We start from the raw sequence: 144179 nt of genomic DNA, 5'->3' as shown, positions 1-144179 counted from the left end.
AAACTTTGTGCCTCTCCAATTATTCGGATAATTAGTGCTTTTTCTAATCTCTGCTCTCATAGAGGCAGTACTATTGTGTGACTGACTACAAGCTGCCTTAATGAGTAGGTCACAATGTGGCAATTTTTCTGGTGAATGCTGCAGGCTTTTTCTGAAACCTTTACCTCTCACTGGCTTTGTTCTTTGGGGACAGGACTGTGAGGGTACAGTAGTGATTGCCCTAAAGTTTCAGGCAAACATCAGAGGACTTGGCACGGCAGACTTCTGAAACACACAGTTAAATATTGGTTCAGCAAACAGTTGCAAGCGTTGCAGTTTGATTTCAGAGACACAGTAATGATTAATCTAGGCAGAGATTTTAATCATGCCTGAGATAAATGCATCCTGCCTAACATCTGTAAATACAAACTCATGCTGTACTTGCTGCAGTTGTATGTCCTGGCCTAACTGGAATTAATCTTCTCAAATTAGAAACTGTTTAGTCCCCAGTCTGTTTGGGGACCTGGAATAGGTTGGTATTCAGAAAGGAAAATATGGGGAACTCTGAGCACTTGGAGCAGTGCTTTGATTCTGAAAAAGGTGTTCTCATATATCATTGGAGCTCCTCACTCATGGTTAAAAGTTTTGCAGTACATTGTTAATAACTGATAACTGGTTTGTAAGTAATGTTTTAAACAAGAAAAAAATTTCAGGTGCTTAACCCAACTGAAAGCTCAGATGTGATTCACAGGAGTATCTGAGTCAGTATTTGGAAACATCTCTAAATCATGTGGGCGTCTAGCATGTATTTCTGCAACTGAATTTCCCTTGCTTCTGTATTGCTTGGGTGCATGGGGATTCTGTTATTTGGTTTGACAGTGCCCCATAAATAAGTCTGTATGAACACCACAAAAGGTAACCAAGCACCTCTTTTAATAGTGCTTGATGGTTCTTTTCAAAGTATTAGAATTTGCTGTTTTTTAAAACTACTGAGCTGCTTATAGATAATCCACAGACTTGAAAAATTCTTAAGCACTGTTGTAAACCTGGAAAATATCGCAGTTTCCCTTTGCTTTTCTCATGCTCTGTGGCAGTGGTTATCTACCCACCTGATTTGTACCTGCATGGAAAGAAGCTATAATTTGTTTTAATACCTTAAGATTTTAAGATCTGTTATGTTCTAACACTTTTAAGAGATCTTAGCCTTCCAACCATTTTAGTCCTCATAGTTCATCACTAACTTTTAGTCTTAGATGCTTGAGCTGAACAAGGGGCCTCCCGATGTGCAGGAATTCACTTGAATGCAAGTTCTCTAGTGTGCGTGCTGCCTGTAATGCTGGCCAGGAGTGTGTTTCAGCGGGTTTTGTGGTGTGCTGCTGTTTGCTTATAGGTAGATAGCTATAAAGAAGCTCATGTTCTGTAAATCAAAAAAGGTATGTAACCAAAAATGAGCTGGGCTAGCCTGAACAGAGTTCAGGTCGTCTTCCCTGACCAAAAGCCGATTTTCAGCAGGACAGTGAAGTCCTGTGTGGTAGATCTGAAGAGCTAATCTGTCCTCACTGAGGAAAGCCTGAGTTGCTGAAAAGGCTAGTAAGTCATGTGTTTATTACTAGAGAAAACATTTACAAGTCTCTTTAACACTTGAAAACTTGCCTAATCACTTCTTTCTTAAACAAAATCATACAAAAATGGTTTCAAGGTAAGCTTATTACACCTTTATTGTAATTCTATAAGTGCCAGTGGTTTAAGCCCACGTGTTGGTGGGAATAGAGTATTTCATACTGTCCCTTTACCCTATAAACACTTCAAACTTTGTTTTGTGCTTTTTGGAAACTCTTCATGCTTTGTTAACCATTTTCTTGCAATATGAGGTAGGCCTTTTAATCCAGTGTGAATACTTAATTAAATACCTGCCTGAAGTATTATAGGCGTATGCAGCTTCTGACGCTGAAGAGGAGCTCCCTGTTCTGTGTCTCCTCTGTCTGCAAGCATGTTTTATTAGCAGGGAGAAATGATGCAAGTCCTTGTTTCTTACCTTTTTATCTGTATTTAATTTGCTTCTAATGTACTTACAGTCAGTGGTGTTGACTTCAAATGACTAGCTGCAGGCTATTGAACTTATTTTAGAGTTGAAAAATTGCTCAGAAGAAAGTGAGCCAGCAGGTCAAGAAACATGTTTTTAATGTGAATTTGTAGAGTAATGTGAGGATCTAGCAGTTACAGCTGGTGAGGGAACTTGGAGTAATAATACCTGACTACTGTGACCTCTCTTAGTCCAGAAGTAGAGTTCTTGACTGAATTTAGTTTCACTTTTTGGATGAGTTTGTTTTAATTCTGATGATGCTGAAAGCAAAAAAACAATTGTGTTAGAAAAGAAATGTAATTCTAAAGGGAGGTTCTTATTAAACAAGTGAATTTTAATTTTTACTTATTGTTTAATAAAATCATAGTATAAAATCAATTTGAAGGGATGGTTCAGTTTCTTCAGGCTAGTAAGTTTTTATGTAGGCAGATGTTGTTGAGCACATACACAAGAGTGATGCATAGCAGTATACAAGCAATATACATTTTTTCCATTTGCTCTGTATTAGTTAAAAAGATAAGCATTGGGGTCTTCTTTGTAATAAATCTTTATCACTGTAACTGGCAGTTTCTAGAATAACGTATAATCTCTCAAATTCCTAAGGTAAGGCTTCTATAGGAGTCTGAGCAGACAGTGTCCTTAGTGTCCTCTTATGTTTCCCGTCTTCAGTTTTTTGTTTGCTTCTTGTCTCTTAGGAATGCCCGTGAGAGGAACATGTGCAGAGGTTTCTTTAATGTAGGCAGGACAGAAAGCACCTGCCTTTCCAGGCTCAGAGGCATAGGCACTTGAAGAGCTGCTTGGTATTTCTGCATAGACTATCCAAATGTACACTTTGCTTAGGAGTCTGATACAGTTGTGACAGAGGGACTAAAATGAAGTGGAATTTTTTGTCAAATCGTAGCCCCAGATGTTGCACCTGCTGCAGTGAAAATCTTTTCAGTCTTGGGGTACTTACTGGCTTTTGGATGAGCTTGGGTTTCAGCATAAAGGGTGGGGGAAAGGTTAAATTTATCTAAATGATGGCCACTGTTGGAAGAAAGGTAGTGTCCTCAGTGCTGTGAGGTGGGGGGCTCCTGCCTATGTTTCTGAAACAGTTTTCTTGCTGCTTTTCTGAGCTTTTTGGACACCAGTTGTTTTAAACTTCTCACAGTACCCTTGGTAATATCCACAGTGGGATTTAGTGTATGTTTTGAGAGTTTTTTCAAAGATGCATTGATTAAAACATGGCGACTTAAGTAGTCTGTGAGTGGTGAAATGAAACAATGGTTAAACTGTCATTTAGAGCCTTGCCTACCCTACGTGGTTTCTGTAGCTTCACTGATGCAATAAAGACAGCTAGGGCTTTAATGCTGACTCTTGAGCTGATAACAAGTCAGATGTCTTGCAGTTGTTCTAAGCAGTAAACTACCTCAAAAACAATATTAGACAGTAATCACAGGGCAAATTGCTGTGAAAGATCAAACAGTACAGAACAGAAAATGCAAAAATAATCTCAGGGTAATTGCCTTTTGTTTGCAGAGTATTGCCACTTTTTTAGATTAAATGCTTCATTTTGACCCATTCCTTTGGATGTAATCAAAAGATACTGCCAATTTCTGAACTGATTTATCTGCAGCTAGTTTTTTGTCTTTATTCTTTTCTTTCTGCTTCCTCAGTTTCTCTAATCCTGGGATCCCAACCTGTATCCTAGTTATGCTTTTTCTATTTTGTTCTCTTAGAACTGCACTTTAGAATGAATATTTTATTTCTAAAAACAATATTGGTGGGAAAAGCAATTCTGAAAAAAAAACCCCACCCCCAAAAAAACCCAACCAAAAAACCTCCCCCCCAAAATGTAACCAAACAACAAAAAAACCCCAACCAACCCACATACAAAAAAGTTGTAGTAGAGAATGAATAAAACAAAGTCTGGGAAGACAGAAATGCATTTTACTGTTTTGTGCTTCCAGGTGTGATCAACATATTGCTTATCATTATTTCACAGGCAGCTGGTTTCAAAGGCTTATGCTTACTAGACATATTAAAGAATATTTGTACTAACTGATGCAGTTTTTGTAGCAAATCTTTCTGAAACTTATTCATAATAGAAATGTTACTGGAGGTATTCGAGGTGACCAAAAGCCCTTTGTTGTTCATTCCAGCTAAAAGCTTAAGCTGCTGTCCTAGAAGAAAAGTTCAAATCTGCTTACTGTCAAGGCTATTTAAAATTTAAGGACTTGACTTGTGAAGAAGAGTCCTAGCTCAAAAAAAAATATTATGGTTTCTGCGTCTCTAATGGGATGCAGGTTTCTTTGAAAAAGATTTATCTGCCCCATTTACTTTCCAAAACAGAAATATGGAATTTGATCCTCTTTCTGTGAATCTGGGAACTGCTGCCACCAACAATAGGACAGGAAACTGGAGGCAAAGCATGAACTTGAAAGGTGTTGCCATCCTTGCTGCTGTAATACATACAGCAGTTGCCTTTCTGAGACAGTGGCACCAAGCAAATTAGATCTGTGAATCCCTGTCCCTTGAAAAGAGCACTGCTAGATGGCTGAAGCACTGAACTGCTGAAGTGCTAACTACTAAAAGGCAGGCGTGCATTTATTATGGGAATTTCATGCTATGAACCTTTTATGGACATTTCCTTTGTACTATCTGCCACTGCTAGCTGTCCAAGAGAAGCTGAACTTTAACACATGGCTGAAACAGATGAATCTATGGCATAACACAAGCGGTCTTTCTAATACAATGAAGTCCTGTCTGTAGGGAAAGCATTTTCAAGGGTGTGTCCAATTTTTGAGTGGCTTCTACAATTTTCATGCTATAAAGCATACTTTCATTGTAACAGGAAGTCCAGCACTACAAAAACACTTTGCTTCAGAAGTGTGAACTTAGAAAACAGTAATCACTCTATGTGGATTGTTAATCATTCTTATCAAAGATATTTAGACAGAGAAGCTATTATGAAAACTGCTGTGAGCACAACTGAGGTACATTAGCTGTTAGTCTGTGTGCTCATGGCTAGTGAGGAATGCACAGTGGTTTTCGTTGTCCTCCTTCTCCATGGAAGAGCTAGCCTGCTGCAGGTGAACTGTAATGTGGGCAGGTGAGTGCCTGTGCACATCAGGATTGTCGGACTTGGGGGTAAGTTTCTTTTTCCACCTAACCCTGGCATCTCTTGAGTGAAGCATCTTGGAAAAGGCAGAAGGATTCTTCTTCTGAGAAATAGGTGCTTCTGTTGCTTTATTACCTCTTTCAAGATTCTGGGGGAAATACAGAAGAGTGAATCCATCAGGATGTCTGCAGGGATCTTGGATACTCTTCTAGTAATTTAGTGTAGTGGTAATGCAATCCTTCATTGGAATTCTATTTTAATGACTTTTGCTAGCCAACTTCCTTCCCACTTAATTTATGCTAAGAGTCTTGACACACTGACAGTTACAGTTGCATAGTCTTACGTCTGCTTGCAGAAATAAGTTGGCAAATGATCTTGGTTATTTTTTTCTCTTGGTTTTTAATATTTTGAGAAGAGGGTGTAGGTACTCAACTCAGAAGTGTAAGTAATGGAGAAAAGCTAAGGCTGCTCTAGGTCTGCGGAGGAGTAATACTTTCACTAATCTAAGTGCTGCTTTTCAATGTGAAGAAATCTCATGTGTTTTAATATACTTAGGCACCATTACCATTATAATTCTAAAAAGATAGTAATAATGATTGATTGCAATGCCTAGAATTTCTAGAAGTTGAGAGGCTTCACACTGTAATAAGTCAGTAAATCTGTAAATGGGGAAACTGCAGTCCAGGTGTGTAACTACAGCAGACAGAACCAGCTCCAAAAAATGCTGATGTAACACTGAGAATTACTGTTTTCCTATTTTCTTCTCCTTATTAGAATCTAATTGTCTATAGCCATACTCCTGAAAAGTTCATTTTCCTTTTATAAGGACAAATTCTTACTGGTTTCCCTCTGTTCTCAACTCGTAGAGAAAACTGCCTGTCATTCCAGAGGAACTGCCATATATGCCAGAGCTGCAGAGATGCTGGGGATCAGAAAGCCCTTTCCTCCTTGGCATGTGGTTGTGCCAGGGTTCTGCTTAATCAGTGCCGACCTTTTCTCATGCGAGGGACCATGAGATGAACTGTTACAAACTCCCAGTGGAGGTGCGGGAAGCTCCGCTGCCACCTGAGCAAAGGGAGGCAGTAGGTATACACTGCAATGACCAGGTCTGCTTTCTGGTCAATTAAATCTGTTTAAACTTTTGGGTTAGCGGTCCTTTTTCTCAAAGGATTTGACAAAGCAACTTCAGAATCCAGAACCAGTTGTATCTTGGGGGGGTGGATGTGGGAGATGGGGGGGGGGGGGAGAATAAGTGCAGTCAGTAAAAGAAACTAATTTTCTTATAGCTAATAGATTGATTAGCAATTCTTATTTGGTTTGCAGATTTGCAGTATTCTGTAAATGAAGCAATGGCCATTATTCCACTAATGAAATGTTTGAATCTCTGAAGTTCCTAAAGTTCTTGGATTGTTTCATCCTTTTACATATGATCAGAAGTAAATATGAAGTGCAACAGTTATTGTAACAAGTCTTGTTTTTTTTAAAACCTGTGCTTTGAAGAAGTTGCCTTTGTGGTGTTCATTGTGTTATCTTTGGAATTTGTCAGAGATTCCAATTTTATAAATATTCAAAGTGTCCATAACCTTAGACCTAATATTCGATGCATGTATTGCAGTGCCCAGGAGCTAAAATCCTCTTCTGGTGAAATGCTTTCTTTTCTCCATGCCCACGTACTATTTTGCATAAGTGGCAAAGATCTAAATCTAAGCCACGACTGCTACTTGGTTGTAATATTTGTGTCCAGTAAGTAGAAAAAAATTATTGCAAAACCAAACCATTTCCCTTTATATAGTATTTCGGAACTGATTGTCAAAAATTTAAATAGGGTTGGGGCTGATGCCTCTGCCCAAGGAAAGGCTAGAGGCAGAGTTTTCCATTGTTAACAATACACTTATTAAATTGAGGGAAAACATTTAGTCACTTAGTTTCACTTACTTTTGGAATTGGTTGAGTTTATACTATTTTTCCCATTAAATCTCAACAGTAGGAGGGTAGTGTTAAAGCTTGCTTGCCAGGAGTTCTTAGGGACTTAATTCCCACACTAGGCAAATGAGCCCAGAAATGCAAGTGAAATGGAGAGTACCAGCAAAAAAATCTGGGGAATGTATTTGAGACATCAATATATGGATCAGGTTACAGATGTACCTCAAATGCTTAATGCTCTGTAATAGTCCATTCCTGCAGTATTGAAAATCTTTTTTCTTTTCAATCTCTTAAACTGCACTAAGGCAAAAATGAAGGCTGGTAAAATCTGCCCATGTCCTGGCGAGCTGTCATCATTCCTGTGAGTAAAAGCAAGGACTTAATACTACAGTCTACTTGAAGAAGGCTAAGAAGGCTCCCTGGTTAAGAAAGCTGCTTTCCCCGTGGTTCAGATGCCTACCATCTGAGCATTGTTAAATTGACTTGCAGGAACTGGATAAGTATTGGTAACCTGCTGTAAAAAGGACATGTTCAACACCTTCTACTACTGTTGAGGGGAAAGGCCTGGAGGGTGGTGCTTTTTACACCCCTACTTAAAATGTTCTTGTATTTCAAAAGGTATGCTGCTTCTCTTCAGTTTACTTTTTAAGGAAAGTAAGGCAGCATATTCTTATATTTGCATGGAGGCTTGATTTTCTGCTGGAAGGAAAGCACTCAGTGTTATTATTGAAAACAGTTTTCTCATCTTCATCTTGGTTTTGCATGGCATAATCTGCAAGTGCTGAAAGCCGCAGTTCTAAGGGAAAAGCTTTCATGCAAGGAAGCATTCAGAGTGCTTGGGACTCTTCTGCAATGTTGTGCTTCTCTAGTGGAGAAGACGAAGTGATTTGTTGTGCACATGGTTCAGGATGAGCTTTGTGTTGTTAACCCCAGCCAGCAACTAAGCACCAAGCAGCCACTCACTCACTTCCCCCCCCACCCAGCAGGATGGGGGAGACAATTGGAAGGAAAAAGGTAAAACTCGTGGGTTGAGATAAGAACAGTTTAATAGAATGGAAAGGAAGAAACTAATAATGATAATAATAACAATAATAAAATTACAATAATAATAATAAAAGGATTGGAATATACAAAACAAGTGATGCACAATGCAGTTGCTCATCACTTGCCGACCGATGCCCAGTTAGTTCCTGAGCAGCAATCCCCCCAGCCAACTCCCCCCAGTTTATATACTAGGCATGACATCACATGGTATGGAATATTTCTTTGGCCAGTGTGGGTCAGCTGCCCTGGTTGTGTCCCCTCCCAACTTCTTGTGCCCCTCCAGCATTCTTGCTGGCTGGGCATGAGAAGCTGAAAAATCCTTGACTTAGTCTAAACAGGACTTAGCAACAACTGAAAACATCAGTGTTATCAACATTCTTCTCGTACTGAACCCAAGACATAACACTATATCAGCTACTAGGAAGAAAATTAACTCTGTCCCAGCTGAAATCAGGACACTTTGTCAGCTGAATGACAACATATGTGTTTTTTCTTGGCTCTGTTTTTATTTACACTGAAGTATCTCTTGACCAGCCAGAAGTATTTCCACGTGATACTTATTAAATTAAAATGGGGGAAGAAAGTTGTATTTTTTCTGGTTTTATGTCAGAAGAAGGGATGTCTAGGTGGGGATCATAACCTGCAATTTTGAGACAGGCAAGGCTTGATGGTGAATGTCTGTCTTCTGGTATTTTTTTTTCCTATCATATAACTTGCTTTCAACAGAAATCGCGATTTTTCTGTCATCTTTATGACTGAAACAATTAGATGTGTGTTTTGGTTGGGTTTTTTTTATTATTCCCCTTGATCTCCAAGTACAAGAAGGACACTATTAGTAACACCATTATAAAATTGTTTTTCTTGGATTTAGTTTTTTAATCTGCAGGAACAAAGCCCACTTCTGTATGAGCTGAGGTAACTAAAGCATATGTTTTACTGGTGAAGATGAGACCATAGCCTTGCCTCTTTCAAGATGCACTAGGGAAATTGGTGTGTTTGCTGAAATAAATTTTCTGCTGCTCTCAGTCCTCTATGAGCTGGAGAAACAAGGGTGATGATGTAATCTGTATTGAGTATTGATTGTTTTGTTCTGTCAGCACTGTCTGTTAAAATCTGTAATCTTTCTGTTTGCCTTTCCTGACATGTAGTCTAGCTTTCCCTTTTGCTGCTCTTTGATACTTCAGTATTGGCATCAGTCAGATAAATTAATGTATTAATTACATCTGGGGCACATGGCTAATATAAAGTCTTGAGGTGTAAATAATAAGGCGCTTATCTTTTATAAGTTCTACTAGTTGATGAATTTTTTTTTGGAGGGAGTGAAGCTTAGATGAAGGGTTTATTGTGGTCAGGTTTTAAAGTTTATCTAATATGCCACTTCAGAATCAAAGTTTTAGCTTTCCACTTATATATTCCTTTAAGAGTCAAGGGGAAAATATATGTGGTTTCTGTCTGCATCCATTTCAACAGTTTGTGAGAAAATAAACATAGTCCCTTTGTAATTCCTGAGAGCTTTCTCTACTTTTAGATCAGAAAGGAATTTAATAGAAGACAATGAAAAGATGTTTGGGAATATAATCTTAGGCCATGTCACAGTTCTTTGTATAAAGAAGCAGAACTGTTCTTTAAATGCTAGACAACTTTGTCAGTGTTTCAAACATAACATTTCTTTATGTAGTGTAGTAGCAGAGTCAGTACACAGCAAAGCCTTTGTGTGTCTGAACACTTAAAAATTAGGTTGGTTTTTTTTTTTCCTTCCCCCTTCGTGCCAGTTCATAACAGGCCTACTCTCACTGTTTGTCTGTGCACTTGCATAGTTCCTCCTGTATACAAAGAGTCTCAAAATATAATTTTACATATTACTTTTTAAGTACAGCAGTGGTTACTTACATCTGCAATTACTTGTTTTTCTTTTCCTAAATTGCTTGCTCTGTGAAACAGTTCCCTTTACCCAAATTGGAGTTGGAATATGTCTTGTAGAAAAAAAATAAATAAAATTAATTGGGTTGTTTGCTAAAGTTAGAAGCCTTTCCTTCTTCCCCTGGAAAAAGTTGTACAGATAGTTCTGGACATGGCAGAGAACAGCCAGTCTTAAACTGTGAATCCTCCTGGAAAATAATGATCATCTCTAACAAGCTCCACAGCAGATTTTAAACTTGTAAACTTTGTGTTAGCGTTCAGTTTGGAGTTCAAATTTAGGAAGTCTTAGCTTCCTATGCGCTGAGTTGCTCTTTGTACATCCAGCCTTAACCCACTTACTATTTCTGCTACTTAGGAATAAGTTGTGCTGATACTTCCTTCATTGTATCTTCTAAATAAGCTGGAAGGCTCACTGCTGTATTCTTTTTCACATTCAGGCTCGTGTTATGTATGATTTTGCTGCTGAGCCTGGAAACAACGAGCTGACCGTCAGTGAAGGGGAGATCATCGTAATTACCAACCCGGTAAGAAAACTGAGATGGAATCAAGGCTTCAGTGCACTTTCCTGACCTACTTCTAGCAGATGGAAGAAAAAGGATGCTAGGTGGCATCTGAAAGCCCTGGCTACCCTCCCCTGAAGAATTAGCAAATAAACTAAATACAAAAAAATTTCTAATAGTTTTGTGGAAACAAATGCAATGAGCAGATTTGGAGGACAGGGGCCTCTCAGATTGTGCCTAAACACTTAGGAATTTGCTCAGCTTTGTTCCCCTCTAGAGCTGAGTGCCAAGGCAAAGGAAGGTGCTAATGATACTGATATTCTTTACATCTGAACGTGTTGTCTTTTTGTGTGCCTGATGTTCCACATTTTGTGTGTATGCAGTCTTTCAGGTGCTTGCCACTTGCATTTAAATCTGACCTGCTGGTTCCCTTCTCGTTTTTGAGTTTCTTAATCAACGACTTCAGCATTCCAAGTCTGTTCAAAGAACTTGCAACAAAATCTGTTACTAAATTTGTGTGTCCTTTCATAATTAAGCAATTTGGACAAGGTACAGGGAAGGAGTGGTGAAAATACTATGGTATTACTATCAGGAAGTTCTTGAATTAATAGTATTTTTGAGGACTAAGATTTGATTTGTATGTACAATTTGAATTTGAGTGCACTTTTATTGTCCTGTATAATTATTACCCTTGGTAACAAGGTGTTAGTTGATTCTGCTTTTGATTTTTGTGTAGTGGTATAGGTGATAGGCTCAGTGACTAGGCTTTCCTTTTAAAACAGATATAAACAAAAAACACCTGATCTTGATGCCAGGTTTTATTTATCTGGTTGTATAGGAAACATGGGTTCTGCAGAATAAACTAATTCTTTGAAGAGCCTAGTTATGTATAATCCTGGTAATTTTTAGTTCCACCAACCTTAAATATTTGAAGCAGCTATTTAATAGAACCAGCACCATCCTGGATAGTATGCTGTGCTGTGGCAGAGGTAACATTTTAAATGAGTTCAGGAGTTTAATGCTGTTTCACAAAAGTAGGACTAAATAAATATTTTACGACTTTTAAGCTAGTTCTTGCTGAACAAGACATCTGTGTGTTAAGGCAATATACCTAAAACCAAGTAAAACTTTATTTTATCCTATCCATGATTAAACTGTGGGATAGATTGCCACAAAGGCTCTTGATCTTTTTTGATACAATAAGTTTAGACAGCAATAGCAGAAGTCATGGAAGTCCACTGATGATTGCTCTTGAGTGCGGCAGTGCAAATGTGACATCTGGCTTGAGATGTCATTGCTCTTGCAGTTTAACCAAGCTAGTTGAATTTATATTCAGACATGTCTAGTTGTTTCTGTGTTCTTGAGTGTAAGCTTTTAGGTATATCAGAAAAAGCAAATGAAAGTTTGTTATTTATTTACTGTTTAAAATCTTGAATACATAAGCAGACTTCTCCTTACTATGTGCAGGATTACATAAAATTTCCAAGTGAGAGAACAAAATTGTGAATAAACAAAGACATCCGTTAAAAAGCAAATTAAGAAAGCCTGAAATTCAGTTTTTGCTGTCTAGCATATGTGGTTCCAATTTTCAGCTGTGAGTTAGCTTGACATGTAACTCTGTGTTCAAGGAACAGCTTGATTTAAAACAGAACTGGCTTATTCTAGATAATGTTGTCCTGGAATTGACTTTGCTTAACTGCAATGGTCTGCAAAGGTTTCTTAGTGTATGTAGAATACGTGTTTAAAAAAACAAACAGGGTGCCCCACTGAGATCAGAGCTGAACTGTGTTAGTTCTTTCCAAACTGATAGCATGAGACCTGCCTCTGAAATTAAATGGAAACTAGAAAGTATCTCCAGATCTTGCATGGTATGTGCCTCTCAACCTTGAGATTATCCTTAATATTTTTTTGGGTTATAGCTCCCACTCATCACACAACTCTGCACCTGTGAAGATTTTACAGATTTTGCAGAGATTTTACAGATATTACCATTAGCTTAATTTCTTGAGTCTTGTTTCTTTATAATCTGATTAAAATTAATGCTTTGGAATTGGCGTTCTAATAGCTGTGTTTTGATGCAGTCTGTGTCCCAACAATTGACTGTGGTTTCATAAATGATCAAAAGTGCTGAAAGTCAACCTTTTTTCCCCTCATGCTAGTTAAATCTAAAGTCTGCAACAGTTGTGTGAAACAAGCACAGTCTCTGTTCTGTTTAAATGAGTATCTGCTACTTCAGCAGATTTATGCGAATTTGTTCATGGTCATACAGTCATAACTGTATTTCGAACTTTGCATGTGACAGCAAGACAGTGCATCCTCCTGAGCTGTTTAAAGCATGCTGTGGGATCCATCTAATAAAACTCTTTCTGTATTATTACTTTTAGGATGTTGGTGGAGGCTGGTTAGAAGGAAAAAACAGCCAAGGCGAGAGAGGCCTTGTTCCAACAGATTACGTTGAAGTAAGTGACTCCACTGCTCTGCACTTAGAAAGCAGAACTGCTGAAAAGGCCATCCTCTGGTTCGCTGATCAGACTGTAATGCTCAAACATAAAACTTCTAATGTTAAAGCTTGGAATATATAATCTTACTGTAGCAACTGTAGCTGGCTTTGGAGACCAGTGCAAACATGCCATTCAAAGCTACTGTGCTTCTTAGTGGTTTCCCAAGAAGTGCAGCAGGAAGTTGTCCGTAGTAAATACTGGTGATCTGCAGAACATGAGCTATTTTTAGTTGTTGTCTTGTTTTGGGGGTCTCATGATCCAATAATTGTTTTGTTTTCCTGTCTGAAGATACAGATATGGAAGTGAAATGAGTAATGCAAGTTTACACTTGTGTTGCTGTGGCTCATTTGCCGCATGCTTATAAATCTCTGGAATGGAACCCCATTTCTGGGATTGAGGATATGGAATCCCAAATCCAGGGACTACTCAGCTTATCTTCTTCCTGAGGGCCTTTGCTGTCTCTTCAGTGTGTGTTGATCTGCTTTTTGTTTAAAGACTGGTGGTATGGGGGTGGGAACAGAATGGGGGTCCCAATGCAAAGACTGGAATCCAATTCACTTTTGGAAGGCCCTGTGTCTGTATGTCTGCAGGTTGCTGGTTAGGTGAAGACTTTGGCTGTAATTCCTGCAGCCTCCTCTTAAGGCATGTGCCTCCCTTCCTTCACCAGTGCTTTCTTTATTTTAAAAATAAATAAATAAATTAAGGGATGGGGGTGTGGTGTGTGAGGAAGATGCTGGCTCACATGGCCTTGTTTTTGTTTTCAGTTGGCTAGCTAATGGTCTAGTAGCTTTTGACTCTCCAGTCTTGCTGTCCCAAACTGATCCTCTGAGTATTGAGTTCCCAGTTTCCGAGCAGTAATGTTAACAACTTTGTTAAGGCCTAATGAATTTATAGATAGGTGTCTACTGCTACAACAGTTTTGCATGTTACATTGTTATAATACAAACCAATTCCATTTGTTGTAGAAGTAAACCTTCCAGATTATCACATCATTTTCTTGTAAAAGGTTCTATTGAATTTGTATTCAAAAAGGGTGTATGCAACCATCTTAGTCTAGCGACATGGATGTTAGGATGATTATATATGATAAACAGCATAATTTGATTAATGGAAGCATGAAAAATCTTTTGCAACTTTTTCCATTTCAGATTATTACTGAAGGTGCAAAAGATGGAATTAGCTGCGGTAACTCATTAGCTGACCAAGCCTTTTTTGATTCCCTTTCTTCAAATACAGCTCAGACCAACTCTGCCGCAAAAAGCAGTAATCAGGTATGACTCATGGTTTTTCAGGCACAGTGGGCATGGCAAGTTTTGTTGACTTAACTGCTTGCACTCTTCAGTTGTGCTGTACTGTCTTTGTGAACCCTTATAAAAATACTGATTAAAATAATTGTGTTTTCATTAGGGAACACTTGTTGAATATTGATGATATGTGTGACAGTTCAGATACTGTCACTGCTGGAAAATTTAGTATTTCAACACTTTCACAAATAGAGCATTTTTATTCTATCCCATCTGCAATCATATAAATCTGTGACTACCTCAATCTCTGTACCTCAGTTCTGTGTAAGTGCACTCTTAGCAAATTTACTTCATTTTCAAGTTACTTGTGTTGGTATGCTAACCTTTTTAAGGAACCAAAGCTTGCTATTTATTTATTTTTTTTAAATGTCTACTACAATTGAGTGGTTTATGCATCATCAGCCAGAATGAATGGATATAAGTCTCTTTCAGAATTTGAGTAAGAGTTGTTTGTTTGATTAAAAAAGATGAAGCAAGTGTCCCCAGTCAGTTGGAGAAGAGGCTGACTTTGGTTTTGCTGGAAGAATATTTTTCTCCCACCCCATTCATAGGTTTTTGCCTGGTCTGTCAGTTCATTAAGCAGCAAGTATTTCGTTTCAGGTTAGATATTTGAGGACATACGTTATTTTAAACACAAGCTGTTTATTATGGTCTACAGACTGCTGCATGTCCCACACATAGGAACAGTTAAACATTTCAAAGTCCACAGGTCAACAGAAGTACAAAATCTGCTTTTTCAACAGCAGCATGCAAAGGTCTTTTGTCTTGGAAAGTAAATGCTTTACTTATTGTAGCAGCTGGGGAAACACACCTGGTTTGTGGGTCAATTAACTATCAGTTATTAGTTTTCTTAATTGTAACTCGCACCACAGGACTTTGACATGAAGTGAGATCTCTTGAAAACTGTACATGTGGCATTTTTGTATGACAGTGAATGTAACAGTTCATTGACCGTACATTGATTTGTGCTTCCTTGTATTCAGCTGGACAATGCCAGGATTGTAATTCTGTGATCACACAGGTAGTGAGAACTCCAGATGTCACTATGACTATCTCGATGTTTATAACTAATTTTTTTTTTATTGATGCCCACTTAATATTTAGGCTAAACATAGAACTCTTGAAATGCCTCATGAATTTCTCATGTCAGACTGAGCCAAAAGCATTGATTATAGGTTCGTTTTCCCTCAGTAAAACTTGCAGTAATTTGAAGGTAGAGTGGGAACCTCATTTATTCTGCTGTCTGTTGCCTTTGCCCCAGTTTTTTCTCCCATAGAGTTTCTAGCCAAACGTTACTTTTGAGGAAGCTTGAAATATTTGCAGCAGCTACTTCTGTCAAATCTGAATACTAATATAACTTAATTTGATCTAGGAAGAATTACTTACTAAGATAATAAACACGGATACCTCTACCACCATTCACAATATTCTATCAGAGCTTGATCTGTGCTTAACACAGGGTACTTGTGCCTGAAGAAGGGAAGAAAAAAGCCCTTGCCTGTATAGGAGGAAAGGTTGAAATAAAGGTATCTATTATATTCTAAATAATAGAGAATTACTATGGCAACCTAGTTTTGGAAGCTGCATTTCTAGAGGAGGGAAAAGCTTGAAAATATGGTCACTTTACAATACACTTTACACAGGATCAGCAGTGTACTGGCCCTGTAATACATACAAATAGCAGTTTCTTCATAACAGGTTTTTGAAAGGAGTAACTTCAGGTGAACAGCTTGGTAGTGCCTTGCTTTTATGTGTCCTATTCCTTTCCATTATCCTTCAAATGCGGTGTGAGATAGTTGGGAGAACCAGTGTACCATAGTACGTCATAGTAAAACTATATTGCTAACGTTAATAGGGGAGAGAGAGAGAGAGGAGAGTGTGCACCTGGATGCAGCCAAGGCTACACAGGATGCAGGGGAAGCAAATTTCCTCAGGCTAATGTGTTTGGGTCTTTTGTTTTCCTGTTTTTTTTCATAGTAGGAACCATCCTGTTGCATGGGTAGGATTTTATGTCATAATTTATTTCCATTTTCTCAAGGTTTTTTTAATATAACTGAGTTCTGTAACTGCTGTTTGGTTATATTTATATTTTTCTGAAAAACCAGCAGATCTTGATTTGAAGACTTGTTTCTTCAGCTTCTGACATATATCTGGCAGGTTTTTTTTCCAGTAGCTTATTGCTAATAGGAATTTAATTTGTATACTAAGCAGTCTGGCTTCCACTTTCAGCTGTTAGGCCTTTCTCCCAGATCAGAGAGCTGTCTAGTGCATGGTGTATTCTCCTTGCAAAAATTCTATGGCTAGTTGTTCTCCTGATTAAGAAATTCTGTTTGTTTTATCTGTCTGGTTTAAGACAGTTTTCCTGCTCACAAAAAAAAAGCTTTCTTCTGCAGTCTCTTTGGTCTTGTGACCTGTCTGTAAAATGTGTGCATTGCTCCTGTGTACATCGCATGATGTCAAACAGGTTTGACATTGCTGTTCTGGTGGAGAAAAGCCTAATATATGAAAGATTGCATTGATTCCTGTAATATTGCATCAGGAGGTTATACCGAGTTGCTCATCCCTGCATGCTGGCTTCTCTTTTAGAGCCACAGCCTATAAGAATACAATCTTCTACTTTGGGTATGACCCTTCTTTGTAGATGTATTACTCTGCATTTGGTTATGATAACATTTACATTGTTTAACATGGGTTCTTCAGGCACTTGGGATTGATCTGTGTACAGATGCACAGTTGCAAGCAATTGACTCTTTTCAAGTGCCTTAATGAGTGACTAGGTCAATATACAAAGCACTTCATCTTAAATGAAACTTGTGTGTTCAGGCTATGGAGAGCAAAGAAAAATGACAAATGCTGTATCAATGTAAAGCAAATTGATGCTAGAGGTGGCACAGTAGTGGGAACTAGAATGTTCATATATGTAGTCTGGTGGACTGAATAAGAAATAGTAGCATTCCTAAATGCTGACATTTTATGCTATCTATTATATTTTATAGTAACATGGGGAGGGTACAAGTTTATTACAAGAAGACCTTATAAAAGCACTTATAAATAAACAGGATGTTTGGGGATTTTTTAGTACTACTGTACTGAAGAAATTACCTTCTGTAAACATTAAGTCACTTTAACATACACGTAATTACACAACACCCCCACTCCCCAATTTCATTAAGTCAAAAGATGTTTTAATTCTTATAATTCCTTCTATTCTTCAAACAGTAAGTAAAAAACCCCAGGTTGTTGCATAGACTTTCAGTACCAAGCCTTATTAAAAATAATAGATCTAGCTGAGTTGAAATGCGTGAATGTGGGATTTTTTTTTTTGCTTTCTTTTTTAAGAGACCAGTTAAACCACAGTGTTGTGGTTTAACCCCAGTAGGCAGTTCAGCCCCACCCGGCTGCTTGCTCGCTCTCCCCCAGGGGTATGGGGGGGGGGGGAGAATCAGAAGGGTAAAAGTGAGAAAACTCATGGGTTTGGATAAGACAGTTTAATAGGTAAAGCAAAAACTGTGCACGCAAGCAAAGCAAAATAAAGATTTCATTCACTACTTCCCATCGGCAGCCTGGTGTTTAGCCATCCCCAGGAAACCAGGGCTCTGCCAAGCGTAACGGTTCGTTGGGAAGACAAATGCCATAACTCTGAACATCTCCCCTTCCTCCTTCCCTGGAGCACCTACTGCTGAGCATGATGTTGTATGGTATGGAATATCCCTTTGGTCAGCTGGGGTCAGCTGTCCCAGCTGTGTACCCTCCCAGCCTCCTGTGCACCCCTAGCCAACTTGCTGCTGGGGCAGAGTGAGAAACACAGAAGGTCTTGACACTGTGCAAGCACTGTTCAGCAATAGCTAAAACATCCCTGTGTTATCAACACTGTTTTGGTCATGAATCCAAAACATAGCCCCATAGCAGCTACTCTGAAGAAAATTAACTCTATCCCAGCCCAAACCAGTACAACCAGTTATATTTGAATGCAGACTTCACGTCTGTAACTTCTTTTTCTGTCTTAGTTTTATTTTTAAAGTTCTGAACTGGTTAGCCTATCAGTTTAGAAATATATCTCAAATGGCAATGTGCTTCTGACAGGGCTTTAAAAAATTCCAACAAATTTATTTTTTAGCTTTATACATTATATTTTTGCTAGCATATCTTCATATGCTCTGATAGGTCTGGGGGGACAACTGCTTTTCTTAAGTAGTAATGCTGCATAATACAGAACCATAAATCATTACAGTTTTCCCAAATCGGTTTCTATGCATGCATCTGTCTCTCAAAATAAAACTTACTTCCTCCCTGTGTCTATACCCATCCCTTTTTGCTTTCCAAGTAAACAAGAGGCTTTTGGTTTTCTGCTCTGGAATCCATAACTTTTTGGTGTTAAGAAAACATCATCAGCTCAAACACTGCCCTACTCCCTGTCTGTCCTTTTCTAAGGTTTTTGTTATCGTTCAGTAAATAATCTCCTGAAAAGCAATTAGTAAGCAATAACTAAAAGCAGCTGCTTTTACTTCCTTTTCTTCACTGAGAAAGACACAATGACAACAGCAACACTTTGGTGTTGTACCTTACCTGGGTTTGCCATAGATATAAAGTGACAGTAGAAAAGGGTCACAGAGGTACTTCCTAAGGAGAGAATTCCACATGACCCTTGGGAGTTCACTCTTCCCCAACTCATTCCTTGCATCAGTAGTGTCCCAGCAATAGCTGCCTTGGTAAAGCTGGCAGCTGCTCTTTTAAAGACCTACCTGTAGAAGATACTGGGGAGATGAAAGCAATCAGAGAAAGCAATGAAGCTAATTATACACAAACAAGGGAAAAAAATTACTCAAGGTGACTATTTTCACACTCAGAAGAAAAGTAGGTAGGAGAATTTAATGCTACATCTGCCCATAATGTTTGTGCTTTGATGTCTGAGAAGCCTTTAAAAAATTATTCAACAAAATACAATTTAAGTAACCTTTAGTTGCCAAGGATGGAGGCTGCTGCATGCTTATGTACGGGTCTCGTGCTGTTTTGACCTTGTAGCCCTTGGACAGATGAAGCAAAGGGAATGAGTAGTCTTTCTTCTCTGTCAATCCACTGTTCCTCTGAGCAGCAATGCAGGTTGCTAATTTTAGGCTGTCATTTGGAACAACCAGTGAGTAAAGTATGTCAGCACTTATGTTTTTTCCATTTGTTAGAATTGCATACATTTATATATAAAAGTAAGTTACCTGTAAACTCTTCTGGTATTGGAATAACACTGGCAATAATGGCACTTAAGTGAATATAAATTATGGGAGGTTAAACCAAATAAACATCTTGAAATACACTGAACACAAAATTTCTCATTTCTTGTTAAAAATGAGTGGTATATTTTTTCTATCACGATATTTCTTTGATGCTGAGATGCTTCCAGGGGCTGTAGCAACAATGGATATAATTTCACACTTTTGAATAGTGTTTCTCATTGCAGTTGACCAAGAGGTTGTTAGCTTGGTGGCATTTGATACCTTCATAATTAAAGTATGTATGGAAATACAAGCATTAATGTACAATTCATTTTGAGTAGTCTCCTCCAACTGGTTTTGGTTTTGGGGGTTTTTTTGGTGATAAAGACTAGTGCATCTCAAGTGACAGATGTACTTGCATTTATTTTGCATGTGTTCCAGGCTCCAAAACTGCTGTTTTAACAGCAATGATCTCTCTTTCCATTCTAAACCACAACTTGTGGTGGTTTTTCATTTATCTAACTGAAAATGTTTTAGAAGTTGTGAATAAATATCAGCTTTCCATTTTAACAATAGTATTTATCTGAGTTTTTTAGATTCCATCTAAATTTAAATAAATTACAACTATATTGGCCCAAACTAGTTCTCTTGTTAACAAGCTAAAACTTTGTTATCTCTACAGTAGTCTCATTAGTGGTCTGTAAACAAACTGTATGTACAATTAGTCCAGCTCCTTACAGCCTGTGTAACACACATGTTTGAACATGGGCTAGAAATGCTATAAATTTCAATATACTATATATTTTAGTCTGTATGGTTTCTCCTCCTTTCCCTCTAGACCTTGAAGTCTAGCCTTCCCGTGCCGCCCACCCCCCCGCCCCCCGTCCCTTCTGGAGAAGAGAAAACTAGTATTAAAAATGTATAAATGAAAATAAAGTGGAGTACTGCCTGTCTGTTTCAGGGTAGAAGTGGATCACCAGCTGTGTTGACGCTGAAGCTGTAGATGTGGCTTCACAGTATTTGAGATATAAAAATAGTTCTTCTAGCTAACCATAAGTTGCATTTGTAAAGGAGTTTGTTCCCTTTTCTTGACACCGATTCTCTCGTCACTGCCAAGTCTACTTTATCAAGATGACTGTACAGCTCTTCTTAGTTCTGGATAAAATAAGTATCCCAAGAGTTTGCATTTTTGTGAATTGCAGATTTGTCAGTTCCAGTGTGACCTTAGTGAATCCATGTTTTGTGTCTTCAGTTATTTTATGGGCAGAGCAGCAAGGCTCTGTGAGTAGGTACAGGAAACAATGAACAGAACCTTCTCATGTTTGTAGTATTTTATCCAGTGGTAAGTGTGAAGTCACTTGGGATAGTTTCTCTCCCTGTAGAAGAAAGATAAGCCTCTAAACAGTTGTTGAAGGATATGAAAATAAATGAACTGTCATGTGTAGAAAATCCTTTCCCTTCAGAAAACTGTGGAACTTCTGTATAGGCAGGATGAATAAATAGTGACAACATGTAGTATGGTGAGCAGGAGCTGAGGCAACTCTTAAGTTACCTGGTCTGTAGACCTAAGTTGTTGAATGTGTATAAGGAGGACACTAAAGAAGGTATTCCCAGAGCTTTACTTCATATCTTTTACACTCTTCGGAACTTAGTGCTGGAAAGGCAAATTAACATTGTTAAATGTGCATACCATAAATCCTTCCCCCAAACTGCTATGAGCAGCAATAAATGTGAAGATGGAAGGAAATAAGTATAGTGCTCTTAAGAGTGCACTATTCTACTTATGTGGAAATTTTGACATCCATGTTATTGCATTCCTGTAACAGCAGTTCAATTCTGACATTGCTGTGTGTGCAGTAAAGTGGAAGTATTGTCATGGGAAATGTGACTCACTCATGTTTGGTTGAGTCCAGTTTGTCTTGTTAAACCAGTATGCTAAATTACCTTATGAAATATGCAGATAGGTTCACCATGGAAGTCACAGTTGTTTGTGGTTTTTGGAAATGACTTTTACCTTGACTAATAAACCTTAACTCTGCATAAATGTAGATGTTTGTAAGATTAAGTGTAAAGTTGCCTCTATGTGTGCATAAGTCATGTCTAGAAGGGCATAGTGCAAAAGATATCTGAAAAGAAGTACAAGCAAAACTGGTGGGTTAGAACTGTTCAGAACTAAAATAAAATAAAAAAAAATACCCAGGGTGTTTTAAGCTAGTTTGGCTTTCATGATTAGTAACTTCTAGTTCCCATTACATATAATGACACTATAACATCCTCCATTGATACAGGTAATTTGAAAGTAACTCTTCTCCCCCACCCCTCCTTCTCAATCGCAATATTGCATTCAGACTGGTAGCAGGAATTTGTGACCAATTCTTGGTTAACCAAAGTACCAGGCAGTGACTTCAGTACTGGAAACAGTGGCTTGCTTGCTTTGAAATGAATCGCATTCACATATTAAAAAATAACTGTCCAACATATGACAGTGATTGTACCAATTCCAATTATGGAGTTGTCTTGAGCTTTTTTTCGTGGATATCCCAGTGGAATGCAAAGGCTTGGGCAGCAAGTTGTTAAACTGTAGTACTGTGATCACTCCTCACCTTCATCTGTGCCCATACCTTCGGGCAAAATCTGACTATTGAAATAGTCAGTTTTCCACAATTGACAGTTTGCATGCTCTTTGTCTTGTAGCTTTGTTTTCATTTGACCTCTTATTTCATGAGGTAGCCTTATGGTCTAGTAGTTTGGCATTGATTGTATAAGGAATATTTTAACTTGATAATGGTGACAGTCTTGTCAGCCCTCCCAGTGTTTCTACTTGCTTGCACACTTAGAGTGGCATGTGGCATGCACAATCCCCTTCCCACAGCAGGGGGCTTACTGCAGTATATAGTTTCCTTCCCAATTCTAATTTTTTTTGTCGTTCATTGTTCACTGAGCACTTATTTTAAGGTGGAATCTTGGGCATTTGTAATTGAAATTGGTAGGCTGAAAAGCCTTAGCCAGTAATACTCTTCAACTCCTCCTCCAAAAAGCAGGCAACAAGGAAACCCCCTGTCCTCTCTTCCCAAACAAAAATAGAGTGCTTTTCCCCAAAAGGAAGGATAAAGCCTTGTTTAATATTTGTAGCCTGATCCTGGGATGTCTAGAGAACATCAGAGAGGAACAGGGAGTCTTTCTTCCATTTCTGGCATTGCTGTGACTGCTACTTGGAAAACTGTCTGAAATTCTCATCTGTGTTTCAAGAAGAAACCATTAGGGATTAAAATCAGCTCAAAAGAAGACAAGGATATAAAGAGGTGACTTGATTGCCATTTACTTGTGCAGGTGTGAGTTACAAAACCAGAAGTCTGCGAGAGCTCCATTGAATAAATGTATGTAGGATTTTTAGTGGCTGAAAGTTGAAACTAAGCAAACTTTAATTTAAAAGAAACAAGCCATTTCCTTTAAGCAGTCAGGGTGACAATAGATGTGTTTTTTCCCTCCCCTTGTGGCCTCACAGAGTATTCCTTGCTCAAGTCTAAATTATATCTTTTTTAAAAGACCATTCTGTTCTTCAAACATGGCTTTTTTTTGAGCTGAATCAGGAGTTAACAGATGGGAATCCTGTGCCTGCACTGTGCAGCAGCAATGCAGCTTCTAGTCTATTCTGGCTGTGAACAAGCTCCCAGGTAAAGAAATGGGATTGGAAGTAGGAAAAGAACAAAAAACTAACTGCTCTGCTCTTCATGGTAGTAACTTGGTTCTTCCACTGGTGGTTTGGTTTTTTTCCTGCTGAAAGCAAGGAGTGTCCAGTGGGTGTGCCTTGGCTTTATGTGGTTTGTGAGCAAGCAAAGCCCAGCTCCTTTGCAGGGACTGCTTTATGAAGGGGGTGGTGGGGCTGGAGTGGAGGTTTCCTCTGGAAGGAAGCAAGATGACGGGAGCAGCTGAGGAACGAATGGGTTCCTTGGACAGCATTGCTGCTGCCTCCCTGTTAGCTGCTTCTGGAGGTCCTCTCTCCTGTTGCTTTCATGTATTTATCCACAGGAACATTCTAGTATGTGAGTCCCATATGTTGGTTGTCCCTTAAAGTCTAGCCCATCTCCACTTTTGCTTTTCCTAAAGGATTTCTTTAAGGAGAACGCATGTTTAAATTGTACAACAGAAGTGGAAGAAGTGCCCAGGACCACAATGCAAGGTGATGATTTACCAGGGAGAAAGTCTGGGCATAAAGTATCACGGGCATGGCAGCTACTTCAGTATCTGCTAATGTGCACACTTGCTCTGTGGTAAATACAGCACAGTGAATGCAGTTCTGATTGCTGCAGAGTATGCTTTTAGCCCTTCACATTTCTTCCTGGAGGAAAAAAGCTTGACTTTTAGGGTGACTGTCTATATTCACATACTTTTCTTATGTATCTATTCAGAGGCTGCTATCCAAAGAACTTGAGTTTAGTGTAACGTCTGAGTATGCCTAAGGCTTTGTCTCCATGCAGGTAACTAAGGCAGCTATAAAACTGGAGAGGTATGTTCAGTCCTGTGAGGTAGTCAGCTGAGCCACCATGACTTTTCTTGTATTTTCTGCCACTTGTGCTGCCTTATCTCTTCTCAGCGCCTCTTCAAGAGTGTAACACTTCTCATTGCAGCTTTGGCTGTTCTGGACTTCCCTTGATCTGATAAGGCTTACTTTCTCTATTCAATGCTTCAGCATGGCTTCTGTCTCTTATAGTAGATTTCAAGGGGCATTTCTTATGGTTGGAGGTTGTAATTTTTGGTGGCACAGTTACCTAGATTTTTTTAGGTACTCAACTTAGTTTCAGCATCTGAACATGATGTTTGTTTTGGCTTTTGTCCCTCAGGAGTAGAATGGATCTATTTGTCCATCAGGGGTGTGCATTAATATGAGGAAGGATTCTGCCAGGAACAACTTAGTTGGCCAAGAGGTCAAAAAAAGATTTTTAGCCAGGGCAGAGAGATGCCTCAGTGATTTACCTTAGCTTTACTGTCTATAACTTTGGATTCTCTGGAAAATAGCATAGAAGTCACTTCTTCCTATTTAATTTATGATTCATTTGGTAAAGATACTGACATTCCACCCCCAAGCTGAGGATTTTCCTGTTGTGGTGGAATTTTTTCTCATTCAGCTATTATTAGATCATCAAAAACATACTAGACTTCTCCTCCCCTCTCCCAGCCCCCCACCAGTAATGGTCTGTTTCTATAGTGAGTTTGAATTTGCACTTAATGGAAGACTCTTAAAATCTTTAGTAATATGTTCCCTCTGATGCCTCCTCCCAAATAACCTTTTTGTGGTGGTTTTTCTCCTAGAACAATAGAAGCGAGCAAGTCCATAATAGTCTACAAAAGGGAAAATCAGCTGCCTTTAAGTTTATCCTTGAATTTAATCTCAGTGTACTTGTTTGACGTTACCTTTAGGAGCAAAGAGATGCAATGTTTCATCTGAAGGTTGATTAGTTTCTTAATTATGTGTGGTGTGGCATTTCTTTTTGTGTGTTTGCATTTGAGATTGCTTGCATACTTGGATCATTAGGTGTGCTGTATCAAGTTATATTGACTAAATAATACCTTCTTGCAAGGAGTCTTCATCTTTTTTTGTGCTGAGTAAAGAGAGATCAGAGGATTATCAATTTCAGTTATAGAAAACTAAAGGTGTGAGAATATGTAATGTAATCACTTACAAAATACTTGCTGGCTTAATTAGGGTTTATTCAACCAGAGCTAAGCCACATGAATGGCTTCTTGCACAGAATTTGTCAGCTGCTGAGATCCACAGAACTGCTGACTGGAGCTGAGACTACCCTTTTAATAAATGCTGTGCTATCACACCTTGAGGATGGCAGGCCTGATTCCTGAACCCTTCTCCACGTTTACTGATTTTTGGCTACCACTTAGAAACATCCACAGTGTGTGTGCATATAAAGCAAACATTTGAAGGAAGATGAAAGGAGACCTGTAAATGCTCTTTGAGAGGTGTTGTCTATATCTACATTCCTAACCCATCTCTTACCCTCTTTCCCAGTGCCTCTGAAAGAAATGCGGACCCTTTGGCTGAAAGGAGCTGAGTGGGAATAGCATATGCCACCCCTTTTATAGCTTGTGGGCAATACATCGAGGGGCAAGAGCTTACCCCAGAGCTTTCTTGGACACCTCCAAAGTAAAATCTTCTGATTTGAATAGTGCTTCATAGAGATAAGGCATCCGAGAGAGCAATTTAAATAATCCATTTCCCCTTGCTGTACAGCATTTAGTGTATATCAGCAACTGTCTGCAAGTTTGGTGATGATCGCTCTTGACAGTCATTCTTTAGTAGTGTACCCAGTGTTAATATTATTGCCTTCCCCTTGTTTTGCAGCAGATTTTAAGGTTTCACCTCAACTACAGAGAAATATAGTCACATGTACCAGATTTCACATGAACTACAGAGAAGAGGAAAACTTTACTCAGCCTTTTGGCAATCATCCCACTTCTGGGCTTTCATTTGCCAGTAATCAGCACAACTTGTATTGCAGAAGTATAGGCAAATGAACTTTATGCAAACTATTCTTTTCTAGGTGCTCTAAGTTATATTAGGAGCGGGCACACTTTTCCATGTGGTTGGGCCCCAGCATATGTGTTTTCATTTAGGAAAGACAATAAACTCTGACTGATGGCATGTATGGTTATTTCTCTTTACATAAACTCTTATCAGGTGAACATCATAGGAAGAGCAGGCTGGTATAAGCTACCAGCAACTTCTTTGTAATTGCTGAGAGTAGCGCTGCATTATCAGCTATCCAAGAATTAAGTAGACCTCAATGATATTGCTCCCATAGGGAGTAGTGTTCTTGCATCAGTTTCATCCTAAAAAAAAAATAATAAAAAAACAAAAAAAAAATCCTCCAACCTATTGGTATAGAAGCTGTCCACATAATCTAACTCATCAGTTCCTAGAGACTCACTGATTCTCATGAGTCTTCTGAATGGTGATTTCCCCACAGCTTGGGGGCTTGGTCTTAATTTCCAGATCCTGGGGATTCTGTACCTAAAGAACAAATGTTACATGATATCAACAGTATTTTCAAGTCTTAAAGGTTTGATAGTGTCTGAAATGACTGTCAGGTGACTTTATCTTAGGAAAAACTAAAGCAAGAGCTCTTATTCCTAAGTAGTATCTCAAAATTGAAATGAGAGGAGATAATTTTTAGCGGAGAAAAATGGAATGTGGAGTAGCTGTACCTTTTTTGTGTGTATTTTGTGTAAGAAACAAACAACGTTTTTGCAGAGAATAATTTGGCTTTTAGTGGGAGTTTTATTAAATTTTCTGTGCTGGCAAATGTTCTAAGATTCATGGAAATGTTATAGTCTGATAGCAATTCATTTATATTAGGCATCCCTTCTTTGATATGCTGCTTCATGATAAAAATAATGCACCAGCTTCTGTAGGTTTTGAGACTTCCTTTTACAAACCTCAGTTTCTCCCTCTGCTGAACAAGACAAGCTTTGTAGGCTTTGTTTGCTTTCCTTCCACTTCTTCTTCCTCCTACACTTTGGGGGTGTGGGTTTTGATTTGTGTGCTTTTTTTTTTTTTTTCCTTTCTGCCAGCTAGTCTCTGTACTAAGTGTCTGGAGTAGACTGCACTTAACTAGTCAATGCTTTTTTCAAAGTGTAGTGTTAAAATCAAGCAGCTGAGCAGGATGCTAAGCTATTAATCCAACTTACTGACAGATGAACTTGACAAACTGATGCAGTAGTTAGAGACATGTCAGTGAAAGAGTGTAGAGCAGACATTTCCACCTCCACAACCACATCAGCAGAAGGGTATGTGTGATTACCTTCACCAGAAGCTTACGCTGAGAGAGTAGGCCTACAGGGAGATGCCAGACTGTTCCCTGGCAGATGTTTGTTTCCTTCCCTTGTCTTCGGTGTGAATGAGTTAAGCTCTGACAGGGAAGTTGAGCAGGTTGCTGGCCCTAACTCCCTAACTATCACACCAATAGTGATGGTGTGGGTGGGTAATTTATGATTTGCTTTTAGTAAAGCCACTAATCTGAGCCTGATAAAATAAGCATTTGAAAAAACCTAATTCTTGACTTTTGAGTTTCTGTTTTAAATGTGCTAATTAGTCCATGGCTTTATGCGATTAATAGTTCACATGCACCATGCTTATGGTGTTGGTGTAAAATAATTACCATGGGTAAGAGTGCTTCCTAACACTGTTGGAACAAATAGTTTAATTTCCCCTGAGGAGATGTAACATTCTTATTAGTATGTATTGGTGTCACATTGCTGGAAAGCTGATCAGTTCTTCCAGGTGCTTAGTGCATTTGAGCTGTGTAGCTGGGAACGTAAGATTTGGCAGCTGCTCCTAAATCAAATTAGTGAAGTACTGAATGCAAACTCATAGCCTATCAGGAAGAGATCAAAGACTTCAAGAAGAAAGTACGTGGTTGTTGCTTATTTCTTCAGCAATTTCTTCTTTACTTTTGTCTTTATACTATGTAGGCGAACAATGCCAGTGATCCTTGGTCCAGCTGGAACGTTGGGAAGTCTGGGAACTGGGATAATGGAAACACTGTTGACAGCTGGGCGACAAAACCTGAAAGTGCAGCTGGCCAGAGGAACAGTGCTTCAAATAACTGGGAGACAGCCACAGCATTTGGTCATCCACAGGCATATCAAGGACCAGGTGTGCTAATAATGCTCTTATTTTTTAATACATTAGAGTAGGTGGACAGTAGAGGTAAGAATTGCTTAATCTTTTGTAACTATAGAATATGGCTTACTTAAAAAACAAAACAAAACCAGCTTCCTAGTAGCATGTTGGCACATGTGTAAACAGGACACTAAAATAATAGGGGCTTTTTATATAAAATTTAAAAAGAAAAATTGGATCCACTGTAACAGATACCTCAAACTTGCATGGAAATCTGGCAAGGCAAAGTCTTGTGCATACATGATCTATTCTCAGGCATGCTGTTCAGCTTGCGTAACTGGAATTTAAACACCCTTGAATTTGTGCCCTCAGGTCTGTGAAGAAGTAATCTCTTAAATCCTGAACTTTAGGAAGTGGCTAGCCTTTCAGAAGGCTTCTCTAACTTTTTGTAGTAAAGGCCTAAATTAAGAGAACTCATAACTGGGGAATGCTAATGTAGAGTCTATGAATATGGAACAGTATTGAATTAATCTTAACACACTAGCATCTCTTCTTTCTACCCACTGCTCCCCCCCCCCCCCAATACATTTCTAGTGTAGTGTTTCGCAGGTTGAATTTGGTGGGGATAGAGGTAATTGAGGAGGAATCATAAAACAGAAGGCTGAACTAGCTCTTAATATATTTACCTTGTTGATTATTTGTGTATGAGTGCTGAGGTAGCTGCTTCTGCTCTTAAAGAGAAAATATTTAACTTTCTCCTTTCCCTACCTCCTTGCCCCTCCTGTACTTCAGCCGCTGCTGATGACGATGATTGGGATGATGACTGGGATGACCCAAAATCAACTTCACCGTCTTACCTTGGTTACAAAGAGACTGAGGCATCAGAGGCTGGGGGGGTCCAGCGTGGAAATTCTCGTGCAGCTGCTATGAAGTTACCACTTAACAAGTAATGGAAAATGCGGGGCAAATGTGTATATATTGAAGAGAATTGGATTTTGTCAAGATGTGTAAATGTGTGACCATTCAACCTTCTTGAAATATGCAATGTAAATATTACAGTTTTGGGGTAAAATTGGAGATGGATTTGTAGCTCAGCATTCTCCCTGTGTGATCAGAGAACACAGATACATGAAAGCCTGAAAGTATGTGACAAAGCTGTATAATTTTTGGAGGTGTTACACAGGCAAATGACATTTTTGCAAGGTCTGAACTTTTGAATGTACTGGTCTTTAAAACTGAACTGTCTTTAACACTATGTGCACTTAGTGAAAATGAAAGGTGATGGATGGCTTGTCCATACGGTGAGACTGATCGGACATGCTGCCCCAGAGTTCGGGAGCAATTTGAGTTGCTATGAGTGGGGAAAAGTTCTGCTCTCCTGTGTCTGTGCATCACCCAGGTTCATTTTTGAGCCACAGAAAGCTTGAGTTTTAGATAACAATTTTACAATAGCATGAAGCTTTGTCAGGATTATACTAGCATTATCTCATGTTACAACTTAATGTTTGTTTCTTCTAAACTACTGTTACTCTGAGAAGCTGCTGTGTGGTAATCTTTAAGTGGATGAAGGGAGAGTGGAAAAGGATTGTAGAATGATGGTCTCTTCGGATAGGTAACTAAAATTAATAACTAGTCATGCAGAGACAGTTGATTTAGTCCATCAGCAGAGGCTTTGTCCAGTTTTGCAACCGTACCTTTGCATCACTGTGGCATCTACTTGTTGCAAACCCATTGAGTATAACCAGCATAAACATACCTTATTTAAGAGCATTATTTGTCTGTGAAGTAAGCCCTACTTTACTCCTTGTGTTTTGGCAAGCAGGCAGGAGGTTGTCTGTACTTGAAGGGCTAAGTATCCTCCTAATTAGAAAGAGCCACCATTTGCTTTTTGTAAGGCTTTTTACACAGAGTTTAGGACACTACAGTGATTTTTTTGTGTGTGTGTGTGGTTTTCTTTCTGATTGGCCGATACATTATTTAACATAACTCATATTTAGAAGTGCTTGATAAATCTGCAGTTTGGCATTCTTTCAGCTGATTGACTTCTCATCTGAAAAGGCAGAACAGTGTACATGTGCCTGTGTGTTTGTGTGTGCATTTCCAGAGAGGGTGGACTGCAGGGGAGTGGCAGATGTTACTCTGTGTCATCCTGTTATGTTTGCTCTGATGGGCTGCAGAGCACAAATAGCTACTTTGCCTTGGAAGGAGGGGCCTGTATTACACAAATAAAAGCTGGAGGTCAGTTGCTAAAACTTTTCTGCTTTTTCAGGGCAAATTGTTGGTTGTTTAAGTAACCCACGTCAATTCTTGTGGCAGGTAACTTACCACTTTGTTTTATTGTTAGATTTCCTGGATTTGCAAAACCTGGGATGGAACAGTATCTGTTGGCAAAGCAGCTAGCAAAACCCAAAGAGAAAATTCCCATAATTGTAAGCTGGGGATGTGTGTGTAGTTTTTGTGTGGGGGTGGTGTGGTTTGTTTTGGGGCTGGGGGGGGTTTGTTTTGGTTCTGTTTGTGGGTGTTTGTTTTTATGCTCCCCACCCTTCCCTTTTTCCCCAACTTAACATTTAGCCTCAGGGTTTCTATATGCATTTGGGTCAGAAGAAACAGATACTGAACATATAATTAGAAATAGAACTATCATAATAGAACTGTGTACCTTTTAAGTATTTTAAAGTTGTAGTAGGCTACATTCCAGAATCATATATCATTGAGGGATTTTTCAGGGTCAAGTCCTAACTCCTCCTTTCTTCTAAGTGTGCTGATTTTTTTTTTTTCTCAGAACTTTTTTTTCCTTGTGTTGGATCTGCATTACTTGTGATCATGAAAAAAAGCCTTTTTTTGGGATTGGGAGGCAGAGCAAATCCATTACAGTGTCTATTAGTTATCTAGATAGTTATCTAGTATATAGGAACTACATGCATAAAGGTTTGCAATATTCAGTCATGATGGTCAGGTCATCTTCTGATCTAAAAAACCAAACTCTTCTAGATATATGCTGTTCTGGTGAAATGTAGTTGAAGTAGCAATCCCTAGAATTTACCACTCTTTTGCTATTTGGGAAGAACTGTAAAAATCAGAATCAGATAAACACAACTGTGGTTAGTCATCTCTGGTTGTGAGAAACCCCTCTTTCTTGACTGTCAAGCTCTCTCTGAAATCAATGGAAACTTTCAAGTGAAGAGAGAAAGTGTTTGTCTCCTTGTTTGCAGCTGGTACAACATGATGTATTTAAAGATAATATTTGCAATTTCTTACAGATTGGTGATTATGGCCCAATGTGGGTTTATCCTACCTCTACATTTGACTGTGTCGTGGCAGATCCCAAAAAAGGTTCTAAAATGTATGGTCTCAAGAGCTACATTGAATATCAGTTGACCTGCACTGTAAGTGTATCTGAAATGGGGTCTTCTCTTTCCAAGTATGGGTCATTTGTATATATAAATAATACAGTTTGCATGACTTGGTAACAGGGTTGTAAGAGTAAGTGGCAGTTGTCACACTTTTTTTCCCAAAGAGTTACTTTGTTCTAGCATTTCAAGTTCTTCTGTAATTACAGGGTTAAGGCTCTAAATCATAAATTTTATTTACATTCCACATATTTACTATTCTGGTCACACTTATTTCATGTCACTATCTGTAGATGCCTGTCAAACTTCAGAGTTGTGTTTCTTTTACAGAACACTAATCGGTCTGTCAACCACAGATACAAGCACTTTGATTGGTTGTATGAGCGTCTCCTGGTTAAATTCGGATTAGCCATTCCAATCCCATCTCTTCCAGACAAGCAAGTAACAGGTAATTGTTCCCAGTTTTGAATTCATGAAATGGGAAGTGAAGGAGATCACTTTTTTACAAGGTTCAGTTATTTCTTACTGTTTGTTTTTTCCCACTGTTTTTAAAGAAGGTATCAAAAAAACCCCAACCTTTCACCATTCAGAATTTATGATGAGTTGTGATGGCCTATTGATAAAAAAAAAATCAGCACTAAGAGCATCATTTCAGATCTCAGGTTTACTTATCTAGTCCAGTGACTTTTAAAAACAAACGCTCCCCCCCCCGCCCCCAGTTACCACAGAAAAGAATATTTATATTGACAAGAAGAGATAACTGCTTATGTTCCATATTTGCTGATTGCCTGGAGAAATGTTTTTTGAGGGGGGGATTGTGCATGTTGTTTTTTCTTTTGTGTTTGTTTGTAAATGTTATGTTGTAGGAGCTTTGAAGCAAAGCTCCTGGAGGAAAGGGAGCATCCCCTGACAAACTGATTTAGAAAACATCTTTGATTTGTGTAACATTCTGCCCTGGTTTGATGTCAGTTCAGCTTGACCAAACTCTGAAGCTTATGGAAATGTTTTGTTCTGACTTCAAGAAAAGTGGGATTGGACACTTTAAAAGCTCATGAGTTCAGTCATTCAAGTGAATATGGCAATGCCTGTGTGTTTTCAGTAGTCTCTGGTTTCCTTTCTACAAGAGTATGCTAGAGTACCTGTGAAGAAGAGAATTGGCCACCTGTATAGGAGGAAAATGCATTACTTTTTGCCTATTTCCACTTGTGTGTTTTATGGTAAGATTTTTGTACAGCTTTAAGACAACCAGCCAATAACAAACATACAAAAGCCGGCATGCCGCCAACCATGTGGCTGTGGGCATCACTGAAAATGCAGCAGCTCTGATGTGTTTGAAGAAAGCTGAGCATTGATGTGGATACTGGGATAGATGCCGAGGAAACTGAAAAGTGAGGAAGCGACTTCCTCCCCTCCTCTTAGTCTCATGTTTAGAATTCACCAGTATTTTTGCTTAAACATGTGCGTGTGTACTAAAAGGAAACCAGAAGACCTGATGGGATCTCTAGATTTTGTTGTAACTGTATTTTAAAAGACTCGAGAGTTTGGCATCGCATTTAAACCTTCCCTGTGGATTTCAGTCTTCTGGAGTCTGTGGGAGAGGATAGCTTGTGTCATGGCGGGGGGGGGGGAAGCATGCCTCTTTCTCTCTCTTTTTCTCTCTTTTTTTGAAACATTACGGGAAACTCTGAAAAGATGGTGCTTATTTTTCATTGTGTTTAGGAGGCTTCTTTTTGAAGACTGTCTAGAAAAGTATTTCTGTCCATTAGTCTTGGCAAAGTAAGACTCCTTCACAAATTGACTGACTTTGCTTGGGATCATGATTTGCTGGTGATGATATGCCTAACTGACCAGCACAACTTCCAGTTGTTGCTGTTCCTGCTGCCTTGCATTCCTTACGCTAGCAAGAATGCTGTGGAGGTTTCAGTATAGATTAAGCGTGACAAGGTATTACTGCAGGTTATATAAAGTCTCTTCCTAGTAGTTGATTTTTTTAAAGGTTGTTTTTTCCTAGCTAAGTTGCAGGAAATGTATCTATATCCATTTTTTACTAGTTGTGTTCTTTACCTGCTAGTTTCCATATTTGCAATAAAAAAAAAAAAACAACACCCCCCTCCAACCAAACCCCCTCCCCCCAAACAAAACCAAAAAACACACCACAAAAAACTCAACCGTGTGGAGCTGCTGCCATAGTAACTATACAGTAGAATTATACTGAAAGAGTACATGTGCTCAAGGTTTGTCATCTGCGCTGCTATGGGAAATTAGAAGAGTTGCGTGCTGGAGGAATCTCTCATTCCTTTCAAATACATCCTATTTACTATATGCGTTAGAAGTCTGATGTCATGCATTTTTTTGATTGAAAAAGATTCTCTCGAGATAGTTTGTGCTAAAACTAAAAGGTTCTTGTAAATACAGTGAAGATGCACTACTGCTTTAAAAAAAAAATTGTTACTTGTTTGTGTTAAAATTTGTGTTTTGTGTTAAAATCTCTTAACTACCAAAAAAATCAGTCTTACATGTATGTATTCTAACTGGTTTATACATATGGTTTATTGAGATTTTTTGAGTTTTTTCCCCAACACATTCATTTACCTGTATAGAAATAAGTTTATGGGAAATACTGCTTTTTTAAATCTACTATTTGTATATGAGCAGTCCACTTTTAAATGCTTTGTTAGCTAGGACATGACAACTTGGAAAGTAGTTCCTTTTTCTCCAACATTTTTGAGCCTTATGTTGACCAAGGATTTACTAGATTGTATTGGAAAAATATCTGCATTCTAAGCCTGTGCCTAGCTTCTCTCTTGGGTCATCTGAATACCTAATGTTTCTATCTGAAAGTTTATTAACACCTCCTCCCCCCCAATTAATTTGAATTGTGGGTGGGTGTTATGGGTTTTTAATATTTCCTGACTACCTTCTTTTAAAAGGAGGAGTACTCTTGGTCAGTAGCCAATATACTGTATCTTAAGGTTCTTCTGATCTGTCAGCATAATGTTTCCTTCTTGTAAGTTCTCAGTCATTAAATGGTTAACTCACCAGATTAATTACAGATTCTGTTTTAATTAAAAAAAAAAGCTGAGAGTACTAGGGTAGAAATTTAACAATTACTGTTCAATGCATAACAGGACGCTTTGAAGAAGAATTTATCAAAATGCGTATGGAGAGACTGCAAGCTTGGATGACGAGGATGTGCCGCCATCCTGTTGTCTCAGAAAGTGAAGTTTTCCAGCAGTTTCTCAATTTCCGAGATGAGAAGGTAGGAAATAAAGTTCACACACAGACTGAGGTTGAGGAATTGCTCGCCTCCCCGCCCCCCACACCAACATCCCCCTTCGAGTTTAAGAGTTCAGCTTTGTAGCCTTCGGGCAGTAGTGACGAGATGAAAACTGCTGGCTTTACTAACTAACTTAGCTCATTGATCATAATGAGGCATGAAGTTGCTTGTGTGACATGCTATTTGCTGTTCCAATAGAGTTTGGGTCCTCTAGCGGAATAGGAATGTATATAAAAACTCTTCTGGCTGTTGCCCTGCTCTGTCTCTGTTGCACTTAGTAATCACTGTGGTCCTCTGACTGGTACTGCCCCGCTAAAGAAGCTACTTTGTAGCTGATCTAGGATGTGTCTGATCCTGGATTATATTTAAAAACAAAATCCCCTCCCTCAGAAACACAGTTTTCGCAGGAATGGGTTGTAATAGCATTATGCTGCAGTCTTACCTGATATAACCAGCTGTTTTTCTATTCCCATGCCCTCCCCCCCCCCGCCTCCAGTATTTTCTGATGGTTTGAGAGGTTTTAGCATCTTCACATTCAGTTAATAATGGTTTATTCATGACTGAACTCCAGCTCTGTTACTAATTTTGGTATCAACTGATGAGGAAATAAACAGGAAAACTCTGCTGCTTTCTCCTCAAAATAGTCATAGTTCTAAATACACATAGATTTTGCTGAAAAAGTAGATGATCCTTGGAAGTTTTTAAGACCAGACTGCATAAAGCCCTGAGTAACTAAGGTCACAGCCGACCATGTCTGAGTAGGTGGTTGGACTACAAACTTCCTGAGGTCACTTCCAACCAGAATTATTCTCTTCTCTGATACTGTAAGTAGAGGCTTAGTACCATAGTAACTAGCAGTCCCAGTGAAGTGCTATTTGGATGGCCTGTGGAGAGTTGTATAATTGTGCTAGCTGGTCAGCAGTTCTTAGTATCTAACTTACGGACTGATACAAACAGAACAGATGTTGCAATACATGTGGAATTTTTAACCTTTTTATCTGTTCCCACTAAGAACTTAGTATGGCAATTGCATAATAGTCTCATGATCTTCTTGAGTAGCTTCTGGTATCAGCACTACCACGTATGCAGAGACAGCTGAATATAATTGCTCTTCCACTGTATTTCAGTAATATGCAAGAAGGGTCTATTGACCCCAGAATCTAGAAAACAAAGTGCACAAGGAGGAGGGGGGGAAGCTTTAAGAAACCATGGCCCCACTGAAATATTCATTTAAAAGGTTTTAATTTATGGGTGGTCTATTGGTTAACTGTTCTTCTAAACATTTCATTCACTGCCCTTAAAGATGCATGAACACTGGTGGTGAAACTTTGTCCTTTTTTTTTTTTTTTTTTTTTCCTTCCCCTCAAGGAGTGGAAAACTGGAAAGCGGAAGGCAGAAAAAGATGAAACAGTAGGAGTCCTGATCTTTTCTACCATGGAACCGGAAGCTCCTGACTTGGACATGGTAGAAATGTAAGGTGGTTTCTTTTTGCATGGACATTATGCATCTGGATATACAACAGATACTGAGCTAATATAAAATTAGATTAGTAAGCGTGCACATATATTCATGGATTTGAAGAGGCATTTATCAAGGCAGAGCTGAAAAATTGTTTGAATACAAGATTTTGGAACTCCATGGGATGTCTCTTTGACTTCATTGGCTGAATACTGATCCTAAACAGATTTATTTAAAACTAGTTGATGAGATAGAGTACTAGCAGAGCCTATGGAGTTATGTTTTATATTGCTATGAAAGTATATTTTGATCTTTAATCCTTCAGTTGTGAACAGTTCCAAAGTGTGCTAGACTTACCAAGTAGCTTAGGATAACTGTAAGTGGACCATCAAGGAAAACAATGTTTCTATAAAAGACTTGTATATAATGCACACACAGTATGATTCTACTATCTGGAATCCATGGAAAGCTATTAAAAATGTAAAGTGACTTAAATTATCAAATTTAATTCTAAATGGTTTACTATTTTTTGAGGTATCCATCTGGAAGGGGAAATGGATATATTTATTTTATATATGTATATGTTATATATAAAAAAGTATGTATATATATATATAGTTCTCTTGGTGGTAGACCTTTGTGTTTCATAGAGTGGAAGACAGGATTTACTCTGCAGCCTTATTTCACTCCTTCAGGCTTAATCATTTTTCTTAGAAGATATGTAGTATGCATGACATGCTTTGCTTGCTGTTGTAGAACATAGAAACTTGGATGATGTTTTGTGTCTGAAGCTGTGGATAAACTAGGTAGAAGTGTTTATATTAGGAAAGCAGTAGTGTACCTACACCTAATAATATCCCAGCATAAGCTTTATCCAAGTAATGCAGTGCGTATTAAAATGTATATAGTAGCTGTGTGGTAGCAGTTCTGCGCTAGTAAAAAAAAGATGGACATCTTTAGGTCACTTCCACTTCTAACATGCAGATTTCAAACTTGACTACTTTCCTTAAGTGGTGGGTTTTATATAAATCCCAGTGGTATAAAAGCTGAAGGGGTGAACCAGAGAGAGCATTTTGTACATAGGGTGCAGGAGAGCGTGAGTCTGTATTATATACAGAACCCTGGCAGGGAACAGCAGCATATTGTCTGCTAAACAGTTTGTCCCCAAACAGGGTGAGGGCAGGCAAGCAGCATGTGGGGAACGCTCACCAGAGGGTATCGGCTCCTGGGCTGGGGCTGGCAACCTGGGGTGGTTTTGGGGACCTATCTCCAAGCATTGCAAGGGTGGCTGTAACACCTCAGATGTCCGCACCGTGTTCCAGTGCCTGGGAACATCTCGGGGTGCTGTTAAAAGTGTGTACGAACACAGTTTTGAAAGCCATTACTCCTGTAAGTGGACAAACCAGCTTGTTCAGTAGTTCTTAGGTTCTTCAGTGAAAAGACACTCTTTACTGAAACAATTTTGCTAGTACTTTGGCAGTCCTGTGTTGTCCTGGTTTTGATCAAAGGATGGTAACCCTGTGTTGGTTCATGAACTTTTTCTGTGATCGTGATACCTTAAAGTATGAAGTACAGAAAATTAAAAGATGGTTTGCTACTGGGAAAATGGGAGTAAAACAAGGGCCTCTTGGAAAGCCCAGATTCTGTTTCTGTGCAAGTAACTCTTTGTGTAGAGTTTCCAGCTGGGGAAGGAGGTGCCGGTGGGGAGGTGGGAGCCTCTAGGTGGTTGGGCTGCAGCTGGAGTTGCTGCCCTGGCTCTAAAGAGTTGCTTGCTGTGAGAGCTGTCTCATACAGGCTTTGGCTGAGAGTGTTTGTAAGATCTGATGCAGTTTGAATAATTCTCATTGAAAATTAGAAAATATATGTCTAGTTTTCTTTTGTAGAGTTCACAGAGCATTGCTGTGTATGCAGTCTATGTTAATGGAAGGCTTTGATAGCTGCATGAAAACATGCTTAAAGAGGGGTAAAAAGGCACATACTAATTCAGAATTATCTTTTGAACATCGCTGATTCCCCCCCCCCTTCTCTATAACACTACTGAACACAATGGTATTGTCAATATAATATAAAAGTTTTGCTTATATACTTCCCTAGAAGAACTGCTAGATTAATTTTTACTCACCTATTTTAGATTTCTATTGAAATATCTGGAACAATTATTTTCTTTATATTTGTTCATTGTTGTATGAATTTTGCTAATTCCGTTACTTCAACATCTAATTTCCTGTCAATGCGGGGTCCTTCTGTTTGTGTTAAGTGCTCTAGGGATGTGTTTTCCTCAAATCAGATTTTGCTGTTCTGTTATTATTTGATCTCACTGGGGAAGATATTTAGCTAGTAGCCTTTTTTTTTTTTTTTGAAAGTAACTAACTATAGTAAGAATGATGTCCAGTACCACATGTTTAACAGAGGGAGGGAAAAATAGAATGAAAAATGCCTGTCTCTAAAGAGGGAAATTCTGACCTCAGTGAAATGGCAGAGATTTCAAGGAATTAATTTATTTCTTTGATTTATTTTTTTTTAAGACCTAGTTGACACTACTAAACATTTCAATATTACATTTAAAGTTAGCATAATGCATCTGTTAAACTGCTTTTTCTTTTTGCTTTTTCCAAATGCCACAGAGAACAGAAATGTGATGCAGTGGGTAGGTTCACCAAAGCAATGGATGATGGAGTTAAAGAGCTGCTGACAGTGGGACAAGAGCACTGGAAGAGGTGTACAGGACGTAAGTGTCCCTTTTGAACTCAGCAGTTATTTCTGTGTTGCTTTTCTCTGTGGGTTTTTTTGTTGTTGTTGTTTTTGTTGTTCATAATCCAAGGCACATCTTAAAACTAAAAGAAATCCTAAATTATCGTGAGAATTGTATGGCATTCTGGCTGTTTTCAGGGTCTGAGAATATAAATTGTGCAAGTTTTTTGTCTGTGTTTTTGTGTTGTGGTGGGTTTTTTTCTTTCTCTCATAACAGAAATATCTGGTCCCTGCCCATAGGTTTAATAATATTAAAAGTTAAATAATTCTAGTAATCCAGCTAAAGTTCTTGTGGGACCTGTTCTCATATATTTGTCATTTATCTACATTTTAGTGACATGGGCAAAGTAGACCTGTCTATTTGATTAAATCATAAATGATTGCATTTTATTAACCCCTTATTTAGGATTCTTGCATGCCAGCAGGAGTGATTTAAAGATTAAATGAGTTTTTAAAAAAGAAGGAAAGAAAAAACAACTTGATTCTAACTTAATCTTTAGCCCAATTCTTTTTCTCCTATCTTGTCTCTTCCTTCCCACAGATATTTAGGGTTGCAGAACTTCACACCAAGTCCCTATGACTCTGCCTGGGCCCTAATTTCCTAGTCCACAGCAGTGTTCAGTGTTTGTGGCCACCACAAGGCAGCTATTGAAAGGAAGCAGGTACTACAGCTGAGGATCATAATAAGAAACACTTCAGGGCAGGCTGTAGTGTCTGGTGACCAAAGACCTATCACATAGATCTCCTCAAATCCCCTCCATTTTCATCTTTCCTTTTTTTTCTTTTCTTTTTTCTTCCTCCTCTCTTTAACTCCCACAAAAAACATTATCCTCAGACTTGGGACTAAGTACATCTCCTGAGTTAGCTCTTCGCTGCTTTCTAATCTAACACTGCAGTTGAGTATCTGGGTCTGACTGGAGGGAATGGGAAGTATAGAAGCCCAGTCTCTTCTGGTAGTGATTACATTAGACCTTAGTATCTGTAGGATGTGAACTTAAAGTGGGGAAACATAAATAATTTAGAATAAGAGGGTTTCCTTCAACATGTCACTGACCCTCCTGCTGGTCAAAAATAGTCTAACACGGGACACAGCTCTAACATTGTACAGATCTCACTTCACTAGGAAATGATACCGTGGGTGAAGTGGAGGGCAGGGGAAGGAATAAGGCCCCTCAGATGAGACTAGAAAAGTAACGTTGCTTTGTAGTTACAGAAGCAATGGTCAAAACCACCATAGTTAAGCACAAGTCACAGCCAGCCCTTAGAGAAGAAATTCAGTATTTTGTTCACTGCTAAAATCTCCTTAAACTTTGACACTAGTGCTTTATGCATGGAATGACTCTTCTAATACTTACAGCAATTAATTAGTTAGCATAAATGTAGCAAGTCAGATGTGATTGTGTTGAAAATTTGAACTGTTAATTTTCCAGACATTCATACTGAATAGAAGAAGGAGGCTGGTAAATTGGGACATGCAAAACTGAAGCATTTCGTTAGTCTTTTAGGTTTTAAGTTCTCTGTCAGCTCTAGTCCCAGCTCCTAGTCAGAATTATTTTTGGCACTTCCTGAGCAGTAGTTATGTGCATTCCATTCTGTGATATTTAAAATGATTGACAGTGGAAACTTCTTCAATGCAAGTGGAAAGAAACCAAACATTCTTCACTGAATCCCCAGTGGGAACTTCAGTAACAAGTTAATGGCTGATAACAGAACTCTAGTACTCTGAATGGTACCTGTTGTATAAGAAATACCAGTTGTCATAAATAATCTAACTTCTGAGCAAGAACTTGATCAAAGATAATCAATAAAATTACGCGGTTTAGGGGGGGATGTTTTTGGGGTTTTGGTTTTTTTGCCACACAAAGGGGTTCCTCTGTGAAAATCAGATTGTGTAGGATGCTAGAGCAACTAAAAAACTGCTATTTACCTGGACAGTGTGCCCTCTGAATACAAATATTTGACAAAAAGCACATCTACTTGGGTTTTTTTCCTGCTAGCATAAGTAGCTTACAAAAAACTGCTTTCGCTTTTCAGATTGCTTTTTAGGCCTCTGGGGTGGTGGTATTCGAAGTGTTAATGCACTCGTAAATCACAGCTTATTGACTTCATTGTGAAGAAGCAATTTATGCATACTTTTGCAATAAGTAGATTATAAAAAACAATGTTATTATTCAGATACTTCCATCAATTTTTATGCCTAGATAATCTTGGTTTCTAGTGCCTTTAATATAAAATCCATGATTTGAGGAGAGTTTAGGTATTACAGGTCTGTATAATAATTTCTTCTCTTAAAATATTAATGAGATCTATTCTCTGTGTCACTGCAGCACTTCTCCCCTGCCCCCCCCTCCTCCCCCCCTCACCCAGGAGGATAAAGTCTGCTCATGAGGGGGACAAAAAAATCTTGCTGTATGCATAGGAGGACTGAGCTAGGAGTGCAGTGAGATTTTTTTAATAGCAATCACACACAGTTTCCCCAACTGTCTGTGGCTTTCAGGAATCTAGATTGTAATTGCTTTATCCAGTTTTGGAACGTCTGTAGCAAGGGAGGGGGTAAGAATGTGATTGTAAATGCTGCACTAGAGGAAATGTAAAACCTAGTTGTTTTTGACATCTGCTTCTATCAAGTTTTGGAAATGCTGCAGTTTTAGTCTCACTTACCCTTGTGGGTTTTTGCTTCTGTTTCCCTCTTCTCCCCATCCTTTTCCCACTTCCAGCACTACCTAAGGAATACCAGAAGATAGGAAAAGCATTGCAGAGCCTGGCACTGGTCTTCAGCACAAGTGGATATCAAGGTACTTCTATAGCTTCATTTGTACTTTACTTAACAAAAGATATTTTAATTACATGATGCTGCATTTTTTGCCAAAGAGCTTAATGCTTTCCTCTTTGAAATTCACCTGTCAAATATGATTCTGGAAAAAATATTAAAAACTTGTTTCCCTGTGTGTATTATGGGGTTTTTATATTCTAGACTGCAATCTTGTTTTCTGTTACTGTATAATCATGTGGTGGGTTTGTGATGGTGGAGGAGTTTAGCTTGATCTCGTTAATGTATAACCTGGCTACTGACCTGACTGACAAAACATGCTGTAGCATTTTTTGTGATATCAAAGGAAAGGGGAGAAAACGCAGCCTTGAAAATATCTGTCACAGAACTATTGTGTGACTTCATGAAACAGCAACTCCACATGAGGATGGAAAACTTAATACAAGATTTTTGTATACCATTATGTGGGCTGGAGTGTTGGCTACTGTAGCCTTTTCTTGTCCTTCACCTTTCTTTCTCCTTCAAGAGCCCTAAAATAGCCCGTCCTGTTAGATATGAAAGTTGTGGGAGGGAAAAGGAGGGCATCAATTGCTCAAAGTTCTCCTAAAATGTAGTCTTTAGGCTAAACTTAAAATCCTGCTGATGTTTTCCAGATAACAGGAAAATATTTCCTCATATCCCAGAGGGAGCTTATTGAGTCCATTTTCTCTGGGATTTTCTTGTCAATAGTTTTTTTTGTTTGGTTGGTTTTTTTCCTAGACTTAATAGCAAAATTTCTCTGTTCTAAAACCTTAAATGTTATAGAGGTTCCCTGAAATCTTTCCATCTTAGGACTTTTAGTTGGCCAGTGCTTACTCTGGCTACTCATCTACCCCTTGCTTTGTACTCTTAAAGCTTTTTGTCCCATAAACCATGTATTAAAATGCAACTGCTTCTGAAACTTGGGTTCTCTGCTGCTGGAAGCATTGGAAGTAGGCATAGTCCCTGTAGTTTGTTCTCATCTTTGTCCTATACTTCAACAGGATGACTGCTTAGTTAGAATTGGAGCATAGCGTTTTGCCTAAAATGTTACTTTTAGATGTGAGAACCAGGTAGGGGATTTACATAGCTATGTACTCTTAGCATGGGTTAGAGAGCTGTAAATCCTAGCCAGATACAATCTAGTAAGAATTCTTGAGAAAGGACTGAAAACTGCTTGAACTATAACACACATTCTTTTGCCAGGGTAAAGGGAAAACAATATGGCTTAAAGCTAGGATGCAAAATTGCAGATTAACCTTAAGAATCAAAGCTTCAGTTTGATTTCCAGCATCTTTGAATGGTATGAAAAAATAGATCCCATGATGCTTGGGAACAAGACAAGGATGTTTCTCTTTGCTGCTTGCCCAATTGTACCTGGTTGCACCCTAGTATCTTGCTGAGGAAAATGCCCTTCCCACTGATGCCTTTGTCCTAATTGCATATAGTTTGCTCTTTTTAATAACTGGTACACCAGTGTATTTTTCCAGAATTAATAATATATGGGATTCTTTGCTTTTTAATTTGAGTTCCCAGGAAGAGAGAATAAGTGCAGTGCACGTGTTGCTTTAAATGTCTTCATCACTGGTGCCCTCACTCTGTCCTGCCTGCTGTTCTGATACGATTTCATTTGATGGTTGCCTCAGGTACAGGTCTGCAGATAAGCAGACTCTGTGCAAGAGATGTAAGCACCTGGATTTAAACTGATGGGATGTGGCTTTCCAGATCTCAATACTTAAAAGAAGGCACATTCCCTCAAATGAAGAAGTACTAGTTAGGCTTGAGTATGGGATATGATTTTTGTGGACTATCAGTAAAGAGGAATGGCTCCTTCAGCCATACTTAAAGGCACTCAGTTCAGTTTCTGTTGGGAGCTGAATATCTTCATCCTCTTTCTTTTTTTTCTTTTTTCTTTTTTTAAATACTTGAGTCCTGGAAGTTTAAGCATATAGGCCACTAAAGATTGCAACAACTGATTTGATGACAGGAACGTTTCCAGCTACTGCTGATTTCCAACATACTGAATACTGTTAGTTGGTTACTTTGTAGTTAGCATGGGATGTATCTACTGTCCTTACCTCTTTCATCAGTGCTGCCTGCTTGCTCTGTAAATCCTTATTATGTGTGGTGAATGTCTGCTGCCTTCTCTTCTAATTTCCAGCCTAAAACGTTTAAGATTTGCACCAGGCAAGATGCACTCCTTAATCTGACTCAGAATCCAGCTCCCTTTCTTACGCTGCAGAATGAGCCTTAGCAATTAGTTGCCAGCCACAGTGCATACCAGGAATCTGTCCCAAGTATTTGCAGAGGCAAGGGTACCTTTAAAACTATTAAGGACGCATTGAGAGTTTCTCATTTAACTTGGCCATGGGCCTATGTACTGTCTGATTGGTTTTAAGAACATGTGCTTTGAAAGTATGATTTTGGTCCAAAAAAAATGCATATTGGACAGCTCCAGAATAAGCCTGGAAGTGTCTTGCAGCCTGGCACTATGTTGCCTATCTTTCTGCATCGTACGATGCTCTTAGGCTAATGCAGCCTTAAATAGCATGGCTTCTCTTTTGTGGTGCCAAATCTGGGCGAGTTTTTCTCCTATACTAAGAAAACATGAATGGCTGTGATATGTCATTCAACCATAGTAAGATCTCCTAATCCAACATCACCCCTGAGGAATTTTGTTAGGCAGTTACATGCAAGTTTCACTATCCTGCCAGCTAGCAACAGGCACATCTTGCCTTCCAAGCTGCTTGTGTGCTGAACATTTAGTCTGAGGTGTACTTGTCAAGAAAAAAATCTTGTTACAAGTAGTTCCATAGTACATCAAACTGTATCTTTTTCCTACTCTTGGATTCTGTTAAAACATGCTTTGAAAGAAAAGAAAACAAAAACACTACTTGATAAAAAAAATTCTGCTGCCCCAGTCAAGCCTTACAGAGTATTAGTTCCTTCAATATACCTGGTGTATTTCCTCAGATATGATAATCACTGGCATTTACGAAGCAGTTGAACTGCTAAGAGATGCTCTGCTAAACATCTCCAAAAGACTCTTCATAGTTTTACATCTTCATTCATCTCCCTATGACAGCATGCAGGTCTGTAAATCAATTAAAGTATCAGTTTGTCCATGTGGTTGGGTTAAAACATCTGTAGAATATTACCGACCATTTTAACTGGTCTTTTTGCAACTACCTTTAGTCAATACTTTTAAGCCCTCTCTGTTTCTCCTGTGGATACATGTAATGCACATTGCCCTAATTTTGTTGTAAACATCAGCAGCATGTGGGGCTTTCTGCTTTTCTGTTGATAAAGATGTCAACATCCTGGTATATCCTTGCACTGGGACCCAGCTCAGCTTTTAATGGCTTGAGTTGTGAAGCTGGCAAATGGGCTTCTTATCGGTTCAGAAGCTGAGAACACTAGAAACTCGGCCATGTCCAAGTAACAAAACTTTGACCGAAACCCATGCTGACAACAGTGATTGGGAGCAATCTGCTGCTGGAATTCAAGTTACTCTGTTGGGTGAGCCTGTGGGTTGCATGTGGTATCTCTGACAAGGTGCCCTGGTGTAGGGAGCGACCAACTGAGCATGGCATGACACTGCTGATAACGTGTCTTAAGACTTGGAGGGTGCAACAGGTGAGAGATGAAATCTGACCCTCTAAGGCTGCCCTGGCACTCCCTGAAAAAGGGATTGTAGAAGAAGAGGATGCAGCGTGTGGAGCTGTGGATATTCTTCTGCCACTTGTGTGCCTGTCTATTGTCAGGATCTGCTCTCTGGAACAACTTTTAAATACACTATCTTTTGGAGGAGTGTGAATGCCTCTGCTAGTTGTAGAAACTCTTAATATACACTTCTACAAGCTGGCTTTGTGCCCTGCTGCCCCCAAATGAAAGAGGATCAGTGTTGGGAGGGTTTGTCTAGATTCTTTGAAGCTCCAATATATGAAGGTCCTTTGAGTGAGTTCTGCACAGAAGGGGAGGATTTTCTATTTGATTCAAATATATGTGCTCTTCCTCTTCTGTTTTGCTCAGATAGGAAAAGTCATCATCTTTTATGGTATTATGAAATGAACAGCAACATCTAGACTAACCTGGCTTCTGACTCTAAAGTCACACCATGTTTTGTCCCAAAATCTAGGAGTCAGTTGCCAGAGCAGCAGTTACTTCAAGGTTACTTCTGAGCAAACAAGGGGAATTCTGAAATAATGAAATTATTTAAGTCTACCTGAAATAATGAAATTGAGCTCCCCGAAATTTTGTTATTGTTTTACAACAATGTGAAGTTATCTTCTGAATTATGTACCTCTTAGATCCCACAATGGCATTTCATGTTGTTTTTATTTTTATTTTAGCCAGACAGGCTCAAATAGGAGAAAAATAACTATTTCTTTAGCAGTGTTTGTGTACCTGGACTTACTAGTTCTTAGGATCAGCAGCTTTCCCTCAAAGCTTTTGGCTTTATGAAACCAGTCTTATGGAAAGTAAGAATCGATTAATAGAACTGAAGCAACATTTAGTCATTACCTTGTTTCCTTTAGGACATGCTAAAATGAAGGAATACGATCTAATAAATCTCTAACGCAGATTAGTCTATACGTTGTAGTAAAAGAAGATACTTTAATGTTCAAATTAATCATTAATGAAGTCAATGTTTGGTAATTTTCAATCAAGTCACTGATTAATGTCTATAAAATAAAAACAAAATGTTTGTAAAAGACTAACTGCTGCCTAATATCAAGGCAAGTCTGAAAGGGTGAGAAAAATTATTTTAAAAAATAAAATGCAAAATCTGCAAATTATACCTTCCCCTTTCTCTACTTCAATTTGCTTTCCATACTGTTGACTACATGCTTTGGACAAGCTAACAAGGATGGAAAAAACCTGTGGTGTTTTGGGAAGGTGAAGTGGCATGAAAAAACCAAGAATGTAAGGCTTGTTTTCATCTTTGTCCCACGTAGCCATGTCCTGCTAGTAATACAGTGTTATGAGCGCTTGTGGTGTTATCTAGCTTAGGATTTGTGGTGATGTCTGTATTTTTAAGTGTAGTTTGTGGGGCCCTTTGATCTATTTCATGTGATGATGAAAGTTAGAAACTTACTCTCAAAAGCAGCAATTCTTACAGAGCTTGAAAATATTATCCAAGAGTTCCCTAAAGTGTCAGAAATCTTGTTGGCAAGGAAAAAAGTTAGCTGGGCCTCCTTCTGCTTCTCTGACCTTCCAACAATTATGGTCCAGGACTGTTGGAGAGCTTAGGGCTAGCATCACTCCTCTATAGGGCATCGTGGAGAATTTACTGCTTATCAGGTATGAAACTAATTTATTAAAAATCAGAACAGCAGGTGTCTCTTCAACTTTGTTAGTCTATCTTCTAGTGTCACCCTCCTCATTCTCCCTTGTCTCCCATTCTGGTAGGCTTCCTGTTGCCCCATATGGGGGAATACCTGTGTATTTAAACTACATGTAATTATGAAATGTGGAAGTGAATAGTGCTAGTACTATGGTAGAACAGTGTTTATGTGGTCCCTTTAGCATTCATTTTCTACAAGATCTTCAGAGTTTTCCTTCTTTAATGATATAAAAACTACTAATATTTTTCTAACTTCTTTATTACTGTTGGTTATAAAATGATGACTAGGCATTTATTATTGTAAAATAAGCTATTTTAGAAATTTGCCTTGAATCAAAGCAAGTTGCTTACTGTAACTTGAACACTTGATGTTTACTTTTAGGAGAATCTGATCTCAATGGAGCAATAACAGAAGCAGGAAAAACCTATGAAGAAATCGCCAGTCTTGTAGCAGATCAGGTAGAATTATTATGAATGCATTGGCATAGCTTGTACAAACATACCACCTATTTGGATAACTTCTGACTTTTTCTTTTTTTCGTTCCTGTTAAAACAACTGCTAGTGCTGCAGACCAGTTAAATGAAATTACTATTAATACTTTTAAATGCACTTTTGTCTTCTTTTCTACTATATGTCAACTTAGGAGGGATGTGATGGGAGGGTCTAAAATACTAAAGTGATTACTTCCTCTTTAAATGTGTTTTCTGATGTCAGTGAGCTGTCTTCATTACTGATACAAAAGAATGAGATTTAATCAAGGATCGGGTTTTTCCCTTCCCCAAATGTCTACAGGATCCAGATCTTACTGTGTTTCATTGTCTTGATGTGCAATTGCCTGCTTTAGTAAAAATTTAGCTTAAATAATTCCTGATTGGTGTCAGTATTCAAGTCATAAATTGATGTGTAGTGTATTAAGCTTAAAGTCTCCAAAACGTAGATTCTCTTGATCTCAGGGTTGAGACTGGAAGTTCTTGAAACAGCTTTCCAAGTTAGTGACTAAGGAGACGCACCAGTGCATGTACATATCTGTATATGTAATGAGATTGTACTGGTAACTCCTCTTCAGTGAAAGCTTGAGGCAAAACCCCTCACTTCATAAGCTAACGTTGAATAAAACAAAGAACAGAGGCATTTGCTCACTGGTGCTTGGTGCCTTACTCCAAAAAGCTTTTATTTTAATAAGGACCTTTTTAAATATGAAAAACTTGCAACAATTAATATTTTGGTTTGGGGTTTTTTCTATTCTTTCCTTCCCTTTTTTCCCTCATCCTTTTTTGGCATCATAGTTTCTTTTCTGCGATGTTAATATGCCACAGATAACTTCTACTAATGCTTACACTTCGTTTATTAGCCGAAGAAAGATCTTCACTTTTTGATGGAAACAAATCATGAATATAAGGGATTTCTTGGTTGCTTCCCTGACATCATAGGAGCTCATAAGGTATGTGAGGGGCCTTTCCTTTTAAGGGTTGGGCAGTAGGAAGATCTACAGCAACAAAAGTGGTGGTATGGTACGCTGCATTTGTGCAGAAGCCTGGGCCCTTCTTCCAGAAACACTGAAAGTTTCTGTGGAACTGGCATGTTGATTTTTAAAATAAAAAAAAAATAATACTTGCAGGGCAGGAAAGCTAGCACTTGTCTTGAGATTTGAGAATATCATGACTTTCTGCTATAGTAGAGCACTAGGAGCTTCATGACTTTCTTCAGGTTAACTTTATGTCCCAATGTGGTGAATAGCAGTAGTGTAAATTTGTAGTATTTGAGTCTTACATGGTAGTTGATACTAAACCATACCAGTATTGTAGGAAAAATTCGGTACACTTACATGGCTAGCTTACTGATATGTGATAAATAATCATGCACTGCCTAGAAGTTTCTTTAATATTTAAAAAAAAAAAAAAAAAAAAAAAAGAGAGAGAATAGGACTAACTTTTCTGGGGAAGGAAACCCACAAAACACCAGCAACAAAAACCAACCTCTTTCTAACATGAAAGCCATTAAATAATAAAACAATAAATTTAGCCATTGTGTCCAGTTTGGGATATTCTGCTTTTTTTCGGTCCTAGAGAATTCCTTATGTTCACATGCCTGCTGTAACATATTTCAAGAAACTAAAAATTTTGAAGCGTTAAATTAGTACACAAGTATTTATTTTTTTTTACCACTTGAAGTGTTCAATGTATAAAACAACATACTTCTGAGAGTAACAAAGATAGGAGCATATCAGATTTGTGTATTCTTTCTTCAGGACACTTGCGGTCCCTCGTCCCACGGAATCCTTGGGGAAAAATACCACAAAAGGAGAATAAATGTTTTTAAAACTCGAAACATAAGCCTTTTGCCAAGAGACGTGTAAATAGATTGATTCTCTTGAATGTTGTTTGGCACAAATACATTGTGAAGGGGGAGGCATTTCTTCTTATGCTTGTTGTCTGTGACACAAGGATTTTCCCAAATCAGAAGTTATGCATTGCAATGAGTTCTAGTCTCCTGGAAAATCACTCATGTTGTCTTACCTTGTATAATGTGCAAATAAGGTGCTACAGGCATTTGATAGTTTGAGGCTTTTGGATGCCTGTTGTGTTGGTCAGCTGTATTTTGAAACTTGATCCTTTTGTTCTTTCTGTATATATCCTTGTGTATTACTGCCTTTACCAAACTTAGCTTCCTAGTGACTGTGTTCATGCCTGTGTTCGAAGTCACTTTTGGCAAGCTGTTAGGACTCTTGAAAGCAATAGTGAAATAACAAACTTGGGTGAAAATGTGGGAAGGCAGAATTGGTCGTTGTGCATGTATATATATTTGTGTAGTGTGCAAGCTCAAAATGTGGCCAGTGGCATTTTAGATGATTATAAAGACCTTTGACTACTCTTTTAATGTACTTTTTTAATCTTTCTGCATATGGTTTCTACAGGGAGCAATAGAAAGAGTGAAGGAAAGTGATAAATTAGTTGCAACCAGTAAAATAACACCACAAGACAAACAGAACATGGTGAAACGTGTGAGCACCATGGCTTATGCACTACAAGGTAAACCAAATTTTGGGCTATATGGCAATATTGTAGACCTCTGAAGGACATCTCCTAAGTAACAAACTTTGAAAGAGAATCTTTGTTCTACCAGGAATGATAATAAAAGCTAGGCATGGTTTGGGGTTTTTTTTGTGACCTGCTTAGATTTTCCTAAAATTGCAGTTACCTTGCCCAATGTTTTCTTTCAAATCTCATATTGCTATTGCAAGAGATACTTATTTTGGAAATGCATTAAAAACAAAACAAACCACCAAACACCAACCACCCCAGGCTGATTCTTTCACTTTGAAGTGATAATGTCTCAAAGAAAAAGTATGGGCAGAAGTGTTTTTTCTGACTCATGGTTTAGTCAGGCATGATCCAGTTGAGATTCATGTTCTTGTGGATAAGATTTTATTTCCTGGATGTTCTTTGAATGAACTTTTTCCTCTTTAGGTTAGAGATGTTGTAAATATGGGACATAACACACCACACTTGAAAAACTGGGGGAAGTGAGGAGTCCGGGCTCAGTCCTGCAGGATATCAAGCCCTTAAGTACATCCTGTTACTGTCTTCAGTGGGACTACTTATTGCTGAGGGAGTTGCATCTTTTTTCACTGACTTAAAGCCAAGAGTACTCAGTATTTTACAGGACAAAGTCAGAGCAGCACACAAAACTGATTTTAAAAACAAACAAGAAAACTCCCCACTCCCTGTTTCATGGTCACAATGATGCAAGACGACTGTGCTGTATAAGTGGCAATCATGGAAGAGACCTCTAGGATGTCTCTTACAACCTAGAATATTCCTTCTCCCTCTATTTGTATCTCAAAATATACTTAACTTTTTATTTCGGCCATAAGCTGTGATTTGACAAGAGATGCAGAAAGTGGTGAAAGGCTTTACAAGTTCAGTAATGCTATTTCTCAAGTTTCTACTGAAACAGCCTCAGTCAAGAATAGGTCAAACACTACTGGCTGTATCTTTTTTTGAGCTAAATATTTACAGCTGTGGCTTACAACTTGATATCTATACCCTTGGAAATCTGAATGTCCTAGCCAAATTCTGTTGGAAACACTTCAGGAAAGAGCAGTTACCTCAGGAGGAGAAAATCCCGCTTCTATTCTTTACCAAATCTTTGTACACCTGAGTATTGTAACAAGAACCTGGCTTTATCCAGGAAGTGTCCATATTTTAGCAGTGAGTAATTGACATCCTACCAATTTTACAAACAGTTCCATCATAGTCTGAGTGCTGCAGGCAAAACAGGTTGTGGAAGCATGAGAACAGTAACTGTGCTGGCAGGGCTGGACACTGATCTTGTTGCACAGTAACTAACCTGAACTGAGTGAAACTATTCCTGATTACGAATGCTTCTCTTAAATAATTTGCCTCCTGGGTCTAATTGCAGCTGAGATGAATCACTTCCACAGTAACCGGATTTATGACTACAACAGTGTCATTCGTCTGTATCTGGAGCAGCAGGCACAGTTTTATGAAACGGTAAGGTGTAGCATTTCAGTACCATTTTCCTGGCGCATGCTGTGCTGCTGCTTTCATAAGAAATACTCACAATACTTAATCATCTTTTTGTATAAGCCTCTCCCAGAGAGCAGATATTTGAAGAATTGTAAATGTAAAAAAAAAAAAACAAAAAAAAAAACCCCAAAGAATGAGTTAAAGTAGTATTTTCCTATAGATACTATCCTATGTATATGACTATGTCATTAGACCTATTAGACCTAAAAACCAGTGTTGAGAAACATTATTGTTGACAGCTTGATTTTTTTTTTTTTTTTCAATGCCAGTACTAAAGTTACAAAGAATTTTAGTTCTATGACATGCAGTAAGACCTGCTGCACTGAATGCAACAATAAACCATTTGAATGAAATTTCCTTCCCATAGGATGGGAGGACAAAGGGCAGCTGCTGTGATTTAAAGCCTGATGTATGCAAGTGTGGGGTGGGGGGGACTGGAGTGGTTTAGGTGACTTATTAAATATGTTAACTGAGCACTTGACCTACAACCTTAGTTCTCATTTAACATTGTTCTTATGCACGTATTCCTTGTGGTTTTTTTAAAGGAAACCCGAGGACAAATTTTCTAATTTGATAAGCTGGTAAAACATGTGAGTTCAAGTGTGCTGGAACCTGGCTTCTATTACTTAAAGGAGGAATATAAGGAACTGGTTGCCCTTCCCAGCAGTAAAAGGTGCCAGTGGGGTTTCAGAGGTATCTTTTGTGGATGAGAACTTCAGGTCCCCCGTTAGGTCACTTTGCTCAGTTTCTCTGACACATCTGATGGGGTTAGGCATAGGTTTCCCCTTACCTTCCTTCAGTCTCTTGTCCAGTCTATCCCAATTCTTCTGGTTGCACCCTCACCAGTCTCCTTGTACCAATCCTCTCTTCCCCGTACAGGGACCAGATCCATAGTCACATGTGGGGTGCTGGCTACCATGAGAGCTGTGGGGAGAGCGCAGGAGCTCTGTTCTGATGTGTGGCCTTGTTTCAGCAGGGAAATGGATTTCATGAAAAATCTGGCTTTGTTCCTGTAGCCCTCCTGCATAGTGCAGTGCTAGATAACCTAGCAGGCAGAATGACAGCCCTGCCTACAATACTTTTTCCAGTACAACCTGAGCAGTGAAAGCACAAAATGAACAAGGCAGAAAATGTATATATGAGATGAAAAGTCTTTATAATGGAATGCTTTGAGAGTCCTATATACACAAAATCTGCAGTAAAATCTGCAGTTTTTCAGAAAATGAGGCAACAATTAATTTCTTAGCCTGCTGTTGTATTTCTGCATAGTATAAAGTGACTACATATTAAATATGTTCTGTTTCTTTGTTTCAGATTGCACAGAAGCTGAGGCAGGCACTCAGCCGCTTTCCTGTGATGTAGAGAATAATATTCAACAATAAAGAACAACTCCGAAGTGCTTTTCTGATTTGGGGGCAATGCTAATAAAAACTTGTTAGCCTTTGCCAGCCAAAAAAACCCCACCAAAAACCCCCACCAACAGAAATCAGTTGTAGAAAAAAAGAATTATTTAAAATTTTACTTTATCAGCCTAAATCATAAGATAAGGTTCTCTTATCTTGAATGCTCTCTCATTTGTATCATTATTTAAATAAAACAGCTAGATAATGCTGTCAGTTATAGGGATCTAAATTATCAAACTGATACATTGCCATGGACTTCATGCAGACTTGCGTCTATCAGATGTTCTTCCAAAAACTCTTAATCAACATCAGTTACACATTTTTATCTTTTTTTTTTTTTTTAAAGTGGGAAAGCAGACAAGTTTGAGAATTACTTTAATACTCATTATATTCAATTCAGCTCTCTAGCGATTCAGTAGCCAGGAGGAATTATATTTGTGTATGTTTCTGGTACGTGTTCATGATAATCTCCTGAATGAACACTGTTCTAAGTTTTGCTTCCCATACACAACCATGGCAAACTGCTCCCATTATGACTTCTGGTAAGTATCATTCATTCTTCTCTTTCTTTTTTTCCTTCTAACTAAATCTTGTACTTGTGGCACACCACCTCAGAGCTTATGTCAGGCTCTTTCTTTCTGGCTATGCCCTGTGTGAGAAGACAAAGTACAAACTAGGAAAGAGCCATTCAGGAATGTGTGGAAAACAGTTTTCCATACCAGCACTTTGCCACCCCCTGATGTTATGCCATAAGGCACTGGTGTTCCTCAGTGATATAGAGGGCCAACTTCCCTTTTATCCCTCTGAGAGTTTGAAGTGTTTCAGCAGGGGGGACACTGCCACATCTAACCGAAACTAATATAAGTCCCCAAACTCCAACTAAGCTCAGGTCTTCATGTAGTAGTATGGTATGCTATTGGCTTGGGTTAACTTTTTGTTACCTTCTAATGCAAACTAAAAGGTGACAAAACTACTGAATAACATCATTAGTTATCACACAAACTCTGTGCTTTGATCAACATCTCTTATCAAGTGGCCCAGTGTCCTCTTTCATACTACTGAAATATCATTTGAGGCCTGGGCTTCTCAAAACAAAAAAGCCACCACCAACCTTGTTCACAATGCACACGAACTACAGTAATTCATTTCATGCTATAAGCAAGCAGGGAAGCCAAAATGCTGTTTTTGCTAAAATGTGCCTAGAATATAAACGTTTTAGCAAAAAATAAAAACTAAAAAAAAGGCATTTTACCAATAAGCCATTCTGAGTGACGGGTACAGTCTGCTGGTTGAATAGTTGCCTTACTCTGTTTTTGCACTGGTGTTACTTTTGTGTGCTAGAAGGAAAATCTGGGTCTGCCTGAATAACCTGAAACCAAACCAAACCAGACTAAGCCTCAGTCAAGTCTAGATGTTTTTCAGTGTCACGGGTTTTGTTCACGTTTTATAAACCTTGTCTTTTTCTCCTCCCAATTTTAGTTGTTCGCTTCCAAAATTCCATAGCGCAGTGTTGTTTGATACAGCCATTTAAATATGTACAAATTGTAAAGAATGTGTATAAATGTTTTACACCAAATGTAAGATCTGCTTGCATGTAGAAGCAGCTTATATAATAAATTGTTACAACATGTACAGTAAATTCTGAAATCACTTTTTCAAGCCAGCATTTTTTTAGCATTTGTATATTCACTTTTTGGTAATGAAATCTCTTTGTAACAGACTCTTAATTTGGGAGGGGAAGGGGAGGTCTTTTTACCAATCTTTAAATAGCTCCATATGCACTAAAGTTGAAGGTTCTTTATCTTGAATAGATCATTTTAGAATCTAAGTGTAAGCTGTGCATTCCCAGTGCAGGGAAGCTATGACAGTAGGAACTGTGTCAGAGATGCAACATTTTGGCAAAAAAAGAAAAACTATGTTTAAAGACTTCTAGTAAAATGAAGTTAAACTGATAATAAATATTTATGTGTATCCACCAGACTATTTTATTTTTTTCTTTGAAATCATCATGTTGCTTTTTAACAGGGTGATGCAGTATGAGGCAAATCCTCCTTATAGCTTTTCATCAGCTTACACACACTGGCCAGCTGAGGAATGAGAAAGCATCCATGTGTCTTCCATAAAGCAGGCATCACAACTGAATGGTATAATAGTGCTAGTGACTGCAAACCAGCAAAGGCTACGCATATGTTGTAAGCTTTCATTATTCAGGTCAGTCCAGCTCGTGGTTGATGGAACCCTCCTGACTGCAAATAAGTAGTAGAGCACAGTGGTACTGTGTATTCCTGGCTTTGTGTCAGCATGGTGTTGACCCAGAATAGAAATTAGATTGTCTTTGGTATTTGTTTTTTTAAATTAGACATGAATAGTGGCATAGTTAGGTTGGGTGAGTTGGGAGCAACAGAAAATCTTCACACTGAAGATGCAGTCATAAAACAAGAATAACAAGTTAGAGTAAGACCTGAGCAGTGCCGTCCTGAATTTCATTTGTCATAGCTGAATAATTAATCTCTGGAGCATAAAAAAGCCTTAATACTGTTTACTGGTTTATGCTTTTCTTTGAGGGTGAGTCAAAGACTGGCATTATCCCAGTGACTTTGTAAAAGACATCAAATGCCCTAGCTGTTGGGTTTAACTTTATATTTTAATTGCTTATTCCATTACTGCTAAAATACTAAATTCATTTTTTAATAATAAAAATGTAGCTATACAAAGGGAAATGCTACCTGTATTTCTTGTCTGCAGTTAATCCCCCATGGGATTAGACTGCAGCAGCAGACTTTTGTTGTTGTTGCAATGTATGGTATGTTTTTGGAAGAATACTGTCTACTGCAATTGGAAAGAGTATTTTCTTAATGCTATAATGAGACCTAACTTTGCATGAGTACTGAAACTTTTACATTACCGAGCAATTTCTGTTTTCTATGACAAAGTAGTTGAGAGAGTATTATTATAACATACACTTTATTCTGTAAATTCTGATTAATTATATACATCAATTTTACTGCTACCAAAATTAATCTTTAGTGCAGCAGAATAATTCAGACTAACAGCCTTGTAAAGAAAGAGATGCATCTCCTGTGTTGTGGCTTAGTTTGACATACACCAGACACTCTGCCAGTCTGGACTGGCCAAAAGTACTCCACAGCCTTGTGGCATGCAGCCATCCACAGCAAGCAAAGTGCTCACTAGGCAGGCATCCTGCTACTGCTGCTTCTGCCTTTCTTAGTACTTCACACTGAGATGTGTGAGCATGCACTGGGGAAGGCAAGTTGCGTATGGGTCTTCAGTCAGTTGTTTTTTCCACTCTACATACTTTCCAGATTTTTCTGTAATTCTTCTGATAAAATTAACACTAATAACTGATATAATAACAAACAAGTATGGAATAGGAGAGATAACCACTTAGGCAGAAAAAACTTTTTTTTTTTTTTCCTGCCTAAAGCATCCCTAACAAAAACAACCTCATAGAATTAGAAACATACAGACTGGCTGGAGACCAATCCACCCATCCTGTAGTGTGGCAATATCAGTTATACCCATAATATTTTAAAGGACATCTGAGTCACAAATACACATTTCTTGGCATTTTGTGGGATCTCCCAAGATTCCAGCATAACACTTTGCAGTAAAACAGCATGTTATTGCTTAAAAAGCTTTCCCTTACCTACATCATCACATCTGTAAGTTGTATATATATAAAATGCTACCTCTAAGTTTGAGGTTTGTTAACTAGGACAGTTAACCAACATACCTAGTAATTTTTACATACCGGAAGTCTTTCCTCATGTTAAGGTGTTTTATCACTTCTTCCCTGGGTGCATAAAACTAATCTGTTCTCTTGCTCATACCAGTCCTGTCAATACATGCCAGAATGAGGATTGTAGTTCTCGCCCTTCCACTAGTCACACCGCCAGCTCATCAGTTTATGGTATTAATGCCCATGTTGCCCTGCTATGTTGCTGCCTGGCTGCATAACTTCCATACAGTGGTCAAATATGATATGTAGAGCTTTATGCGACTATCACATGAAATATAATTCCCAACCACATTTTTAATTTATAATACTCTGTTCTGTCTGTATTTGCAACCTAGACCTAGTTGGGGTCATGCAGGTTTTTTTTTTTGCTTTTAAGAAACTTACATTATATTCCAATTTTTTAATAGACTTTTAGTGTAAGTTTTCAACTCATTTTATGCCTGCCTAGTAGTCATCATATTTAGAATACATTCTCTTTAATTTCTTCTGAGATTTGAATGTGAGAAATTTGTCAATCTTTTCTAAACCCCTTCTGTTTGCATCTCTATATCCTGTTTTTAATTAGGCTAATCTTACAGTTAAAGGAGGATATTTGACTATTTACACAGATTATTCTCAACAAACTCGGATTAGCTCGTTTTTGCCTTTTTCCTGCCCCCCCTCCCCCCCCCCCTGCTCATGGCTCTTTGCACATCAGTTGTGACTTTGGGTTCTTCGCAGTATCTTTGCTGACCCAAGTCAGTATCTTTGGGGTACTGAATTTAAACTGCCATAATTTCCTTGTTTTATAAAAGTAAAAAAAGTATGCCTATTTCTAATCTTCCAGGCCTTTTTATCTTTCCTAATTGGTCATGCTTTCTTAAACTATCATAATTTTTTGCCTTCCTTCAGATTCCAGCTAGTACGTATACTGCCTTCCTGCTGAACTTTCTGAACTCTAGGTTCTTGTCATCTACAGAGTTAACAACTATTTGCTTCACAATAGACTTTATTAGTTTCTCTGAACAGATCCTGTCAATCTGGAGGCAGCTTTCTCATGTTTACTAAACACTGTTCTTCCCTTATTCTGGCCTGTGGCTGTGTTCTCCTGTTAAAATACATTTTTGTAAGTCACTTATTTTTCTGTCAGGTCTGAAGCAAGAAGGTGTATCATATTTATTATTGTCTGTTAACAGCAGACTTTTGCTTCCCTTAGTTTTCGTCTTACACTTAGCATCTTTATTCACTTTTTAAAAATATTTGCTAATAAACTTGTGTTGTCTTAGCACACGTTTATCAATTCAAGGTCACTTTTAATTTGCACTGCCTTCTGTTGCAATTAAGTCTTAGTAGATCCAAATCTAAAATTGTTACTCTTCACTGGTATTTTTCATCTTCTGGCATGTCTTTCCCCAAACAATTAAATTGATGAACAGTTATTCCAAGAGACAGTTTTCCTAAAAATATATAATAGAGTAGAATTTTGAAGATGCAATTAAGTTGCTGACTCCAAGAGGTTTGTTAGGGGTAATCCCAGCAGAATAATGACAAATGGAAGGAGTATAAAAATAACAGAAAATTCGGAAAGATTGTGGAGAGTTTAAAAAAAAAAAAAAGTATTAACTGATTTGATTTCTTTTGAATTTTATGTTAGTAATTTGACCTTAGTTATTAGCCTGTCCGAAAGACACTCACCGAGAGTGAGGAATAGGGGAAAAGTGATACATGTTGTATCCACATATATAGGAATGTGCAGCATTTGTGCTAGTTAAGATTGCTGACCAGTCCCTGTGGGGTGACAAGTCTGCAAAGAAAGGTGTCAAACTGAGAAAACTGATCTGCCAAGTGGGTCAGTAATGAGGCGGGTTCTTTGACCATCTAACAGAATTGATAAAGGGCAAGGGAGGACCAAGAGGTACAGAGGAGAGCATTTGTCATCAGCCAGCTCAGAAGAGGCTTGGCTGGGGCAGTGGAAGAGCATTGCCTGAAGAGCTTGGAAAGGCAGAGAAAGTCTGACTATGCAGAGGTGGGGGGGCAGGGGATGGGGGCGGGAAGGTAAAGGTCTCCTTCAGGGTTTTGAATTCCTTTTCAGGGTTTCCTGAAAAGATTTGCCCAAAGGTTAGAAGCAATGAGAGAAGGGGCAGTGGTTAAGTTAATTTTGTTTAGCTGTTGGGTCCCTGCCAGAAGTAACTACACTTTGGAACTCTTACACGCTTTCGATCATAACATGTCTCTTAGGAAAAATGCCTCTGTGCTGGATCAGTGAAACTTGGCCCTGAAGCTGGTGTTGTGGAGTCAGTGGGCTGTGCAGTCCCATTTACATGAAGGAGTGACCAACAGGAAGGCTGCATCTGTAAACATGGCACTGAGCTTAGGGGAGGAAGAACACATCTAAACCAAAGCAGGTCATGTGGCCTGGGAGTGAAACACAGCTGCCTGGGGGTGTCTGGCCAAGGGAGCGTGCTGTGGTCTGATGTTTAGAGTGTCTCAGTGTTTCTTCAGACTTGTTCCTGCCTGTGAACAATGTCTGCCCTGAACTAGGAAAGACCAGAGTAATATGAAAGCAAGCACCAGGTGAGCTCTCCAGAAACAGAATTTCTACATGTGTGGTTTCAGTAAATTAACCTGCTCTGAATGTACATGATTTTTTCCTATAGGCTTCCTTGCAGGAAATGTTAGTGCAGGGATGAATGGACAGGCAAGTATTTTTACCTTTTGCTGTGAAAGACCTGTACCAGGATGTGTGAGTATTCTCTCTGTATTTTACCGATAGAGAAACTGAGGGACAAATGAGTTGTCACATGCCAAGAAGGTAGGAGGGCTGAGAATGGAACCCAACTGCTAATTCTGAGGAAGGAATTTGATGCTGAAATTCAGCGATGTTCAAAACTGCAATCCCCAACCCCTACCCAGCTTCCTTTTCCTCCCTTAAGCAGCCCCCTGCCTCCCCAGCCCCTTCAGCTGATGCTTAACTCCAGAGCTCCTGACAGTTTGCAATGGTAAAGTTTCTGGTACATGCAAGAAGTACCTGTTAAATTGCTTGTCATAGCATCCACCCACATCCACCTGCAATTATATGATGCCTCATTGAGTAATGAATTTGGTCACCCACAGGAGACTTGAAAATAGTGGGACAGCAGCCTGGAGTTTACAGAATAGGAACTGTGAAGAGCGCACATTCATGTTTTCTGTACCAAAGGAGAGGATAAAGGGACTGAAAAACAGGAGGACCTTGACAAATTGAAAGGCAAGCTTTTTCTTTCTGACCGTTTGTAGTAGAATATCAGAAAAAAATCAGTCTGTTTAAAAAAAAAAAAACAAACAAAAAAAACCAAAAAAAACAACCCAAAAATGACAGTTGTAGATGAAACATAATGGGGTACTTCTAATGCAGAAGGTAAATACTTATCAGGCTTCTTTCAGATCTGTAATTACATCAAGATAACTAGATTAGATTAGTTTAGGTACTAGCTGTTGTACTTTATAGCTCTTTGTATACAAGAGTGGTAGCAGCTTCTAGGACTATGAATTGCCTTTGGACAATAATAATGTTAAAATAGTTAGCAAATAATATTGCAGTATCAAACACAAACCACCAAGTCTTTGTAATATTTGTAAATCTAGATTGACAAAAGTTCATCTCTTAATCCTATTAAATGCTTTATTATGCTTACTTCTCTGCTTTACAGTTTGGGAGAAGAGTATCTTCCTGCTCCCATATGATCCTCTGGCATTGCCTGCTCATCTAGACCTTTCTGGACCCATCAAAATTTATTGCACACCTAACATAAATTGCACTGTATTCACTTTGTTGGCAACTCTGAGACCCTGTGTCTCCTGCTAGGGTGGGAGAATGTCATTGCTAGTGTGTTGTTGCCATTCTGTAAGACTGTCTGGAGGACTTTGGCTAGGATGTCATTGCCTTATGGTACTACCAGCACTCACAACTATACTAGGAATCTGAAATATCTTTTCTCAAAGCCCCTTAAAATGTTTATGTGATAATCCCATCTTTTGTCTTTTTTAATCCTGCTACTATAATTTCCAATGACATGATGGAAACACAGACCTTCAGAAGCCCAAAACAAGAGGGTTCCACTGTTTTTTCCAATGTTCATCTATTTATATTTATTTTATTATTTTTAATCAAATTCTTTCCAGGCCAGACACAGGATCTTGTCAGATTTGTTGCATCCAATAATATAATGATTCACCAAATGCCAAAGGGGAAGGTGCCTCAAAAATGAAGGCCACACAGGGGTGAGGGACAGTTTTCTAATTGTTGACTAGTTCCTGACTAGTTGACTACTATTTTTAAGCTCAGTAAAGATTTTGTTTAAAAATGCAACACCTGGAAGAGAATTTAATAGTTAAATATAGCATCTGTTGCAATATAGTAGCAAAATGTAAAATAGGCTGCTTGCTGTTAGGATGGAGCTGCTGAGCTTGACATTGCCCCAGAAAGTTCCCATCTGATAGTACTCACAAGGATGGCACCACTCAGGATTTGTTATGCCTGCAAAGAAAGTTGAGAAGTAAGGAAACTCTTCATTTGTCTTCCCTGTTTAAGTAGTGACACTTTTCTGGCTGGTTCCAAATCGCACCTACCAAACTTACAGCAAGGACTTTTTTTTTCCAAGACAAAACTTCAGGAAGGAAGGTAGGTGTAGAACACTTCTTCCCTAGTATAAGCATGTTTATGCTTACTTGGCAATAGATAAACTTTACTGGGGAAGAACTAGTGCCAGTCTTATAAACACAGGCTTAATGCTTGGCAGAAAGAAAACCACAATAAAAAAGCCTGCAAACAAACAAAAGCACAATGCAAGTGTTTATGAAAGTCTTCCAAAATTTAAACCAAATTTGCAATCAGTAAAAGGAGATTGTTATCCAAAGACTGCTATACTGTAAAATAAATCTGCAGCATGGCTGCAGGAGTTGGGATCTATTTGAATGTGGTGTAAAATCAGCATGAGAGGAGGGCAACTTGAAGGGACTGCAGTAGTTTCAAAGGGGATTGAGGGTCTGCTCCTAAAACAAGAGCTGAGTTCAGAAAAGCTGTGTTTGTAGGTGCTGTCTGGCACAGCTCCCCTTTGAGTGAGCTGCTAGGTTTATATTGTAATTATCTAGTGTTAGTATCCAATAAAAATGACTAGTGGCCTTAAGTCATTTTTTAATAGTAGAATAAAACAGCCCTTCCTGAAGGGGATTGTGTGTCACAGGAAGAAAAACAAAACCCAACCAACAAGTAAACACCGTATTGGGTGTTTGCAATGGAACTTGTGCCAATAGCTGCAGCTGTGTAGACAGCACTGCAGAATTGTGCATGGTCTCTGGGCTGTTCTTCTCACTGTTGTGGAGCCAGAGAGCAGTAATCAGCTCAGGTCCACTGCTGAACCCTGGCTGGCTCCAGGTGTATGTGCAGCACACAGGTCTGGTGATAAACCCTTCTACAGCATGGAGAAAGACAAGACAGATGTGCACCACCACTGTCTGCTTCCTCCTCAATCCCAGGATGCCGTGACACTTTGGCTGGTCCTGTGTGAAGCCAGCTAAGATCTTACAAAACATACTGGTTCTGCTCTGTGCCTTGCAAGAGGCTTTGCTAGACAGCTGATGGCCCTGAAGACACAGAGAGGGTGTGAGCGTAGCTGGCTTCTGGCACAGTGAGTAAACAGCCCTAGAAATCTGCCCCAGGATACTTTACAGTTTTTTACTGTGGGACCAGCACTAAACAACAGTTCAATTGCAGGTGATCATAAAAAAAAAAATTAATAACTCTAGTCAGCATGCATAGATCTGTCTCTTAAGGCAGGAGGTTGCCCAACAGTAGTCATTTTATAATGGTTTCTCTGCAATATGTTGTAACCTGGCCCATCCAGGACTTCTGTTCCTTTATCAGGGCAGCCTTCTGAGCAGCAGCTTCTAATATTAAAGTGATTTTGGTTACAAATCTGCAAAGAGGCATTTTTAAGGTCACAGAGCATCTCTGCTTTTATTCAGGCATGCTATGAACTCTGTGCATCAGTGTTTCCATGTGGAAAAGATCTGCACGAGTTCTGGCCCTTCCATGTACTTTGCAATAAATCTCCAGGACCAGACAAAGTCTATTTCAAATTTCTGGAAGGAGTAAAGAGAGAATTCAGCTGAACTCCTACCAAAATATGCAGGGAATATTATTCAAGATAGCTACTCTGTAAGAAGAGCACAGGAAAGCTGTCATTGCACCCATCTTTTTTAAAAGACACAGGAAGTGATTGCAGGGATAACCAAACAGTAGCTCCCTGTATGCATCAGGATCACTAATAACAGAAACTAACCATCAGCAGACCAACTGGGCAAAAAGCATCAGAGAACAGAGAAGGGAGGGGTAGGGACAAATTAGAGGAAGGGTAATGGCACTGTAAGGAACAGAAAAAAAAAGTCAGTGACGAGGGCAGCAAGGAAGGCAATCCAAAGAGCTAATTAAGTAGAGGTAATGAAAAAAGTAGCAAACAGACATTGCGTGAGGTGAACGATAGTGGACTGGGTGCCTGACAGAAACAGGGCTGTTACTTTTGGCATGTGGCTCAAACAGAGGGGAAGACATGAACATTGATGCCACATTCCAGCCAACCCTGCCCCCTCCAAAGTTTGTTTTACATGGCACTGTAATTCTTACACCCCAGGAGCTGGCTTCCCCCCAAATCCACAGCTTTGCTGAGCTTTTCCAACCACACCCACACACAGCCTTTCCACCCACCCCCCACCCCCTGCTTTACTAAACTGCTGAGGTTTATTTTGGCTTGCCCACGCTCTGTACTCACCCCTTCCCACGCACACCAGCCTGCCTAGGTCACTGGTACTACTGGGGTACCTGTAATGGTAGCTGGTACCAAAAGCAAGGAACTATCCTAGGAATAGAATGCAGACTACAGGGAGAGATGGTTTCTCACCTCCCTTCCACCCTGATAATTTTTAAGCTCCCCTGCCCCCCAGCTTGGAGAAAGAAAATATAATAGGCTGCAAGTGAATTCAGCTCTTATTCCTACAGCTTTCAATCAGCAGAGCCAGTGAGCCTAGGCTAGTCTACTCACTTATACGGACTAATCATTTCTGCTATGCATGCCATGACCAGTCCCCAGACTAGCAGGGATTGCATGATGGCTACAGACACAGTGAAATCTAAACCATCTGCATCCTGTATCATTCTTAATCACCCTCAAACTCCTATAATAGTTTATATGTTAATAGTGGACATGGCACAAGTTAGAAGTACAAGCAATTCTTTTTGTAAAAGCAATGCAAAATCTTGCTTTAGTGAAGCAGAATGGCACACCTAAATAAACAAGTCAAATTGTCAAAAAACAAATACTGATGAGCAAGCAGAATGAAAGCCTACCTATACTTACTTGTACATACACATTGTCCACGGATTTAATTGGTACATTAAGAATAATGTAACATACCAAAATGGTTGTTCAAATAACCTCAAACCATGGTATTTCCTCAGGCCTTCTCTTTTCTGGTCTGTTCCTCTCATTTGCACACTCTGTGCTATTTTGTCAGCTACCCCTTTACAGCAGCACTGACAGAGATAACACCTCATTCTATAGTCCTCCTTTCCTTGCAAGAAAAACATATGTTATTCACTCCGCATTCACCCTGAATTATGGGGCTGTGAAATAGCTTGACTCTTTATTTAGTTTGCTCTATTTTACTGTTTTAGTTTTTCTTTACCCTTCTCCAGTTCATGGCTGGTGATGTACCAAGGCACTCCCTTAACTATTCTGATTTGAACTAGTTCATATTCACTGTTTTTTCAAACTATTTGGTCTAAGTCATCTTGTCATAAAGCTGCTGAGAAGGAGAACACCTAAGCTTTATCACCCAATGCCATTTCTACAAGATCTTTCAAAATTTACAAAAAACAGTTAAAAAAAACCCTCAAACCCTCAGTCTTCCACGTAAATGAATATGTTCTCCCTCCTTCATGGGAATGTGTTACTATACTGCCTCTTGCTCCCCTTGCTCTTTGGTCTGAAACCCCTCTAAATCTGAAAATTCATGGACAGGGCTTTTTAAAGCATGAGGAGACATAATACCACAAAGCATCTGTTTATGAAGTGAAATTAAAGAAACAAGCCTAAGTTCAACTTAAAAGCACTACATGTGTTGTACTGGAAACAACTAAAATGGAAAACGTGTTGACATGTGATAATAGAAGAGCAAATCTATGCATGCAAGACAATTTGGATTGCTTTGAAAGGGTGACTGAATACATGGCTTTCTTCTGCATGGGTTAGTATCTGGCATACAACCAGTGGTCCATTATCAAAGGTACTAACTAGAAATTCTGTATCTCAAGAAAGATGCAGCAAATAAATCCTAAACCTTACACCTAGGGAATGTTTCCCATGGAACTTATACATGAGAACCGGGGTTTATATTTAAGATTTGGGAGAAATTAACCTACTCATTACAGAGATAAAAAGCTCCTTTTTTTAGTAGTTGGAGGTTGGTGATACTGGTTGCTAGATAGCTGTTGTGTTCTACCAGGTTAATGGCACAGATCACTAATGCCACATGCTGTGTTTAAAGCAGTTTTAAAGACCTATGAGATCTTTCTGAAGAAAAGTAGGAAAAAGTAAAATGCTGATAATACATTGAATTACACAAGGACAGACTTGAGTTCAATAAGCTTTAAACAAATTAACATTAATTAGAGTTATGAATTGAGCATGGAAACTCCATTCTCCTTGGCCTCTCTTCCCACCCCTCATTTTTAAGTCCCTCGTTATAGGTCTCATCTACTTCATGTGCTCCTTTTTTCTCCTGTGTATTCTGTATTACCCAATAGAACAAAATAACTAAAGATTCTTGTATTAACAGAACTAATTTACAAATTAATCATAGTAAGAGGGATCAGAAGCTAACATTTTCCTCAATAAATAAAGTGTACTGCACCAAAAAAATTATCCATATATATATATATGAAACCCTGCTGTGATTTGACTGACTGCATTTTCTCCTCAACTTTTCCAATTTTTGTACAACTTGGTTAGTCTAAAAAATACAAGTGTAGTTTTTGTTCTTTTAAACTATTTAGCTTTCAGGTTCATTTTCTGTATTATAATCAGCTTGCTGTTGTATTCTGGCATTTTCTACCCTTATATTCATCTGTTTCTGTCTGGCTATAACTTCTCAACAGACAATGAAACTCACAGATTCTGAACAACCAAAAACTCTATTCTTCCTTCTTACAAATATGGAGCATCAACAGAATAGTTCAATTCTTATTTAAGAATTAAGTTAAGAATTACTTTGGTGCACTGAGCAGTGTCTTCTAGTACACTGTCTGTGACAATGGTAGCCACTATATACTAGAGAAATGCCACAACAGGCAATCTGGGATTGCCTCTTTCTGGAGTTTTCTTCATGGTTGATTCATGGCCAAGAGGAAGGCCTTTTTTGCCACCTCATCAAAACCATATCCCTTGATACGGGGTAATCATGAAACCCTGCTTTCACTGTTGATGTTAAACAGAGGTGTGCACAATTTGTCAGAAGATAAGAAAAGGCATATGCTCACTGAGAAAAACTGCCAACATACATGCTGCATCTGTGTCTGTGTAGATATTAAGCAGTCCACTTTAAATTTGAACTTTCTGTTTTATTAAGTATATTGGTTTTCTTGTCAGGAGTTCCAGAAAATTAGGCAAGAAGCAGTGGAAAACTCTGTGGCTTCCTAGTCCTTTGAACACGAGAGGAGAATACCTACAACTAATCATAACCATGTCAGTCTGGAATAAAGAATAAAAATTTTATCTGGTTGTCTGGTCACTGTTACTGCCTAAATACATGCTGTCTGACTAATGCTGCTCATCTCCACATAGTTTTGGGATGAAGAAAGTTAAGCTTTAAAACAGCTGCTGTTACTGAAAATAGTCTCTTAATAAGAAAAGGCTAGTATCTGTGAATGCAGTCAATCTGCCTCTCTAGATAGATTTCTTTCATTTAGCACACACACAGTTAGAATATAAGTGGAAGAGGAGGTGAGAAATTCTACTGACCTCCCAACAACACTTCAAAAGCAGTTTTTCATTAGCAGCATTTATAAAATAGCACTCTACCAGAGCATCTCAGCCACTTCTGGTACACATTCAGAGCCTGAATTCACAGCTTACTCTTCTGCCAATCTGGAGCTACAGCCTGCAGCCAGATAGGCCCTGATTAAACCTGAACCTAAAGCCAGTTGGCTTCCAGTCCAACCACCTTTAGCAGCTGAACCTCCACTGTTTATTCACTGGAGAAGTCTCACCCAAGCAAGGAGCTGTGAGATTTAGGCTACTGATAAAGTTAGGCATATATTTTAGTATCCTGCTGAACTGGAAGCTCAGGTCTGCTTTGTTAACCCACTGTTGTGGTCTAACCCCAGCTGGCAATTAAGTACCACAGAGCTGCTCACTCCCTCCCTCCCCCACAGTGGGATGGGGGAGAGAATTGGGAAAAAAAAGTAAAAGTCATGTTTTACAAAACAAGTGATGCACAATACAATTGCTCACCACACCACCCACTGACCAATGCCCAGCCAATCCCCGAGCTGCAGTGTCCACCAACCAGCCAGCTCCCCCCAGTTTATATACTGGGCATGACATCACATGGTATGGAATACCCCTTTGGCTCATTTCATAGAATCACAGAATCATTTAGGTTGGAAAAGACCTTCAAGATCATCAAGTCCAACCATCATCCATGCCCACTAAACCATTTGGGTCAGTTGTCCTTGCTGTGTCCCCTCCCAGCTTCTTGTGTACTCCCAGCCTCTGCTGGCAGGGCAGTAGGAGAAGCTGAAAAGTCCTTGACTTAGTATAAACACTGCTTAGCAACAACTAAAACATCAGTGTGTTATCAACATTGTTCTCATCCTAAATCCAAACCACAGCACTATACCAGCTACTAGGAAGAAAATTAACTTTATTCCAGCTGAAACCAGGATACCCACCCCTCTTCCTTCCAAATAATTGATTAAAGGGTAATACTGACACAGAAATATTAGTATTAAAAGTTTCTTTTCCCTGTTGTAAGGATCACAGCTCCCAAGGGCAAGGAATAAGCGGAGCTCGTCGGGCAAGGTTGTAAACAGGAGTGGAAAGTTGAAAATACTGTCAGTGGCTTAAGCAAAGAAAATGTCTCTGCATCACTCCTTTTATATTCATGGCGAGGTCAAATGTTCTTTGTCAAAATCTAAACACACAAATAAAGCATACTAATTTATCACTTGTGCTTCTTATGCTCCCCAGAGTTATTTTTAAGGAATTGCTGTTGACATTGTTGCAAAACAGTGACCTAGCTCGAAGTATATCAGAATCTCTCTGTAACAAAGTACCAGATGTCTTTTTCACATAAAGTTCTTTACACAGTCAAGACAAGTGTAGTAACCAACTAGAATAGAAAGCTCTTCTCTCAATTTCACTGAGTGCAAGAGGTGACATTAAAAACCCACAGCTACTTTCAGAGCAACATTTTGAGCACTTTAGCCTAGAAATATTGCAAATGCTTCTCTGTGGCAAATTTTAGCCTTAAACGTTATTATAATATTAACTAGAAAATGTGAAAACAATAAAAGGTTTTGCATATTAGCAGCAGTTACTAGTTGTTTTGAATGTCATGTGCAGGAAAAGCTATGCTGAGGTATTTCCCCTATTTCTTCTTTACTTACTGAAGTCAAAAGTTTCTCATAAAAGGCAAAACCCAAACTGTTTTCAATGACCTTGTGGGCACACACATTTCCTGAGGAATTTGTGACCACTGAGGCTATGTGCAAGTGGCCAGAAATCTCCAGGAAATCTGTCATAAGTAATCTTTTAAATTTAATCTCAGAGCTTTAAAAAAAATTACCATTGCTTCCAGTAGCATAATATTGGACACAGACAGGTATTTTTTTTTCTACTGTGTATCACCAAAGAATTTTGTACAAGAGTCCCAGACTGCAAAGATCACTCAATAGCACATAAAGACAAACAAGTAATACTACAGGGACATTAACCCGTTCTGTGCCCCAAGGTCTAGGATATTGGGTTCACACAGCTCTTCCAGACTCATAGCAGACAGCTAAGCCCAATATTCTAGCCTTCTCTCCCGAGTTCTGCTAAAGTCTTTTTTGTAACACCCCTGTTGTTCCTTTTCTGATGCGTCTCCAGACAAATATACAATGCCACCTGCTAAGATCAGCATGCAGGACTCTTCTTCATTAAGGCAGTTATCCAGACCCTGTAAACATCCATTACCATGAAGACCTAGAAGCATGAGTCATTATAACGCATAGCATGCTTCAGAGGTAAACAAGGGGCTGGGCAGGGGAAGGAATTGGAAATGTGAGCCAAAGTGAATAATGACTTGGAAGAAGACAGAAGAGTTCAGGAATTACACTGAGGTGACTTCTACAGCTGAGGTAACAGCTGAATTTCTAATGATAGCAAAAGAACTGTGCTTAAAAATCTGTATAAACACAGTGTGGACATTATCTCCAACACAATTTATGCCACAGGTGAGTTATCGGGAACTAAACTTTATTTAGTAGCTGAAGGCTGTGTCGTCCAACCATGGAGGCCGGCCCTCTAACATATCAGTGCTGTGATTTTGTTTGAACTGCATTTCACATAGTTCTGCTGTCAGCAAACATGAGATCTTAAGGATTCCTCCCCTTCTGACAGGGAGAGAGAAGGATCTCCCTCCCCCTCCTCTAAAGACAGGAGCTGGAAAGAAGTTGGAAAAGAAGTTGGAAGAAGAAAAGGAAAGCAAAGGAACACTACTGCTTACAAGAGCTATTCCACTCTCCAAAATTCTCCCACTATTCTGTGCATGCAGAATAGTAGAGATAGCCCACCGACCTGTTGCTTCTTCTCAGCTGAAGGCAGCAGCGGCAGGTGGAAGATCACCTCCCACTATTCAGCTGTGGGAACGTTCAGAAAGCAATGTAAAATATCTGTGACTGCTCAGAGGTAGAGGGAATGATAAAGAACCAAATATGGGAGCATGAAAAAGGGCAAAGAAACTAATATGATGGAACTATCAAGGCAGAAGATTAAAGGAAAGGAAAAATCCACTGAGAAAGGAAGATAACATGAAAAAATGCTGAGGAGCTAATAAGGGTGTATGGCCTGGGTGAAAACAGATGCTGAGGAAGAGGGAATGAGCTCCCCTGAAGGACTCCTCAAATGACTACAGGAATTAATCAGTTTCCGTGATACCCACATACAAATGCTCCAGAGCAAGACAGCTGAAGTCCAAATGTCAGCCAAAATATGATCTGTCAGTCTCAACATTTTCCTGTAAAAATGGACTTTCATGCATTGAATCACAGTCAGTTTGGTTAGATGAAAAGAGTGCCATAAAATAAGGCAAGCAAAACCTTTGCATACCCTCTAATATTTTGAGCAAGGTTCCTATCTGAGCCCTCACTTTGGATGTCATTCTGTATGAAGGAGGTCTGTAAACTGTGTGGCATTATTTACCATTCCTCTTCACCATTTTCTGATAGTTGCCTTCTCAGCCTTACGTTTCTAAGGTAACTGACCCATGACACAAAGTCCAATTAACTCACTCACTGCTTTTTCAGTAATCATGACATCACACCTTTAAAAATGTATCTTTCCATGCTGTGGATGTTTTGTAGCCAAAACCCTCTGAAAAGATCTGTTTGTAACAGATTAAAAAGGACTCACTCACAGTCACCTATGGAAGCAGTGCTTTGTCATACACACTGCTAAAGGTTTCCAGTTTTCCACCTTCACCTGAGTTTTCCTCTCACATCTTCATCTCCTCATATTGATTTGAGTTGCTGAAAAAAAAACTAACCCAGGTGCACCAGTCCTTATTCTAGTATTTTGCCCAACAAATCTGACAGTAAGATTTTTGTTAACAATCCTAAATTTTGTGTTCTTGTAATTTGCAGTGAAAAGGACTAATGACAAAAATTACTAATGGTAGATTACTAAAATTACAAGCACAGGCAATAGAGTGACATACCAGTGTCCTCCAAGTGACAGTTTACTCTCATGATGGAGTTTAATGAGGACTATGAAGAATCATTCCTCAAAGGCAAAGATAAAAAAGAGTAGGGTTTTTTGTTGTTGTTGTTATTTTTAAATACAGAAGTCCATGATCCAGGGCAACTTTTTAAAATCATAAGCGATACAACTGTCTTAGGCAGCTCTGATTGTCTAAATGATACTTGTAGTATTTCATCTCAAGCACTGTTCTCTAGGGAAAGATGTCATGGTGAAAGATGACAAAGATATAAATGGATTCTTGGTTTGCCATTCCCATAGGATAGCTGTAAGAAAGGCATCCCTTTTCTGTTTAAAATTGAGAATGGTTAAATCACACTGTTTCTTACATTCTCTAAACCCCCCCAAATTTTGAGCTGTGTGCTCTCTCACATTTTTCATCCTGGTGACTTAATTTCTACAGTTTCTGGGTCATTTCTTTCATATTACCCAGCACTCTATCTCACCCTACATACTGTATCAAAGATTGGGATCAGGGAAAAGAAAAGAAAAAAAAAAAAGCCCTATGCAAACACCAATCCCACTTTCTCTACCAGATCCTTTCAAAACGCTATCTATTTTAAGAAGAGACCATAAACGTACCTAAATTTCTCTACCAGATCCTTTCAAAATGCTATCTATTTTAAGAAGGGACCATAAACATACCTAAAGTTAATCTCCTTTTCAAATTACTACTAGTTATAAAACAAATAAAGGTGTGTGACAGGAAGGCAGTACCTGCTTTTCAGTTTCTTTCCATCACATTCAACAGGGGCAGGGACTGTTATATGCCACCTGGCAAAGCGCAGCCATGACTGATGTCCTTAATGTTGACGTTAGACAGTAATAACAGATGGTAGTTTGGGTACTTTGAGTTTTGCAGTTTTCTCTTCATATAAATGTAAAGTATAATTCTGCCATATTAACAGATTAGAACTGTGCTTGATTTACCTGTGTATGAATAGGACTACACTTTCTGCTAGAAATTACAGCAAATTTTCTCTCGCCTGAACACATTTGTGTACCTGTGCCTACCTCCTCAATCCATTATGACTGAACTCCGGAAAAACTAGCACCTGTACAGTCTCAACAGGGAATTGTGATGGAAATCCTGCAATATCAGAGGAAGAAAAAGAAAAGCGCACTTTTATATGAAGGAACGCTGCTTTTTAATTACTAGTCAACCTAAAACGTGCGTTGTGCCTTTCACCCGAAACGCTTCATACAAGAACACGCGGGACCGCGCTTTCTAGGCACGGCCGAACCACCCCGTGAACCCCGAGGGCAGCGCCCTGCGCAAGCAGCTGCGCGACCCCCCCTGGGCCGGCGGGAATCGCCTCAGGCAGGCCGGGGCGGCGCGGAGAGCCCGGGCGGCCGCTCCCCATAGGAAGCGGGAAGGAGCGCGGCCTCTCCCAAGGCAAAGCCGGGCAGCAGCCTCCGCCTGCCAGGCGGGCGGGGAAAGCAATTTCGGCGTTTCGAGGCGTTTCACGTATCGCCGGTCCTCCTCGCCTCACGCAGCGCGGCCGCGCGAAGGGCCGTTGGCGGGCCCGCCGCGCTGCCGGGGGCTCGACGGCGAGCTTCACCTCAGCCACCGCGGCCCGGACGCGCCGCCGAGGGGGTGGGGAGCGGCGCCTTCGGGCGGGGCCGGGCCGGGCCGGGCCGGGCGGGGGCCCACAGCAGCCCGCCGGGCGAGGCAACGCGGCGCGGCCGTTGCGGGCGGTCGCCGCGCCTCCCCTACCCCGCGGGCAGGGCGGGTGGTGGCGCCCCGCCGGCGGCTTGTACCTGTCCCGGCGGAGGAGGAGGAGGAGCCGCCGCAGCCAGGGAGCCAGAGGGACAAAGTTAACTCTGGAAAGTTTACACGGGACCGTGCGTGGGAAGAGAAAGGCGGAGAGGAAAGGCGAAGGTCGCTTCCGACCCGCAGCCGGGGACTCCCCGAGGAGGAGGCAGCAGCCGTGCCGCGGGGCCGCAGGGACGCGGAGAAGCGGCAGCCGCAAACTCTCGGCTGCCTTCACCGCTGGGCGCCCCCTCACAGGCACTGGGAGGCCCGCTGAGGTGACCGGCTCCCGGAAAGGGGACACGGCCGTCTTCCTCGTCCGCCTCCCTGGGCGTCCTCGCCGCCGGGGAGAAGCGGGCTGCCAGGATCAGGGACCCTGCGCTCGGAGGAGCTCCCGCGGGGGGCGTGGGGCTGCTGGCGGCCCCCCGGGCGCCGCGCTCCGTGCGCTTGAGGAGGCGGAGGCTCGTTCGCCACCCGCGCTGGGGGTCGCATCCCCCCTTCGCCGGCAGCCCCTGCTCTTTCCTCGCGGCGACCAGCGGCTCCCATGGCTCTGAGCAAAGGGCTGCGGCTGCTCTGGAAGCAGGAGCCGGCGCCGAGCGCCCTGCTGGAGGCGCGCACCCGCCAGGACTGCCTGTTGCTGGAGGCCGGCACAGTGGCGGCGCTCAGTAAGTGCCCCGCGGCGGGCCGGGCCGGGCCGGGCCGCTTCCCGCGCGGTACCTGTGGGGGTGGCTGTGGCCTGGGGAGGTGGCGTGCCTGTGGGTACGCGCCTGGTGCCTCTGTGGTGCCTGCGGGGCTCGTGTGGTGCCTGCGAAGGGGGGCCGGGGTGCGGTGGCAGCGGCCGATGCCCAGGAGGTTTGGGGCACTTTCCCCTGTGGCGTGGAGAGAGGAAGGGGAGAGAGCAGACCTGGGCCCAGTGGGACACTGACCGTCGGGAACGCGCTCACCTCACTGTAAAACCCGGCCTCCGTCCGGCATGGCCCTCCAGGCCTGCCCGCTTGCTGCCGTTTTGGGGTGACCCCAGTGCCCTGCCGCGCATGGAGGGTTGGCCAGCATCTTTTCCCTGTGTGACCCCAGGCCCGATCCATGTCTGACCGGCTCTTTCTCTTCTCTGGATGCCTTTAGCCTCCTCACCAGCGGTCGCGGTGGAAGAAGCAGGAGAGGCCACCCACCTGCCTGGTGATTGTGGGATCTCAGCACAGGGCACCTTTGCTGTGCAAGACTTGTACTCTATAGTCTTGTATGGGCCTTACTGACTGCAAAGGAGGGTCCAGCTAAAGGGATGGGGCCTACTACCTCTTGAAGAAGTTTCTGTTCAGCTACATCGGGTGCTAACCACCAGTGTAGACATCCAGTTCACAGCAGAGATTGTTTTGGATGACTGACTTGAGATTCATGCCCCATAAAGAAAACCTGGCTTCTTGCTGTGGTGCCATGCCTGCCCTTGTGGTTTGCACTGTATGTAGTTGAGCATCTGGCTCTTGCTGGAGGAGCTCAAGTCTCCCCTGGGGCAGTGGAAGTCGAAAAACGTGCTCAAGGTTGTCTCATCTTGTGTTTTCATACTTGCCACCCATGAGTTAATGCAATGCTAATGTTGAGGCAGCCACAGAAAAATGAGGTGACTGAGAATGTAAGGAGCAGAAAGTAATGCAGGGGAACTCGTTGTGCTTGTGCTGTGTTCTTAAATTGTTTTGCGTGTAATATGTGTTCCTGCAATCATGCCACTGTTCGCAGTGTTGTAGGAGTCCGTATTCAAGCAGCTCAAAGGAAAAGGGGAAGACTTAAGCTGTGAACTCATTGTAGTAAGAACTGTATATTTGTTGTGGTTTGTACAATGTCAGTCACAATGTCAGCTCAGGATCAGGGCCCACTGAGCTGAATCTTCCCTGATATATGGTGGCAAGACATCCAGACTTAAAATGCTAAATTTTCAGGTATTGGGGATTTTGTGACTGAAGAAAGCCAAAAAGGTCTTCAGGTGGCAGCTGATTTTCACAAGAATAGTTCTGATAGTGAAAAAATTTTCACCTGTCACGATAAAGGTCTGTTATTGCCACACTGTGGATTTTTTTTATTTTATTGGAATTTTATATTGTGTGATACTGTGGGGGTTCAGTTTCTTGTTAAAATCATAGGTAATAGTGGACATTAATGTGTTACGTTTTTCTAGGGTTTTTTGTATCAGTTTTCAATGAACTGACAAAGTGAAAAGTCTGGTAGTACTGAGCAGCATTTTACTCACTTTCTCTGATTCAAAAACCTGTTGCATTAAAGCTCTTCACTGATATTAGTGGGTTTTGGTTTGTATTCCGTTATTTTGATACAAATCTAAAGCAGCTCCACTGCCTAAAGCCAATGTGCATGAATAAAATTGGGAGACCAGTATTCATATAGTGACCCCAAGCCATTTGTATGACCAGTAGTTGGAAAGATTATTTGCAGTCTCACTAATTAAGGGAATCATCAATTTACAATAGATTTTTCTCCCTCGGTGATGCTATCCTCCATTTGAATTGTTATAGCTAAAAATGATTACAGAATTTATATAGTCTTTTAAAACATGTTAGAAGAATTTTGAAGTAGTGATCTGTATGCTGACTAGTAAAACCTGTTTGCCATGCCTTGTGAAAGTCCAGTGTTACCTCTTGAGATAACTGTAATCATGCATGTGTTGGCATCCAGCCCGTTCCATGTTAATAGCTTTGTCATTTTATTTCATTTGTTTTCTCTTTTCCTGCCTGGGTTGGTTCCTGTATCGTAGGAAAAGCTAGTTTATCTAGTTGAGCTAGTTTAGTTCGTTTCTTTTGTTTATGCAGCAAAGGACCAGAAAAGGAGGGAAAACGAGCAGTAGGTATTGTGATGGTAAATTCACAAGAATTGTGAAGAGGAAGCTCCACAGCCAGGGTGGTAACAGAAACAACATTAATTTTGTTTTGTTTGACTGGCCTTTAGGTTGTTACTAACCACAGAACACTTTAGTGGAAGGTTAATGCTTTGTATTATGTGTGGTTTCAGATATACTAGCCCTGGAATTGTGTTAATTTTGGCTTCTCTGTCTAATTTTCCTTTTCTAAAATGAAGTTTTTAAAAAATTGCATGCCTGTGATGACGAGGAGTTATTCAACTGTGCCTTATGCAAAATTCCACACTAAATGAAAGCAGATATGTATACCTGGAGCATTTAAGTTGTAGAACAGTTTGTGCAGTTTTGCTATAGCAGCCTCATATCAATAGACCCGTAGTGAGGAATAATCATGGATGGAAGGCCTGAGAGCAAATTTTAGTCATTGTTCATTATTCTTTTTCCATAATTACCAACTGTCTCTTTACCCTTGAACAGGCATGACATAAAGTTCAATTGCTTCTATAATACTTTTCTGCTAGAAGAAACTTAAATGTTGACAAGTAGCAGAAGGAAGTGCGAATCATCCTAGAAGAAGTGGCATTACAAAAAAAGAAGTCTAAAAAACCACACACTTCTATAAATACATTGTCTATACAGGCCATAAACCTCTGGCAAACTTGTAATTCCAAATATGTAAACCAAAAATTTGATAGAGTATTATGAATGGATGACGTTATACTTTCTTCCTCTCTCAGTACGTTATAAAGAACGTGATGACAATTTTAGTTGTAAATTGGTTATATTTCAGAATTTCCTTATTTACTTATTTAATACTTCTAACTTGAAAATTATTTACACATTTGATATCGGTAGTAAGAAAGTATTGTGGAGATCTCTAATTGTCTGAGATGTTAGCAATTTATAAAATGAGCATAGTCGGGCTGTAATGGAAACCTAACCTAAGAACCTTTTGGAAAAACTGAGGAATCGAAAATCACAGCAGGCAACCTAGCTACATAGCCCCAAACGCCTTACCTTAATCTGTATAGGAACAATTTTCTGTTATATCATAAATTAAATAGTATTTTTGAAGATGGGAGTTTTTCTTCCTCTTCTCATGATGTCACTGTAGGGTGGAGGGTAAAACTCACTGTTTTGAATTCAAACAGCACATTTGGCAAAAGGCTTTTTTTTGCCACTGGCAACCCTGAAGCTTCAGTACTCTCCAGAAGGATGGGTGACAGCTTGAAACAATTCTTCCAGGAATTCTCTGAACTAGAACATCAATAATTAGATTATATGGAAGAAACTTAGAGTTGTCAAGGATGAAGAAAAATTGTCATTGATTTAGACGTTTCTGTTTATACAAGAGGGGGTGTAGATACAAATGCTGTTCATACTTTTAACACATTACAGTTTTGATGCTTTATAGATGAAGTGAACTGCAGAATGCAGCTCTGAACTGCTGTCAAGGCAGTCACTGAACTAAACTAAGGCTATAGTGCTGAAAATATAGTTATTTAACTTTATTATAGCAGGTAATCTCAGTGAAATTATGTTAACAAGAGTGCTCTGCTATTGAAATTCAGCATAAAAATATAGTTTTTGCAAGGGCAGAGCCAAAGGGTGCACATAATTTTTTTTTTTTTTGTAAACACTTTGATTCTGCAATTGCTTTTATTAAAGGATGTTACACCACCTGTTACAGAGGATCCTAAATTACCATGGTGTTTTGAAAATACTGAAATTCAAAGCTGATACAGTGCATGTTTTTGCAAATATGGCAGAAGTTTTTCCTCCAGACTTTCACCCACAGATCTGGGAAGTAAGCCTTTACTAGAGACAAACCTATATAGAGTTAAGTAAGGTGTGTGTGCACTCCTCAGAGCAGCTCTGTGCCTCCTCTGTGGCTTCAGTTGTAGGGGTGTGTGTGGTTCTCTGATGCGGCTGAGTGAAATCAGAATATAGCCTTGCAGAGAGAGGGATGCAAAACCAGAAAGTGGCAATTATTTACCTACGTATCTTTTTTTGTACAGAATGCAGTTTCTGTGCTATATGTACATTCACTTTTTAGAATTAGCTTTAGTTTTGTATTTAGGTGGATAAATATGCCGCTGAGTAGGGTATGGAAATCAAACACCAATACTTCTGTAAACATATTGTGAATGTATTTCTGAGCACATACACTATCCAAAACAATGAGCCCTACAGCATGACTTTTTTGACTCTTATGCCAGGATGTTTATATAGCTAATCTCCCTATTGCCTCTGTATTCCTAAACCTTATTGTTTAAATTAATAAAGAAATCAAATAATCCAATTACAAATTTTTATGAAGTTTTCTGTAATTTAATGGTGTTTGAACTTTTTCTATTTGTGAATTCCTACAAAACTTGTAGTGGAATCTACATAGCAGAAGCCTTGCTTTTCTTGGTTACGCTGGCAATGGGCACTTGCAAACTATGGTTTCTCAGGCTGAAATTCACTGTTATAGGTTATAGGAACAAGTGTGCATTACAGATCCTTTGCTGCTGTTGAAATGGAAATTGAGTACACAGAAGAGGGAAGGTGTAGTGGTATAAATGTACAATGTAGATTACAAGACTTTTTACGTATACTAGGGAACTGTTAGTGGTTGTGAGGTATAAATTCTGCTTGGTGGTTTATGTCTGTAGTGACTACAAGTTTCTATGTTAATACGTGTAATATATGACGGGAACCGCATAAAGATAATGGTCAAGCTCCAGAGAAATGACTTAGGGACTTCTCTTTTATCTTTATGTTCTTAACTGCCTGCAGACCACAGTGCTGGCCAGTAGAAACCTGGTGGGTTCATGAGTCCATTCTTCTTTGGTTGCAAATGAAAATATTAATATATATACATGGAGCTACGAAAGCATAATCCCTCCCTAGAAACAGAATGTTTTCAATCTAATACAGGAAGCCATCTTTCCAAAATGCCCCTATCTTGATTTGTTTGTTGTGTTTTCAACCAGAAATACCACTTTCTAGAAAATTGGTAAATATATTGCTTAATGTTTTGAATTTCCACACTCTCTTAGCTCTGTAACTCTGACCACAGACCTCTTGCCAACACTGTATTTCTTGACCTATATGGTATTTCAGAATACAGTATGACTTGCATACTGTCTGTATAGCTCGGATTGAATGTGAACAGGAAGATTTTAGTGATGCAAGATAATGAAAATAAATGAAAATGCAACAAAGTACTTTAGACCTGTCTGAGGATGACAGAAATCAGAATTTGGAGGCAAGTTAATTATCTAAACTCATATAGTACCAGACATTAGGCATATTTCTAGGCAAGATGCTGATGGCAGTGTATATGTATACATATTTTTCTCACCTGTTTTTTGGGTTTTTTTGTATGAAATGTCATTTTGATATAGATTTGCTCTTTCTGGGGAAAATTCACACCTCTTTCCCCAAAATGCTAAATGACAGAAATAAATTAAACAAGCTACTGAGACCCCATCACATCAAACCTATGTTTCTATAAGGACTTAGAAATACTTCAGAATATACATGTATAGTGGTACCTACAGCTAAGCAGGTATCTAAATATTTCAGAATCAGGCTTAAGGAAGAGGGAAGAGCCAGAACCTGTAACCTGGTCCCAGACTCTTTTTTTTCAAGAGCTCTTGAATGTTCAAATTTGAACTGTGGTACCTTTCTGCCCTCTCCCTCCAGTCACTGACCTTTCTGGACACCATATGTTTGAGGGATATGTTGGTTCCTGCTGAAGTCTGGGGGATCAGCCCTAAGGAAGGGTTGAATAAAGGAAACTGCGTATGTCTGGCCAGTTCCTACGAGCTGTTAAATTGAATTTGCAGCTTTTACAAGCAGGAAATCACACTTGATTAGGCCGTGTGGTATACGTACTTACAGGTCTTTTCATGGTGTTTTCCTTTGCTTCTGAAACATTTTACACATGGAAAAAGATCACTTTTAGTTGAGTCTATTGTAGCTTAGTTTCTTTGAATCATTGTGTGCCTCTTGTTTTGCAAGGGTTAAAATTTTGAGCTAACTTGCCAACCTTATATGTAATTTACATCAGGAGCTTTTACATAATTGATATTAAGAAAAGTGCTTGGGGAATGCAGAGAGTGTGCAGGTCTGTAAAGCTGTTATGAACACAACACAATTGTGGTAATTATTAGAGGGGTGGATACGCAATTATATGCTTAGTGGAAGGAAGGATTACTAAAAATATTAATGGAAAGCTTTAGTGGAGTTTGGCAATTACTATGTGTACTCTTTAGTACCTGTAGCTATTATTAAGTAGTAAACAAATGCACTATGTATTTGCAAACTTCACTTGTTCCCTAAGTAGAAAACTTTTTTGTGAGTTTCATCAACTTCTGTAGCAGTATTGTGCATTAACTATATATGTATGTTTGTATGTATGTCGAGCTGTCTGGCTTGAAAGAGGAAGGATTTTACATGTAAGCAGAGTATAGTTAAACATCCAGTCCTTGTCCTAGCTTTTCAAGCAGACCACTCTCGCTGCCTCTGCATTTCAGAGTTTTTATGAAAGCCGTTGCAGAATAAAACCCCTGACTTTGGAACATTTAACAAGGAAATGTGGAAATCATTTTCATGTTACTGATTCGAAAAGTGCCATGTCTTTGGACACATCTAGCTGTCAACTGTTGTTGCTAAAACAGTGTTTTCCATATTGTTAAAACTTGTCAGATATGGTTTATGTTTCTCCTGTTCGTCAACAATCATTCAGAGTTTTGTAGTAATTTTTCCCTTTAACTCTCTTCTTCATCCAGCAAAGGCAGTAGCACATCAGTTAGTCTTGTTCTCTGTCTAGTCACTTTTTTTCTGATTCTGGCTCTTGTGTCCTAGCACTGTTTGCGAATACTGTGGGAGATGTTTCAGATCAGGTTTTGACAGTTATTTGAGATTTCAATATGAGATTTGTAAGATTTATAAAGATTTCTTTTTAATAATAAGATATGAACTTGTCTCAAGCCCTCTGCAATAATGTCCTTGTAAAGTCATACGTTAGTCATCCCTTCTATGGATTGCTTTTTATAATGGTTGTTGGAGATTCCTCCTCCTTATCCCTCACCCCCTCTAAAAAAATTGGCTGGGGTGTGTTAGAAACCACCTAGGACCTCCCAGTGCTGGAGGGGTGACGCCTGTATCCTCACTTGCACACTGGCAAGGCATGGAGTGAGACCGCGCCGTGGTGGCTGGAGGCTGTGAGGGATGAAGGAGTCATCCCCACAGTCACGAGGGCCCTTATGGAGGGGGTGCAGTGCGTGGGAGCTGCTGCCTGACCTCTGCTGCCTGAGGCCCCTGCCCTGGCCCTCGCAAAATGGCAGTGGTCACAGTGCATCTCAGGAGTTTCTGCAACACCGAGGAGTATAATGAGACAACCGTCTTCAAATTCCATCAGTATCTGTAACACGCAGTTTTGGTCTGTATGCACTAAAATATTCTGGCCTCTCCATTTGCATGACCCACAGACATAGCTGTGTCTTTGGCATGTTCCTTCACTCTTGGACTATCCACAGGTGAGGTCTTAGAGCGTGCTCTATCTTTCGAGAGTTCATGGAAACGTCAAGGAAAGAGCACTTTGTCACTTTTTTGATTTCCGAGTCTAAATTGCTTCAGGGAGCAAAACGAACCCTGTGATAAATAATAGAATCTGCCATGTGATAGAAGTTATTGGCAAGTTGTTAGCCAGCCAAAAAGAGTGGCAATGCAGCCCAGAGTCCTCCTGGAGCTTTGTGTTCAGAGCCTGCTTCTTCCTTCCAGGCAGCTCTGTTGGTACTGATGCCCTGACTGATGCTACTGTGCAGGCAAATGTTCTGTCAAATGGCCTGCCCAGAGTGACGGGGTATTTCTGTACCATTACTGGCAAAACACAGCTATTTGTCTGTGTGTTTGGAAAAGTCCCGTGCCAGGAGCTGATGTGTGTGTGATGCCTCTGGCTTGACCTGGGAAACTTCAGTGGCTTCTGTATGTGCCAGTGTCAGGTGTTTCTTGCTGTTAGTGGTGTGAGTTCTGTGTTGTTTATTTCCACACTGAAATAAATTCCTTTCTTTTGGATCATACTCTTACCAGACATTTTAACAGCCAGCTTCCCAACCCATAATTGTTTTGAAGAGTACCACCATGCTTTCAAGGTGTCTTTTAAATGCTTTCAGGGAGTGCCTAGCCTGCAAGTTTTTGAGCTCCTGCATCAGCCTGACATCTAAATCTCTTGCTGTTTCTGTCATTCTCTATTTCTTCCTAAAGGTGGAATATTTGGAGCAAGAATTCTGTTTATGGGTTTTCCTTTTTATTTTGAAGGGAACAAGGATAAGCTTTTAAGGCAGAGAACAGAATTAAGAAAAAAGTCAGTATGTTGTTGCTGTTCTTTTCTACTTAGTAAAGATGCCATGGAAAGTGAAACATCACTTTTTTAACCTCTCTTTTTTTAAATACATAAGGAAGGCTTCACAGGGAGTCTTTTTTAAAAAAAGCATAACATTTTTATAGTTTATCTAAACTGTTTTTGCTGAAGTTTTTTCGAAGTGCCAGAGAACTGAGCTTCCAGAGTCTCAGCTCTGAAGAGGTGCTGTTACTGCATATTTATATTGTTACTGTCCAGAGGTTTAGTTACCCAATAAAAATCCATCTATCCTCTTTCTGTTGCATATGTCCTGTTTCACTGGTGTGTGTGGCATCAACATTTTACTAGTTTCTCCTGGTTCACTCAGTGTTTCTAAGAAAGCAGAGTGAATAAGTTGTGAAAGTCTGATAGCAAAAATTAAATCAAGAAAAAATTAACAAGCCTTCCTTATTTGTCATGGGTGCAAAAATTGAGACAAATGTATTTTGATTTCCTTTGGGGGTTGCCTCTGCTAAGGAATTTTGTGAGTGGAATTATCCTTCCTTTCACTTCGAAATGTCAGTGATATGTGGGGTATTTATTTGTTTACCGTGCTTCTAACTGAGCTACTTGCCTCTTGAGGTTTATAAAGAGAAGTCTGTTTCATTCTTTTCTGTTCTATCATACATTGCAGGCAGCTCTCTTTGTCCTTTATATGCCTGGAGGTTTCAGATTTTTTTAACTGCTGAAGTTTATTAGAAGCATAAGATTGTAAAGTATTAGCTAACCTCTAAAAGTACCATGTTGCTGTTTATCTGTGGTTCGAGAAGTAAATGGACATTTGAGGGTGAAAGCCTGTTTTCCCCATTCATTAGGCCAACCTTACTCCTCATTGGGAAATTTATGCAAAACACAGACTTACTCATTCAGGAAGTACTTTGGTTTCACTTTAAAGTAGCCAGTGACAAGTTTGGGCCATGTTCTGGCTTAATATCTAAATGTTCAGTTTATGCCCATTGAAGTCAGTTCTTGCAGAAATATACAAAACTAACATCAGCATCTGACCCTTTATTTTTAATCAGCTAATTCTTACTTCACTAAAATATAAGTTTAATTCCTCTTGAAATCAACATCTGATGTTGTATCTACATCAAATTATGTTATCTTGCATAAAAAAATTACAGTTCTGTCTGAAATGAGACTGTGAGAATCTGGAAGCAGAAACCATCTCTTTTTTGCACATTGAGAAAAGATTTAATATATTTTAGCTTATGGCCAGACAAATTATTATTTTTGTTCTTACTTTAGAAAGGTGTGAAGTTTACATGTGCCTGTATATTGCTTTACTTATTCTGAAACTGATGTGGCATCTGTACTGTAGAATAAGAACATTACTAACAATCACGTTGTTTGGAAAGGTAGTGAGTGCCCTTCTTTCTTCTAGGGTGGTGTGTGGGGAGGCTATGCATTTCTGTCCCATTACTTTTTTATCGCTGTGTTCTTACAGCATTTTAACCATACCTTTGTACTGTAGTTTTGTTTACTGAGAAAAATCAACTGGGAAGCATTGGTGTAGGCAATAGCAATCTGAAAATTTTATAAAGACTGGAAAACTAAGCTTTGCTGCCTTTTGTTTTGTTTCTCAGCTCCAGAAGAAAAGGATGCAATTAAAGGGCAATATGAAAAACTCATGGATGCTTATGGCTGCTTAGGAGAGCTTCAGCTTAAATGGGGTAAGTGACCATCTGTATCACTGAGATTATAAAATGCTCAGACAATGCTAAAAGACAGCATGTGACTAAAGTTGTCCAATTCCTTAACTTGTGAAAGCTAATTGCACCTTGTTATGTACAGTCTGGAAAAGATCTGTTTCTTTTTCTGTGCTGTGCCAAAAGCATATCACTAAAGAATAGTCCAAGAATTTCAGATTTTTTATCGCTTTTGTTTTCTCTAACATTCTTAGCTGCCTGAAGATAATTGCCATTTTTTCCCGTTATGTTTGTCCAAGGCAAGTTATGATTTCTTGCTTTGTTTTGAAGGATCACGTTTAAACACTGATTAATCATGGTCATCTGAGACTGCAGTACTACATATTGCCAGTCCTTGCTATAATACACAATTGCCTTTAATTGGGTAATTCACATGGATAAGGATTTGCATAAAGAGGCCTTTAACTTCAACTAGTATAGTAAGGAATATTTATCATCATTGCTGTAAATTTCTGTACAGTTTGGGAATCTTGATTTAGCAAAGGACTTGCTATTACACTGCCTGCAGGAATGTTAATGGAAATAGCATGTTTTAGGAAGAGAACTGCAGTCGTTGATATGAAGGTAATAGTACCTTACACAGCAGACTTCAAATTCACTGATGAAAAAGATGCATGAAAACAAAAAGCACTATATGCCTTGTTCCCATGGTCTTCTTACAGTAAGCCTTAATTTTGACCTGGAGGAATGACAGGACTGTTTTCCATATAACTTGATGCTTGGTCAAGGAATCTGCCAAAGGCAGTGGTGGTGTGAGCACTGGTGTATTTAGACCAGTAGGTATAAGCATATCTTTTTATAGCTTGCTTACCGCTTTATGGCTTGAGTAATATGACTTGAGATTGATCTGAAGAGGCAACTGCAATCTGAAAGATTTCTGTGTCATAATTTAAAACTGTCGGCACATCTAGTCTTTTAAAATTAATGTGGGCTTTTTGTTTGTTTTGTTTCCTGTGGAGTTAATTAGGCACTTCTACAGAGATTAATATCAGATTGTTAGTGTAATTAAAAAGGGAAGGCTTGTGATTAGTTTTTCTTCGTACTTGGACCTGTTTTTCTTCATAGGTGTCTAATGAATCCTGCTGTAATGGTAAAGGAATGTAGCTATTGAATTCAAGCTCTTGAAGCTACAGATGAGGGTAATTTCTTGTATGTGGTGGGAACTAAATATATCCAGTTTTAGTCTTCATATTAAAAGGTGAATGATTTCAAATGGGGTGTGAAATATTCTCAGCCTTATTTTTTCTCTTTTATCCTTTTATTTCTGTGTTTCCCATGTTCTTATTTCTTTTTGAACACCACCTACTTAACTTTGGTGCCCTTGAAGTGTGAGGTTTTTCCTCTCTGAGCTTTGTTACTGCACCTCTGTCTCGTTCTACCATTAAATTACAAGTCCTGGTACAGGACTTCCTTTGGAAGGGATTGTTAAAAATTTTATTGGTAATTGGATAAAAAAGTTAACTACTGGAGGCAAACTTCTGACTGTGATTGAGTGAAAAGTCAGGGGGGTCATGCTGTAATGGTAAGCAAAGGTAAACAAACATATTCTGCTGCTGAACATCTTTAAAAAAGCAAAGATGATTGCATGTCTGCTATCTCACCGTTCAAGATGTAGCCCAGATTTTTTTCACAATCTCAAGTATCTCTTCCATCCTGCATAGAAGCAAGTTCCATCACTTTAGCTGTTGCTTATGTTAAAGATTAACAATAGAAAGGAATGCAATGTAATTTTTTTCTTTTTTTTTATATAATGTATTTTAGCAGCTGCAAACAAGAGTATAATTGGCCAACTCTTCACTGAGCACCAATGATCACATGGGCTTTTTTCAGGAGTATCAGTATTTTTTTGTTACTACTGGAAACCTGCAGACCATAAGTACTAAATTAACTGAAAATATTTGTGAAAGTACATTCCATTGGGATATTTAAAGAGTATATTCGTAGAGCAGAAGAGGAGACCTTTTTTCAAGACATGAAAGATGTCTCTGAGCACTTTAATTAATCTGTAAATATCGCTACTTAGCGATCCAAATAAATCACATTGTATGCCTGCCAAAGTAGATCGTGCTTTTCACAAGAAAGTAGATGAAGTATGTGAAACTGACTCACAAAGTTAATGTTTCCCACCAGTAATAACATTCACTTTTATGTACTTATGTCTGTTAACATGACTCACTAAATTCTGCTGCTTTCTTTTGTGAGATGGATGGCAGCAGAATGAATTGTACAGTGTTTCTGAGCTGTATCTCAGCTAAGATTTTTCTGCCAAAGATGTAGCAGTGGCAAATACATCTTAAGCAAAGTGTTAAAAGAGCTGGCTTTGCAGTGTTTGGTTTAGACATTGTGATGTCAGGAAGAGGTGCATATATAAGGTAGTATTTCTGCACTATCACCACGTAGGTTGTTTAGTTTAACACAGCTGCTGTATTTGGGGAGGCATTCTGAATTCATTTGACTGTGTATATACTCTTGCTCTTGCACATATACAATGTGTAATTGAAAGGAAGAGGTTTCAAAAGCAAAAAGGACAACTAAGTACCTGTTTTCTATTCCTTTTGAACATTTCATAATAATGTAATTTTATTTAGAATAGGGAGAAAGAGTAACTTTGATACGAAAACTGTAGTTTGGAAAATCTTGGTTCTTTTCATAATTCTGCTATAGATTTCCTCAGAGATTTTCAGCTAGGTGGTTAGAATCTGCTCCTCTGCTGTGTTCTGTTGCTGATTTTGAAGGCAGACAAGAGGCAAAAAAACCTTGCAAATTGTTTTTCAGTGGGCTATACAGTGAAGTGGAGGTATGCGTGGAGTGGCTTTGGAACAGGCTGAGGGAACATAAGGCAATGGCATGGCTGGGTTGGAATGGAGAAAGAGCAAAAGCTGGAGCAAACTCATTTTTAAAAGGAAAAGGCAGTCTTGAGTGAAATATTTACAATTAAGAAGGACAAAATAAGAATGGCATATTGCCTCCTTTTCGCTGCAGCTCATAATAGGCAACACTGAAGTCATCCCATAAACTGCAGGGGAAACAATTGCCTTGAGTCATGTAGACAGGTTAAATACAGAAACTGCAGCTTATTATTGTCGAGTGTGACGTACCAGAACTGTGTTTCCCGTTCAACTTGGATTAAGGCAGTTGGTTTCACAAGAGCTTTTGAAAAAATGGATGGAAGTTATTTTTGTCTTGTTTCTATGCCAAGTACTCTCCATCCTCTGCCTCCATTGTGCAACCTGATAAAAGGGCATTCAGCACATACTGCTGTGAGCAAAACATTTCTTACATTTCTTCAGAAGTGTTCTTTACAGACAGTTGTGATTTATAGCTGTAATGGGGCAAAAAAAATGATCTTGGTCACAATGCATGAACATTTATACCCATCTATGTGAGACCAAAATTTTGTCCATAAGCTTTGAAAGATTTTTTTTTTTCCCCTCCCTCTTTAGTACTGTAGGTGGGTCTTGCTTTTTCATGTTACAGATGTGTTGCTGTAGAAAGCATGACCAGTAAGGAACACTTCACTTCTTGCTCTAAAATTATTTCAAAGGTTTTTAAAAAACATTCCAGTTTGCATCCCAAGGAAATGAGGGACACTTCTAAAGTTGTGATCTTCAACTGCAGTTCTTATGTTCCTAAATCACTTTCATCTATGTGTAAAGTTTAGAAAGGCTAATATGAAGCAGAATTGTACTTTAAACTAATTGTAAAAGTTAAAGAAAAAAAAAAAGATTTTTGTTTTCCAAGGTGGGGGGCCTGGTAAATAGTCTGCAGCTGATGTGGTTGTTGGTACAGTGAAGCGTAAGATCCAGACCTGGAGCCTTAATCACTTCACAGGAAAAAGTTTTCCATTTTTTGGCTTGCTTTTTATTGGCCTTAGTGCTGGCCCCATTCATCATGCACTTTGCAGCTGTCAGCTGAATATAACATGCTTTCTGCTACTCTACTGCACATGAAATCAAAGGAAAATTACCTTCCATTAATTACTTTTTTTGGTAAGAATTGTTGGCCTCCTGTTTCAAGAAATAAGACTGGAGTTTTGCCTGTCCCCTACTCCAGATATGCAGGGAACTCCTGAGAGCAGGGAGCCTCCGTAGGTAGTACTGGCAGGGCAGCTGACTTTAGGGAATCTTGAGGATGCACTGCCAGCATTTTAAAACTCAGCTTCCTGACTTGTTTGAGCTTACACTTAAGGAGCGACTGGTCATTTCATGGCTTTAGTATTTTTTTTCCATGTTGCTCTTGATGTTCTGGACAGAAGAAACATAAATACCTTGAGTACTGTTTAGCTCCTTTCAAAGGTTGTAACCCCATAATGTGCTTCCTGATGATGCTGCCAGGTGGATTTGACTGGACTATCTGATGTATTTTTGTTGTGATTGGTGTTAGTCTGGTACGTCAAGTGCTACATGCATAAAAATGTTTTCACTGGAAATGTAAAAGGAACAGTATTTTTAATATAGTTACAGAATTGGAAATGGTAGTGAGCTGCAGTTTTGTAAAGGTAAGGCTACAGGGATTAATGGATTAGTCTTGATTGTTTTAAGGGAAAATGCCTTCTAGCTTTAAGGAATGTCTGGGTGTTTCAATTTGATCTATTTCATTAAAGTTGTGATATTTTCACAGTTTTCTCAGCAAAACCAATTTAATTTTAAAAAATCCTCTCTTGTGCCATGGCCTCACAATTCCACCTACCATAGAAAATTCCATGTTGTGTTGATAGCAGGATTTTTTTTCTGTTTGATTTGTTTGATTTAGCTTTTTGTTGTGTTTTTTTTTTTTTTTCTTTTTTGGAGGGGGTGGGTGGGTGTAGTAAACCAGGAATGCAACTTCTTGCGTTCTTTTGTGAGATTTGCTTGATAATAAAAATGAATTGTTTAGGAACTAAAAGAATTTTTCAGTAAAAAATTCTTGTCAGCTAAAAATGTTATTTTCCTTGCAATGAATGAACAATTACCAAATAACTTAGTATCTGCAGTTTTTACAAATGGAGAAAGTTGATTTTAATTTTGCTTTTAATAAAAATTACTTGTTCCAGTAGCAGCATCCATCCTAACTGAAGAGATTTAAGCAATTTCTACCCTTAAATTTAAGTTCATTTAGGTAGGGTTGTGGTTGATACAGCTGTTTTCATGTTAAGTATCTATTTTCAACAGGAACGATTATGACTTATTGACATTTACATACCAGAAAAGAAACCACATTGACTTTTTAAAGTTTAAATTTAGAAGTAAGTGGACTGATTTTTTGCTTTAATATATCCATAATAATAATCAGACTTTCAGTGACTGGCAGATAAGTAGAAGCATTTTTCCTGTGGCTGGCAATGTTAGGTTTCTGCCATATGAGGTACTATTTGGATATGTAATGCTTTTGTTTTGTTCTTTGGAATAGCATTTTCAATCTGACAAAATGTCTAAGTGAAAGCATGAGTGTAGGTAGTGCAGTTATCATTCCATCACAAACTTGTCCAATGTAGTTATCAATATATTTAAAAACATTGGCAGTCTGGGTTGAGGGGAAACAGTGTGAGAAAAGAGGTTTGGGATTGAAAGAAGAGATTCCCAGACATAAGCTGATGTTGCTGGCAAAGAAGGGGAGATGGGGAAAGCTTTGTTTTACTGTGTTTAGCTGAATAGCTTAGTGGTGGGTAATTTCTTAGACCTTAATGGAGGCATGATTAAAAGATGAATAGCAGAGTAGTGTATTGGTAGCTTTAATTTTGCTGTGTGATGTTCCAAAAGGGTAAAAGGCTGACAGGAGCCTTACCTCTGTTCAGGACCCCGTGGCTACATATGTGCTGTGAATAAAAATGGGGCAGGGCACAGGCCTGAGAGCTGTCATTAGGATATTGTGATTAGCTTGCTCCCTGTGCCAAGAGCGGTATGTGCATCGGGCAAGGATCTTCCTTCTGCAGACAGTGTAGTGATAGCCCAGGGCTGATTCCCAGGGACAGTCTCCCTGGGATGAAGGTGATATCAGGGGACAGGGCTTGGGACTTTTTTCCAAGGCACAGAGTCAGAGAGATTTGTGTTAAGCTGGGGCTGTGGTGTTCTGGGATTTCTGCATTCTGGCTGTTCTGTAGCTTATCCTGTGTGATTTAAGCAAATCAGAGAGGTAAGAGTTGATCTGAAGACCACCTCAGCTCACAGAGCAGTCTAGGAGAACAAAGCAACAAAGCAGGCTAGCTTTATTGTAGCTTAAATCTATTTGTCTCTTTTCTTAGTTTTTCTCCAATTTTGTGGGCTGTAAGTGTGAACTCCTTTGCCAGCCTGCCTTTGTTCAAAGGCGTCATGAAAAGTGCATGAAGGCTGCTCCGTAATTTGGAGTACTGTAAAGAGACTTATTCTCTGTGTATAGAATCATAGAATGGTTTGGGTCAGAAGGGACCTTTAAAGATCATCTAGTTCCAACCCCCCTGCCATGGACAGGGACATCTTTCACTAGATCAGGTTGCTCAAAGCCCCATCCAACCTGGCCTTGAACACTTCCAGAGATGGGGCATCCGCAGCTTCTCTGGGCAACCTCTTCCAGTGTCTGACCACTCTCATTTAAAAAAATTTCTTGTATCCAATCTAAACCTACCTTCTTTCAGTTTAAAACCATTGCCCCTTGTCCCGTCACTACAGGGCCTGGTAAAAAGTCTCCCACCATGTTTCTTACAAGCCCACTTTACATACTGAAAGGTTGCAGTAATTTCTCCTATCTCTTCTCCAGGCTAAACAACGCCAACTCTCTCCTGTGGGGTTACTGCACAGCAGCAGGAAAGGGTTTTACAGCTTCAGAAAGCCATCAGTCTCCTGATACTTCAGGGACAATGCAGTAGCTTCTTAGCCGTGATTACTGGTTTTGAGCTCATTAGCTAGTGATTTGGGGGAGTAGAGATGCTGGACCTCTGCATGTGTAGATGTGTCTCCCATTTTGGGAGTGAGTAGAGGAGGTAGTAAAAAGAGTCTAGAGTCTCTGCTGAGGGATAGCAAGTTTCTAGGTAAGGCAAAACTGTCTAGTTTTGATTGGCTTTTCTGTCATGCTTTATTCCTACTTGTTGCCTTCTTAAACTATAGAATTGCTTTGTTTAGATCCAGTTATTTTCCACCGGTTACAAGGTCCTCAAAGGACAGAACCACAGATAACAAGCCCACTATTATTAAATTTTTGTTCTTTTCGGCTATTTTAATGTTGACTTTCTCATTTGATCTCTTCTGAACCCTCTAGGAAATTTTAAGGTCATTGAAGCCAATGAAAGCACTTGTATTCTTTGTCTTGGCATCCCAGCCAGACAGCTCTCCGAATCTGTCACTACTGGTTTTCTGTCCCTGAAGCTGACTGATAGTAAGGCATATTAAATAGTGTTTCTATACATTGCTTCCAAATTCTCATGCGTGAAGTTTACTTTGAGCTGATCAGTTTTGCATGGTTTCACCAAAGTTGCAGAAGCTGTTAGTTATCCTGAGAGACAGCTAACACCTTCTGGAGGGTGAAAGACAGTATTTAGTCAGGTATGAACTGCCATGGTGATAACTGATGTATCTCCTACTCTTAATCCTTTATAATTATGCACACTCATGTGCAAAGGAGGAATAACATACCAGGTTTTATGTATTTCTAATCCTCCACTACGGTGTCATCTATAAAAGTACAGAAGATGTACTTTAAAACACTCCAGAAGGAGAACACAGCATACCCTTGTTACAGAAAGAAATGTGGTGAACAGAGCTTTTTAGTAAATACCACCTACACTGGCCTTTATGCAAAACTGGAGTCAGCAGAACAGAATGAATAAGATCTAATCCCCCACCTTGTCCTGCCATTCCAGTCCCATGTGCCTACGCAAATATTCTGGCCCTGCTGAAAACTACCCCTAACTCAAGTTTCTGTAGCCAGCCTGTGATCTGGAAGCAAGGACACCACTGCTGGTGTTTCAGAAAAAAACTAGTTGTTGCGTGAGAGTTGGTCTGCATTTTTGCACAGTGGGCCACCGTGGAGGGTTGAAGAGCAATTCTACAAAGTGTTCCCTTTTGCTGTCTGAAGCCATGCTGTCTCAGATTGTCACTGTACCCTTAGCTAATTAGATGGTCTTGGCAGGTCAGCTGTTGTTTCTGCTATGCTAGAGCAATAAATGTTGGCTCATTTCCACCTTTTCTTACTAACTGGAGTGAATAGGATGACATTGTCTCCATTAGAGGCCAATTTAAGTGAATCAAACAGTTTCTTCCTAGCAAAAGCAGTGTTTTCAGAACAATTGTTCTACTGTTTCTTGATTAGTTTATCATTTCAGAGAGAATGAGCAGAGGCTGAAATCCTGCTGTGTACGCAAGATCTGATTACAGTGGTGTTCTCAAGCTTCAAAATTTATCTTTTAGTTTTGGGGCCCTGAAGTTCAGCTGCTTCATGATTGCACACTTTGCTTCACAGCCATGAGAGCTGGAATTCTTTTAGTGATAATCGAGGTTGTCATCTAATCATGTACACTCTTTTGTGACATGAAAAGCAAAATCTCAAGAATTGGTAATACCGAAAGTTTCTGAATGGCTGACCACACCCAGCTTCAGCTGAAGCCAGTAAGAAATCTCAATGCTTCATATCTTTAAAGTTCAGAAGTCAGCTGAAAAATCCATGGTGAGGAATACACTTTATCTCATAAAAGACTAGTCTTTTACCTTTCCCTTCAATCAAATCCAATGAAAGCTGTATGTTATTTAGAGTGGTGAAATTTGATTTTTCAGTAGTGTCCCAATACCAAGCTCATTGCGCTTGATAAAGTAAGTGGGAAAACCACACTCAAATGCAGCAAAGGATGAGAATTTACAAGTATTGTGGAATATTATGCAATTGCACTCACCTGCAGTCAAAAGGAATTCAGAAATGTAAATGAACATAGTCAGTGTGCTTGTCGTTTGTATTTGTTTTCTTCTGAAGCAAAGATACTGGCCTCTGCTGGAGCCCTGTCAGCATTGCATATGACAGGACTGCTGTGAAATGGCATAGCCTGTGTCCACCTGTAACCCTTTTGTAACTATTTATCACCTTCTAGGTAACACTCGGCTGCACTTTCTGGTCCTGGTGACAGGCTGTACGTCAGTGGGAAAAATCTTGGACGCTGAAGTTTACAAAATTACTGCAACAGATTTCTGTCCTCTCCAGGAAGAAACCAAGGAAGAGGAGCGCATTACTGCCTTGAAGAAAATACTGAACTCTGGGATGTTCTATTTCTCCTGGCCTAATGCAGGCTCAAACTTTGACCTGACTGTGCGAGCTCAGAAGCAGGGTGATAACCACTATGAATCTGGTAACTCATTCTTCTGGTTAGTACTGCTCGTTATACCAAAGTCTTCTGTCATCCCCACCTGTATCTTATTGGTCAAAGATTCTCAGAGGGAAATGAACATATGCATTTCAGGTGCATCTCCTTTCATTTCATTTCATTGTCCTGTAGTTTTACAGGGTGTGTGGCCTTAGTGAATTCATGGTAAACCTGGGTCAAACAAATAACTTCTGTTTAATTAAAATTAATCTGATAGTGAAATGCAATTCCAATAATGACATTTTGTGTTTTTAAGAAGGAAACACAAGATGTATTGTTCACACTATAGAAACACGTCTCTACGTGTCATGAATAGTTTCCCCTGCAGTGCTTTTTAATAATTTGCTTTAAGAGTTATCTAATAGAAACCTGCACTTGAACTGTTCATAAATTCCATCATCTGTGCTGAAGCATCTTCTATTTCTTAAAAATGTATGTGTTTAAAGTCTGTAGTTTAATGTTTCAATAATATGCCCCAGTTTTTATGATGAAAACATCAATATTAATATGTTTACAGCTCCGTGTAAACATATGTTGCACAGAAATAAACTCCTGTGATACACTGCTCTTTACTTCTTACTTTCTTGTGCTTATAAAGCAAAGAAAAATTATTTCTTGTTGTGGTAAGTATTAGTTGAATGGAAAGGAAAACACACAATGCTGGGTTTTGTCTTCCCTAGGTGGTAGGTTCACCACTGATGTAATTCAGTTTGTTTGCTTTACAAGTTCTGGCAGAATGCTTGAATTCCTATAACCTCATTTTTTTCTTTTTAAACAAAAAGATAGTTACACAGGAAGCATAGCTGTACTGGAAATAAACAAGGGTTATATGATGTAGGTGGAGAATAACTGGCAGAGTTAAATGTGGGTGTGCTGCTAGAATTCACCTGCCCAAAGGAGGTGAATATTAAATAACAAAAAAGTTCATAATGGATGGTAAATAAACATGAGAGAGCAGTTCATTCAGGCTAAATAATCTTTCCAGATATGGTGTGATTTTGACTGTTAAGATCTAGTATTTTGAGTTTAACTCGGAAGACAGATATATAAAACTTGCTTGCAACTGTGCTAATTACGCATCCCTCTCAAAAAGCTCACCAAGCACGTCAAGTCAGACACATGGCACAAATGAGCTGTGTTCCGGTGATGAAACTCCTAAGGTGGCAGTATCCCTTAATAAAGAAACAACCTTTAAAGCAACTCTTTTTACCTGTACTGTCTTTTGAAACTTTTCTTCTTGGAAGATAAATATTTGAACTTTCCTTCTTTGCTGCTTCTGGCTAACCTAGAAGTAGCCCTTGAGGAGTTTCCATTCTCCTATATGTTGTAGAACACAGATGAATGGCAACATCATCACATTTAGGGCAAAAAGATGTTCCAAAGAAAATTTATCTTGAGGCAACTGTGTGATATGGGAAATTTCAGACTAAACAATGGATTCTTGAGAAAAGTAAACTATGGGATAAATAGTTACATGATGAAAAGTGTCAGAAAACCTTAGTTACAGGCAACACAAACTGCCTGTTAAATGAACTGCAACAACACAAAAATTCCACTGGAATTTGTCTGAGTGCAGACTTCCTCTGTGAGTAGAGCTATGAGAAGGAGGTGGAAGAGCTACCAAAAATTGTTCTAAAGCTACTTTTTCAGTTACATATTTAGTTTAAAAATCTAAGAATGACTTGCACCTTTTTCAGAGAAATGTTGTACTCTGGAAGAACAATTTTTCAAGGGTTTCGCTAGATGTAGTAAATGTTATATGGATCTGCTGTTGAGCAATAAATGATCATAAAAGGGATTTTCTTGGCCCTCATCTGTGACTACAGGCACATTTTGAAAAATGAAATGAGGAAAGCCATCATAACAGAAGAGACTAGCATCACTGTTAACCAGGCATGATAGGTTTCTTGGGTTGTTGATCTTAAAATAAATTGAAAGTTAAAACAGACATTCCTCTTAATTTTAGTAGCACTTTTTGCAATATCTCCATTGACTTATGGGTTCAGTTCCTGCTTGGAAAAATTTTCCTGAAAATCCTGGTGGATTTTAAGATGGCTCTTCATCCTGTAGTGTATGCTAAGGGCCGGGTGGTACTGTTCAAAAAGTAATTAGCTTGACAGCACTGTAATTTATGAAAACAACTGCTAAATATAAATGTATTTCTGGAGCTGAAAGAGGTGACATTTGTATCTGAATTTATAAGACAGAGGTACAAGATATAAGGAAAGCAACTTGTTGGTAGCTGTGCTATTAAAATTTTTCATGTTCTGTTCACTGTAGTAGTTCACAAGGATTTCTTCCTGATATTTCCTGGTTTTGGATAAAATAAAGGTGCATCAGAAAAGGGATCACAAAACATTAATTGCTTAAATTAGTGATTGTTGTGGGGTGGCACCCATGCCTGTCTGTCTTATTTTATTCAGTAATGTATCTGTATGTTGTTGAACATTTCAGGAACCAGCTATTGCATGTGCCCTTCAAACACTACCAGGTGAACTGCTCTGACTGGTTGCTGAAAATGATCTGTGGTGTAGTGGACATTCGCACTGTTTATGCTTCCCACAAGAAGGCGAAAGCCTGCCTCATCTCTCGCATCAGCTGTGAGCAAGCTGGTGTCCGGTTTCACATTCGAGGGGTCAATGATGATGGACATGTGTCTAACTTCGTTGAGACAGAGCAGGTAAGCAGATGTATCCAATAGCTTTGAATAATTCAGTCCACTCAAGTTTAATTGGGGCAGAATTTCCAACAAGAATTAAGGGACTTGAGCAAGTGTTTTTTCCAAGAATATTTTAACTATTATTGAATAACAGGTCTATTTGTTCTTGCCCGTTAAGCATTTCTTTGTGATCTGTTCTTTTTCTGTGTTTCTGACTTTTCCATGCACAAAATTTTCACTAATACTTCTGATTTTTTCTCCTCAATGTGAAAGTCTGGCCATATGATATTGTAGTGAAATATAGACATGGGTTTTTAAACCACTCAGAGGCCTCTATGTGTTAATTCATGCAAAATCCAACACGTGTAACGGTAAGTTTCTCAATTGCATGGAACTTACTTAGAATCATCAGTCATGAGGCCCGCGTATTAAACAAAAGAATGTTTTGAAATGTTCCAGAATAAATGTCATACGTTTATATGTTCTGCAAACATTTTAAAGTACATTTTTTCTAAAATTCATCATATTGCCCATGCTATAGAGTGTTGAGGAACTAGTTTGAAAGACTTTTTTATAAAGTTGTGGTCTCTACACTTCAATTCTCTTTCATTCATTTTAAGTATCTCTGTTAGTCCATACCGCCAGGTTTGCTGGGCTAGCCATTGAAAGTCTCTTGCACTACAGTGGCATAACTATTTCTATGCTCGTGCAAAAGAATTTTGTTAGGGATGTGGGGGGTGATTTTCAGCAAAGACTAGACCTGAGATTTGCTTTTGGCTCTAAGGAAGTCACTTAGAATCATATAAAATTTTATGATCATACATATTAATGTCTCCTGTCTGCCTTATTGGATTGAAGCCATCACTTCCTTGTACAGTAAGTTTTTCAGCTATGAAATGAGGGTGATTATTAACTTCCTGCCTCACAAGACTTTTGCAGACAAGCGGGCAACGTTTATAGAAGGTAGGTAGCGTATGCTGTGCTATGGTGAAGAACTCTCTGCGGTCAAATATATTATTCTAGTTTATAGATATATATAAGCTGCCCAGCAAAGGAGCTGTGTTCGCTAGGAGTCAAATCATCTTTGGCTAGTAAAGAAATTGGAGAAAAAACATCATCATCTCAGAGTCAGGCAAATTCCAGTGTAAGTCATTTTGGAAGAGACCTTGCTTTATATTCCCCTTTGCATTGTGGGGGATTCTCTCCAGTGAGAGGTGGTATGACACAGTTTTTATAAATAGATGGTAAAAACCTTATTTCCAGCTGATGCTGAGACAAACTGTATGGGTGAAATGCATTCAGCAGGCTCCCTTGATTGACACAGCCAAACACAATAACAGAGTCAGTTGCTTTTATCACACATGGTTTAGCTTACTACCTTGAAAGTAAACAAAGAGCAGTGGACCCTGAAGAATCTGAAATCTTCTGTGCCAGCTGAAATGAGTGCTTTCTTATTCAAGTCTAATTACCTTTTCCTTTTTGAATAGAAGTAGTAATTACTAGCAGTCAGAACCATCATACAGAAATGTCTCTATAAGCAGAATAGATAAATGGCTGGTAGTAGTTTTCAACAAAGGACAAGGATCTGCTCCTAAAATTTGGTTGTTTTCAGTATCTTCTGGGCAGATCTACAAAACTGTGTATGTAGCGTTGATTGTTTTTTATATGTGTATGTATGTGTCTATATACGTAGGTGCACATACAATGCAAGTAGATTGCTTATATGATGCTCGTAAGGGGAGGCTGGTGAGACATCTCTATGTGACGCAGTGAGTATAGCATAGAGACACTTAAGCTAGCTGTGTCACTACTTGGTCCAGAGGAGTTATGGCTGTGTCTCTGTAGAACTGTGCCTGACTGCTGAGGGTGGCATCCCTCCTCAAAAGTGCCCATACTTTAGCACTAGTATTTCCTCATGGCATTGCGTGAGTGTAGCAGCTCATGCTCAGTGCTGCCCTTTCCGTTATCCCTTTGCATGAGGCAGGCATGCCTTCAGGCACCTGTTTGTCCAAAATCCAGCAGTGTTTGGGTACTTTCAAAATTTCCTTAAGATGTTGCCTTCATGGTGCAGCTTTAACCTCTTCACCTGGTTCTGCCTAAGGACACATGTAGAGCTACCTTAGACTCGACAGTGCTGTGTTGCTCAGCAGAACACCTGGAGGAGTTGCAGACTGCTGTTCTGCAGTCTGCTGGTGAGGTTTGATCCCCAAAACATGCTCAAAGCATGCATGATGTTACATGTGTGACTTTCTGCCCAGTGGTCAGAGTTCTCATCGGAGATGTGGGTGGCTTTTTGCTCATGTCCTTCCTTTTCCTGGTTTGCTTGCATTTTCAGTAGGCTGACCTGGCAGCTTTCCACTTAGTGTTCAGGCTTCCACAAATTCTGCTTGTTGGATGCCAAACTTTTCCCCTGCAGTGCTTGGGTCTCTAAAGTCAGCCTCTGAATTCTCTGCTAATAATTCTCTTTTGTGCCTCTGCTCCAAAGCAACTGTAAGTCCTGCAGCATCTATATCTTTCTGGAAAGTCTGTCAGTGCATTGGGAGATGCAGGTAGGTCTGCTCACCAAAAAGTGGAATTTTCCTCTGGAACTTGGGAACAGAAGAACGGTCATAGGCCATTTTAAGTAATAACTTGGTACAGTCTACTATTTTAGTTGAGTGCCTTCTCATGAGCATTAGTGCAAACTACATTACTCAGGATTTGAAGAATGTTCTCTTGCTGAAATGCAGAGGAAAGAAAATGTTAGAAAGGATTGTCAGCTTGCTTTCAGATCAGTTTCACATTTGCGGCACTGCACTTAGCAGTTGTCTATGGGAAATACTTCTGCTATTCGGCTCGCTAGTTGGGTCAGAACTAACTCATTCCATTTAATTATATTCCTGGAGTACATTATGTTGCAAATGATTAGCATGAAAAATAAGATGGCCTTTGCATCCCAGCAGAAAACCTGAGGATTGGCTCCTGGTGAGTGGCAAAACAGTACTTGGTTGCTCATGCTTCCCTTAGCTGGGGCTGGGTTAGGCTCTTCACCAGAACTGCTGTGCTTTGTTCCCATTCAGCAAGGGGCTGCCGTGAAGTGGGAGGACTGAAGGCTTTTGAGTGTTTTGCAATTGGGTAAGCAAAAGCACAAGGGTGAAATGGTTATAGGGTGAAAGGCTTCAGTAGGTTGAAAATTATAACAAGGGTTTGCAGTTTTAAAGGATCATGTGTTTTTGTTTGGTTTTTGTTTTTAAAGGAGAAAAGAAGGTTGCTGTTGCTAATGGTGATAAACACTAGTTGCACCAAGCTGCGTGTCCTAAGAAAGCAGAGTTGGGCTAACCACTGGGATGCCTGAGATCCAGCTGAAGCTGGCATCCACTTACCATTAGGAAGGAAGAGTCCTAGAATAAACTCTCTCCTACTTTCATAGTAGACTACTGACTAATCGCCTGTGAGGTAATATCTTGGCTGAATAACATTTTGTTTCCATTTGCTGCAGCCTGTACAGTATAATGGCATGCTGGCTGTGTGCTTTCATGGATAAATAGCACCCTAGGATTCTGAAAAGCCATTCTGACTTTTCCCCCTTTGTAGGAATTACTTCTAACGTTTTTCTGGTTTTAGAAGAGGAAGAAACAATTAGTCTTATCTCCAAGCAGCTCTTTTATGCATAGATGGTATGCTTTTGTCTCCCACTGAGTTAGCCTTGTGGCATTTTAGCTCTGCAATGAGTCATTTTTTGTGGGCTCACTTAACTGCTGTGACTCAGTGTTTGAGAAGGGGGGAAAAGTTAAATATCTCACTTCACTTTTGCTTTTCAAAACAAAAAAGCTACTAGTAGATATTTCAGATATTTGATCATTTGGCTTGCATCTTTACAAAGAAAAAAAGAAGAAAGAAAAAATGGTGGGAAAAACAAAATATGAAGGGCAGAGAAAAGAGGGCTTTTTTGAAATCCCTGTAACATGTACTTCCAGATGTGCTGCCAGTATTTTGTAATGGGATGGTAGTCCTTTCTACTTGCAGTGTTGCAGTTAATCCTCAAGTAGTTTTAAAATCAGTCTCTGTTTCCCCATGATAGCTTAAATGTTTCTCTTCACCCTTTCTTCGTCCCCTAGTAATTCCTTAAAGTTGAGACTGTATTGCATTCTTTCAATTCTTTTCTGCTGATAGCCTTGAGAAACAAGCGTGCTTTTCTTCATTTAGTTTGTGTGCCTGTCACTGTTTACATTTCAGCTCCTCCCCCAGTTATCCTCCAAAGAGTCATGCTAAACTCTTAATACCTTAATATGTGACTTACGGGGAACAACTCTAATTTACCAAAGATAAATGAATGGTTTCAGTTGTTTTCCCCGTCATGGAACTGTTCAATAAAGAAAATGGAAACCCTGACAAGGCATTAAAAGGAAATGCCATGAGTTTGGATTAACTTTCCCATTCTTCCATTTTAAGAAAAAAATGTCGGGCATGGATTAAGAAAAATGATCCCTATTTCACAATAACTTCTAGACCATGTTGGATAGCTCTCCAGGAGAGGAATGGATGCAATCATGTGGTTAATTTATTTTCTGGATCAAGTTTTAGTATGGCCCCAGAAGGGGCAAAGAGGATTATTTTGGCAAGTATATCCTTGGATCCTATGGTCTGAGTTAAAGGGACTCACAGAGAGGTATGTTTAGGCCATCTGTTATCCATGCTCTTTATGGGTTGTGTGGCAGAGCTGGGGATCCCAGAACAAGCCATGTGAGTATCCATTTCATCACGGACTGTGTCTCTGTGTGCCCCTTGAGTCTGTAATGATTTTGCTGTTTGAAGTTGTGACTGGATAATTATTTCCCTCTAGTGAAGCTGAGTGATGGAGATTAATGAATAAATTATTCCAAGCGGTGAATGGGCACAGCACACTGGGATTAGAACACCAGCTGGTTGATGTAGATGTTTGCTTCTTGCTCAGAAGCAGTACCAGTTTGCTTCTTGCTCAGAAGCTTACTAGCGGTATCTGTGCATGAAGCTTGTGTTACCAGGAAAGGTCCTTGGATCACAGGGGCAAGGTCTGGCCCTATGCAACAGAAGAGAAAGATTGAGAAACATCCTCTTGAACTGTCAGCGCTATCACCCTTGATCCTGGACTTGGAGAAAGAGACCAAAAACAGAGTCCAAGACAACAGAAGTTGAAAGAAAAACATGGCAAATTCTAACACCAGAGGTCAGAGGACAGGCAATTTATTATCAAGGCAAAGAGGTCCTCCACATGGATTAGGTGTCTAGTTGCTATTATGTTGTCTGATGGGAAACTGCAGGAAATGTCTGAAAATCCATCCAGCTAACTGGATTGGATTGTTCTATGGCCCAGACCCTTTGAAATTAATGAAGTAGTCCTCAAGTGTTTTGAGGATTTGATAGGAATGAACATTCTCCCTGGGACAAGTAGGCAACAACTGACTGTCATTTTGGATCTAAGACAAAACAGAAGACTCCACAATAGTTTTATGAAGCCCATAGACACAAATTTAGTGGTATGTATCAACCCTAATTACAAAGTGTTGTCCAAAATGTAACTGATTGTTGTTGAACTTCTAGAGGAAAACTGGTGTGATCTTCTTGGATGTTTTTCTTGTCCACGAGTTAAAGAAAACAGAGGACAGGAAAATTCTGGAAATAAAGTGCTGTTTATTTTTCTTTAAGATTCTTTTCTTAAAGAACTGTTCAACTTTTGTGTAGTGCCTTAGAATAAGAGAAATGGATTTGCTAGAGGACAGGGTAATAAATTCAAAGCTAGAATGACAAAAAAGTAGGACAGATGTGCGCTTATAGAGAACATGACATTGTGAAAAAAAATGATCAAGGCTTGGAAGAATATGAGAAAAGTTCTGTACTTATCCATGCACAAATGCTGGAATTGCATAAGCAACAAAGTTGGAATCTTTTATTTATGAGTGTAATTTTAACCTGGGTATATTATCAGTGCTTATTTAAGATTTTAACAAATGGAGTTTCTTATAGTGTATATAGGTGTTAAGATTATGTCCATTCCTGAACTGGAAAGACATCTTAGTCCTGGTCTTTCAACCTGCTTGCTTAACAAGTCTGCTGGTAGGAAGGCTGTTGCCACTATTATTATAAGGTCAAGGGGCATACATAGTAGAAGGCAATGTCAAGATCAGGGGTCATGTTCCTTGGAGTGGTGAATGAAGGATAGTGGGTATTGCTGAAATTCAGAGAAGATTTGCACAGTTGTGATGATTAATGAAATGGTTACAGTCTGCTTAGGAAGGAATGACTGGCAGAAAAGGGTGTTATTCTCCCACTCATTAAAAAATCCTAGGTCTTTTTCCAACTCACTGGCAGCTTGGAAGAAAATAATTTTGGATTCATCTGGGTCACAAGAATGAGGCGAGAGGATTGTGAAAGACCACAGAATTGCTCCAGAAAACAGAATAATGAGCCCTGTAAGTAAAAAGAAAAAAAAAGTACTAATGTTGAGAACTTTCTGGTGAATTACTATGTTGGAGAGGCCATGCTCCCAGTTCAAAAACCTGAATTTCTAAAAGCTACATGGCAATGTGCATAAAAATGTCAGTTTCTTTTAAATGCCCTATCATCATAGGGGAGTTCTGTATTAGACCTCATCCTGACAGAGGACCCCCTCAGCCCATCACATCAGGGTGTAGGCATCCTGTTTAGTCACAGGAATGATCCCCAAACAGTTTGAATTTTTGTTGTTGTTCAGTTCTCCAAACGGACAGCTTAATAGAGTAGAAAATAATTAGAAGACGTAATGGGTGAAAACCAGTGAACAGAAAATGTAAGTGATAGTAGTAACAAACATCTGTTAACTCTTACAATGTTGAATCACTAATAAGTGGAAATATGAGCGTTTGTTAATGCAGGAAGGCAGAAATGTTTGGTCAGTATTTTTCTTCAGTATTTGGCATAAAGAAGGCAGGTTATATATTCATGGTCTGTAACTGATGAAATACTTTCCATTTAAACTGTAGCTCAGGAAGATGTTAAACTACAGGTATTAAATTTATTATTATTATTATTATCCTTTAGTCAGTGGGTCTAGAGAATTTGCAGCTGGGACTTCTAAAAGAGCTGGCTAAAGAGATAACTTGAGCTATTGATTTTTCCATTAGTTATGGAAACAGGAATGTTCCAGAAGATTGTAAAGAAAACTGATCCTCTGTAGCAAGCTGTTTGAGCAGCCAAACTGTACTTCATATAAAGCTTTGTCTGTATTCGTCATCATTAGATGTTTCATTTCAAGTCATTCATTGCAAAGGTGATGACTGTTGTCAAATTTTGAAGTGAGCCAGTCCTGACTCTCTCTTGTGTAGATTCAGGACCTGATCCTCATTTACTATGAGTCAGGATAATGCTGGGGCTGTCACTGGAGCTACGCAAATCTGCTTTACCTTATAATTAGCTCCTTTGGGTCCATGACTGTGAGTGAAAAGATGATTCAGTGTTTAGAAGTCACTGACTGATCTTGGTATGACCTGTCTCAGGGAGGATGTGATAAAGAGGAAGAAGGTGGGCCTGCTCGCCCCTCCTGTAGTCCAACTGCAGGATGAACTCACCTGAGCACAGACGCGCAAAGAAAAGGTGCACCAGTGTGTTTCCATGGTAATTAGCTCCTGCACTCAGGTACCTGCAATGTTTAGAAAACTTTAGTGGCAGAGTGTGTTTTAGAGCCGTGTTACTCAAACCATGAGGCAGGCCTCACAAGAAAGCTTCTCTGAGCAACAACCTCTCTTGCAGGGGGTTGTGCTAGGATGTGATGCAACAGAGAAGGGTTCTTAATTTTTTGGTGTGAAGCTAAAAACATAGAAACATACAGTTTTGCACTACATCTGTGCTAGCCATCATTCTAACACTGACATTGTGTCCCTGACAAAGCCACTTAAATCTTTCATCTTAGTGAAATGAGGATAGTTGTAAGTGCTCTGCAAAAATATTGTAAAGATTAGTTAGGTAAAACTGGTGACAGAATATTACCCACCTCTCTGGTGTAGCTATACTTCTTTTCACACGTGTAGCTCTAAAAATTGTACATTGGTGGTGATTATAAAGATGAGAGGTCAAGGTAAATGGAGGCATTTCCCCTGAGCCCCCCAGCCAGGACATCTAGTGGCAAATCCAAAAGCACAAACCACATTAAAGCTGTGGAGTAACCCATTTTCATGTTCTTTTCTATTTTGGGAGCTACTAGCCAGCTGGCAGCAGTTGCGCTAAATTATATGATGTGGTTAGAGAAGCAGTTACCTGGATGACCTCGATACCATTCCTCCACAGAGCTACATAAGACTCATTGTCATGCATGAGATAACAGTGATGTGTATCATGTATCCCCCATGGAAAACAGCCAGGATTCCACTGCTAAGTATAGGCCAGGGGAATGAGCCGGGCTTTGCACAGTTGCTCTGTGGTCATACCGAATCTCAAGATAGTACCTTTTGTGCTAAGTTAACATATAATGTAATGCTTTGTTTGGGGGCTGGTGGATGGGGAAGGCAAAGGGGGAAATCAGCCTTTGTACTTTGCATAGATTTGACTCAAAATCAGCTTGTTAGCAGTGATCGTAAGAACAAATACTGAGGGAGAGTTTGAGGTCTGATTAGGGAAGGAAATGGGGAGTTTGGAGCCTCTCACTGTAAGCCTGCTGGAAAAGAAGTAGATCACATGCTGTTCACTGTATCTCAGAATGGGAGTGGCGAAGCTGCTGGTTTCACTGAGATTTATTTTGACACCCTGACAAGGCACAACATGCAGTGAAATAAGAAATAGTAAATAAAGCAAGAGATAAGCTTATCCCACACCTGACATTACCCATCATTGGTTGCAAGGAGCAATGACATTTTGCACAGTTAAATTTTGCGAGAGACAGAGGGAGAGTATATGGCTGGTCTTCCTGAGTGTCTCTACCAGTAGATCAAATCCATCTTCATTGTGGATGGGATTCCTTCCTTCTTGCCAGTGGTGGTGTTCTAAATTTTCTTTTATTTCTGGTGAGTAGTGAATTGAATCTGCTGTGATGACATGAAAGCAAATACGTTGTGCTTTGTTCCACTGCCTGTGAGACTATGGAAAAGTGACTGAGCAGTAAGTAGATACAGTGAGATACATGGTTTACTTTTTTTTACCCTTTGAGTTCAGTGTCTTAAACTGTCACCTGATGAAAGGGTCACAGACTGATAGCTCTAACTGCAGAACTCCCTCCCTTTATTTTATTTTTGCAGACAATTTACTTGGATGATGATGTCTCTTCCTTTGTGCAGATCAGAGGTTCTGTTCCACTATTTTGGGAGCAACCGGGGCTTCAGGTAAACAAACAATCGAAAAGCCTGCCTTACTTATCTCTCTTGCTACTTATAGTTTAGAAGTTACATAAAATTTAATTGTTATTTTAAATGAGCTGCAAAGCTCATTCTGTGAAAATGCTGAGCTCTTTCATTTTAGATTTACCTTGTAGGAAATTTTGCATGTTTAGATAAACAGAACTAAACCAGGCAAATGGCTATAGTTAATTTAAGTTTAACATTTTCATGTGTTTGTGTGCCTCTACAGGGAACTATTTGTAAGGGCTGTATCCTAATGTCCTAAGCTGAAGCTTACAGCATTATCTTTATAACATTTTCAATTTGATTTGGAATAACCTTTCCCTATGAAATGCCTGGTTGGCTTGATGATATTGACCTCCACAATAAAATTGTAGTATCTAGGGATACCAGGAGCTCTATAGGAGCACGTTACCTTGAAACAAAGTGTAATGCCTGGATGGTGTGTTTGCTAGATTTCAGTCAAAAGGGTGATGATGATCTAATCTGATCTTTGCAAGGCAGAGATGTAGGATTTCATCAGGAGATTATTGCATCAAGCCTAGTGGGTTACATATGGTCTGTGACTTAGAGTTTATATACAGTTACAAGCTCAAATAAGAATCATCCTAGCACTCTCTGGAATTGCTTAACAGAGGGGTAAGCAACTGGAATGAGATGCACATATATGCATATATGTTAGTAGAGAGAATACATAATATAACTGTTTTTTTAGATACTGTGAAAGTTATTTGATACTTTATCATTAAACCTAGCACCATTCAGAACTACTGCATTTAGTGTGAAAGGAAAGTGACTAAAGGATCTGTGTTCCCTCTGTTAGCACCATCCAGTGCAATACTTGCTTCTTTTTATAAAGCAGGTCTGCCTGTATGGTTGTGCACATGTCCTGCCCATGGTGTAGCTGTATCCAGCACTGTAGTTCTGTATGTTATGAAGCCATAAAGCTTTTCCCCGAGTATTTTTGGCTAATGGGTAGCATGTCTAGTTAAACGGAATTTTCAACCTTTTAGTAGGGACACAGTCTGTTTTTTTGCCTGATCTGGATTAGATTATGTAGCTTTCATTTATGTTGGTGAATACTCATAAATTCTTCCTTGGATGTGAGTGTGCTGGTACCAGTGTTAGAAAGAATTGCATAAAACAACCTCATGAAAAACAAAGGGAGATGGTGAAGTACAGGAAATGATGCATGATCCTATAAATAATTAGCAGTGTCATTTTTGGAGAGGAAAGAAGCCTTCTGCATACTGTAATAACAGTAGCTAGCATTCAAAAAGAGCTTGAGGCTACTGTTGTTAACATCTCTATTAAAAGTCCTATTAGATTGATGGCACAGGATTTCATCTTTCATATTTTCAGAAGGACTGTTCTGATGCTTTTTAGTTCTGTAAATAATGAAAGATGAAAGAACTCAGGACACACAACCCATGGAGCTGGCATAACTGCAGCCTTTTCTGCCAAGTAAAGGGCAGGAAGAATGCTGGGCACACGGCATACTCGTGTGAGGCAGTGTGGGATATTTGCTAGAGGAAGCTGGTGAAGGGTTGTGATTTGTTTGGGCATAAAAAAAGATGTGTAGGTATCCCTTTGCTTAATGATAATTGTGTTTTCACTTGCAAATGTTGTCTAATAAAAGCTGTGGCTTTTGTTTTAAGGATATTATATGTGGGGGTGTGTGAAGTCTGTTAGAGGTGTCTGGTGCTGTTAAAGGGATTTTTTCCTCTGAAGGAAAAAGGGAGACATCTAGTGATTTAGGACTCTAGCAATTTAAGAAGTTATTTCTCTCTTCTCTTTCCAATATTTTTATTTAGGTGGGTTCTCATCGTCTAAGGCTTAACAGAGGTCTGGAAGCTAATGCTCCTGCATTTGACAGGTAAGCTTCGTTCCACTTCGGCAATAGCATAGCAGCCTGGCGTTTAACCAAGATTCCACAACTTTATGCCTTCCTAGTAAATCCTGAGAGATGTGAAACATCTCTCCGATAATGTAGCCAATCCCACAGGTGTTGCGGATTAAGTGGGTTTACTTTATTTATTCACTTATTTTGTGCATTTTCCTTTTGTTTTCAATGGTAGTTGAATTAATTTGGTCTCCTAGCTTGTTTCTGTGAAAGCTAAGAAATACTGAGTGGTATGTATCTGTGTAACCCTTTGTGAGCCAGCAAATGTGAATTTACACTTAAGGTACACAGAATGTGTTCTTTACCACTGTAACCCAGGTAATTAAAAAGTAAACACTGCTTCCTCTCCAATCTGGATTTGTTTTTCTCCTCATTGTTTTACTGCTATATAGAAATAACAGTGTCTTACTCTATGATCAGTGTTCTATGATGCTGTCATGCTGATGCTTTTCTACTTTACCCAAAGACTGGTTTGTAAACTTTTTTAAACCATTAATACTCTGCTTGTCAGCTGGAAACTGTAAAAAAAAGCCATACATTAGCTTGATTCCTCTGAATGGCAAACTTTAAGGGCAAACTCCCACAGACATCAGTGGGAACGTTGCCTGAAAAGGACATGAAGGATTTGGCCTGTGGGAAATTTTCAACTTGTAAGTGCCAGGTCATGTGATTAATTTCTGTTTTGGTTTGGTTTTGGCAAATCAGAGTTTATGTTGATTTTGGGTAAGGCCTCTAAATTCCTTGATTGTATTTACTGCAACTGTTAGCAAACATGCCATTAGTGACTGTTAATAGTTTTGCAGCACTGAAGACCTCAAACAGGCATTAGAATCTAAAGGGACTATGCACCATAGCAGTCGCTGCTCTGAAGGGTCTTAGCCTATATTCTCCAAACTTTTTAAAGCTCTTAAATCCTACTGAATTCAAATGCCTTTGAGACTCATAGTCTTGTGGTCACCTGATGCCATGGTAAGTTGCCCTGCCGGTGTCCCTGAAGCTCCATCTTAGAAGTTTGCATTCCACAGCAGAGATAATTTATGTAAGATGATGTTCTGGTTTTGTCTGGGATAGAGTTAATTTTCTTCCTAGTAGCTGGTATAGTGTTATGTTTTGGATTCAGTATGAGAAGAATGCTGATAACACACTGATGTTTTCAGTTGTTGCTAAGTAGTGTTTAGACTAAGTCAAGGATTTTTCAGCTTCTCATGCCCAGCCAGCAAGAAGGCTGGAGGGGCACAAGAATTTGGGAGGGGACACAGGCAGGGCAGCTGACCCACACTGGCCAAAGAAATATTCCATACCATGTGATGTCATGCCTAGTATATAAACTGGGGGGAGTTGGCTGGGGGCACGAATTGCTGCTCAGGAACTAACTGGGCATCGGTCGGCGAGTGGTGAGCAATTGCATTGTTCATCACTTGTTTTGTATATTCCAATTCTTTTATTATTATTGTAATTTTATTATGATTATGATTATTTTCTTCCTTTCTGTCCTATTAAACTGTTCTTATCTCAACCCATGACTTTTACTTTTTTTTTTTCCCGATTCTCTCCCCCATCCTGCTGGGTGGGGGGGAAGTGAGTGAGTGGCTGCGTGCTGCTTAGTTGCTGGCTGGGGTTAAACCACACCAGAAGAAAACAACAATTTATTCAGCATCCTCTTGTGCCACCCAAGAAATTGAGGGTACCTTAGCAAGGAGCAACTTTGTAATACCATTCAGCTCGGAGAATCTTTCTGACCCTGATACAACTGGTGAATAGCTTTCCTGTAAGAAACATGAATATGAGGATCAACTTGCACTATTCCTTCTTTCCCTTGTGCACAGTAAAGCCTTTAGGTTAGATGAAGTTAGGGATTGCCCTGCTTACAGATCTGCAAAAGACGGCCCTTTGAAAATGGGCAAGGAATAAGTGACTGCTTATATGGAAAAAGACACTGAAACTTAACAACCTGCTACAGCTTTTCTGAGAGTGTTAGAGCGGATTTAGTCTGTTACATTTTCCCATCTGATAGGTTAATGTGTTGAGAAAGCACTGTGAGAAGCAAATGGTAATCTTGTTAGTGGATCTTTTTCGTCCCCTCTCCCTGACAAATCCTCTGGGAGCTCTGCACACAGTACTCAAGCAGGTGACCTGAGCTTCAGCAGTTTTGTTGGAAGGAAGCAACACTGGCGGAGAAGTAGGATCTTGATGCTGGGATCAGAGGGGCGCAAATGTATGGGAAGAGTTGGTGTACAGAGAACTAATTGCAGAAACAGGAACATAAATAGCACTAGAAAATATATTTAGCCATGTTTCTTGAAGGCCATGCTAATAACTTTTTCTTTCTTTTCCCTCCCTCCATGGTTTTCTGTGTGGCTTATTTCTGGTTATAGGATTTAAAGGTGCATGCCAAAAGATGTGTGCTTGTTCTTTTTCTGACACTTTGCTGTTGCATGTGGCTTTGCAGCATGTAATAGCTTTTCATTTGTGTGTTTATTTTATATTTCTTGTCAATTTCTGTCCAGCTTCCTCTTAAGTACTGCTACAGTGTTGTTAGTATGTGACAGAAGATGGCTTTAAGACCTAATTGTTTCTTGATGAGCCAGCACAGATCCTGTAGCACACACATGCCAACTTAAAAAAAAAAAATTATTGATGGGAGAATGGGTGCTTGTGCACCTGACTAAAAGCTCTTGACTTGAGAGTCCCTAAATGTCAGGCTTTGAGAGACTGGGGATATATGGCAAAACCCCCCCACACCACTTTATACTTGTCCTATTTTGTGTTTTTCCTGAAGAATCTGGTCTAGGCCACTTGGCTAAAAGGACCTTTGGTCTGATCTAGTGTGGCAGTTCTTATGATTACTAACCTTCCTGCTTAATTTAATTAAGTTGAGAGTGAATGTCTCGATGTTATGGTAGCTCAGAGATGTTTGAACCCTGTCGCCTATGACATGTGTTTGTGCACCTCCGGCCTTGGCGCTGGAGTCCTAGGCCTCATTGCTGCTGCTGACTCTTTGCAGGCTCAGCCCTGCAAGATGCTGGGCAATTCCTGTTCAAGTGTAATATGTTTTCCTCTCTTGTCTTCCCTACGTAGTTCCCAGGCTGACAGCCAACAGGTGGGAGCATACAAAGGGCAAAATCAAAGCTAACAGTGACATAAAAGATTTGGGGCCTGTTTCCTAAGATGATGCTTTCTTTAAGTTCAGTACAAAATACTGTGTCCATTAATTGCATACATTCACCATTTGTACTTTAATAATTGAGTGCAAGGAAACTGAGGAAGATTTCTGTAGCTGCTGTGGCTGAAACTTTCTGCTGGATGGAACAACCAGTGATCTCCACTTCTGTATTTTGAAAAACGTAGTAGGCAGCATAACATGATTTTGTTTAGTACCTATTATGGTTACTTTTGCTGTAGGCATATGATGCTTCTGAAAGAGCAGTATGGAAAACAAGTGATCGTTAACCTGTTGGGAAGCAGAGGAGGGGAAGAGGTGCTCAACAGAGCTTTTAAGGTAAAAGCAATGTTTTTGTTTTTGTTTTTTTTTTTTAACTGCTGATTTCCCCTGAGCCTCCATGTTCTTCTGTTTCCCTTTTGGCCCAGTAGGTGATGAATAGTGTATCTAAAGAAATGATATTATCTCTTTACTAGATGTTACTTACTGAGAGAATGGTGCTTCATAGTCTCATGGCTTAATTTCCAGCACTGCCTTCCTGCTTATTTCTTCATGCATTTATGCGCATTCTTTTCAACTAGACTTTTAAAAAAAGTGCTCTAATTCTTCTAAGAGAAGTTCACATTTGCAAAAATGAATCATGATCAGCTTTTACATAGTGTGTAGTCACCTATGCAGTCAGGTGCCTCATAGGATTGCCAGAACTGCTTGGGGGCCAGGCCCTGACCCTGGCTCACTGAGAATAAGCAAGCTGTCTTGCTCTGATTGTAATGAGAAATAGCTATCATGCACTGATTGTGATGGGAATTGGCTGCCTGAGCACCAGATGACAGTCTGGTGTATGAAGAGAGAGGTTTTCCTGGCCCCTAAATGTCCCTAGGCACAACTAATACCTGAAAGCATCTGGGTTGTGCTTTCAGGATGTCAGGCATTGTAGAATTAAAGCTTTGCCGAGTTCTAGTGCAGTATTCTAATGGCCAGATTTTTAAAACTAATGTGTACTTGAAGCCACAGACTGGCATTGAGTGGGATTTGCAGCAGTGCATAGCTGCCTGAATCTCGTTGAAGGCTGGTGGAATTCTGCCTGCCTCCTAAGTGCCAGTTGCTTTAGAAATCCAACATAGATACTTTGAAGTACATCTTCCTAAAAATAATATGAAGAATGGTTTAAGTATACGCCTGTAGTAGGTGTTATGTATTTATCATTGGTAGAGGATGATGCAATAGTTCTGAGTTCAAATGTTTACTATGTGAAACTAAGCAAAATGAAAATTATAGTTAAATAATTGTTACTGATTTGTTTCCCTCTCTGTTGGAATAATGTACTCAAGACAAGGAGTGTCTTGAGTTTTTTGGCAGTTTTTCTGTGTGACTATTTCTTTGTCCTCCAAAAGAGCTGGGGAGGACTATCAGCCTTCCCGGTGGAAAGTGACAAAGTGAAAATCTCCCCTTGTAGAGAATATGGCCAAAGAAAGTGATTATGACTAAAGCTTGCAAGGCAATGAGGAAGGTACAGAAGTGAAGTCTGGTCCTAGCTTCTGTTTTCAGCTTCTTACTGAATTTCTGCATGACACAGCTAAGCCTCTCTAATCTCTTGATTTCCCAGTCTTTAAAATAGTTTTTACAGTTTATTTTTCAAAAACATTGAAATTTAGGGGTAAGAGATGTTCGCTTGCAAATTGCTCAAATAACTTATGAGGATACAAATCTGACTTTTCTTGCATTCATTCATTCATTTTAAATAAAGATCTGTTTTAATTGTTAAACTTTATTGATGTTTAAAAATAAATAAATTATGAAAGCAGTCTGTGAGCTGAAAGAATTTAGACTGACAGCACTGGAAACTGAAGTTTTGTACCCTTTCAAAACAACCTCCTCTTGGTCTTTACCTTTGTGTTTTAATAATGAATGTTTGGAAAGAATATATAGTTAATTTTTACATTGATGATTTTAAAGGGCTTGAATTAAAAATAAAGTAATTCATAGGGGAATGATTAGGAATGAAAACTTTTCTCCTTTTCTGTCATTAGTTTATTTCTTTGTTTTTCCATCTTCCTTTGCTTGTATTCCTTTCTCTTCTCCCAACTCTTGCTGCAATCTTAGTAATTCTTGTCAGAGTTGGTTCAAAATATTCTTGTAATTACTGCTGCTGGGTTCCCTTGATCAGAATGTCACTGCTACCATTCATTTATGCAACAGGAACAAATGAAAACTTGTAAATTACCAACTTGCCTTCAGCTGTTACCTGAATCAGCTGTTACCAGACCAAAAATCAATACTGTTCCCAGTAATGCTGTTCCTCTCATAAGCATCCCCTATAACCGATGTAATTATGTTTACAGTAAAAGCAATGCTGTAGTGCAGAGTTATGAATACTCTGACAATGATTTACACCAAGGCAGTGGGTAAATGTCATCCTCAAGAGCATTACTAGTGCCAGCAGCTGTAAAGGCAAGTTGAGGTGTCAACAACAGAGAAGCGGATACCAAGTGTTTTGGCTTTTGTAACACTGTAATGAAATATATTTTGCACGTCTCTCTCCAAACACCATGCAATGCCTTTAAATGTGTTTCTGCGGGGACAGCTTAATGGCTTACTTGATACAATTATGTGGTGTAACCACTGCATGTACACTTTTAATGTAATATCAGAATTGTTTTGTTCAGTTTGTGTCACAATCTAAGTGGAAAAAAGCATCCATCTCTTGGGATAAGAATGTGCAGGAGGGAAGGGAGTAGACAAAGATTTGCATAGAGTTAATATAACAGTTCTCTCTGGCTTTGTTGTGGAGAGCAGGATGTATTATGTCGTATCTGTTACAGATACCTTAACAAAATTTGTGGTGATTACGGAAATGCATGTGAGGTCATGGAAATTGGAGATGAAATAATGAGGCTATTTGTGCCTCTTCTTTTACTTCTGTGGTTTACCACAAACATTTTATAGTATGTTTCCTGGGACATCATTTCTTTCTTCCTCCCCAAGCAACCTCTACCTAAATTTAGGGCCACGTTTTCCCATGTCTTGGCACTTCAGGAATGGTTAAAAAATACACCCATGCATGACTATGCTTTTCAACCTTAATCAGCTCTGGACACCCTTCCCATCAGGGTCCGTGTCCTGAGCCTGCCCAGAGCATCACTGTTGCTGTACGCCCTCACTCACAGAGGTAGGAGCCCACTGCTGCAGGGCTGCCACTAGCCAAGGCGCAGACAGAAGCAATTCTGATGTATATTTTGCAGTTACAATTTGAGTTCCCCCGCAGAAAAATTGGGGTCTAACAATCCAGTTTAGTTTTGGAAAGAAAACAAATAGGAAAATTCAGTTGCTTTTTTCATGTCTGGCCTTTCAAAATTCCCTATGAACTTCTCAGTATTAAAAATGTGATAAATACTCAAAGTTTAGTAATGATAAAAGCATGCTGGTATCAATCCTTACATTGTGACTTGAGCAGAATTTGTTTTCCTTCATTCTCTAAACAGAAACTGCTATGGGCCTCTTCCCATGCAGCAGACACTCCCATGATAAACTTTGACTACCACCAATTTGCAAAAGGTGGGAAAACTGAGAAACTGGAAAATTTGCTGAGGCCTCAGCTGAAATTGCACTGGGAAGACTTTGGAATCTTCACAAAGGGCGAGAATGTAAGTCCATGGTGAGTGTCCCTGCCCCTCTGTCCCAGCATAGCCAGGCAGCACCTGTCCTGGCCTTCCCAGGTTTCTTGCTGTGTTTGGACCATGAGCATAAGTGACCATCTTGAAATAAAATTTTGAGACATAGTGTAGTCTTGGTGCTAAATAGATTATTTGACTTAATTGCATCTCCATTGTTTGGAATCTGCAAAATTACCAGTGCATGGATTTGCTAATACAGTGTTGCAGACATAGTCAAGTAATTGGACCTGTTAATGGAATACATTGTGCACAACGTGCTTGCACCATCAAAATGTGGCTGGGTATGTTCAGGCTGAATATTTGATGATCTTGTTCAATCAACTCATGATTAGATGTTATTTTAAAATATACTTTTTTTCCCCCCTCCTCTTGTGTTTGGTTACCAAAGTCTGCAGACAGGTACTTTTCGAATGAATTGTTTGGACTGCCTGGATCGTACTAATAGTGTACAGTCCTTCATTGCACTGGAGGTGAGTTTGTCAGAGGACATTTTGTGGGTGCTTGTATTGCGTACATTGTCTGTTCCATGGGAAAGATAGGAAAGAGGGCATAAGCCTCAGTTATACAATTCTGTCTTGCCAGCTCTATGATACAGAATGGTGCCGGCTGGAAAACTTAGACTGAGGATAAAAAGCAAAAACACATTTAAGAACAATGTTGTTGTTTTTTCTCCTTCTGCACCTAATCCAGATCCTGCTTGCTCAATTAGAGAGCCTTGGGTTGAACTCTAAATCTATAATTGAGCGCTTTGTGGAATCCTACAAAGTGATGTGGACTCTCAATGGTCATAATCTGAGCAGAGTATTTACTGGCAGTCGTGCCCTTGAGGGGAAGCACAAGGTAAAGAAAAATGGCAAAACTATTCACAATTAAAGAAGGATGTCTGATTTACTCTTCAGTGTCACTTGCACTGTTGATTCCTGTCTGATGTAGGTTGGGAAACTCAAGGATGGCGCCCGCTCTGTCTCTCGCACCATTCAGTCAAATTTCTTTGATGCAGTAAAGCAGGAAGCCATCAAGTTGCTGCTCATGGGTGACTTCTACAGTGAGGAATATGCAGACAAAGGCAAGATGCTCATGGACCACACTGCACTGCTGGGTAAGGCCAGTGTAAATCCTTCGCTGTTCTTTTGTGGTGTTTAGTTGTCAGATAGAAGCAATTGCACCCTTTTGAAAACATCAATAAATAAGCTACTTTTGCACAAATCTATTGTTTAAAACACTGCTTTCAAGTGACTCTAGCACAACTCTAAACAACAACTTTAGCACTTTAGGGTGTTTTAATTCCACTGTGCTTATTTCTCATATTTTATTTTGGACTTCTGAGTATGTTTGTCTGTTCTTTGATGATGATCTCCTCTGACAGTTTAGAGGAGTTGGACCAGAGGGAAAGATTTTAGGACAGTCTGGTCCTGTCTAAGTTTGTCTTGAGGATGTCTCTTGAGGTCAGACTTTTTATCTCCTTATTTTTGGCCTGCAGTTTGCACATGCTTTTAGCCATTTGGATCTTTAAAGGCACATTTATGTTGTTATGTTGGTTCATTCCCCATTGCTTTACTCCAGGGCCCTGATAATGCACAACAAATACACGTTTGTTTGCGCCTGTGTAGAGTAAACCACCTTAGCTCTCTGTGAGAAGATACTTGTGTGCAGAATGTAGGATAATTGCACCCACAAGCAGTATCAGGTGGTCAGTTTGCTCCAGAGAACTACTGGATTTTAATAGGATAGACTTGAACCATTCAGCGCCATTTCAATCCTGGGGCTGTTCCCTGATGCAGACCACAAGGAAAATACAGATAGCTTCTCTGTGCCTGAATGCTGATGCAAATCAGGTAGTTAAAGATTAAGGTTACCTCAGTTGCTCACACAAATAAAGCACACTGCTGATTTTCTGCACTCATCAAAAATAAGTGAATTTAGCAGTTTCCTGTGAGGAGTTCTGATCAGGCTAGAGAGCCATGACAGTGCTAGATTTGGACTGATGGGAGACTCTGTGCTGCTCTCTGCCTTTCCCTCCACACTCTAAACTTCTTAGGGCTTCAATTTAAGTCATAACTTCTGACATGTTTGATCACTGTAGGCTAAACTGAAAAGATTAACAGAGGAAGAAGATTTTATTTTCTTATTACTTGAAGAAGTGCAGGAACACGTATGCTGAAAGTGAGTGTCCAGTCCTTCACAGGCTTTCAAAGGGTGCCTGGTTTCTGGAAGAGAAATTGCTAACGTCAACCCTAGTTATCTTGTAGTTATTGCCATTGCCATTGGAGTTACTCCTTAGCTTTTGTGTTGTTGCTGCTAGAGTAATGTCATTATTTCACAGTGACTGTGTCACTGCTGTCTGTATGCTTTCTGTCCTTTTACAACACATTCTTCTTTTACACACCCTCTTTCTCTCTCCCCTCTTCTGTCAGTAACTCCAAGTATTTTGAAGGCCATGTCAGAGCGTCAGTTTGAATTCACAAGCTTCAAGCGTGTTCGTGTTGCCACGGGGACCTGGAATGTGAATGGGGGGAAGCAGTTCCGAAGCAACATCCTTGGTACCAGCGAGCTGACAGACTGGCTGCTGGATTCTCCCAAGCTCTCTGGAGTTTCTGAATTTCAGGGTAAGACATGATAAAAATGTGTAAGCAATATTTGCTGGCATCTCTAGAGACAGTGAGTTGGTACACAAGATTTGATCAGCTGTTCCTTTCAAAGGTAGTGCATCTTGGAGGGCATTTTCTGTCAGTTCTTAGGGGTGTATTCAGCTCCATGTAGACTTGTGCTGCCTCCCTGCAGCAGTGGAACGGTGTGTGAAGGGCTCCTGACAGTCGGAGCAACTCTGGAGTCTATACCATGTGACTGTTTTGAACCTGCAGAAGGTTAGAATTCAGAGGTCTCTTGCACGCCATTGTGGGGTGTATCTGCCTATTCTGCATCCCATATTTCATTTTCTTTCATATCTCTGTTCTTTGTTCTTCATTGTGAGCAGGAGCTACATGCTTAGGTGCCCTCAGAATGTCTCCTTGGTCTTTATCTGAAGCTAAACATATCTGTACAATCTGGACTCTGACATTAACTGGAAATGTTACTATCAAAGCCTTCAGACAAAAATATTTATTTTGTTGAAGGCAATTGCCTTTTTTTTCACAGTATATAAAGCTCTTGTGCTTGTAGCTTGCTTAAATTGGCTGCTGAATTTCTTATTTACAGAAGAAGGCCAGGTATTGTAATTGACTTACAGATTTTATTAAGTCAAATGAACAGTGAATGTTCTCTACTTAGAAATTGAGTGGTTGCAAAACTATGGCAAAACCTGGGCTTTCGTTGTTACAGTGGAACATTAGCTTCCTGCAGGCATCACGGGAGTAGTCCTGTGCCTAACCTTGAAGCTCAGCCATTCGTTCCTCAAATCCTTGGCTACTTACACAGCTTGTCTCGGTTGAACCCTTAGTGCTTGAGTGCATGGATATGTGATTAGGTGCAGATCACTGTACTCGGAGCAGCTTAGGTGGGTGATTGGTCCAATCTGTTTCAGAAAGTTTAGATGTGTTAGGACATGACTATGACCATGATATTAAAATTTGTTGAGAGCCTGTCATGTGCTAGCCTTGCCAGGCCTTCCCCTGAGAGAACTGGAGGAGCAGGACTACATGGTACAGGCAACCATAACATGATAGGTCTAAGCACCTTCTGGAAGAGAGCTGAGTTATGTGAATGGGCAGAGTTAGGGTATGACCATGCAAATGTCAGTGTTTATGATAATGTCAGTGCAGTGCCTACAGAAATGGGTAAGTGTTCAAAGACAAATGTCCAAAATCATTAATGGGAAATACACGTGTGACAGTGCCTGTCATGTTAAGGAGGCTAACTGGTATGTGCTAGTTTCACTATTGTGCCTACAGAGAGTTGCTGCATATTTTACTTTTCTTTCCATTCTTACTTACTGAGGCAGATCTGATTTAGGTTCCTGTGGTTGTCTACTATTTAGGTCTTCATGTTGAATTAAGTTACTGTTACCTTGGCTGTATGACAGTTTAAAAAAAATAAAATCCCTTAGACAATGGACAGACCTGATGGGTCAACAGATATGCTTCATACTATTATATGAGAGCATTTGATTTTTGCTGTTCTACCAGGGTGATATCCACAGGCATGGGCCAGGGAAGGGAGAGTCACTGTGCTCTGGAGTGACCTAACCTAACCTTAAGTGCAGGTGATCTAAAAAGGATTCACAAGAAAGAAGATAAGTAGAAACTTCAAAGGCTTCCTTAAACTACTAGATAAATTTACTAAAGGCATTGAGATGGAAGTGGCATATTGCTGTGTGGACAGTAAGTTCAGTTACATAGGAATCAGTGTTGAAAAGGAAAAGCATGTTGGGTAAAATGACAAGTGGGTGAAAGATGGTGGGTAGTGAGATATTGTGGCTTTAGTGATGAGTGGGGTGAGGGAGAGAGAACATTGAATATTTTCTCATCTTAACATTGCTACAATATAATGCTCTGTTCTGAACTGCTTCCTGCAAGAGAGACGGAGACCAACTGGTGGGAGAAAAGCAAGAAAAAATTTCAGAGGAACTGCAGGGGTTGTTTTGTGAGATTAGATTGAAGGAGCTATGAATATGTATAGCTTGGCAGGGGATACACAAGACAAAACTACAGGAATGATCTTGGACAGAAATTAGAAAACAAGTCTTTAGAAGAAATTAAATAGTAACTCATATCACTTTTCCCTCTTGCCAACAGATGATAACTGCCCTCCTGACATATTTGCAGTGGGATTTGAAGAGATGGTTGAATTAAGTGCAGGGAATATTGTGAATGCGAGGTAGGTAAAAAAAAAAAAGAAAAAGGAAAAAACCAACAACACCCCCCCCAACCCACAACTCAAAACAAACAAAACCCCAAGCCCAGAAGAGCACTCTCTCCCTCAAAGGAACCAGCCAAACAAAAACCTCCAGAATTGTTCTTTTTTATGGTCAGATTTGTAGAATACTTCCTTCCAAGTCTGTTCCTTGTAATCAGAGCTGGAAATATGTTTGCCATTAACAAATGACACCGGGATGGTGTTAAATTGCTGTTTCTCTGTGAACTTCTGTACAGTAGAATACACTGTGTTTTCTAAGTCTCTTAAGTCTTTATGTTGGCAGAGAAGAATTCTGATGGTTGTCATTGATTTAATGCTTGCCCTTAAACCCCTGTCTGATGTTGGAAAAATGTGCTCAGTGACTACAAACATAATTGGCATTCATGTGGGATTCTAAAATGAACGAAATGTCTCTGTGGCTAATTGTATTTGTGAAAATTATGGCTAGAGAAGGAGCTAAAGCCAAAGCCTGAGCTTGGCATGTCAGCATGTACAGTAGGCTGTGGTGTATACTGGTCCTTTTGAATCTGAATCGGGGTGGAACCCTGAAGATAATGTTTCCAATGCTGATTCATCAGGCTGACCAGTTAGTTGTCTGTTTTGGGAATGACAAGTTACAGCAGTGCTTAGCATGGCTGCTGGGCTGGTGGTATGTCTGCATGTATCAGTTGACTTTGGAGATAAGAAAAAGCTAGGTCAGCAGAAGCAAAGGTATATGCACCCATGCACAAACTCTCAGCTAAGAACAGCCAACAGCTGTGGGTAGCCAGTCATCTCCCAGTCAGAGAAGATCTCCTCTTCAGTCTGAGCACAAGAAGTCTTACAAGTCATGAGATTGACATGGATTTTTGTTTTTATGGTTATGATTACTACAAGCAGCTTCCAGTTATCCCCAGTGAATGGGGGTGTCAAATGTCATGTGAGCATGGATCTTTCTAAGCATAGTAGACAAAATGCCTCTCACATCCAGAAGCAGGATAACTATATTTGTGTGCTGTGCCTGGACTCACTGACCCTGCTAACTCTGGGCCGGCTCACAAGGAGGTATTATCTGTCTCTGCCAGTTCTACAGCCTAATGGGATGTCTGTAAGCCTAAGGCACAGTTAATCTGCTCATTTTATTGACTGTACGTGGTTTGTTTTGATTCCATTAAATGATTTTATGTTTGTTCCAGTACAACAAATAGGAAAATGTGGGGAGAGCAGCTTCAAAAAGCTATTTCCAGGACTCATCGCTACATTCAGCTGACATCAGCACAGCTTGTTGGTGTTTGTCTTTTCATCTTTGTACGACCATATCATGTCCCCTTCATCAGGTAAAAAAACCCAACAACAACCCAACAACAACAACAACAAAAAATCACAAGGAAAAAAAACCCCAACCTGTGTCTTCAGTAACATCTGCTGTTGGAGTGTGGCCAGTGAGGGTGGGAGTGGATTTTTCAGCTTGGTGGGAATCATGCAAACCTGGATTCCACTCTCTGCTCAGTGTGGGAGAGAGACACGTTTCCAGGAGGCAGCAGTCTGGAGTCCATCCTCCTGGGTAGCACAAAGGCCAGGCAGCCCCAATATCTTCCTTCAGTTCAGCTGAGAAGCCAGGCATGCTCCAGGTGGGCTGTCAGGGTGTAACACCTTGTTTGGGTGCTCTCTTTCTGGAAAAGGAATGACCTGAGCTAGTAAGTCCAAGAGTGTTTGGAGCACCAAGTGAAGGCAAGTGCCTGCCTCTGCCCAAAGGGCAGGTTTTACTTTCTAACCCTCTCCTTAGTGTTTCCATATGGAAACAGGACTGGTTCCAGTCCTGAAAAGAATGGTGGAAATGATGGAAAGGAGGGTGAGGGAAAGAGAGCTAGTTTTGCCCCCTGACATTTTATAGAATTGAGAGCTATAAGGGCCCATTAAGTGTTTGTCTCCCAGATGTCACAAGAACCAGAACTATATGCCTAGTCAGGAGGGTGCAGAGCTGTGTGTCCTCAGTTTACTAGCACCAGTGTCCCTGGAGACTGACCAAACTCCTCTTGCCCCTAGAAGATTACCAAGCCACAGGCATATCTGCATTAAAATGCCTTTGCTGTGGGCAAGAATTATGCAGGCTCAGTGTAAATGGACGGAAATGAATAATTAGCCAAAACTATCTTTGGGCATCTGTCTGAACTTAAAGTCTAGAGTGATCCAAACAGTGCCCTCTGCTCCATGTTAGGGGTGCTGATTGGCCACTGCATTTTGTGATTAAAATATCAAAAGCTGCCTCTTTCTTCCCTCTCACCTCATATCTACTGAGAAGATCCATGCAGAGTTTGTGCAATATCAAGTGCTGTAGGCTAAGCAGAGTAATGCAATCCAGGTAACCCTGACGGTCTTACATTGCTGCCTTCCCAGTAATATTTCTTCAACATGATTTAAAAAAATTACATATGAAGCAGTCCAGAGGAGAAGTGTTTCTGTCAGTTTTTAACTTTTCACCTGGCTTACAAGAAATGCGAGTAATCCAGCAGGAAGTACATGGTTTAAATGGAAATCAGGAGGAGAACAGCATAGTGGCTCTGTTGCAGCTGTCAAACTGCTAGGAATTTGATGTAGCCCTTTGAAACTCAAGAGGAAAAGGGAAGGGCTTGATTTTAGTGACCAAGTTTCATCATTTAATGCTAATGTGCTGCTATGTGTTATGTGAGTGTAATCAAACCTAACCTGTATGCTTATGTAGTTTTTCCTATGTATAGAAAAGGAAAACAAAAATTATTAGAAGAGCAAAAAAAAGCTCCTGTGCTTACAGAGATTGAAGAGGTTAGGACAGAAGTTAGAGAATAGAGAAATAAAATGAAAGAATAGCTGAAGATTATACAGCAGTGAAAGGATTGATGAAATACAAGCTTTTGAATGTATAGTGGGTTATCTCAACATCACCTTTGCCATGAATGCAAATCAGATAAATATCAGTCAGCAGATGGGTAGGCAGGCAGCAAAAAGTGAGAACTCCTTAGAGTGAAAAGGCTGAACGCGTGCTGCTTTTGGAGTGCTTAAAACCCATCTTTTCATAGAAAACATTAATTGTCCTCTTTTGCCTCCATGAGGGTGTTGTCTGGTGGTTTTCTGCAGTCAGGAAAAGAGAGGAAAATAAAGAGGGAGAAAAAAGATGCAAAAGGTGGTGGGGGTAAGAGAGAAGAAAATGAAGGGGGGCGGGTGGGGAAGAGAGCCTGTGACATCTTGCATCATACAGATCATGAATGCTTGACAGTAACTCCAATAAGACTTAGTGGTTTTCCACCTGCCTCTTGCGTAAAGCCAGTAGTATTCTAGTCCAGATCTGCCTGACTTCTATCTGGAAAATAAAATTTTCTCAGTGGGAAGGACGTGCATGGTGCTGGGGTTGGTTACAACAATGATCTCATCATTTACTTATCTGATCAGACAGGCGTGCTTTATTCTCGGAGTAGACTGGCTATCTGGGAGAAATTATCCTGCAAGCAGGTGGTCTGCTTTGCCAAGTCATCTTTCTCTAGTAAAGTGTATACTAATCATGACATTGAAATACTGTGTAATTAACAACATGGAGGCCCTAAGCAATTTGTCATCAGTACAGAACTCATTTTAGGAGTTGAGTATAAATAGTTGTATCCAATAGTCACCAATTTTATTGCATCTGAATTAACAAGTTACAGGTTATGATCTGTTGCTCTTTAATGGACTGAAAAATCCAGTATCAACTGTGAAGTTGGGTTTCACTATGTAGTAATACTAATTAAATTGTTAAATGTCTGAAAAGCAGATTCCCATATGTTCAAAAGTAAAAGGAAATGTAACAGTAAAATTAGTTATTGTCACTATTTTAAAGATCATGGTAGAGGTAAACTTGAAAAGTATATTCTGTAGGAATTCCCAATATCTCAGAAATAATGTCCCTTCCAAACAATACAGCAAGACAAGAAGAGGAGGAAAATACTTGCAAATAGTTTTATTTCTATACTATTATATCATACTTAATTTGAAACATAAGTACACGAACATCATCAAGAAACTTCCCAGCCTAAAAGATGGTGTCTAAAAGCAGCAAGCTTTCTGGATGGGAGAAGACATGGTGTTGTAAACTGACTTTTCCTTTCATGTTGCAGTTAAAATTAATTGAATGTTTGTCCCTGCAGCCCTTTACTCTCTTCTCTTTCCATTTTTTTTTTTAAATACAGGGATGTAGCAATAGACACCGTGAAGACAGGAATGGGAGGAAAAGCTGGAAATAAAGGGGCAGTGAGCATTCGTTTTCAGTTCTATAGTACCAGTTTCTGCTTTATATGCAGTCACTTAACTGCTGGGCAGACTCAGGTGAAAGAGAGGAATGAAGATTATAAAGAAATCACACAGAAACTCAGCTTCCCAATGGTAAGCATAGGTGTATGTATGCTAAAAACATTGACGATAAAGGCTGTATATTTACATTATGAAAGCTGGTCTCAGGCTGTCTTTGACAGGTCATCAAAGAAATCTCAGTGCCATGGAGAATGGGCATAAAAGAAAATGGTAAAGAAAACATTACAAAAAAAAAAAAAAAAAAGGCAAGTTTCACAGAAGACCAGATACCACCCAGTATAGCACTTGCTTTACAAAAGTTCTGCACCTTTCAAAAAATATAGTTGCTGCAGCTCTTGGAGTCCTCACCTTTGAACAGTTTTCAAGTTGATCTTTCAGAACACTGCAGCTTAACTGACAAATCTGGAAGGCCTCATGGATGAGATCTAGGTGACTACTGTTAGAGCTGGAGAGCATGATATTGATAGCTTTTGCTGGCACTAGTTAGTATGAGTTCCTAAAAGACCATTTGTGCCACTCAGTATATCAGTGCTTTAGTACTCCTGCTCAGGTACGATATATCAGTTCTTGGTCCCTAATATGGTACTTTCTGTTCCCTTCATTTTGTCCTCATGAATGTGTCACTGTCAAGGAACTGCCGGCTTTTCTCAAAGTGTGGCAAGTAGGCACTATTGGTCTGTATGAATAACTTTTCCCCTAAATGGTGTCAAATCAATCACCCTAGTGTTTTATTCCACACTTGTTTCCTCAGGCCAGCAGATAACCCATGGGATTTGGTAGCAGTGCTTCTTTGCTTCCTTTAATGTTGGTTCCTTTAATTTCCACAATGCTTTCTTTCACAGACCTCTCTGGGGAGGTCCTAAACTAAGGAGGGAATGGACCAGTTTGTGTATTCTGGTTAGTCAGCAAAAAATGGCGTTTAGGTTGCAAAGCATAAAATTTTAACTCCCTGTTGTTTGCAAGGTTTAGAGGCTTGGCACATGCAGCATATCAATCAGTTGTTTTATGTAAGAACTAATACTGACAGTCTGAACGTCCTGCATAGAGTTTCTGTTCCAAATGGCCATAAAGTTGTGCTTATGGTAGTTTTTCCTTCTAATACCTCGTTAACTATTTTATGTCCGTCACATTTACAATAGCTAAATGTACCTTGTGTGTATAATGCATATAAAGAGTGCCCTCTAGTGCTGTGACAGCCGCAGCTCTGGACCATTTCCTTTATGAGTCTCTGGATTTTAGAGGTTTATAGCTTAACTGGGGGGGGGGGGGGGGGGGAAGACTGGTTAGAGGATAGGATGTTAAACTTAGAACTGAAGTGAATTTTCATTGATGTTTTATTTCAATACATTTAAAAAACTATGTCGTACACATAAGATCAAATTTGGAGCTTGTTTTCACTCAGGACCTTTGTTGCTCGAATGTGCCTTGGTACCAGAAGCACATTTTGTGTTATATTTAGAATATGTAAATATATGTGTGTGAAATGTGTTAGGGAAACAAACATATATTTTTAATATTCATGATAGTCAAATTGCAAATATAAAGCTGGGGTCCCAGCTTAGACACACCTTCAGGAAACAGAGGTCAGAGCCTGACACTCTTGTTTCCAAAATTCAGCTCAGCAGGCTGTAAAAGAAAGTGAAGGAGCCATTCCATTTTAGCACAAATGGATTTTAACAAATAGAATGTGGCAAGTAGGTCCAGTACTTAGTAATTCAGAGACTGAGTTGTATGTTTCACTGCATTTAAAAGGTGTTTCATGAATGTGACTTAACATTAACAGTATTCTGTACCTCTAAACTAGGGGCGGAGTGTGTTCTCACATGACTATGTCTTCTGGTGTGGTGACTTCAACTATCGCATTGATCTAACATATGAGGAAGTCTTTTATTTTCTCAAACGTCAAGATTGGAAGACACTTTTGGAATTTGATCAACTGCAACAGCAAAAATCCAGTGGAAAAGTAAGGCAGTGTGTCTCATTTTCTTGAATACCTGCATGATGGCTTGGTCTAATTCCTTGAGAGAGTGAAAAAGTTGCTTTTTCAGACCCTTGTTCGTACTACATGAATGTAGTAATTCATTTAAAAATCAGAATATTGTTTGTTTGCAAGGAAGTTGATATGTCACAGTGGCAACTACCTCATGTTTAACTTAATCAAAGAGATGGTATTTCTTTTCATAGATTTTTAAAGACTTCCATGAAGGGACTATTAATTTTGGACCAACATATAAATATGATGTTGGCTCAGAGGCTTATGATACAAGTGATAAGTGCAGAACTCCAGCTTGGACTGATAGAGTGCTTTGGTGGAGAAAGAAACTGCCTTTTGAAAAAACAGGTGCGTAGGATCTTTTCTCCTTCTTTATTTGAAAGTTGTTTTAGATTTCATCCAGAACCTACATGTAGCGTTCGCCGCATATCAAGGTGCCATGATTAGATCACTGATCAACCCCCAGACCAGGGAAAGAGACAGATAACACACACAGTGTGAGCGCCAACTTCCGCCTTTTATTGCGCAGTTAATTCCTTTTATACTAGCAAGGGGAGGCGGGATTACAGGTACATCACAAGGCTGCGACTAACCCTCTAACTTTCCGTGACATCGCGAGATCTTCCGAACGCCGAACCCTACACCTACATACAGGGATTCAATCTAGTGAATGGTGAGGAGGAAGAGAGTTGTTGAGCTGTGGGCTGAGAGCTGTCTTTAGATGTGTCCCATAGGCTTAGTCAAATTGTAGTGGCTTTGCTCAAGCAGAGGTTCTTTTGGCTTCACTGGAATAACTTGCAGAGATAGAGCGAGCCCTTTCTTCTTGAGCTTGTGAACAAAGGCTTCATGTTACAGCTTAAAAAGGTTCTGGGAGCTCACTGAGGAACTGAAAACAACCCAGCTGTAGCAATCTAGAAATGATTCTGTTGCTTTCCGACAGAATTGATAGTCCACATAAAGTTCCCGTATTGTAGTGGCTAGATTGTTATAACTGTTGTCCTCAGCAGATGTATAAGCACTTTTCTGTAATATTTTTTGCCTTGGTAATTCTTAGGACTATTTCTGCTAGTTTCTGGAATTGGAGGAGATTTCATTAATTGGCGCTTCTAAAGTACTTTGAGATCATGAGTGGCCAGCACAACAGAAAGGCTGTTTTCACTTGCTGTTGAAAAGTTACAATAACAAAATAATAAGTATTTCTTTGCTGTCCAGGAATAGTTTTCATAACCATTCTCTCAGTCTGCAGGTACATCCATCTCCCAATGTTTATAAAATCTGAACAAATTCATATTAAAAATGTAATCACTGGAGAAGTAATTTGGTTTGTGCCTGCAGATATGATTTTTCACATGCCTGGGAACTACTCCTTGGAATCCAAGTCATACCATGCGTACACTAAGTGTAAAAACTACAAAGCAAAACTAGGGCAATCAGAGAGTACATGTCAATGTGATACAGAGTTATTCACTCTTATTTAAGGAATGAAAAATAAAGTAAAATGAGGAGCTTAAACCATTGGTAGAGATGTAATCTGGGAAAGCAAAACTGTATAAGATATAAGACATAATAAGGAAGTGAAAACAGTCCTCTTGGGCTGGCTGTTTTCATTTTGGGAGAAAGAAAACCCTTCAGCATTTTCAATGCATATTCCTTATTTTGCACGGCAAGGCTTGCCCCAGGAGGACTTTAGTTGATGGAGCACACACAGAACATAGGACCTATCTAGCTGGTCTGCAAGAGCTGGGGCAGGTTCCTCTCTTTAAAGTTTGTAGGCCTCCCACTGTTAGCTCATGTGGGTATATAACTGACCCCTTGTCTGTTTGCCTACCTTCCTAGCCCCGCAAAGCTTTTCTAATTAGTTTGCTGCCAGAGTTCCTCTCCTTTCCTGCTGGTGGTAAGGCTCTTCTGCCTCTTGGCTCTAATTCTTTTGCCTTGCTTCTTTTTGCTGCTATAGGCTAGAGGACTATTTGCCTTTTAAGAAGAAAGCGTAGCCCCAGTGTGAGTGATTAGGTGAAATGCCATATTCATATTAACTCATTTTCAACTCCACAGAAAAGAGACAGAGCCCAATTAGCCCAAACAGTGACCTAAAAATGTCCTTGTTATTGACAGCAATATAATACCTCACTCTAGCATAATGTCTGGACCACTTTCTGTCACCTTAATGCATTGCAAAAGAAGTATTTGGAAGTTGGATTTGCATGGCTTTGCTTTCTCTCATCTCTTGTGTATTATTTCTCCAATCCCTGTGTATTGTTCAGATTTGCAGTGTATTTTGCAAGCACAGTGTCCATTTCTGTGCTCAATAATGGGGCAGGAGGAAAAATACTAATATGACTGTCAACCCAGATTATACAGGTAATTGATTGGGTGACATTAGGTTAACCATTTTTGCAGGTGTCTTATTCTAGTGATCAGCTGTCTCTGTTGCACTCCCTGTCCTTTCTGTATTTTTTTTTTCCCTAGTCCCTGACTTGTAAATCTTTCAGGACACAAGCTCTTCTTTGAATGGTATATACAAGAACAAAAAAAACCCACCTCCCACTACTAGGGTCTGTGAAGAGCATCCTAATAAAATAGCTTTTAACTGTTAGTAAAACTAGCTTTGAGTGAGTTTTAAATCATGTTTTGTGCTTCATAGCTGGAGAGATCAATCTTCTAGACAGTGATCTGAATGCTGAAACTAAAGTCAGACACACCTGGACCCCTGGAGCCTTAATGTACTATGGGAGAGCGGAGCTGCAAGCATCTGACCACAGGTAAAGTCCTAAGCAAATAATCAGAGAAAGGGCTGCTAGGTTAGAATGTGCCATACTGAATTACACCTTCAGAGTGAGGGACCAAGTCTGACTGTAACAGGAATTAAATGCTTATTCTGTGTTTGGTATCCATTTGTGGGGTTTTTTCCCCCTCATGGTGGGTTTTATACCAGGGTGGCAAGTATCTACAGTCCTGTACTGATTCTGCTACACTGTGATCTCAGCAAGGTTGGACAAGTTGCAGCAACAGTGTCCTGGTTTTGGCTGGAATGGAGTTAATTTCCTTTCTAGTAGCTGGTATAGTGTTATGTTTTGGTTTTAGTATGAGGATAATGCTGATAAGACACTGATGTTTTCAGTTGTTGCTAAGTAGCATTTAGACTAAGTCAAGGATTTTTCAGCTTCTCATATGCCCAGCCAGCAAGAAGGCTAGAGGGGCACAAGAAATTGGAAGGGGACACAGCCAGGACAGCTGACCCAAAGTGGCCAAAGGGGTATTCCATACCATGTCATGTCATGTCTAGTATATAAACTGGGGGGATTGCTGCTCAGGAACTGACTGGGCATTGGTCTGTGAGTGGTGAGCAATTGCATTGTGCATCACTTGTTTTGTATATTCCAATTCTTAATAAAAGAAGAAGATGATGATCATCATCCCTATTATTATTTTCTTCCTTTTGGTCCTATTAAACTGTCTTTATCTGACCCCACAAGTTTTTGGTTGGTTTTTTTTTTCCCTCCCGATTCTCTCCCCCATCCCACTGGGTGGGGGGAAAGTGAGTGAGTGGCTGCATGGTGCTTAGTTGCTGGCTGGGATTAAATCACGACAAACGGGTATAAAAAATGAGGGCTTTCTGTTGCTTGGTTTTGGAAAGCTCTGATACCAAAACAAGCTGCTCTGATGGACTCCCACTCAGCTTGCTGTGGGAGAGGAGGAGGTTGGAACTGTGTGGCCTGAAGAGGTGTAAATCATGTACACAGGGCCAGGTGTGACCTCTCCAGAGTAGTGAAGTGTTGGGCTTCTGGGCTTCCCTTAGAAATGGAGATGGGATAAGGAGGGAAAAACAAAGACCAGTGCCTCTGACTAGTCCATATCACTAACTTCTCTTTAGGGAAGGAATGACCTTTCTTTGTTAAACATGTCACTGCTTCACTTCTCTGAAACAAATTCTGTAATAAATACACCTCTAAAGCTCCCTTGCATTCAGAATAATCTTTGTCTCACCCCTTGCATACCCTATGGAAATGCTACAATATTGTTCCTCATAGTTAATGGTTGGACTCAATGATCTTGAAGGTCTTTTCCAACCTAAATGATTCTATGATTCTATGATAGCACCACTCAGTGACCCACAGCAGCTGGCTCTGTGCTTCTTATGGCGCTCTTGCATGCAAGGACTGTTCTGTATTCCTCCAGCAATGGAAAAATGTGCCTCTTGCAATCAATTTCTCTGTGTCAAGGCTTTGACATTGCTGTATTCCACAAAGCACAGTGGAACTGCTGCACTCGTTATATAGGACCCTGAGGATGCAATCTGCGAAACATGGCTGTTGTACATTGGTTTTCTATTTCAGCAAACTTGACTGCAAAAACTGCTTTTTAACTACAGTCAGCAGGTTTGCTTTCCCAAGGTTTGTGCTGGAAAAAGGGCTTAGCTATATCTTTGTGACATATGGAAATGCGTTATGATTCACTGTGCTTATATAGAAATAGTTAACACTTCCTATATTTTTTTATTTTTCCCTTTACTATTCCTTTCTAGCTCTGCTGTTGTTGCTTTCATATGTTCTGCTAATGCATATTCCAGAGCCTGCTCTATTGCAAGTAGGAGGCAGCCATCCCAGTTACTGCTTTGTGTGTATGTGCAGGTGGAAATCTGAGAATGTGGATTGCATCCACTGAGATGAGACAAGCTTTACTCTTTCAGACAGCTTTCTCAATTTTATTTAGTTCTAACACACAGAGGGGTCATTTGTAAGAAATGGCTGAAGAAGCAAGTTTGTAGCATCGACTGCTTATAATGTGATGGATTGACATATGTTTGCTACGTAACCACATTATACACTTAGAGTACTTTGTCCTTAGTTTTTGGAAGAAGACATCTTTATGTGGCCTTGTCTAACAGAAAATAATATATTGCCTTCCTGATCTATAGATGTTTTGGGAGATAGCTGTTTGATAATGAGTGAAGTATCCTGGTATTTCTAGACTGCAGGTTTGCCGAAGTGCTGCACACAATTGTTATTTGAATTCCTTTATGGTGTGTCCTCACTGTTACATTCAGTTAATGCAGGGCTGGTAAATATAATTAACAGTGCTCAAGGCATGATCTTCCACTGCAGGAAAAACGAAACAATCCACCAGGGTGAACTTCTGGTTTGTATTGCCAGCCACAGTGCTTTTTTGCAGCGAGACCTTAAGTAATTTGTTACGCTTCTCTTTCCGTGTAGAACATACATAATAATCACTTCCTTCTAAGGTATAGCAGGCTTAATTAAATATTTGCCATGAGATTTGACATAGTGGAGTTAAAAATGATCATAGAGATACAGAGTTTAAACAGGACACTGTCCTTCACACAACTAATTTCTTACCTGTCCTACTGCTTGACATTGATTTTCATTTTATATAAGCATTTCCCATTGGGTGATGTTGATCTTAATTTTAAATAAGCATTTCTCCTTTGTTTCATGTAGGCCAGTGTTAGCTATTGTTGAAGTGGAAGTTCAGGAAGTTAATCAAGCTGCCCGTGAGAGTGTTTTCCAGGAAGTGTCATCTTTCCAGGGACCACTGGATGCCACAGTAGTGGTAAATCTTCTATCACCAATGCCTGAAGAGAAAAATGAATTTCCTGAGGACTTGCGTACAGAGCTTATGCAAATGTTTGAGGACTATGGCACTATTGTTCTGGTCAGGTGAGTTTGGGATCTGAAATGGCGTGTCATCTATTCAAAAACACAGACTAGAAATTCACTTTTTGTCCTGACAGAATTAACTTTGTATTGTAAAGTAGTATGCTGAATTCCTTTACTGCATGTTAAATTCTTCATTAGACAATGATATCTTTTACCTCTGTCAACGTGTTAAAGAAATAGTCTAACAGCTCCCTTGGCTGAGTGGAGAAGAATTTTATTCAGTACAGCACCATAAAGCAGAGGCTTTGATGTGAATCATCACCTTTAGATTCAGGCCTCATTTCCATGCATTGCTTCTGCTGGTGGGTCCTTGGGGCCCTGCTTCACTTACTCCAAAGAGGTCTGCTCTCTTACAGTACTCTTTCACACTTACTAGGATTTCCTGGCTGGCTCTTCTTTCTTTTGGGGTCATTTTGCTTATTTTTTAGTAGTATGGCTTCTCGCAGTTTGAGAGGGAGACTGTGATACCTTCTGGCAGAGCAGTTTAATTTCATTCTGGTTGATCCTGTACAGGACTCCAGCATAGCTATGAGACTTCTGTTTTGAGAAATACAGGCAAAACACCTGACAGTTGACCTGGGAAACAAGACCAGAAACTTGTTTACGTTGTATTTGACCCATTTCTTAATGGAGAAAACTGATGACCTGTTGTTGTATGGTTTTATGAAGTACTAAATACAAGTTGAGCGTTCAAAAGCAGCCCTGCAGGAACAGCCGCACCACTTTGCTTGTGAAGGAGCAAGAAAAGAACATGCTTTGGTAGTTTTGTTTTGTCTTGTTTTTAATTGCTTTAGAGCTTGATGGCATACTAGTCTTTGGGAACATTACGTGTCCTCTGAGCCGAGGGCTATGCAGAGCCATAGAAGTTAGTACAGAGGGAGCATTGATATCAGACTAGGTATCCTGTCAACAGCTGCTGAGATGTTTGTACTGCTGCTTCAGGAGTGACCCAGTAAAGGGCAGGGTGCTGGGGTCACACAAAGGAGGATGGGGGAGAGCAAGAGCCCAACTGGGATTCATAAATCACTTGCTCCTCCCCAAAAAATAGAGTTGTGAGGAAAATACAGCTAAAACCAAATACATAGCTCTACAAAACTATCATGCTTGCCTTAAGGCTTTTCATTCAATGGTGAAGTAAAATGCACTGTTTTCTGTCCTCTGCCTTTTTTTACTAGGATCAGTGGAGGTCAAATGCTGGTGACATTTGCAGATAGCAAGTCAGCTCTTCGTGTTATGGATATAGATGGTGTCAAAGTAAGACTCTCTCAAACCTATAATAATAATTTCATAACAAATTTCTCAAAAGTGGTCGCTTAGAATGATATAGTTGCATTTCTAGCTAAATCAAGTAGCATTATTTTAAAGAAATTTAGTGCTCACAAAGTCCTTAGCTTTCACAGCTGCTGGGGCTTTCAGTGCAGTATTTCAGTTTCAGGAGGGCAGGAGGTGACTTTTCTTGGAGGTCCTAAGCAGTGCTTAGTATCTGGCCTCTGATACCACTGCAGAATACATGGGCTCAGTCATTGTTCTGGCACATGAAGCAGTTCCCTGAGATCATGTGTGACTTTATACTGTTGCCAAAGCATTGTCACAATCGTGGCTTGGAGATACTTTGTTTCTCTTAAGTGTATCAAATAAACTCCTTCTACCAAGCTGGAACAACATGATTCATTGGCCTCCATAGCAAACTCAGCATTAGCAGTAGGCGTTTACCTTCCCATCCCCTGCTCTTCCTTCCTACACACATACTCTGCAATTCATCAACCCCCTCATTTATGCTGACAAAACTGTTTGTGGGGCTGCACTATAAACTTAACATTGAAGTAATGGATTTAACCCTCATTCTTCTTTCATATTTGGAGTTTTATCTATTAATTTGGCTCATTTCATTGATGTAATTTATAGCACAGACGCAAACACAATTGTATGTGCACGATGTGTGAAGGTACTGGGAGCCTGATTCAGGAACTTTCCAAAGTAATTTTGCTGCCGAAGCTGCTGCCTTGGACACATCTTACCCCAAATATCATGGAGCAACACATATAAGCGGCTGTGGTCTTAATCTGTTTAATAATATACTTTCCTTATACATCAACCATCATATTTGGGATTTTCTGAGCAGACAGTCTCCTTACAGATGGCATCAGGTAGCAAATTCTTGTGTGTTTTAAAGCTACTGACTCAAAAATGGAACCCTCCCACACCATTGTTACTATCACAGTATCGTTTTGACAATATTTGATGTTTCACCTATTTCTCAAGTACTTCCCAAATGCAGCAGCAGTGCTTTTGAGCTGTGAAGCTAATTTTCTTTGAAGAATATTGTTACAGTCTGAAAACTTGGTTATGGGGATAGGAAAAGTGCTTCCTTTTCATTTAGCTTCTGAAATGAAGCTTTAGTTATATCAGTTTCTGAAACAGTTGTACAACAGATTGGCAGCGCTTCCTTATTCTCTTCAGGTGTTCTCATTTTGTGAAGTTGCTTGGCAGGCGGAAACAATTCTTTCTTTGCATTAGGTCAGAGGCAGAACAGTGAAGATCCGGCCCAAGACCAAGGACTGGCTAAAGGGCCTTCAGGAGGAGATTGCTCGAAAACGGGACAGCATTGCTCCCATGTCCCCCACAGCAAACTCCTGTCTTCTGGAAGAAAATTTTGACTTCTCAAGTTTGGACTATGACTCAGAAGGTGAGCAGCTGGTTTCTAAGCTAAGTTGTGAGAAATTGCTTTGCTGACTTTGGTTGCACATAGAAGGTACAGTATGAGTGTTAGTGGTATCTTAATTTGTAATGAAGCCACACTTCTTAAAAAGAGGATTGTAACCAAAGCCACGACCTGTCGCTGTACCTGGGCGGAGAAATGTTGCTTAGATCATCCTATCAATTCAGTGTTGTAACATATGTTAGCAAATCCAATGTATGGTACAGTTGTCTGTATAGAAACAAACTGTAATGAAACACATGGGTTACACAAGAAGCTTGCCCAACACATATATTAAATTCATTGATTGGTAGTAGAGAGAGACAGAGAATGCATTTGCTCACTAAGTCTTTATCTAATATTTTAATTCAGGTGATATAGTGGAGGATGAAGATGATTATTTAGATGATGCTTTGTGTCAGCACCTAGTAGCAGACACAGCAGAAGATATGCCTGAGGGCTGTGGACATTTCACATCCATAGGTCATTCAAACAAATCTGGACAAAACACACGGCTGTATAAAGGTAAATTACCTACATTCCTTAAAGTAAGACCTGAAGGTTTGTTGTTTGTTCTCCTTTTGTCTCTATTTCCTTGTTCATTTATATTTTCATTGTAGGTCCTCTAAAGGTAAGGATCATTTTTTTGGTACATGTTCATGCTCAACCCCCCTTGAGTTAGTGACTGTAACTGAGGCATAACAGCAATACAAATAATAAAGCTTAGATCCTCCTTCTCTCTAGCCCAGGGCAAGGCAGGAGTGCTGAGAAATCCTGGTTTCCTTTTATAGTCAGGAGAAATTAAGTCTTTTTATCCATTTCATGTTGTTCAGCACCAGAGCATACACAAAAAATTGTCCGTTATTTTCTTATTAGTGAGGGCCAGAGCAAAATCAAACCAAAGGAATCCTGTTGATTCAGTGATAGGCTTGACCCTGGCCTTTGAGCAATAGCTGTGGCAGTGCAGTCAGGTGTAAGCTGGACAGTTCAGGAGGTTGTTGTGTTCAGATTACCTACTTCAAAGAAGCCTAAAGTTTCTCCTTTGTTCCTATTTTATTTATTTCTGAAGAATTCGCAGCTCACACAACAGGTATATTCATTCTTTTAGTGCTTTAGTGTTACCTTTTTTCCTGGTCACATGGCTTGTTTGCACATTATTGTGAAATGACTTTGTAAACAGAAGATAAAGCTGTGAAAAGCATACAGATAAAAACTGCAGCAAGAACTAGCCAAGCCAGTGGTGGTCTTATAATGGGGTATGATCAGGACATGCTGTGGTGACCAAGCATTGACAGGCTGGGCCACGTATTAAACACTTCATCATGACAGCAAGTGATTCAGTAGCTGTCTTTCTGCACTCTCTCAGAAGTGCTTTTTCTTCTGACATAAAAGTGAAAACTTTAATACCTTCAAAGGTTGAGTCAGAAGTAGAGTTTAAAAAGATTAAATGAAATTCGTAAGTTTACACAGGCAGATTTTCCAAACAATCAGAGTGATATACAAGCTTTCTTGCCCACCTTGAGTCATAGGCTGGGTGCAGTGTGGCCAGACCCAGAAACCTAGACCAGAGCCGAGGAGTAATCTGTCGGTATTAAATACTGTGAAGCCAATCACTTTGTATTATAGGATGCCTTGCCCTCCAAACACCTCTGGCCTATTGTGTGATGATTCATTAAGCTACAGAGAATTGCAGTGATTCTTTTCACCCACACTAACTCTTCTCCACAAAAAATATCACAAAGTAAAGGGAGATTATAAAGTATAGTTTGAAGGAGGTCAAGGTGGGGTCATGATCTCACACAACTCAAAATATGATATATTCAATCCATCTTGAAAGTCTCTGCAATTTCAGATGCCTCCATAAGCTTTCAATTCTGCCTGAGCAACTCCTAATCAAAGGTATGACGATTGTATAGCTGGTGTTAGACACAGATGGAAACCAATGACAGACAGGACAATGTGTACATGTGTTTCTAAGGTCAAAGAAGGGCATAGCCTCACAAAATAGATGTCCCAGGGAGCCATTGCCTAAAACCAGCAGCCTTTTAGGGGAAGGGATAGACTGGTGGTGGCTGGTTTTTGTCTCGTGTTACTGTCAGAATTTCAAGCCGTGCATTTAGGCACCTGCATGACTCCTTGGATCCTACCAATGAGCCTGTATCTGCAGCTCAGAAGTATTGAAAATGCAGAGAGAAGGGGGAGGGCAGGTTGGGCAGATCACAGGCTGTGTCTATGTGGCTGCCATCCGCTGCTGAGTGGGAGTAGGAAACTGTGAGGCAGCTCAGTATTCCCTGCAGAGCACAGCTTTCTGAAAAACAGGAACTTGTGTAAAAATGCCTGAAGTATGAGAGACTGCTGCTACACAATTCCTTCCCCATCCTTTCCAAACCACAGGGACGAAACCAAACCCAGTGGATTTTGGAGCCCTAAAGAACAGAGCTGCATGGCTTGGCAGCCATGGCAGGGTGAGAGAACTGAAGTGAAAGCCCTCAACTTCAGCATAAAGTAATCCATACTTCTTGCCTCTCCAGCTGTCAGAGAGGTTTAGACGTGATGAAAGACTGTGTAATAGCCTAGTCATGTAAGGTGCAGCTCAGGGCTAGCAGATTGAGCTAGGTATACCTGTTAGGAGACGTTGCTGGAAAGCAGAGATGTGATGAGTGAGCCATTCAGACAATTTTTTCTCTGGTATAAAAGCAGTTCTCCCAAGCAAGGAAAGCTGTCTAATCCTCAGAGGGAACTCCTCTGTTTAGGAAGGAAGAGCAAGGGATCCACTGTGACTAGCCTCTTCATGGCTGCCATGACACAGTTTGAATGAGAGCAGGTTGCCACCAAGTCTGGCTGTGAAAAGCTCAGAATCTAACAAGGTGACTAGTAACCCTGAAACCAGATGCAGGCAGTCTTTGTATCGGCACAAACAGGTAATAAATGCTGGAAAAGGAGAGAGAGAGAGAGAAGCGTTTGACAAAAGGGTAGATGTTTCCAGGAGTGGGAGCAGGAAGACATTCAGGGAGAGCAAAACAATACGGAAGGAGCCATGTCGTGTTGCTGAGATACCTGGTTGAGGCTTGCCATTCTTAATAATCTCTCTCCTGACCACCTGGATTTGGTGCATCTCACCCAGCGGGTATCTAATACAGATCCTTTCTAAAATTCACCTAGATGATACAGACCTGGCTGATTTGAAGCAAGAGCTGGAGGCAAGTGGGGAATGCCACCGCCGGTCTCCAAGCAGGTCTCTGTCCATTCCTACCAGGCCTCGGCCACTTCAGCCGCCACAGAGGCCTCCCCCTCCTGGTGAGTTTAACTTTCTTTAATGTTGCGTTGGCCCCAGCTGAACAGTTTTGCCTGCCATTTCTAGGTGACACAGAAAGTAATACCTTGTTCTGAAACAACAAGCCATTGAGGTACTTGTACTTACTTCTCAGTTGGTTTCAGCCCAACTATGGCTGCAGTTAGCAATGGGAGAAGTTTGTCTTTAGGATGACAGATACTCCACAAAAAAATGCCCTTAGTGAGGATGGAATGGCTGATATGTTTCATACTAACTCATCACTCAGCGAGTTGACCAGCCACTTTGTGGCAATAAAAATAAATATCAGTATTTATGCCTCCTGACTTGCAAAGTCACTGAATGTTTTCTTACAGTTTGGGTTTTTTCTGACTTAATTGTAACCTTCCTTTTAAAAAGCTTTGATGAAATACTTGTTTGGGACAGTTTTTTTTCCTTTCCTGCTTTGCAAGCAATTCCTGCTTGCTTTTGTGTTTATGAAAGAAATGCAAAGTGGCTTATGATTTTCAGTGAGGCACAAAGGGGAAGTGATGCTCTTTACCTAAGCTCTACCCACCTGAGATGCTATCAGTGCTATGCTGCTCCTGTTTTTATGGCTACTTCTGGCTGAATGCTGATTGGTACATCAGCATAATCATCTTTGCCTTCTGTAGGACACGAGCTATACATCACATTTTTCTTGCAGCCCCAAAGTCTCTCTTTGTGCATATTTTCCAGTCTTAAATTAAAGGTTCTGTCAGACTCACTGCTGGAAGATGAGTTCTTTGGGATTATTCCCATTCTTTTCTGAGTCTCTTGCAGAGAAGTGACAACACTGGTATCTGTATTTCTGTGCTTGGAATGCAATGTTAATGCTCAGCTGAGGTTATTAAATTAATTAAATGAAAGCAAGACTAACTAGGAAACTGCTTCCTCATACAGTTCAAGATTTCAGCATTTTATGCAGTGTTGAGATTTTTTTTTTTTTTCACCTTAGATTAGACCAGTAACTGTTCAGCCCCTCATTCCTCCTACATTAAAGGGTTTTGCTCTTGGCACTCAGGCAGAGGGACTCAAGGTCCCCATTGTCCTACAGGAAGATCTTACCTAATATGTCTGCCCCTGGAGGAGCAAGGAGGGTGACAGTGTCTCTCTTTTATTTATCACAATTTCAAAGCACATTGGTTTTGCTCTATTGCAGATAAAATGTTGTACCAGCTCTTGAATGTAAAAAGCCACTTTTATTCCTCTTTCAGCTGGAACATCAGGCAAAAAGTCCCCCTCAGATTGTTCCCTCTCTCCAGGAAGCCACTCCACCTGCTCCATCCTGGCAATGGCAAAGCTGCTACCTGGAGCCCCTCAGCAGCCAGTGAGTCCTGCCACTCAGCATTGTCCATGCCCATCTACATAGATGCTGTAGATACTGAGCATTACATACATGATGCACCCATCATACAAGGAAGGAAGTCTATCACATGCATGAGCTGGAAATGCTAAGATGAACTTCTTGTACTGTAATACTAGACTGTAGGACCTGCTAGACACCAGAAAAATGTTATTAAATTGCCAGGAATTAGAATGGCTGAAGAGGGAGAGAGAGAATTGTGCAAGACCAGGGCACTGCTGGTTTATTCCACGTGCTGCTTTCTGACAGATGCTAACTTGAATTTTCAATGCCATGATAATATGCTTTAATTCTTTTCTCACCTCTTTTTTGATGGGCCATGCTAGTGCCCAGCAGCATACAAGAAAAGTCTTGACCATTGCCAGCAAGGCTGCTAGCCCTTGGAGTAGACCAAGACTGAAATGCGGAAACACCTCCCCACTCCTCTTTCATTGGGTGAGAACCCTAATGTATTGAACAAGGGATGGCTAAGGGTCTACCTGTGGCAGTAAGCCATTGGCCTAGCTGTCAGCTGGTAACAAAGATGTAATATCTGCCAAAAGACTCCCCACCATTTCTGTAGTATTTATAGATTGCTGAAAGGCTGCTGGCAAAACTAGATTTTTACAGGTGTGTGAGCTTAGCTGTAAGATTACAGGTGTACAAGAAAAAACAGTTTTCTCAAGATGACTCATTATTATTTTTTTTTAAAGCCTAAAGTCCGGACTGGAATAAGTAAACCTTACAACGTCAAGCAGATCAAAACTACTACAGCTGAGGAAGCGGAAGAAGCTATTAGATGTCTTATGGAAGCCAAAGGAGGTGAGCACAGCTTTCTAAATGACTTCTAAAAATCTTTAAATAAAGCAAACTGTAGGTGTATTCATCCTTTCCATCATAGCCCAGATGCACGTATTTCTGTTCAGCAGCTCACCTGAACACTGACGTACACATTCTTGCAAGATTGTACTTTGTGTTCTCTGTCAGTTTTGGTAATATTAACCTTTTTTTTTCCAAGATGACTCAAGTTGTATATTTTGTTGTAGAATCTGTTGCTAGGAGCACCTTGGGTTATTTATGTCCAGACTTAGTCTGAGAAGTTAAAATATAAAGATGGGATCTTCCTAAACTGATGGCACCTGTGTTATCTCAGGGTTGCATAAAGGATATTTGCCGCTCTATTTAGCGAATACTCACTATTCCAAGCAGGACTAGAGAGCAAATACAGCTATGGGAGAAATAACCTGGATTCTGTTCACATTTGGACAGCAAGTATAGTTGTAACCTAGATAGATACAAGCTTGCACCACTTTAGCTTGAATAGCTAAGCGAAAAGGCTACTCTGTGTACAGGTTCTCAGTGTATTCCCTGGAGAATAGTGCCTCCTGCAAGGGAGGTTAGAGCAGGAAACTAGATTAGGCATTGAAACTTAGGCAGCATGAATATACCCTCCAGAGTTGCAGGTAGTCTTTTTGCTGATGCTGTATAAATGAAAAAAAATGCAGTATGACTGATATAGCTACCTGAGTTTGCAAGGCTCTCAGTTTAGGAGAAAAACATCCCCTTTCATTTGTAAATAGAGCAAATGCAGTTTGGAATAATCCAAAGGCATCTTGATGTTTGTTCCTTAGAGAGTGCTGTATATTCAGTTTTTAAATTGGATTTACTCTCCATTAATTTTGAAATTCACAGTAAGCATTCCACTCAGTCCCACTGAGAGAGAGCATCACTTTCAGTCCCTTGTGCTGTACCACCACTTGGCTTTTACAGTTCTTCCCAAAGTACAAGATGTGCTCAGTATTGTTATCTTGGTTATCCAGATAAGGAGACGAGGGCAAAAGGAGACTCAGGACTTGAGTCTAGTACTCCTGAACTCTCAGGCAGCGTTTTATCCACTTGGCCAAATGGTGGCACAGCACTGCTGTTTTGGCATGAAATTATTTCAGACAGGGGATTTTTTTTCCCCTAACCACCTCTTATAAGTGTGTCAGGATTGCAAAGTTCTGTGTTTATTTCTAAAACCTACCTTCCTTGCCTGAGAACACTCCCTTTAGGCATGCACATTTTGGGAAACATGATTGTGAAAGAAATTATCTTGAAGCTACATTCTGATCAAGCCAAGATGTTAATTGTTTTTGCTTTCAGGACTACAGGATGATGCAGTAAAGCCTGCTCCAACTAGAAACCAAACGTTCACCAAACTCGAGCCTCTTCCCAGCATCACAAAGTCAGCATCATTTCAAGGGTCGCAGGCAGGACCAGTGCTTGTGCCCCATCGCCCGCCACCCAAAGTTCCAACTACAAAAAAGCCAGTACCTCTGCAAAGGACCGGAGTCAAGGCGGAAAATGTAAGACAGTTGCAGCAAAATACATTGTAGTCACCAAGGCATAAAAGTGTACTAGGAGATCAGAAATGAAAAACAGCCTTGAGTTCTTTCCTCAGCCATATTCAGCTTTTCTATTTGTCAGTCCATTCTCTTAGATTTTGTTACTTTTCTTCTGGTTCGTCTGAATCTTGTCAGGATTTAAGACTCATCCCTTCTTTGTCACAGTGTTTACTTTTGACCACATCACGAGTGGTCTGCTCTGTATTGATTTAAGGCAGCTTCTTCATCAGTATGCTCCCCTGTGTCCTGTTCAGGAACATCTAACTTTTCTCACACACCTTATAATGGGATTCAGCCTTTCACTTTGGATTCTGGATTCTACTCAAGAGTTCAGGTTCTTAAAAATACCAACCTGTAGGTGTTGGGGGTTTAATCTGTCTCTCTGTCAGGTCTCTACAATGAAGATAATAGTTCTTCACCTCTAGAGCTGCTAAATGAGTAATGGTGAAAGCAATTTAAGTACAAGAGAGAGACAAACATAACCTTTTATATTCTTCCTTTGACAGAACCTCTGCTAGGAACCTCTGTTCTAAGTTGTTAGGACTCCTGCCTTACCTTCCTTTGTGAAGGCATTCACTCCTTCTCTATCGTGGACTTCGTGCAATCTCTACTTAAGAGATTCACAAAATTAAAAAAAAAACAAACAACCCAGACAAGTGTGTGCCCTTTCCTTGAATATTCAGTAAGAAGGAACAGTGTTTATGTTGCCGCCATTCCCAAGGCACTCCTGAAAGGTGCTGAGAGGGACTCCTCTGCTAGTGTCAGTTATATTCCTGTGGGAGAGTTCATGTATCTATTTCACTTTTACTCTATCCACTCCTTACTCTGAGTGAATTCAGATGGGAGTCATGTACTTGAAAGCCTTTACCTGATCCACCTCTATCGTTAAAAAAGCATGCAATCTAACGTAGGCAACTTAACAACAGCATATAGACAGAAGTGGCAGGGGATATGTTCATCGTGAAATACTGACTGAATATTTTGATGGCATTAAAAAGGCCTGTATATTTTAATACTATGGGAAAGTAGCAAAGAATTAAAATGCTTTCATTCAGTCACACTAAGTGTGAGAAATCTGAAGCAGCCACTGCCCTCTTAGTCTGAGCTGGGCTCCACTTATTTATGTATTTTAAAATGGTGAATATATGCTAGATTGTGCTTCGAGAGTTTACTTTTAGCTTCAGTTCCTAGCCTCAGTGAGACATGACAAAGCCATTAATACATTTCTTGGGTTAGCTTAAACTAATTGTCCTTCAGCCTTATGTATCAGAATGTACCCAAAGGCATGTGCTAATGGCCCCATTAATTTAGCCCTCCCTATGCATTCTTGCTTAAATAATGTTAGCCAGCAGAGAGATGTAACAAATAAATAACTCTTCAGAACTGTGTTAATTTGGCCCGGAGCAAAATCCTAACATGAAAGAGAGATGGTCAGAAAGACATGTATTTCTCATACAGGGAGTGAACAGGCTGTAGGATCCTTGTCCTCAAAATAGCACTCTGTAAATGAACACGGGTCCAACGCACAATGCAGGAGAACAGAACCAAGCAGGTACAGTGTAAAACTGTGCTGTCAAGCCTTCTCATTGTGCTGCTGGTTTTTTTCTTCCAGTACTGTCAGCTTTTCTCAGTAATGCCATCAGTAAGACTTGCACCAGTAGTGACTCAGAGTTTAAGGTACCCTTTTTGTTCTCAAATTTCTTGTTACTTTTCCCCCTTAGGCTATGTCTACAGAAGAGCAATTTGACCAACAGACAGTACAGTCTCCTTTTGGCTTGACAGAGCCCTGTCTAGAAGCTGGAGCTATTCTTAGTCCGACAAGGATTACTCCAGTCCCTAAACCCAGAACACCACAACCTGGGAAGCCTCAGGAGAGCAGGGGGAGCAGTGAAAGGCAGGCCCCCTCAGCAAGCATGGCTGAAGCCATTGCACTGTCTCCCTCAAACGCTTCCTTTGCCCCAAAGGTGCCACCACGAAGAAAGAAGTCAGCTCCTGCAGCTCTTCATCTGCAAGTTCTCCAGAGCAGTGACAACCCACTTTTTAGTGGGTTAATGTTCAGCTCCAACAACAATACTGGGTTCTGTCCCCAGACTCAGGATGCTCATGTCCCCACACAGTTTGATGTCTCAGCTCCTACATCCTCTGCCAGCACAGAAAACAACACAACTAAGCAGTTAGCACCAAATGCCGCAGAATTGATGGCTAACCTTCAGGGCCCTCCTGTACCAGAAGGCCAGCATCCTCAGCTTTCAGATACCAGCTCCCTTCCAGAGAACACCAATCTTTTGGATGTGGATTCTTCCTGCCCTCCTTCCATACAGGCAGCATCAGATGCTTCTCCAGCACACACTCCAGAAAATGTAAAACACCCCAGCTTGAAAGATTTCAGTCACTGGGTTACGTTTAGTGACGATGAAGACAGTAGTGCACTGTCAGAAGGGTTCAACAAACTGCTTGTCTTAGAACAAAACAAAAATACCTTGAAGATGACAAATACTGATTCAGAATTGTAAAATTTTGTCTCCTTAATGTTCCTATAGAAATCATAATTATGGTGCAAAATGAAAATAAATCTTTTGCACAAAGATTTTTATTTAAGGAAATAGATCATCTGTCCATGCTACATTTCATTTTCATCTTTAAAGATAAAGATACTGCCCCTGGAGGGAAGTGTATAGAGTATATACAACCTAACATTATCTACAGCTTGTTTGAAAAGTTCTTATTTCTAAGTTATTTCTTTTTATTAATCCATCTTAAGATGTTCTATTTCATTTCAGGTACAAATCATATGTAAGAACATGTAATGGTGTATGGAAAAAAGATTTTAAGAAAAACATTTCCTGTGAAATTTATACATTAATCAATTTCTGTCACTTGAAATAAAGCACCCTTATCTTGAATCGTTAGACTGCTACAGTTACTCTAGACCAAACATCCAAAAGGAGAATATATACCAGTGTAACTACAGCAGTAACGCTGGTATTGTTCTGCTACTTGGTTTCCACTGTGGAAACATGGCTTAGACAGTATCTTCTTGTGGATCTTAACTAGCTGCAGTGTTGGCAAGCCCTAATACTTACCTTGTTAAACTCATTCCTGTGTTGAAAGTAAAACGAAAGGTGTGTACTAGGAGGCTGTAAAGCAGAACCATGAGAGGTGGTGCCCAGGCATCAGCAAGAAATGCCTGTTCTTATTCCAGACAAGGCAAGCGAACTGCCGTATTACAACTGACCTCTCCTAAGTGCTATGCTGTTAATGGCACTGTAATAACATGCCTCAGGTACTCTAAAAGGACTGGGTAGCCTCTCAAAATACTGCTCTGACCTATGATGACATCAAAGGCATCCCTAGCTGGTTTTCTAGCACAGTTCCAAAACTCACCCTGGTTTTTTTGTTCACACCAAGCCAACTCTAAACAACATACTTTACAATGAAATAGCACATGGACAATGACAGTCCCTTTTAAAGAAACACTGTAGTCTGCTTGTGTATTATCTATGCAAATACTGTGGAAATATGGTGAATAGCCAAGACCCGCTGATGACATAGGTCATTAGCATATTAATGTCTTATGCTAAAGACAGTTTAATAATTCAGTAGCATCCCTATTCCCATTCTGCCACTTTGTAAGAAAATGCCATGTTAGTCCTTTATTTCCCCAATGCAGATGAGGAAAGAGCTGGTCTTGGAACCTAAGTTTATGCACATGTAACACGGGCTCTTGTGTCCTGAAACTAGGCAACAAGCACATGGCTGGGGATGGCAGAACCCTCTAGCAGAGAGGAACTGTCACTTACAGCCTAACACTGAGTTTGCCCACCCACAGTAAAGCTCAACTTGGACACCAAACTAGTAGGGGGTGGAAGTATGTAGAGCTACTGCTCTTGCTGTGCATTTCTGCTGATCAGCAGCTATGCAGTCTGTTTATTTTGTACCAGGGAAGGAGCTGCCCTGTGCTTCCTATTCACCTCAACAGC

The 144179-nt window shown here is 39.8% G+C and overlaps 2 protein-coding genes across 6 annotated transcripts in view; both read left to right on the top strand.

The window, feature by feature from the left end:
* Positions 1 to 55101, top strand: part of SNX9 (sorting nexin 9) — a 64399-nt gene extending 9298 nt beyond the window's left edge. The window contains exons 1-18 of one of the 2 annotated variants that reach the window (XM_075035924.1): positions 8058 to 8099; positions 10487 to 10573; positions 12934 to 13008; positions 14199 to 14321; positions 28046 to 28229; positions 28989 to 29142; positions 30541 to 30625; positions 31457 to 31582; positions 31877 to 31994; positions 34675 to 34805; positions 36192 to 36295; positions 38906 to 39009; positions 41750 to 41827; positions 47550 to 47626; positions 48520 to 48609; positions 50083 to 50197; positions 51591 to 51682; positions 53033 to 55101. In XM_075035924.1, coding sequence (XP_074892025.1) covers positions 8073 to 8099; positions 10487 to 10573; positions 12934 to 13008; positions 14199 to 14321; positions 28046 to 28229; positions 28989 to 29142; positions 30541 to 30625; positions 31457 to 31582; positions 31877 to 31994; positions 34675 to 34805; positions 36192 to 36295; positions 38906 to 39009; positions 41750 to 41827; positions 47550 to 47626; positions 48520 to 48609; positions 50083 to 50197; positions 51591 to 51682; positions 53033 to 53080 — 1818 coding nt within the window. In that variant the 5' untranslated portion in view covers positions 8058 to 8072 and the 3' untranslated portion in view covers positions 53081 to 55101. Of the gene's footprint in view, positions 1 to 8057; positions 8100 to 10486; positions 10574 to 12933; positions 13009 to 14198; positions 14322 to 28045; positions 28230 to 28988; positions 29143 to 30540; positions 30626 to 31456; positions 31583 to 31876; positions 31995 to 34674; positions 34806 to 36191; positions 36296 to 38905; positions 39010 to 41749; positions 41828 to 47549; positions 47627 to 48519; positions 48610 to 50082; positions 50198 to 51590; positions 51683 to 53032 lie in introns of those variants that run through there. The other variant, XM_075035925.1, reaches the window with a different exon arrangement.
* A 17471-nt stretch (positions 55102 to 72572) lies between these two features.
* SYNJ2 (synaptojanin 2) lies at positions 72573 to 143264 on the top strand. Of its 4 annotated transcripts, XM_075035906.1 has the most exons (27): positions 72573 to 73329; positions 83505 to 83591; positions 92656 to 92926; positions 95380 to 95605; positions 104806 to 104889; positions 106719 to 106780; positions 110210 to 110306; positions 113450 to 113622; positions 114030 to 114111; positions 114332 to 114481; positions 114575 to 114740; positions 116056 to 116247; positions 118372 to 118453; positions 119668 to 119808; positions 122671 to 122863; positions 124596 to 124754; positions 124976 to 125132; positions 127426 to 127543; positions 130241 to 130459; positions 131635 to 131713; positions 132977 to 133145; positions 133530 to 133682; positions 136320 to 136454; positions 137685 to 137797; positions 138526 to 138634; positions 139958 to 140160; positions 141921 to 143264. In XM_075035906.1, the coding sequence occupies exons 1-27, from the start codon at positions 73209 to 73211 to the stop codon at positions 142710 to 142712; spliced, it is 4533 nt and encodes a 1510-aa protein (XP_074892007.1). In that variant the 5' UTR covers positions 72573 to 73208; the 3' UTR covers positions 142713 to 143264. The 4 variants fall into 4 exon arrangements, with proteins under 4 accessions (XP_074892007.1, XP_074892008.1, XP_074892009.1 ...); XM_075035907.1 differs by lacking the exon at positions 72573 to 73329 and having other exon boundaries at positions 83574 to 83591; positions 92766 to 92926; positions 141921 to 143262; XM_075035908.1 differs by lacking the exons at positions 72573 to 73329; positions 83505 to 83591 and having other exon boundaries at positions 92864 to 92910; positions 141921 to 143261.
* The last annotated feature ends 915 nt before the right edge of the window (positions 143265 to 144179 follow it).

This window comes from Buteo buteo, chromosome 9 (genome assembly GCF_964188355.1).
Source record: "Buteo buteo chromosome 9, bButBut1.hap1.1, whole genome shotgun sequence".
NCBI classification, from domain to species: Eukaryota; Metazoa; Chordata; class Aves; order Accipitriformes; family Accipitridae; genus Buteo; species Buteo buteo.
The sequence above is the reverse complement of the archived record's forward strand: the minus strand, read 5'-3'. Positions and strand labels throughout refer to the sequence as shown.

What these genes read in the sequence shown, in the direction of transcription:
- SYNJ2 (XM_075035906.1), top strand. Translation starts at nt 73,209, where the DNA reads ATGGCTCTGAGCAAAGGGCTGCGGCTGCTCTGGAAGCAGGAGCCGGCG. An exon ending in GGCGAGAATGTAAGTCCATG is followed by an intron (nt 113,623 to 114,029) that starts GTGAGTGTCCCT and finishes TGGTTACCAAAG; the next exon opens with TCTGCAGACAGGTACTTTTC. An exon ending in CTGGAGCCCCTCAGCAGCCA is followed by an intron (nt 137,798 to 138,525) that starts GTGAGTCCTGCC and finishes TTTTTTTTAAAG; the next exon opens with CCTAAAGTCCGGACTGGAAT.